Source organism: Cebidichthys violaceus, unplaced genomic scaffold (assembly GCF_023349555.1).
Source record: "Cebidichthys violaceus isolate CVI_PGR_0920_01 unplaced genomic scaffold, fCebVio1.0.p SCAF_15, whole genome shotgun sequence".
Taxonomy (NCBI): Eukaryota; Metazoa; Chordata; class Actinopteri; order Perciformes; family Stichaeidae; genus Cebidichthys; species Cebidichthys violaceus.
In genome coordinates, this window is record NW_027176318.1 from 11,415,881 (window position 1) to 11,528,060 (window position 112,180).

General features: G+C 45.2%; 5 protein-coding genes and 1 long non-coding RNA gene across 19 annotated transcripts; 5 read left to right on the forward strand and 1 right to left on the reverse strand.

Annotated features, from left to right (window-relative positions):
- The first annotated feature begins 7,916 nt into the window (after positions 1-7,916).
- On the forward strand, positions 7,917-33,059 carry nrbp2b (nuclear receptor binding protein 2b). The gene is made up of 18 exons (XM_068710042.1): positions 7,917-8,783; positions 26,071-26,193; positions 26,439-26,540; positions 26,685-26,774; positions 27,103-27,143; positions 27,238-27,332; positions 27,460-27,483; positions 27,588-27,674; positions 28,196-28,251; positions 28,381-28,476; positions 28,754-28,886; positions 29,209-29,311; positions 29,420-29,470; positions 29,559-29,694; positions 29,941-29,994; positions 30,115-30,178; positions 30,496-30,551; positions 30,673-33,059. Exons 1-18 carry the CDS (start codon positions 8,664-8,666, stop codon positions 30,757-30,759), a joined length of 1,518 nt encoding a protein of 505 aa, XP_068566143.1. The 5' UTR covers positions 7,917-8,663; the 3' UTR covers positions 30,760-33,059.
- A 1,094-nt stretch (positions 33,060-34,153) lies between these two features.
- puf60b (poly-U binding splicing factor b) lies at positions 34,154-41,876 on the forward strand. Of its 5 annotated transcripts, XM_068710038.1 has the most exons (12): positions 34,154-34,227; positions 34,799-34,885; positions 35,120-35,215; positions 35,605-35,694; positions 36,172-36,222; positions 37,295-37,456; positions 37,586-37,678; positions 38,880-39,093; positions 39,180-39,412; positions 39,973-40,105; positions 40,825-41,072; positions 41,160-41,876. In XM_068710038.1, the coding sequence occupies exons 3-12, from the start codon at positions 35,138-35,140 to the stop codon at positions 41,457-41,459; spliced, it is 1,602 nt and encodes a 533-aa protein (XP_068566139.1). In that variant the 5' UTR covers positions 34,154-34,227; positions 34,799-34,885; positions 35,120-35,137; the 3' UTR covers positions 41,460-41,876. The 5 variants fall into 5 exon arrangements, with proteins under 5 accessions (XP_068566139.1, XP_068566142.1, XP_068566138.1 ...); XM_068710041.1 differs by lacking the exon at positions 34,799-34,885 and having other exon boundaries at positions 34,162-34,227; XM_068710037.1 differs by lacking the exon at positions 34,799-34,885 and having other exon boundaries at positions 34,185-34,227; positions 39,973-40,087.
- A 721-nt stretch (positions 41,877-42,597) lies between these two features.
- scrib (scribble planar cell polarity protein) lies at positions 42,598-96,350 on the forward strand. Of its 9 annotated transcripts, XM_068710049.1 has the most exons (47): positions 42,598-43,568; positions 60,926-61,043; positions 62,127-62,205; positions 62,748-62,837; positions 63,468-63,524; positions 63,856-63,919; positions 64,725-64,799; positions 65,002-65,146; positions 65,954-66,072; positions 66,223-66,422; positions 66,922-67,088; positions 67,269-67,399; positions 67,547-67,672; positions 67,853-68,038; positions 68,131-68,499; positions 70,192-70,254; positions 72,652-72,741; positions 72,825-72,902; positions 72,996-73,313; positions 74,595-74,675; positions 76,302-76,550; positions 76,972-77,082; positions 77,167-77,343; positions 77,432-77,548; positions 77,873-78,061; positions 78,175-78,294; positions 79,146-79,202; positions 79,896-79,952; positions 80,953-81,033; positions 84,319-84,735; positions 85,549-85,620; positions 85,763-85,816; positions 86,287-86,343; positions 86,807-86,929; positions 87,629-87,739; positions 88,118-88,168; positions 88,520-88,675; positions 89,058-89,217; positions 89,327-89,609; positions 89,686-89,757; positions 89,848-90,030; positions 90,666-90,803; positions 91,397-91,536; positions 91,644-91,681; positions 92,170-92,244; positions 93,662-93,716; positions 94,594-96,350. In XM_068710049.1, the coding sequence occupies exons 1-47, from the start codon at positions 43,410-43,412 to the stop codon at positions 94,728-94,730; spliced, it is 6,195 nt and encodes a 2,064-aa protein (XP_068566150.1). In that variant the 5' UTR covers positions 42,598-43,409; the 3' UTR covers positions 94,731-96,350. The 9 variants fall into 9 exon arrangements, with proteins under 9 accessions (XP_068566150.1, XP_068566151.1, XP_068566152.1 ...); XM_068710050.1 differs by lacking the exon at positions 88,520-88,675; XM_068710051.1 differs by lacking the exon at positions 84,319-84,735.
- Positions 96,351-96,424: 74 nt separating this feature from the next.
- Positions 96,425-97,632, reverse strand: LOC137871937 (uncharacterized). The gene is made up of 3 exons (XR_011102847.1): positions 97,111-97,632; positions 96,996-97,028; positions 96,425-96,909 (listed from the first exon to the last, which is right to left on the reverse strand). It is a non-coding gene; the product is annotated as an uncharacterized lncRNA (long non-coding RNA).
- Positions 97,633-97,640: 8 nt separating this feature from the next.
- On the forward strand, positions 97,641-104,084 carry LOC137871936 (leukocyte elastase inhibitor-like). 2 transcript variants are annotated; one of them, XM_068710054.1, is made up of 10 exons: positions 97,641-97,842; positions 98,361-98,542; positions 99,956-100,066; positions 101,013-101,153; positions 101,375-101,492; positions 101,589-101,731; positions 102,194-102,271; positions 102,599-102,688; positions 102,814-102,994; positions 103,141-104,084. In XM_068710054.1, the coding sequence occupies exons 2-10, from the start codon at positions 98,366-98,368 to the stop codon at positions 103,359-103,361; spliced, it is 1,260 nt and encodes a 419-aa protein (XP_068566155.1). In that variant the 5' UTR covers positions 97,641-97,842; positions 98,361-98,365; the 3' UTR covers positions 103,362-104,084. The 2 variants fall into 2 exon arrangements, with proteins under 2 accessions (XP_068566155.1, XP_068566156.1); XM_068710055.1 differs by lacking the exon at positions 99,956-100,066 and having other exon boundaries at positions 97,691-97,842.
- Positions 104,085-104,622: 538 nt separating this feature from the next.
- Positions 104,623-107,611, forward strand: pigm (phosphatidylinositol glycan anchor biosynthesis, class M). Its single transcript, XM_068709515.1, has 8 exons — positions 104,623-104,985; positions 105,397-105,570; positions 105,700-105,820; positions 105,941-106,184; positions 106,291-106,394; positions 106,652-106,806; positions 107,187-107,288; positions 107,390-107,611. Exons 1-8 carry the CDS (start codon positions 104,815-104,817, stop codon positions 107,555-107,557), a joined length of 1,239 nt encoding a protein of 412 aa, XP_068565616.1. The 5' UTR covers positions 104,623-104,814; the 3' UTR covers positions 107,558-107,611.
- Positions 107,612-112,180: the final 4,569 nt, after the last annotated feature.

A 112,180-nucleotide genomic window follows, 5' to 3' on the forward strand; every position in this document is an offset into this window, starting at 1 on the left:
ATCGGATTTAACTGAACTCACAAGATGTGGAACTTTGAGTGTGAATGCGTGCTCTGACCTGTCTGTGCTGGTGTGTGTGTGTGTGTGTGTGTGTGTGCGTGTGTGTGTGCGTGCGTGCGTGCGTGCGTTCATGCAGCCGCTGATCGACTGTGCTGTCTGCTACAAAACATTCGGGGGGGAAATTGAACAGGAGCCCAAACCGTATGTTCACTGTGTCCACAAACCAGCTCTCACAGAGGTCAGTCCGTTTACTGGAAGGTCCCTTTATGACAAAACCACACTGCAAATATACATTCATGAGATGGTTTCTGACATTTGTTTTTCTACCTTTTCGTCACTTTTTGTTGTGAACGGCAGGAGATGAAGACGGGCAGAGTGGATCACTGCAACAGGATGGGTTACAGCAGTGGATCCCTGACTCTCCTGGCATCAACGGGAACAAAGTGAACGGATGACTCCATTATTGTCTATCGGGACGCCTTTCAGGGCTTCTTTGTGCTTTAATGTCATTAATGTGCTCACCACCTCATAAGTATTCTTCCTGTTTTTTTATGACATTTAAGTGAGATTTGTATGTCAGCAAGTTGTTTACTTCTATGCAAATATGTTAGAATTTAGTTTCACTTTGTCTAACAAATTTGTCAATAAAGTTTCATTCGTGAAGTTTTTTTTCAATGCGTACACTATTAGTATGAATGGACGTGCTCGACCTACTTTGACTAAGAAGAGAAGGCTTTTTCTTTTTGGTAAAAAATCATGTAAAAAGGCCAAAAAACCCAAAAATATGCAACTAGAATGATACAAAGAATGAAGCAGGTGCAACAAAACTAATACCTATGATGAATGAGTAGTTCACCCACAAAGTCAGTTTTAACATCGTAATGGAATTTGTTTGTTTTGCTTTTAATATAACAGAATTCATCTTGAATGGTGTCCGGTTCACTCGGCAAAAAGCACAAATTCAAGTCAAAAGATTTCATACAGATTTGTTTTCCATTAATCGTCGCACGTTTATACTGTGACCCTCTGGAGGGACCCGACCCCTAGCTTGGGAACCTCTGGTGAACTACTGAATGGTTTACAAAGAAGGTTAAAGTAGCTCCACCTAGACGGGCTGCAACACTTCAAAACGAAACAAAAGAAAAGTGTGTGTGTGTGTGTGTGTGTGTGTGTGTGTGTGTGTGTGTGTGTGTGTTCTCACAGCTTTGTCTGTTTCATTAACGACCTCGTTAAGTAAATTCAAAGTGAAGACCTCACATTTCTTAGAAGTGACCTGCTTCCCTCTTAATTCAACAACAGTGCAGCTGATGAAGCAGAACTGAAAGAGTTCATTCCCCCCACTGATCACCGCTGACCTTCATGTTTGTCTTGGGGCCAAATGCGTCCCATGGCATGCTGGGCTTGTTTCCAGGATTAAGGATTATGCAAGTCTCCTTTGTAAAAAAAAAAAAAAAAAAGTGTGTAATTTCACTTCTGCCAAGCAGCGTCTTCTGTGGAAACTCCCCACAGAGGATGTGTTTGGTTAACTCAAGATGTTCCCCAGGCGCGTTACGGGAAGTTGTAAGTCAACTGTCTGTGCGGCCCCTTGATGGTCAGCGTTTTTGGTTCCGCAGCCATAATAGGACTTGTTGTTGCATGTTGTTATTGATCCCACAGAGAGACGGAGAGATAGAGGAGGGAGTTCAGCCACACTTGCTCACTCACTCACTCACTTCAGGATGAAGATGGCTGCTGGGTTGCTGCTGCTGGTTTGTGCCGGAGCTGTTCTGTGCTCTGCCCGGGCCCAGAACTCTTATGATGGGCTGCCTGATGATTACAAGAAGGGAGTGGATCTGGCGTTGGAGCAACTCAACACGCACACCGGGGTGCACCACCATTTCCGCTTCTTGAGAAGCCTGGACAAGTCGGATATCGAGGTAGACCTGGAGTTTAACATTTCAGATGGTGTAAAGATGCGTGTCTCTGTTTGTTGAACTGTCTCTGTTTGAACATTCACAGACATCACATGCTGCCTTTTAACAAATGTTCTTCTGAAAGTCCTCAGGAGAGAATGAAAACGCCTCAGTTTGCTTTACTTCTTGAATCTGCTTTTCAGAGTTTTTGGTGCTCCCGCTCTTCCCTCAGGGAATTCTGGTTCTCACTCGTTTTCATATTTGCATATCAACATGTTTTCACATCTGCACATCAACATGTTTTCATATCTGCATATCAACATGTTTTCATATCTGCATTTCAACATGTTTTCAGAATGTTTGAAAGATAAGGCGTGTCTTTGCTGCAGCGTTACAAACTATCGCTCTCTGGATTTGAAACCAGGCATCATGACTTTCTGCGAGTCTCTGATATGTTTGCTTCCAGTGTGCAGATGGCTTTCTGACCTATTATTAATTTAATCATTGAATAACTTCTCTATTGAAACCAGCTGCACCAGGCAACTGATCAGAAAGGCAGGAAGAGACACAGAAGGTTTCTTTCATTTGGTCTCTCTGATAGTGGACTTGAGTTAAACACTAACAATAGAGTTGTTGCTTTAAATGATGAGGTTCTCAACATTTAAAGGCCAGACCCCGATTGGTGCACACTGCTTGGGTTGCTTCAACAGTGCTGTGTCTTCTAGTAAAGCTAGAATAGAAGCGGCCGTTGGAGAGCTGGTTGAACTGGATCTCTCACATGTTCTGGATGTCAGTATTCAGTTCTTCATTGAGGCTAAAGGGCTCAACTCAACAGTGAGTCAATCACAGCCTCTATAGAGAAGAGCTGTGCAACACTTTAGTTAAAACATAAGTAAACAAATACTGCATATGGATTGCCATGAAATTTGCTACGGACATTCATGATCCTCAGAGGATGAACCCTAATGGCTTCAGAACAGGAAACAGAACAGTTTATTGCAATAAGTATGTTTGACCATACGAGGAATTTAAAATAAGATAAAGAAATATAAGAGTCCGTTGAGCTACGTCTGTATTAAAGTGTTCAAGTGTCACCTGACCAGTCGTTGACCCAAAATCACAAATGTTTACTTTCAAGTGACAAAGTCCTCGAGTGTTCGAGTAGTTAAAACAGGAACAGAGCACCGTACTGCGCTTTCTCAATGACATTCAAATTCATAAGACTGAGGTTTCATTTTGACGTAATTTATACATAAATGATACTTTAAGACTAAACCCAGTTTGAACCGTTGAATGAGTTAAAGCTCATAAACAAGAACGCTGTTAAGCTGTTTTCTTTACATGAAAGCTTTAAGTTAATTTGAGATAACTCTGCTGTTATTCTTGTATTTATTTTTTTAATGTTATTTCTGTTTTTATATCTAACATTTCTTTATTTGATATATTTTTGGCAGAAGCATTCCTTTAAATTGAGGCCTTGATTGTTTGTACTTGTTTCTCAATAAATAAATAAAAAAACATTAATATTAATATTAAAATGACCGTCTGCTCTTTTGCAGTCTGGGTTCGGTGTGAAATACCTTTACCACCACTTTTACCTGAAACCCACCAGGTGTGCCAAAGGATCGACTGTGTCCACCCCTCAGACGTGCCCCTTCAGGAATGACAGAGTGAGTGCATTGCACAAAGGGAAGGACTCATTTCAGATCAACGTACAGCATCTTACTGCTTTGTGTTTGAATGACTCCACAGCCGCTGATCGACTGCGCAGTTTGCTACAAAACATTAGCGGACCAGATGGAGTCGAGCCCCTTGCCGTACGTTCACTGCATCCAGAGGCCGAGACTCACCGAGGTATCAGTCCTGTGTTCATCTCCTCTCTGAAGGATTCTGTGCAAAACACTGGAGCGTTTCAGCTTTTTATTATAAACACATTGAGTAGTTGTTATGTGATTATGAAATCTTTTAAATTGTTCCATCACTTGCAGCTGTTTCTTGTTAGCTCAGTCTGCTTGAGATGAGTTGTGTGCAGCTTGTAGTCTATGTGTCGCTTCCTCACGTACAAGCGATGGCTGAGCAGACCTCTGAATGTGTTTCAGGAAATGAGGACGACCAGGACGGACCACTGCAAAAAGATGAATTACAACAGTGGAGCTCCTACGCTGCTGGCTGTGTCTATGGGCAAGAATTAAAATGTAACACAGAATAACATATTGCATAACAACGTAGCCAAATAATCTGCACCTCACGTGGTGCATGCTTATTTCACTATCATGAAGTGAAGTTGAAATCTCCACATCTCCACATACAAACTGTTTTCTCTTAAAGCAACGCTGGTGATTCACTCTCACTATAAGCTCCTCTCTGCTGTGACACATTAGTTACATTTTTCCCGTAAAGTCACTGTATTACAGTTATAACATTGTGTAATAAAGGAAAGAAGAAGAAGACAGTGTCATTCGTGTTGTGTCTAGACTTGTGAGAGATCCAGATATTCCCTGAACTCCTCCTCATAGATACCCGCTCAACTAGAGTCACGCTCACTCTCATTCAGTACAGACAACCAAGCAACGATTAGAATTCCACCAAATAACATCCCGCAACAGCACTCAGAGCACATGCAATTAGTTGAGAGTGTAGTTGTTGCAGCAGTAACATCATGTCTTCCTTCCATTCAAAGAGCGTTTGGCAGGTACTTCCCACTATAAAGACAGCTGCGTCAACATGGGGCTTCTTTCCAACATTATGTCAGCGTCTGAATGAGCAGCAGAGAGGTTTTCACTCAGTCAAAGTCATGCATTCATACCACAAATAAAAGCCCTCGTGCACAATGGCCCATTTCAGAATAATTAATATTTGGGTTAAGATTGTTGTTACATAATCTTACAATGTTTAAAAAGTAATACTTGATTTTGGAGTTGAATTAATCAGCTTGTGAACTAACTGTCATGTATTGAATTACTGACATACAGTTGTGGTCAAAAGTTTACATACACTTGTAAAGAACATAATGTCATGGCTCTCTTGAGTTTCCAGTTATTTCTACAACTCTGATTTTTCTCTGATAGAGTGATTGGAACAGATACTTCTTTGTCACAAAAAACATTCATGAAGTTTGGTTCTTTCATGACTTTATTATGGGTTAACAGAAAAAGTGACAAAATCTGCTGGGTCAAAAATATACATACAGCAACATGAATTAGCAATTTTGGTGACTTAGAAAGTTGTGTCAATGAAATGAGCTTCATAGCATGGCCTCTTAACTTCTTGTGAGTGATTATGAGTGACTACAGCTGGTGACTTCTCTGAGGCCATTTAAATAGGGCTCATTGGATACAAACACCCACAAACGCTACGATGGGAAAGTCAAAGGAGCTCAGCATGGATCTGAAAAAGCGAATCATTGACTTGAACAAGTCAGGAAAGTCACTTGGAGCCATTTCAAAGCAGCTGCAGGTCCCAAGAGCAACAGTGCAAACAATTGTTTGTAAGTATAAAGTGCATGGCACTGTTTTGTCACTGCCACGATCAGGAAGAAAACGCAAGCTATCACCTGCTGCTGAGAGAAAATTGGTCAGGAGGGTGAAGAGTCAACCGAGAACCACCAAAAAGCAGATCTGCCAAGAATTAGAAGCTGCTGGAACACAGGTGTCAGTGTCCACAGTCAAGCGTGTTTTGCATCTCCATGGACTGAGAGGCTGCCGTGCAAGAAGGAAGCCCTTGCTCCAAAAGCGGCACCTTAAGGCTCGACTGAAGTTTGCTGCTGATCACGTGGACAAAGATAAGACCTTCTGGAGGAAAGTTCTGTGGTCAGACGAAACAAAAATCGAGCTGTTTGGCCACAATGCCCAGCAATATGTTTGGAGGAGAAAAGGTGAGGCCTTTAACCCCAAGAACACCATGCCTACCGTCAAGCACGGTGGTGGTAGTATTATGCTGTGGGGCTGTTTTGCTGCCAATGGAACTGGTGCTTTACAGAGAGTAAATGGGATAATGAAGGAGGAGGATTACCTTCAAATTCTTCAAGATGACCTAAAATCATCAGCCCGAAGGTTGGGTCTTGGACGCAGTTGGGTGTTCCAACAGGACAATGACCCCAAACACACATCAAAAGTGGTAATGGAATGGCTAAATCAGGCTAGAATTAGGGTTTTAGAATGGCCTTCCCAAAGTCCTGACTTAAATCCCATTGAGAACATGTGGACAATGCTGAAGAAACAAGTCCATGTCAGAAAGCCATCAAATTTAACTGAACTGCACCAATTCTGTCAATAGGAGTGGTCAAAGATTCAACGAGAAGCTTGCCAGAAGCTTGTGGATGGCTACCAAAAGCGCCTAATTGAAGTGAAAATGGCCAAGGGACATGTAACCAAATATTAGCACTGCTGTATGTATATTTTTGACCCAGCAGATTTGATCACTTTTTCTGTTAACCCATAATAAAGTCATGAAAGAACCAAACTTCATGAATGTTTTTTGTGACAAAGAAGTATCTGTTCCAATCACTCTATCAGAGAAAAATCAGAGTTGTAGAAATAACGGGGAAACTCAAGAGAGCCATGACATTATGTTCTTTACAAGTGTATGTAAACTTTTGACCACAACTGTAAGAGATCAAAGAACCTGAGAACGAAGGTGACATTTTTGTTATTAGACTTTTGTCTGTACGTTAGAAAACAACAAGGACGTAACGCCAATGAGTCTTAAAAACTGAGAGGAAGTGGAATAAAAGAAATTAGTGCAGCTGAAACGAGGCACCACATGATGTCACCCTAGTCCAGCTGTAGTCTATCCACAGCTATGACTCACCCTGCATGAACATACCTGCCTGTATGTTTACATGGAACAGCGTTGAAATAAACAGTAGTTCTCGTTCATTGATTGATTTATCTTTAAGATGCTGATGCCTTTATCATTTTAAAATGATAGTTTTCTTCATGGCAAAATATTTACTGTTGGTTCCCTACTGATCCCCATACACCCACCCACCTCCTCTCCTCAGCTTCATTATATGCCCAAAGAACAGTACTCCACGTTTTCATGTTTGAATTAGTTTGTGGCAATTTGATTAAACACAACTTTATTTATGGATATAAAATAATTAAAGTCTTAAAACTATGTGACCCGGGTACAAGACTAAGCTGCACAGCCCACCTGGTCTGATATTGTATAACCTTTTCTTTTAAATACATGAAATGGTGATGATGCAGTGAATTTGGGCCTTTGAGAGCAGCGGAGGGTGAAAAGCAATCCTTCTGTTTTCTGTTATTTCTATAAGTATATTAGGCTTTATCATTTATTTGTAGGCTACATTGTTTAAATGTATGTAGGGCAATGCTGTTTCTATTTGTGCCATGTAGGTTTGCTCAGCCTTAATGTCTGTTTTCATGGAAGCCTCTTAGAACACAGGCCTCCTTATTAAGGAACAAAGGCCCTTTCTCTTTGTATTACCATAGTACACAGCCGTCTGCTGCGCTCTGGGTCTGAAACCAGATTTAGTGTGTGTGTGTTAATGCTGTCATAAATAAACTACATATGTCCAAATATTCACAAAACAGAAAAGAAGAAAAACAAAACGCAGGACATCAATTCAAACCAACATGGGACCTGCACATACCGAGACAACGAATATAATGTGAAATAAAATAGAATCACAACTGCTTATTATTTTATTAAGTGTTACACATACGAGGGATTTGGCTCGGTGAATGGTGCATAACAATAAACACATCTCATACTATAGTATGAGACAAAATATGTACCATAAAATATGGTAAACAAACAAAAAAATAACAGTACGTTAAAACAAGTATATCATTAATGTGTCAGGTGTATATTAATAGAGAAAAGATGTGCATGGGTGTGTTACTGTAAGAAATATATATATATTTAAAATATAATAAACTATTAATTGCATATATCTTCCTCGAGATGGCTCCATGAGCCGCCATTGCTGTAAAAAAACAAAAAAAGGTCCGTTGGAGTGAGCGGACATGACGTGACTCTGATTACACGGCTCTGCTCACGTGGGCGTTCCCGTTCTACGTCGTCGGCTTCAATCAGACCCGACTGAGAATACTGTGCGCACATACGGGAGTCTTTACGGTACCGCGCTCCATCTCTCTCTGCGCAGCACCGTGCTCGTGTGGCGGCAGCTCGCGGCCGCAAGATCCGACAAAACACTTGAGAGGCGCGCGTGGAAGACGGTCGAACAATTCACCACTAAAACCCCCCCCCCAAAAAACACAGCCGATATATCGGAGGCGAGCGATGACCGCAGTGGACTCATCCAGGGATCGTTCCGCTTCGCCGCCGACCGAGCTTCCTCTCCCGCGGTGCTTCAGTGGGAACAGACAGACAATCTGAAAAAACCTCATTTCGCAACCGATCCTGCATGCATGAAGTCCGGGCTTCATTCCTGCTCCATGCTCGGTGGAGTCCGGCGATGTGTCGCCTAGTGTAGGCTGGTTGCTGTCTGAAGGAGGGGTTGCTGGTGTTGCTGCTTTAAAGCAATATCGTTTTTCTCTGCAACATGTTTTGAGCGCAAAGGCTGAAGAGCGGCTGCTGTTGTCGTGGAGGAGGAGGAGGAGGTGTAGGAGGAGGTGTGTGTGTGTGTGTGAGTGTGTGTGTGTGTGTGTGGGGGGGGGGGTTCTTCACTGCGCATACAAGCGGCGGACCGTCTCTGCGCTACCGCCGCGTCTGGCTCCATTGCGCACATAGGAGGGGTTCGGGGTTGTTCTGGTTAATCTGGAAATACACGGTGGTTAAAAAATGACGATGTCCGTCCCGGAGAGGAAATCAGGATCGGAGGGGAAGGAGGAGGAGAGCGAGGATGAGAGCGAGATCCTGGAGGAGAGCCCGTGCGGCCGCTGGCAGAAACGGAAAGAGCAGGTTGGTCCTGGTGTGTGTGTGTGTGTGTGTGTGTGTGTGTGTGTGTGTGTGTGTGTGTGTGTGTGTGTGTGTGTGTGTGTGTGTGTGTGAGAGTGTGAGTGTGAGTGTGTGTGTTTCTTTTAAATGCAGATTGCTTGTTGACCAGGAACTAATGAGGTTGCCCTCTCTGATCATGCTGGACATCCTCTGTTATGCAACTCTTGAGGGTGTTTTGCAACATAAATCTTCACACAGTGACAGACATCCCATAATACAAACAGTCTATTTCACTGAGACAGCGCTAGTTTGCTCATTTAAACCACCGCCGCTGTTACTTCTCACTTCTTGATCTGCAGGATTTGCTGTTCAGGTGTGTCGATGCTGAACCAGGTTTATGATGCACTCTGACCCTAAATCACACCAACACACCGTGGGCGTGTTAAGCTAGTGTCACTTTATCACCTGATATGGTGGATCATAAAAGCATGATGCATGCTATTAGAGGAAGCATGAGACTGCATCATGCTCAATGTACTTCATATAAAGGGATTAAAACAGACAAACTGTCAAACATTTGTTGGTATCAACCTCTTAAATATGACTTTTTTTTGTTGCTTGTATATAATCAAGGTGTTGGATTGTTGGTTGGACAAAACAGGCAATTTGAAGATATCACCTTTGTTTAATTTAATAGAAATTAATACATTTAACAAAACGATGACTCAAGAAAACAATCAATATTGATTGAAAATGAAAACTATTGTTACTTTCCCTAAAACTATTTAAAAAAAGCTAATAAGCATTTTGATTATTGATATTTATATATATTTATTGTCTTAATTATTCCACAGTCTGGTCAATAAAATGTGAGAAATCAGCAACAGAAATGCAGATAAATTATGAGCAAGTTGTAGCTTCTGACTAATATTCATAAATATTACTATCATAGGACAAAGAAAAGCCACAGGTCCTCACAAAGCTGGAGCTGTTTGGTGTTCTTATGCGTTTAATGGTTCATCAAAATATCTGCATCAGTTTCAACCCACTGACTGACCAGTCAGCTCCTTTTTTCAGCTCTTATTTGATTCATGTAGCACAGAAATGAGCCTCAGATGGATTTACAATAACTTATTTATTTAAATGCTCCATCCTGAGAATGAAACTTAAAATCATTCTCAGCAGGGGCTGATTTGCAGGCGACTGTGTGGTTGTGTCAGAAATGACTTCAGGTCAGATCTACGGCTTCATTCATGACTCAGCACTCCTCCAGACGACACGTTAGAAGTAAAGAAGATCACCCCTCAGCTTCCTCAGCCTTGAATGATCCCACGTTTGTTTAAGTCCAACAGACACTGCACAGCTTCTGTGAAGCGCGTCCACGTGCTCCGTGTGATGCTGTGAGGCTTCAGAAAGTCACACGTCCAAATGTCTTATTTGGTGAAGTATAGTGGGCGTCGGCTACGCGACCGGCCCCAGATAAGGCAGAGAGAGTTTTCAGTTGAAGGTTATCTCTCGAACGCACACGGCGTCCTCTGATTGCCGCCATCACCTGACCTCTCTGCTCTTTCTGTGCCATTTAGCACTCACACACACACACACACACACACACACACACACACACACACACACACACACACACCCTGATGTTTTTCCACCCATTGATTATCTGTCATATGTTCATTCCCCCCCACTGAGAGCATCGACACTAGGGCCGGTTGCTCTCAGTGAAGATCCATATCAGTGTATGTGTGCGGTTCTGATATTAGCATATGTACTGACAGTAACATGAAATATCTAAATTCATGTTCACTGGGATGAGCTCTGTCCCGCTGGTTTACATTGCAGACAGAAGTCATTGTACAGGAGCTTTAATAGACACTTTGAATCATAATCTCTTTAGAGTTTTTGATGTGGGGAGTTCATCAAGCGTTCAGTGGAATCATATTGTGATGAATCGATCATACATGGAGACGTAGTGATTGTTAATGATAAAAAGCACATTCTAACGCACATTTCAAAATCAGCATTTTGCACTAAAGTTCTTAATAAGAGGAGAAAATAATCAGTACTAAGTATTTACTTCCCACAGGATTATAAAAACAAACGTGTGGTTATTCCATATAGAGTGTCTCTTCATGGTATTATCATGATTCATGGTGCAAAACAAGACACAAAGCAAGAATAACACAATTAACTCATGACATCATCTCTGAGCCAGTGACTGTTGTCAAAGCGGGTTGAAGTCGTACCTGAACCGTGGAAGTCGCCCTCGCGTTGTGTGCGGTTCAGTTTTGTGAAACATTCCGTCGCTCGTCTTGTTTTGGTGCGTTGGCGCTGAGCGGCGGGCTTGAAATGCGCGTGAATACTCTTTAAATAAGTCAGTGGGGGAAAGTTCAGGAGACACGCTGCCACATCTGTTATGCTGCTCCGATAATACAATAAACACAGGCTGCAGTCACATGGTGCTGTTTTCTCAGGTGGGAAGTGTGTTTTTGTTTTTTTTAAGTGGATGAATGTGTTTCCTTCAAAGTGGGTTTATCCCTCAACACACAGAGCATTGTACACAGAGCGTTTATGTTTCTGAGGGGCTGGACGCTGTTGGTGTTATTGGAACTTAAAGGCGTGTGAGCTGGAGCACAACGACCGTAAAGAAGTGTTGCATTGTGGTTTATTATATAAAATCTTTTCCCTGGCTCACATGTTTGTGGGAGAACAAACGAAACAACACGAGATGCAACAAGAAGTTGATGAACATCTAGTTCTCTGTTCCAGGAACTGATCTATTAAAATGGGTGGATGACTGTGGACGTGCTCGCCTGCTGCTCTCTTTGTTAACGTGATTTACTGACTGATGGCACGGATCCTCTCATTGACTCATCTGGGCAAAAAAAAAGAAAAAAGACAACGCAGTGACTCAAAGTATTGCTATTGAGACATGCATCTGACAAATGCTGCAGTTTGATCTTTGCAGAAGGAAAATGCTCTAAAGTGGGAAAGAAATTAAAACAAACAAAACTCAAAAGAGTGGCTTGTCTCTTTGTATGGCATGTCCACCTTAAAGGTCATCCCACCTTAACTGAGCCTGACGGGATGATTTTGCTGTCTCGTAACCTTCACTTTTAATTAAAAAACGTGCAGCTCCTCCGTGCTGCATGCCTGGTGGACCTGCTGAAGTTCCCCACCAGGAGCAGTCCTTCCAGTAATTGCTCCGTCTTGTATTTCCAGGACCTCCCGTCTGCTCCACAGAGCGGTGAAAGTGAGCCGGCCTGGGTCGGGGCTTCGCTCGTTAGTCGTGGCGTTAATGGATGTGTGAGGATGAATTTGGTGGGCAGGTGCTGCTTTATGCACTTGCGTGTTAAGCAAAATCGCGTGCATGCGTTAGCGCTCGCATGCACGCGTCAGGATGGAGAAACTCGAGGCATTGAGGCGTACTGTAGCGCATACAGCCAGGTGTGAGCAATACGAAGAAACAATCATACTGCAACTGTTCTATTTGGGACCATTCTATTAGTCGAAAATCATCACCTTCTCACAGTAGCCATGATGTGTGCCGTGCGGCGAACCCTCCGTAGCTTCTGGATGTTTTCCATGTCTGAGGCCGTGAAGACGAGCCATCAACCGGCACAAACGACCCTCAGCTCGGAGCATTGCCCCTCCGTAGGCCTGAGTCGAGTTGTGGCTTGCAGGAGGCGCTGCCAGCCCCGAGGGGCATCCTCCTCAAGACCGACGTTCCGTAGTGTGATCCAGCAGCGCAGCGTGTTTGCTGCCTTGACAGCTGCCCTGTGAGGAATGGCGTCCACTCACATTTCCCTGGAGGGGAGACGGAGCGGGTTACAGCCGGCTTTGATCCAGCTGTTAACGCGGTCGCTCTGCTATCCGCGGTGCTCCCCGCCTGTTGCTCAGGGCTTTTCTAGGAAACACATTCACACCCATTCATTCCTAGAATACGAGATAATGAATCGTGCAGATGTCCGTTGGTGTTAGCCACACTAGCGCTCTAGGTACAGATATGTGGCTCCACCACTTTGGTCCAGCTGGAAATATCTCAGCAGCTATTTGATGGATTGACATGAAACTCTGTACAGACATTCATGGTTGCCAGAGACTGAACCCTACGGACTCTTCATTTAGTGCCACCATGAGGGTGAGCTATTGACTGGATTGCCATGGAGTTTTGTACGGATATTCATGGTGCCCAGAGGATGAATCTCGATGACTTTGGTCTGACTTTTTCTGTAGTTTTAAGTTTTTCTGTCAAATATCTTAATAACTACTTGAGAGATGGGCACCGACGTTTGTATAGACATTCATGGTTCCCAGAAGGTAGATCCTAATGGTGATCCCCTGTCTTCACCACTAGCGCCACCATGACATTAATATTTGTGGGTTTGAGTGAAATGTCTCAACAACTATTGGATGGATCACCATGAACTTGTGTCTACACTGTGACGTTCCCCACAGGATGGATTGTAATAACTTTGGTGATCCCCTGACTCGTCTAGCTCCATTATCAGCTTTCACTCATTGGTCAGCATCTAGGCATCGATGCTGTTCCTAACCTCCATCTTGAAGGAACTGTCTCCCCTCAGATACGCGGTTCTCATCAGCTTGTGATATCGAGTGCATTCCAGTGTGGTAGCTGCAGCTGCCATCTAAACTTTATTGCAGGTTGACAGGAGCGGAGGGAAACATTCCCACAGAGTCTTGTATTAACAAGATAATGAAATAAGAACACGCTGTAGTTCTTATCTGCACTGCGGAGTCGTTCCTACAGAGTATTAGTTTAAGGCCTCAAACTCATGTGCGTCACAGACTTATTGCATTCCTTCAATTTAATCATTTGCACCGTTGAAGAACTTAATTTGTTCCCTTACTGCGTCATATTGTATGGTCCATAAAAACAAACAACCTCTGTTTGTAGGAAAGATGAGGAATTTCTCTCCCTAAACGTTGCCCAATAAATAGCAGAAGTGTCAACAAACTGAAGATTAGGGACGTTAATAATTTACCTTTTACCCGTTAACAATAAGGCTGCTTAATAACATCAGTTAAACAATAAAAGCTGAGCTAAACTGGGAGGAGCGGCTCGTCACTAATAAAGCATTTAATTCACCGACACACAAACGGTACGCACACTGCGCCGCTGCTCTCACAATCACAGCTGAACTGGGGACTTGTTTCCTGTTTCGCTCTCACAGTAGCTGGAGGTAAACGATGGATTTAAGTTTGTGCATCATTTGTTGTTGCAGCTGGGCGACTTGTTGGCACTTTAACCACAGCTACCCTGCAAGCAAGGCACTAATCTAGTCGGCTAAAGGTTAATGGTGATTTATTATATAAATATGAATAATACAAATAGCTGTGCTAAATGGTGAGTCTTGACAGAATCTCTTGCTTTTAGGTTTAAAGACATCAAAGTCTAATATCTGATTTCTTTCCTGCTGTAACTTCATCGTAGCTGTCCTGAATACGTCATGTTTGAACAGTTAAGAACGGCAAATACACCAAAGAACAAGTAACAAACAGTAGTTTTAAAATATGTTAGGAGTATTACAGACCTCATATTCATATCTGACCTCTTTGGCCTTTTAGCGCTTTCAGGTTATGATTTGTGAGCGAGGAAGTCGTCGGCTGGTGTGATCCTGAGGGATCCTGTCACCCCGGTTGTGAAATGTGAGCAGGTTGAGCCGGCGAAGCCTCCGGTGGGGTCATCGGGTGTGATGGGATCTACAGAGCGCTATCTTGTCAGCGTTTCCCACTGCAGCTGTGTGAAATGGAGCTACCCCGGATTTTGTGCCAGTCGGGCGGGAAAGCTGGCGTGAAAAGGAATCCTCCAGGAATGGCGGACGTGTCTGCAGGCTTTCACGGAGCTGTCGTAGCGGTTCACGTCACAAGACGTTAATGCCTCTGAGAAAGGCCTCGCACTTACTCGAGCACGCTCTACACACAAGATCATTGAAAGACGGCTGAGTCATCTTTCACATGAGTTCAAATGACTCTTTAAATGTTGGCAAACCTCAGCTTTCATATTTCTTGCATCCCTGCATTTCATGAGGTTATCAACAGAAGCAGAAGTTGTAACAGCACCGTTGAGATTTGCATAATTCAATCTTTATAATCACTGTTTCTCTCTTCATTTACCAGCGTCTCCTGTTAGAGCCTCTGTTTGCAGTTAAATGAAATGCACTGTGGTGAACTCAGACGCTGCAATTAATATTCTTAATATTCAGTTTCCTGTCCTTTCTTTGGATATAATATTGATATAGTGCCCAGCCCTAGTCGATACCGACATCAGTGAAATTCCATGATTCTCAACACCCAATTTGATACTGCGATAAAAATAATACATCCATGTACTTCAACATACACTACTTTAATAACATTTGCGTACTCCATCCATCCATTATCCGTAACCACTTATCCTGTTCAGGGTCGCTGGGGGTCTGGAGCCGATCACAGCTGACTTTACTGAAAAGAGCTTGAACGCATCATAATATAAAAGCACAGAAATGTAGAAGTGAACAGACAGAGGCCTCTGCCGTCACTGATGCAGCAGCTAAACCACAGCAGAGTTCAGTGAACAGTCATTCGGTTCACATCCCGGAATGGCTTTCAACAGCTGCTGAGGACCAGAAGCTGGCTTCACTTTTCTGCTCAGATTTAGAGTCTAGTTCACTTTCCCTTTGATCAGATAGTTCCTGATTTAAATACAGATTTTTACAGTTTATTTTAAACAAAGTTCCTCTTTTGCTGCACGTGTGAAAATGTAAGTTCCTCTTTTGATAGATGGGATCAAATATTTTATAATTTTCTCAAAGTAAGACCTGGGCCATTATAATAAATAAAAAGACGAGACGCTAGATGTCGGCTAATGCAAAACGCCGTTACCAAGTTCTTCACGATACGCTGCGGTTACAGGTGCAACAAGCTTTTCAACCATTGACTGTATATAATGATAAATATCGTGACACACAGTTTATGATTCCATATGCACTGCATTCACACCATGCACCTTATTCTGGAGGGAAATCTCAGCAGGAAGTGAGGCAGCAGTCTGTTCTGCGGAATGCGCCCTTTTAAAAAACCTACATAAGAATACGGACCTCTGACGTGTCCCAGTGGAAACACAGCCGAGGGAGTTTCCCTGTCCACATGCAGAGCTTCGTCTTGTGATTTTGATGCACTGAAGTCATAATCATTTTAGGCTCTGTCTAGTTGCTGCCTTGCATTGTGACGCTCAGACTGCACAGAGCGACGAGACTGTGAAGGTGCGCTTATGACCGGGTAGCTTTTGTTATTGTTTCACCCCCGCCCGGCTCTACCGCAAAGGCCAAGGTCCTCCACCGCCTCACATCTGCCCCGACGTTCCACGTGACTGTGATCCAAGTGTGTGAACATCACTCAATAAAAACAACATTACACCGTTCCCTGTGAGTGCTCGCACCGCTGCAGGCGCGTGAGAAAAGGGTGTGTGAAGCCTCTAACAAGCACGACTGACTGTAAAGACTTGTGTGGTACCTACAAATAAAGGAGGGACGCCACATGAACGTTTCAGACGTGCACGCACGCTTTATACGCCTTCAAAGGGAGCTTCCTTCTCTTTATTGACCAGCTGATATGAAAACTACACTTCAACACAGACGGCCCCTATCTTTACCTTTTGAAGACAATTATGGATATCTGTGTGGGTGTGTGTGTGTGTGGGTGTGTGTGTGTGCATAGATATGCACATGAAAAGGGGATGTAGCAAGAATTGGACCTTGTGGAGAAACATTGCACACATTCATATTTAAATATGTAGGAAAGTTATTTCTGGCATTTATTTTTAATCTAGATTTCGTTCATTGTATTGTGAGAGATCTCTATTTCAATCTTTGTGTCTTTTATTCGTAACTCATCGTCTCCTTCTGCTTTATTTTCTTACAGTAAGATGAATTCTGGATGGGAGGAGGGCTGCAGCCCCGCTTCAGCGTTATTTTACCTCCCGTCTCACAGTATCGCCAAGTAATATGAGACTTTTGAATTGCTGCAATTCATCATTCCGTTAATCACTAAAAGTGTACAAATGTTGTACTCCAACCCTCGCGTCTTCTGAACCGTCCTCCCCCCTAATGATTCTCCTACGGTCCCTAAAGCAATAAGAACAAGACTAAAGGAAAGATGCAATAACTTCTTCACGTGTTTCAACACTTGAAAGCAAAAGTCTGCGCTCGCAGCTCGGGTGGTAATCTGATTCCAGCATGAAATGAAAATATATGAATAACATCATCAGTTCCCGGCCTGTGTGGTTGTTTACTCCGGTTGTTGCCAGCGGCCTCGTCGTTTACCTGCAGCTCTTCTCCCCCTGAGCTCAAGTAACGTCTCGTGTCTCACCAGCTGAAGTCAGACCTGCACTCGCTCATAAACCCGCTGTGATCCTCCGCAATCCTACTTTGCATTCAGAATTTGAATGCGTCTGTGTTGTTCGTGCAGAACAACGGCTGAAAAGTAAAGCTGGGTCACTCTCACGCGGAAGTTGAATTAGAAGTGCATCCCTGCAGCCATCAATCAGCGAGATGGCTGATGAATTAAATATCAGGGCGGGGGCCCCCCGCCCCCGCCCTGATCAGGGCGACAGCTGCCATCGAGGATGCAGAGGTCCTGTCCTCTGAATTTCCACTTAACCTCATCGTCGTCATGAGGAAAAGATAATGTGATTGCGGCCGTGAGCTGTAAAATCTAATATATTATAAAGGGCTCCTGATAAACGTTCAAACTCATGGATGTGGTCCTCAAACTGAACTCGGATGGTGTTTTACCCGCCTGTGTGTCGGCCCTGGTGATGACACACTGCAGTGCTCCATGTCGTGTGTGTGGAAGCTGTGGACAGGTAGCAGAGGGTTAGACAAACACACACCAACCCATCCCCCACGTGGTGCCTATACAGACACTCCTATTGAGCTTTGTCTGTAAGGTTACATAACAACAACAACAGACACACACACACAGAAAAAAGCAGCTTGCTGTCTCCATCTGCCAGCAGGCTTTTGTTTGAACACGTGCTGAAGAGCCGTCTCAGGTTGACTCTAACTCTGAGCCTAATCTCCCCTGGAAGATAAACCCGGCATGATAAACACAACTCTTTCTGCCCCCTCATCGTATTCATATCTGCTTTACCTTTTCGCCACATGCGGCTTCTTTAACGGGCGTAGCAGCCGTTTGACTAATTGAGGCCCGTAAATGCAACAATCGCTGCGAGGGAGAAGCTTCTGCTCACACCCCTCTTAAGTTAAGTGGTTCCTTCTGCTCGGCAGTGTTGTGTTCTTGCTCCTGCCCTCCAGTAAAGGGAGTGGTACGAGCTAATGTTAGTCCCGACGTGCACCAGCACGCCGCCACTGGGCCTTTTAGCGCTTTGCTGGCCGGCCACTGTGGCAAACACTCAATAAGCCCTGGCACTGTTTGCCAAGCCTTTTGAGCTTTTACCCTGAGTCACCCCCTTTCTTTGCTGTACTGCAGTAACCTCTGGGGGGGGGAGTGGAGCTCACATAACATATTGCTCTTCCGCTGGGGTTTGTAGTGGCAGTGAAGCGAGCTGCGTGTGGGGATTTACAAGCAGGAGTTGGGTAATCCGGTGGGCAGAAATTACCCCGCTTTATGGAGAACTTAAAGACTCCGCCAGACCCTGTTAAGCTCCTCCAAGAACACACAGTCAATTGCAAATGTTTTTAAGCAAGGGGGGGGGGGGGGGGCAGTTTTGGAGGCGAAGCAAACACACACGTCTCTTTAGCTGCCTTGTTGAAAACCGCTGCTTCTATTCCAAGAACTGGATGGTCTGGACGGGTGAGGGGGTGGGGTGGGGTGGGGTTTGGGGGGGGCGGGAGCAGTTGCAAAACTCCATTCTTGTTTTGTAAATCTTCTTTACTCTTTAAAAGTCTTTGTTTGGTGCCAAAATACTGCATGAGTGAGTGAGTGGGGGAGTGAGTCTTGTCGGTGAAGTGGTTGTATTCGAAATGGGGGCTCACTAACGTTAGTTGACGTCATTGAGTGCAAGAAGTTGCCCGAGCTCCAAATAATCAATGAGCTATGAAATGGCAGACTCTTCTGATGTGTTGAGTAGAAGTGGTTCTGTGTTTCTGGAGTAAGAAGCAGTGCTGTGCCTGTGAGGCGTACTCTTCAGTGCACTACTTGAGTAAACACTCTTAGTTACATTCCACCGCTGACCACAGATGGTTGTAAAAGGCCGAATACGTCTGAGCAGAAGATAACTTGCTTTTTGTCACCGTGGGAAAACCCCGGAGCCGTCCTGAGTCTGAGTCTGCGAGGCCGGACACTGGGCCTGGGCCAGCGTTCAAAGAGCGTCTTCCTGTTCAAAGCAGACGCTGGAAAGGAGAAAGTTTAATCAGCGGGATGTTTGTGTTATCCGCTGAGAAGGCTCTCACTGCGTTGACGTGACATGAATTGTGATTACAGTAAGCAGCAATAAATCAATCCCAGAGAGAAGAGCCGTTGGTGATTCATACAGATGTTCTACAGTTATGACTCAGCACTTTCACAAATGTCTGAGTCGTGGTAATAGATGTACGGTTGTTGAAGGAGTTTTCCTGCATGTGGAGACGTTTCCTCAGTCCGGACAATATCCAGATTCTCCAGACATTTCACCAGACAGGAGCTGGTCCGATGGACGCGTTCTCACCTACAGGTGATGCTCTGTTTTGGTTTGAACGAGGGCTGGTGCCCGGGTCGATGCTGCGGTCACGTAGCCGATTCGTAATTTCAGCCATAAAACTACAACCGAGTCTCGTCATCTCTCCGGTTGTTCCTTTTCCTTGGCGTCTTTGTGTAAATGAACCCTGAGATGTTTGAACTTTTACAGTTTTGCGTCAGACGCAGGTCAACATCACCAACACGCCCACTGGCTGTGAGGTCAATGACCGGCTCTATCCTCACATGGACTCAATGGGACTATGCACAGGGTTTGTATTGTGGAGCTGGCAGAGTAAAGTCAATTTAATGTCCCAAAGATTCTGACATTTGCGTTCTCACATTCAGCTCCTCTTGTCTCGATGAGGTCAGGGCTGCATGTGTGAGAGACACTTCAGTGAGATACAATCTTGTCAGTCTATGGAAGATCACCTCAAACAAGCTGAAATATGTGAAAGATTAATGTGAAATGAAGCACAAATATTTGAACACAATTCCTGCACTAAGTAAAAGGTTTTGCTCAGTGTATTAATGAAGCTGTGGTGCATCAGTCGTGGGTGTGACATTGTGAGTTTGACTCTTGACCCCCTCCCTCTCTCACATTTGTCTTTTTTAAAATCAGCACGGCTCAGAAACAAAGAGCGATGAGATGAAAGCATGAAGCCTGTTGCACTAACAGAACAGAGGATCCGGTTGTTTTAACGGAGCCTGGTAGTGGGTCACGTTAGAGGACAGTCACGTGGGTGCTGATGTGTGATGCATGGCAGAGTGTTATTTCTGCTGCTTCACATGTTTATCAGACAAAAACTACTACTCATCTTTAGCTGGATTCACAGAGTTATTCAATAATGAAACATAAAAACAACATAGATGCTTGTCTATGCTATTGTCTATTTTCTCCCTGCGCTCCTTTTACCTCGTAAATGTTTCAAACGTCGGCTCTTATCTTCTTTGTCTAAAGAGGTTGAGCAGCGTAAACACACACTGCAGTCACTCAGATAAACACCGACCTTGTGCGCTTTCTTTCCACTGGAGACGTTGGTTGAAATAAACGCTGAGTGTGTGTTTTAAAGGGCGGGGGGGGGCTTTTCAGCTCACTGACTCTCTGGCTCCATGGAGGTTCACGGGTTTGACAAGGACGGAGCGACGCTCTGACTCTAGTACAGCTGGAGGCTGATTGGTGCTGGAATAAGTTGATTATTCAATAAAGAAACGGAAGATTAAAGGTTAGATATCGATCAGTGAATTCACTATTTGCAGTTTTCTGCTGATTTTCTGATTGTAAATTGAATATCTCTGGTTTTTAGACTGAAAAAGTTTTTCACTATTTTCTCACAATTCACAGACTAAACTCTTAATTGAGTCTGTTCCACCTCACAGTTGGTAAACTACACATTTGTTAAGTTTAGAGCTGACGAATCTCTCTCTCTCTCACAATTATGTTTTGCAAAGTGCAATTCACAAAACATTCAGGTAGCAGTTTAGCCAAATAGCAAATATGCAATACATCAAAAACAGATAAGTATTGGAATATTTTGAGTAGGGGTTGGTTATCCAAATGTTAAACAAAACATGTCTATAGCTGAAGAAAACTGACGACGAGTATGGAAAACCTCTGGTCAGATTCATCTCTTGTGATATTTTGGGATCTGAATCACATTGGAAAATGTATTTTTTGATTGTGAGTATTAAACAGTTTGTTGCTCACATCTTGTGTTGCTTCGCCTAGTTGAAAGCTGAACTAATAAGGCCTTCTGAAGGATGTGGTTTTGATGAGGTGCTGTTGAAAGCCTGGACTAAAGGATTAACACCTCTGACTTGCAGAGTAAGTAGTTGTACAAACACTCCTTCACACAGACGCATGCAGACACGTCATGCGTACAGTATGTAACACTCGTGCACATTCAGCCGCCTCTGTGGAATCTCCGTTAACCGTGTTCAAAGCTTCATGTGACGAGGCTGCTAGGCTGTGGTTCTGCCGTGTCTCCCCCGCTGGCCCTATCAATCTGCAGCTTTGTCACGGGGACAATGGGAACGGGGACGGCGTGGCTCGTGTAATCTCGCAGCCCTGGTGCAGACGATGCTCTGAACTTGGACAGACGCTGCACCTGCAGGAACCACACAGCTTCTAATCTTTTGTGAAGGCCTCGCGGAGCTTATTTTGTCCCAGTTTCGTGAAAAAGAAAAGTATAGGATTTGGTCAGGGCTGACTGTCTTTGTCAGCAGGACCAGTTTGATTTTATCTCAACCTATTTATTAAAATGGTCATTTTTAACAGCACAGCAGGATGTAAAAATCTACTTTTCTGTTTGTAGTTTTCAGCAGAGCTTCATTAAAGGAGGCTGAATAACTTCCCCTGTGTTCCACCATGTTGTGTCCTGTTTCTTTTTGTTTGTTTAGTCTCCCTTTTGTGTCCTACATTCCTCTTCGTGGGGAGCTTTCACTGCTCCATGAGAAAATGAATAAGTGAGACGTGATGGTGGGCCGATCTGTCCAACAACTCGTGAGCCTGTGTGACCTTGTGTGTAGAACCTGGCAGCAATTTGATTTAGATAATGTGGGAAATGGACGGCGTTGATCTGATAAAATGCTCCGGACAAGTTAACACGAGTCTGTCTCATGATTTAAAACCGGCCACGCAGACGCTTTCATCCGACTGTGAACGGAGAGGGTTGATTGTTGCACATTTCCTGTCCCCTGCTTGACTTGTCACGGCTGGTGCCATCACGCAGATGCACACACACACACACACACACACACACACACACACACACACACACACACACACACACACACACACACATTTTCCGAGACGCTGACCTGATTGTGTGCTGCCCATGTGACACCCTGGGGGCGACAGAGAGAGGGAGCTGTGCAGCGGGGTTGGTTTAGCTGCTGAAGGTCAGCGGACGGTCAGCGGCTCAAGGCCCCGACGCTGACCGGACAGAAACGAGGAGCGTGAGACGGCTCATCGGACGAGCAGTGGGAGCTCTCCATGACTGAGCAGGCGAGAAGTCTGAATCATATTTTACTGCAGAAACATGGAGGTTCCACCTGCAAGCGTTGATTCAGAGACGTAATCATCTACTTACTAGGATCTCCTCCTTACAGAGCCCAGTGATAATCTTGTTTCCTCCATGAGACCTCTTGTTTGTTCTCCGCGTGAAAGGAGAAGTCAACGTTGATTTATTTGTCACCTGACTTGCGTACTTCTGTACTTATTTGAACCCAAATGACGATCTTTTCCTTTCCTCTTTTACTTAACTGAGGAGTTTTGTTGCCTCAACCTATCCGAGTTGTTTCCTGTGACAGGAATTTATTTTGAAATGACCGTATGCATGTAGAGAGGAAATGGACATGTGTTGCCCAAAAAATAAAGATTTCACTTTTTGTAAGTTTCCATACGTCATATGAGGAAACGTTGACTAATTACCTGTATAACATATTTGTATTCTTAATACATTATAATTATATTTTACATTGTGCTTGAATTGGGGGCACACCTTATTCCCTTATTCACACGTCCACATTGTGCAGAGACAGAACCGATTTTTGCATTTTCCACAACATCATGTGCAAATTTTTGATCCTGCTCCTCTTTGATGCAAAGGTGAAATCTCAGAGAGAGAGAGAGAGAGAGAGAGAAAGAAGGACAAACTCAGAGCAGAAAGAAGTCTGTGCTCATTTACATACAGTGCAGACACCTAGCACTATCTAGCACAGAGTGCTGTACAAAATCTACTTCTTAAATATTAATGCGGTGCGGCGCATCGGCTCATCGTGGAGGTCTGAGGTGTGGGAGGAGGCGAGGTACTGACGTCTGGGAGACAAAGCGCTTTGGACCCACACAGTCTGAGACAAAGACCGTCTTTCATATGAGACGCCTCTGCGGGGAGATGGAAGAGCCACCGGACTGAAGTTTAGTCGTCTGCTAGTCCTCCCTCTGTCCCTTTTATCGCTCACCTTTTTCTCGTTTTGAGCTGAGCCGGTGCAAGTGTGGTCCACCATAAGTCCATTCAGCTGTGCACAGATAGCAGGGTGTGTGTATCAGTGACATACAGTATGAACACTGTGCAGCGTGATACAACAACAAACTGCACCTTCTAAACTGTTCCACACAGTCAACACCGCTCTTAAAAACAGGATTTATTGCCGGGCAGTTTTATTAGACTGCATCACTTGTAGCTCAGTTTGCTCAGTAGGGTGCTGCAGGAGAGTCCTAAAATCTGCTGAGTCAGCATTTGTTCACATCCGGTGAATGTTGTTTTGTTGAGATGCCTGAAATGAGCTCTGTGGTGAACACGAGATTGAGAGATTTCAACTGTTTGTTCTAGGATATAAAATATGTCAGTACATACACGTCTCATGAAGTGTCTAACAAGTGGCTCAATTAAACTACTAAACGCCGACTAGTACACAACCACGTTGTGTTTACTAGCTTTTTACTTTTGTCTGTTGCATTCAAGCGTCAAAAATCCCCAAAATACTCTAAAACAGAGAGTATGTGACAATATATGAACATAGTTTGAACCCTCTGTCTTCAAAAACAGTTGGATTGTGAGTCATTTTAAAGATTAACTTTAATTGTAGGTTATGTGTCATGAAACGTGCTTAGTTTGGGAGCTACATACTGCTGTGTTGACCATGATGGCGGAGTGATACGCTGCATGTAAGAAGAGAGAGAAGTGATGCACTACGTCACCTCACAGGGTTCTGTTTTCCGTCATTAAAGTGGACTAAGTTGTGCTGAAAGAGGCAGATGTGGGATTTGAAGTTTACCCGCGTCGTAGGTTCATCTACCTTCACAGCTCAAAACAAAGAGAATCCGGTGAGTGAGGAGTGTGTGGTGAGGTAATGAGAGGTCACTCCGTCAGCCTTCACGATCCAGTTTCACCCGGCTCGGATGTGGAGTTCACAAACATCAGAATAGAAGTTGTTTTGACATGAACACACGATCCCTTAAATCCCTCTCCCGTGCCCTAAACCCACCTCCCTTCCTGCAGCCAATCACAGCCCAGCGGTGTGCTGTTTACAAAGTCTCACGCTACGGCGACCGAGCAAAAGCCCCCGGGACGTAGACGCTGGGACAGGGCAGCGAGTGTTTCTCAACATCCAGAGAACATAAACGGCCGAGCGCTGCCGCCGGACGGGAGCTGACATAATTCCTTCCTGATAGCTTATTGAAACGAAGGAGTTCCCTCCTCTGCCAGCCAGCCGGAGGATTAAGCTCCAGCTCCGTAATACCAGTAATCAGATTATCATCTCTTGTACAGTGGGAGAAGTGAGATTATATGTTATGTCTCGCCTGCAAAGAGACATGTACAGCTGCACTGCAGGCTGAGCAACAAGCACACCAAACATTTGCTTTCTTTCATGAATATCAACTCTGGACATTTAGAGTGGCTGTTGTGGTCGCTGTTGTGCTTGTTGTTTGTCTTCTTGCTTGTTTGGTTCTGTTAACAAACCTCCTCCTGTTGACTGCATCATTGTTAGTAATGGATCTACTCTCTGCAACGCCACTTCTGCTGCATAGACGTATGGAAGCAGGTCTGCCCAGCTGAGGCAGCAGTATCCTGTGATGAGCAGGCTTTAGTTTGCCGCTGTTGCATAAACACTCGTGGAGCCCCGGGGGCCGTCTGCCAGATTGTAGACCCAGCCACTGCCTCTTCACTTCCTCTCCCCCTCCTTTGTAATTCTTGGATCTGCGGTGCCACATCCTCCATCTTGTTGCCCTCGTCTCGTCGCTCTAAGTCCCTCGTCCCTCAATCCCTCTCACTTCTCCCTCTCCGTCTCTCTGCTAATCCATCTCTCCCATCGTTACGCAAGCTGCTGCTCATCCCATCGCCCCTCTTTACGCTGCATCACGTTACAGCACAACATAACCTCAGCACAGTGAAGTGAACCCTCATCTATCCACAATGACGCCTTCTAGTGCGTTAATGGATGGAAAACTGAATTGCATGCCGTCTAAATAAAGTGTTTTTTAACTCAGACTCCCAAATACAACTTTCATTAATGGAGCTGTTAATGGATCATGTGGAGCTTTTAGCAGTTATAACCACAGGGGTGACGTCAAATCATTTCAGACTTTTTTATTTCTTTAGCAAGGGCACCGCGATGTCTGCTGCTTGGTTTTGTTTGTACTGCTTTTGTTCACTCTCGCAGAGTCGTTGCCAGACGTCAGTTGTCGACACGGTTCCAGGCGAGCTGGTTAACGTGGTGGAACGTTTAGCTGGACGTTCAGAGCTATAAGATGGACACAAACAAGTCCCCAAATGATGTTGTTGCTCCGTATTGATTAATGAATGCAGGGCCTGACAGGGATGTTGGCCAGGTTGCCATCAGTGGTAACCAGGTTTAAAATAGTAAATACAACATAGGGGCATAGGGGCGTAGCAGACATGCACCCCAAAAGAATCCGTTTTTATTTTTGTTGCATTGGTGATATTTAAATATTGTTGTTGAAGTCAGAACCAGAACCAGACAACGCTGCGTTGGTGCTTTGACTGACTGAAAACCATATTTTCAGTTTCGGCAACCAAAAGCTGATGCCTGGTTGCCAGCCTGGCAGCAATAAATGTTAGCATTATGCTAAGTCCTGTTGTTTGTCCCTGTCTGCCCCCTGCAGGTGAGCCAAGGTAACGTCCCAGGTGTGGAGAGTGCCTCTCTGGCCATGGACACAGAGGAGGGCGTGGAGGTGGTGTGGAACGAGGTGCTCTTCTCCGACAAGAAGGTCTTCAAAGCACAGGAGGTATTGTGGCTCTTATTCCAGACAGGCAGGATGTATTCTGCATATGTTCTGAGACTTTATGGAGGATTTTACCCTGTGAACACCACCTGAAAAAGTTCAGTTTCTATTTTTGAATTTCCTTCCTCTAGTATTTGTTTCATCCCTGAACTTTGTTTGCATTTATTTGCAGAGTTAGAGGTATTTTTTAACTATTTAATGACCTGACCTGGTCTGTAATGTTAACGTGAATATGTATGTGTTTTTAGGAGAAGATCAAGGAGATGTTTGAGAACCTGATGCAGGTCGAACACCCCAACATCGTCAAGTTCCACAAGTACTGGCTGGACATGAAGGAGAGCCAGGCAAGGGTACGATTCATCTCATCCTCTCTGGTCTTATTTCTCTACACACACACACACACACACACACACACACACACACACACACACACACACACACACACACACACACACACACTCTTTATTTAACTCAACTCCATATGCGGCCCACAGGTTATATTCATCACAGAATACATGTCGTCGGGCAGCCTCAAGCAGTTTCTGAAGAAAACTAAGAAGAACCACAAGACTATGAATGTGAAGGTCAGTCTGTTTGTTTCTGGTCACATACTGCATTGGTGTGTCGGTCCCCTGGTGGTGGCTCACGGTACTGCAGTCCAATCACTATTCAGTTCCATATTTCCTGCAGGATTAGAGATGATGTAACAGACACCCTGGTGGCTCAGTCTGCTCAGACATGTATCTCTTTAAGACCTGCTTCTCCTCCTCTCTCTTTTCTCTCTTCTGTCTTCTACCTCTGCTGTTTTAAAGTGGTAACAGTGCTATGTTTAGGTGTTCTCCGCATTATATTCCTGAGAATTAGAGAGGGATTTTTTTTGTCTTCATGTTGCTCTGTTGCACTATATTTTAGGCCTGGAAGAGATGGTGCACCCAGATTCTCTCTGCCCTCAGGTACTGACTGATTTTCTTCCCCAGGATTTTAACATGAGAGATTTCTATTGTCACAGTCATCCCATTAACTGGACGCTTTGTTGTTCACCGGCAGTTATCTGCACTCTTGTGAGCCTCCAATAATCCACGCCAACCTGACGTGCGACACCATCTTCATTCAGCACAACGGCCTTATCAAGATCGGCTCAGGTGTGCTCCCTGCAGGGCTCTTTATGTTACTACACCCAGCATAGGAAAGCCATGTTGTGTCCTTACATCTCTGCAGTTTCGCAAAACAGAATAAATATCTCAATTATGTTTCATCTTCTTTCCACAGTGTGGCATCGGCTATTTGTGAATGGTAAGATAAGGATCATTTCCGCGTCAGTTATGTTTTCATTTGTGTCACATCCGTCGTCTTGTTCCAACTGATGTGTCGATACTATTCGTCTCTTCTCTGATCAGTGTTTCCAGATGCCAGCGTGCACAATAAAGCGAGGCAGCATCGTGACGAGCAGAGGAATCTTCATTTCTTTGCTCCGGAGTATGGATGTAAGTGTGATGGAGCGGAGTTTGTGTGTAGCTTTCTTCTATCTTCATTCGTTCTTAACTGAATGATTCACCTCAAAGATTCAAATGACTCGCCTAATGTGCCTTTCAACTCCAATGAAGTTGGTAATATCGGCAACGTTCCTCCACTTAGCCCCTGTAGTTCCATATTCCATTCCACATTTGCTGCACAATCCAAATGTTTTGTTGACAACAGAGTGTTGATTCTTTTTCCAGAGAATTGTGAGAAGTCTGTGATGTAATGACAATAGTAATAGTGACATAATGAGTGTCTGATTATTGGAAACACAGTTGAAGCCACAAAACATTCACATTCTCCCATTCAGACATTTAGTGAGATGTTGTGTGCTGCTTCAAGAGCTGTAAAAACATAGATACGGTTCATTATTTGTTTGCAATAAGGCTCGATCTGACTACATGTTTATTCTAGGGCAGCTTTTCCTTTTTAAGTTGTTCTCGACGACTCACCACCTTCATCTATGATTCTCCTTTTCTGCTTCCAGCTGGAGAAGATGATTATGCCATAGACATCTTCTCCTTCGGCATCTGTGCTCTAGAGGTGAGAGAAACAGATATGTGTGGTCCTCCCCTCCCCCAGTGTGTGTGTGTGTGTGTGTGTGTGTGTGTGTGTGTGTGTGTGTGTGTGTGTTAATGTGTGCTTGCGTTAACTGGTTATTTCCACCACTAGATGGCAGTACTGGAGATCCAGGCCAACGGAGATACTGCTGTGTCCAAGGAGGCCATCGTCAATGCAGGTCAATCTCTGGAAGACCCTCTCATGAGAGTGAGTATAAAAAAAATACTTCACGTCCTAAATATATACCAGTGCAACCATGGCAACATAAAGACAAACTGTCCCACATTACACTAGTAACACTCACCCACACACCACCTTGCTTCTAGGTGTTTATTTCTTACCACATGCAGCGACTTCGCACAGTTTCAGAGTGAACGTTTCAGTAAACCTTTGCCAGGAAATCCAGAACATAGCGCGCTGCTCGGTAAACTGGGTCACACTGTGCAGTCTTGTAGTTATGTGCTGGACCGGTTGCTTTCTGCAGGAGTTCACGCAGTCCTGTTTGCGTCACGAAGCCAAGCTCCGTCCCACGGCTCACGACCTTCTGTTCCACCGAGTCTTGTTCGAGGTCCACTCCCTCAAACTGCTCGCCGCCCACTGCCTCATCAACAACCAGTGTGAGTTTCTCACGGCCACGAGCCAAGCTCCACCAAACGGAAGTCTCCTCTGTCAATGCACGTCTCCATGTTTACTTGTTCCTGCATGCAGCTGATCAATTCCTAAGGTTTTGCCAAGCGGAGTTAAGAACCAAATTCAAAGTATTTGACTGCTTCATGCTAAATTAATGTTTATCACGGGTTATACAATATATTTGCTAGCATACAGAAAAGGATTTTGAAAAGACAAAACTGTTGTAATTTAGAATATATATTTGAAAACAAAAGTATAAAAGTATTTGTATCAAATCAGCTGATGTCCAGACTTGTCTTCCATCTACAGATTTGCTCCCAGAGAATTGTGTGGAGGAGAAAACCAAGTCCTTTGACCCCAACGCTGTCATGGCGGAGATTAAACATGATGACAGACAGGGAGTTCAGCTCAAGTAAAGTCTCTCAAGCGCCTCATATCTTTGTCTGCTTGTGTTGAATGTCCTGACGTGTGAAGCACAACGCTCACTCTGCTCTCCTGTGTGCTTCCTCATGTCCTGTAGATATTCCCATGTGTCCCCTTTGGAGCTTGACAAGTTTCTGGAGGATGTCAAGTGAGTGTAACCGCAGTGTAGGACTGCTTTTGTATCAGTGATGTGACTGCAGCGTGAGGTTCAACCCGTTGTCCTGTCCCCTCTTCAGGAATGGGATCTACCCGTTGATGAACTTTGCGTCGTCCCGGCCTCACCCCGTCCCTCGGGCCCTGTCCTTGTCTCAGGAGCAGGTTGAGACGGTCAAGACGCCGACTCCTGAGCCCCAGGAGACGGAGTCAAGAAAGGTTAGGCTTTCAGACGTCACCGAAATAGTGCTCACAGTGTTTACCGTTCACTTTCTGCAATAAATCAAGAAGATTGGGCCGAAAATGCACCACTGAAGTTGTTTACACATGAAAAGACCTTTGGTTACATGAAATATGTAACAGCTTCATCAATATTATTAGTATGCCTGTTTCTTATCATCTAAAAAATATGATATATTATGTAATTTCTTGCTGTGCTGACCCTTTTCCTCTGTTGTGTCGTAGGTTGTTCAGATGCACTGTAATTTGGAGTCAAATGAAGAAGGGACCAAAACTCATGTGAGTCACATAGTACTACAGGTACATTTAGTATGAACTCTTTGGTAGACGTTCAGTCAGTTATGGTGGTTAAACTTGAATCCAGCTGGATTTTAATTGTACTTTTGGATCTGTCCCCAGCTCTCTTTGTTTCTGAAGATGGATGATAAACTTCATAGGCAGCTCAGCTGTGACATCCTTCCAAGTAAGTTGACCATGGCCGTCTACAAATTCCATGACAAAGACCAAAACCACCAAAGCCTCAGTCTGTCTCTCACTACAGTCCGACCTCCCCAGCCCTTCTGTAGCGTTTTAGTAGTTGTTGGAGCTCTATTGCACATAGGAATAAGCTTACAGTATATCAGGCTTTGGATACTCAGACTATACTTGTTAGTTGGATCGATTCTTTCTTCGTTTTGGTCTTTTTAGCAGATTTGTTGACAGTTGGAAACAACTTAAACAACACACACTAACGGTTCATTTTGTGATTTTTGTAACTAAAATATTTCATGACTCTTTCAGCTGACACCTCCAAAGACCTTGCCAGTGAACTTGTTCACTACGCCTTCATTAATGAGGTAGATATAAAACGCTTGTTCTTCTACGACAGCATTCATTAAATGTCGTTGCTGGGATTTTTTTTTAGCATTTTTAAGCAAAACAGGAACTTGTGTCTCATCTTTAAAATGTCCCGTGTAGGAGGACAGCGAGAAGGTGGCAGGGTTCCTAGAGGACGCCATCTGCCGACACCGGGTCCGAGCGCTGGCCTCTGGGAGCACACAGTGAGGAGGGGTCCCGACAGCGGCTGGTCCCCGGACAGAAGGGGCTTGACCACGTGGGTCGAGAAAGGGAGGGGGCAAGCACACAGGATCACACAGCCGGGAACGGAGGTAGCTGACGAAAAAGAGACAAATGCAGAGGGACGCTTGGCGTTGACGGTCCGGACATCATCCCAGTGAGGAAGAGGGAACGCCAGGAACCAAAGGCACCTCTGGTTGGAGGGCTGGAGGCACCATGACTGTGTTCAGCAATCCTACAGAGCAGCGGAAGATCGACAAAAACTCCCTCCCTGAAAGGGCTCTCACGCCTTAAGATATCTCGACAGCTTTTCCATCACGCCGCTACTCAGAACAGATCTGCTTTACTTAGAACGGCAGCAGCTGTGTTTCCAGGAGGACGTTTTATTGCTCATGAGCCTCGTTTGCACTCCGATGTCCACTTTGATTGGTGACGACTTTCTTTGAATTGTAAACAAAGTAATTTACTACAGCCTCTCTCCCGTTCAAGCCAGAACCCTGTTCATGACAGTTTTAGGAATTTATTATTCCGTCCAACATGCACTGTTGATACTCATTCAGTTGACTTATTTATTTATGTTTAACTGTGAACAATAGAAGCTTTCCACGAGCCATCTCTTCTTTTTTTTTTTTTTGTTATAAAGTTAACACACCTAACTGCACTCTTGGGTTAAAGGCTTCTTCTCCCAGAGCTGAGCACACCATGCCTAAATGTAGTGACGAGCAATGAGACGACGCCTCTCTTTTAGCCGGTAGTGCTCTTAAGGGTTTTCCCTGTGAAAGCGCTCTGAAAGCCAAAGACTTGCAAAGTGCCTGAAATGGCGATATACTTTGGACAGCGTTTCCTAATGAACCGGCATGATACCCAACATAGCAATTTGGAATTTAACAAATTCAGGCTGACTTTTAGTTTTTGAAACCAGATGCATTGATTCGCATTCCGTGCTCGTCTCCTGTCATGAGTCCACGCAGTCAGCCTGCGTGAATGTGAAGGTTGTCACCCAGTGATGGCAGCTCCATTGAGAGCTTCAGCCTTTGTATGCTGGACCTGTGGATCGCGTGATAATGCTCTCTGCTGCAGTCGATGCTAGTTCGGAAAACAGCTGCAGCTCATGTGCAAAAAAATTTGAATAGCTCCCAGGAAGCGTGTGAAGTAAAATGGTAGTCTTATATAAATGGGAGGAGGGTTGATGGTGATGTGATCTTAAAACGTGTTATTACAAATTATTGATAAATATTACTGCTATACTTACTTTTGCGGTATTTTCCAAACCATCGGAGCGTATTGTCGAATGCCGAGCTTGTTTTGTGTCTAGAGGTGTTTTAAAGGAAAAATCCACCCAAAAGTCTTTAGGAATGGAATGTATGGTTTTAGCATTTTTATCTTTTACGTAGTCATGAACAGTGCTAACCTCTAGAGGTTACGTGGGCCGCAGGTGATAAAACATAATCCAAGATGAAAGAGAGTAACATTTTTGCTTTGGACACTTTCATTTCCCAGGTTCAGACCTACTCTAGTTTTATTTCACACAATGTCAGTGTGAACTTTGGGATTGATTGCTCTGCAGTCCACACAGACACAGAAATAGAATCCACTCCCTCGGCTCGGCCAGATTCTCTTGTCAAGAATCCAATCTCGGCACCGTAAGAGAATGGTGGATTGTTCTTTTTCAGAACTGGAGAGCAGAAAAACAATGAATTGATTGTCTGATTGCAGCAGAGTACTCTTTTTTTTGTTTTTGTTTTTGTCAGACTGCCGGGTCTGTAAGGTTGTGGCTTCATATACACTGCTGTACAGTCATTGCTTACAGTACTTACTTACTCTGCTTTGTGTCCGGCCTTCTTATCAGTGTGTCTCTGAAGACAGGAGTCATGAATTTTCCCAGACATTCACCGACTATGGGCTGTGGTGTACATATTTGTTTGTGGCTATTAAATGGGTTTACCTTCAGACACATTTTCAATACAAAGAAGTGCCACTATTGCTCTCCTTTGATCTAGTAAACTGCATGTCTTAATAGCCTGCAACCATTCAAAACTTAACATTTTGCCTTTGTCAGTCACAGTTCAGTTTCAGAGGGGACCTGACCAAGAAAATGAATGTTTCGACTGTGCAAACATGAAAAAGAAAGCACCCATATCAGTCTCATTTTATGTCAAATGACTTCTTTTCCTGTGAAACTGTTGAATGAAATTTGCCTTTTGGATGTGTTCTACTTAAATATTTGTTAAATATTAAGGTTACTACAATTAAATACATGACAATAAATGATATGTGACATGTCTGAATTTATTAGTATTTTTATTTATTCACTGGACTGTGGTTTAATGTTGATCAATCCACCAGTATATATGTTGATGTTCACATTAACATATTTTCTAAAAATCAATTATATTCAAGAAAGTATTATGATTTTATCTAGTTGGCACCTCCAGTTTCTGCAATATACACATATACATATTTTAATTATTGTAGAAAATGCATCTCACTCCTACGTTTCCTCACTTCTACTCTTCTGGTCCTATCACTGTTACAATGTCAGAGCTATATTCACTGTTGTCAAATTAAACAAATGTAGCAAAGGGTACAATAGATCTTGAAGTTTAAAAAAAGAAGTTGGATTAAAGGCTTAATAAATGTAGAGGTAGGTGTGGAAAAGAGTATCCATCGAGAAGAACAAGATGTAGTTTGGGACCATTTGAGTCAGATGTTATCAGACAGAAGCACATTTTATATCAGAGTTTCAAAGTGTGTTTTAAAGCACACTAAACAAACAAAAAGTTGTTTGTTCAACAAACTTGGAGCTGAAAGCAAATTACAAAAATATATGGTTTTGATTGACTTTCAAATGAACATGGGTAGGAATATAATCTATCTAACTAAAACCAATTACAAGACCAAGAGTTATATTTTAGATTGGGTAACATATCCCATATAATTGTAGTGTAGCTGTAACCTTGGTTTAAAGATAATCTATCATAAAAAAAAATAACATTGTAGGTAAGAACAGATGCCTTTTGTATCAATGAAGATATTGCATTGGATTATTGTTTTGCAATTATATATTTATAAAGCATTTGTCCAAATAAACATGAAACGAAATAATGTTTATTAACAGTTTCCAAAATGTGTTACTGAATGTGAATATAATACGGTGGAGGAACCATCGAAATAAAACATTTGATTTACACATCGGCAGGAGAAATATAGTTTAAATTCCCAATCAGGTCACATAATGTGTTAAATCACAATAACATTATTGTTTTAACGCCTCTAACCGCGAGCTTCATGTGTTAGATTTAGAGATTATAGTCAACGCTCCACATCCAGCCATATTCTCGCGACGGTTTCCGCTAGCGCGAGACTTTCCATTGAAAACTTTGAAGATCTCGCGAGAACTTAAGAGTGCGGGCATCTCCTAAAACGGTGTGCTTCATGGCGGTTACGGAGACTGCGGTAAATATATTCCCTGATAAAAAGAAAAGAAAAGCACATTAATATTTTTACAGCTACACTGGCGGTTGCGTAAGTAATTAGTGATGTTTGGTATAGCTCAACTTGTGGAAAATATCATTTAATTTGACAGTATAAAATAAAATACTGCTTCACGCGCCATAGTAATGGATGCCTAATGTTAGCTAGCTCCTTGCTAGCAACAAAGAGCTAAATAGAAACCAGGCCTCGCTGATGATATAACAGCTAATGCTCTTTGTAATAAGTATGCAGCTATGTTCACTTACGTTTAATGAAGAGTAGTAGTAGTAGTTAATGTCCATATGGACTTACGCTATGACGTTTACACGTATTTTTAACCGTAGCCCTTTGTTGCTACTTAACCTCGCACACGTTAGCTTACGTTACGACAACCATCGTTAGCATTCATGGGCCTCAAGCTATCGTTAGCTGACTTAAAATCTTACGGAAAGACGGGCTGGTTATGTAAAGATTGCAATGTAAATAATAACTAATGCTAGCTGCCTGTTTCTCTTATTGTTATAGTCTGAAGGCATTTTTTATTTCCCCATAGAATTTGTTGAATTGTTAAAGCTTCCCCCATCAGTCCTCTTCTTTCCTGCCTCAGTCTGGTGGACCCAGCCATTAGCGGGTTGTGTAGGTAAGGAGTTCGTCCGGTCCTGGTTTAAATCCGGATGTATGTCCTGTATATGCTAAGCACATTTAATTATAACCTGTGCTGTGTGAGGTGATGTGACTTCTGATTGCAATTAACGTTACTGGGAAAATGTAGTTTTGATGTGTATATACAGGCAGGTGTTAATGCTCCAGACTCTGTTTCTGAGATTTTTATTTTTGATTGTGTTTTTGTCTAAATTAATTACTGTTTCTGCAGGGAGGTGAAGCTCTGACGATGGAGAATGGACAGGGCACAGGCTCCAAGCTCGGCCTGCCGCCTCTCACCCCAGAGCAGCAGGAGGCACTTCAGAAGGTAGGAAACCTAAATGTACCTTACGTGGTAATATAATTACCAGTATACGTTTGTATTGTATATCTAAATCATCTTATTTACAATATTGGGCTAGAGGACTGAAGAAACCCGATCTCTCTTGAATTATTTTTAAAATTACCATTGTTGCTTTTTTTTCTATTTTTAAAACATCTGACATGTGAGGTAAGGTCTCATTTGAATGTTGGACAATCATTTATGCACCTTTTGATATTTTTCCTCATACTGGATGCTCACGTATTTTCACATATTGCTGGAAAAAAGACTGCAGGAATAAAAAGTGATGTATAAATGTACCGATAAAGTGTTTGTCAATGTTTAGTCCAAGTAATCATGGACTCTTGGACGTAATGGCTTTTCTCCTTTTCCAGGCGAAGAAGTATGCCATGGAACAAAGCATTAAGAGTGTGTTGGTGAAGCAAACCATCGCCCATCAGCAACAACAGCTCACCAACCTGCAGGTGAGATGTGTGAAATGTTTTGGTACTAAGTTTGTAATGTGTGAATTGTCTGAGTCTTGATTCTAGGCAGAATATCTTAGCGTTATTCTACATGAGTAATTCAGACATCTCTTGACTCAGAAGTCGGTTTTGTTAAAGCTCTCTTGGAAGTCTTACTCCGTTCTTCCCAATGCTGTGAAAAACACCACCGCTGTAGAACATTTGCTTTTGCCTCTGCTCTTTTTCAGATGGAGTCGTCAAGAAGGCATTAATTATCATGTTAAATGCTTTGCACTTTTATAGGGGGCTTGTCTTTTTATCTCTGTGGTGATTTGTAATTTTACTCCCCAAACTGTGTGTTTAGAAGGTGGTTTTGAATATGGTGTTAGCCTTACCACTCTTGTCTATCTAGCAAAGCAATGATCATTTTGAAAAAGCAAAGCTAAGGGATACCTAACCTACTTTTCAGCACTTTTTTCCATCTTTACTGTCTTTCAGATGGCAGCAGTGACAATGGGCTTTGGAGATCCTCTCTCACCTTTACAATCGGTCAATAGATTATTAAATTATTTTTCTGTGCGCATATCAATGGAAAAGGACTGTTACCCTTCCTTACCGGTTGCGTTGGCAGCAATCCCTGCCCCCATATATAACCAAGGAATGCATATTTAGTAAAAGCCTTGTACTGCCAGTGTACCTGCGACCATATTAGTAATAATCTTTGAAATCAATGACTGCTGTTAACCATAGAGTCACTTGTTACTTGGTTTCTTGAGTCGCAATGGGATCATTTGCGTTTAGTATTTTTAACAAGAAAGTAGCCAGAACTCTTTGGCTGTTAATGGGCTTTTTAAAGGGTTTATGAATGTGAGATAAGCCACTTCTCTTTGAAAAATATGCATTTGCTTGAATTAAAACAGAAAGTTTTTGGCATGGGACAAAAGAGGGATAGCAATCACTTTAATGGACCGACATGAGAGAATTGCTGGAACAGGGATCTTTTTGGCCATCTCAAAGTCAAGTTTTTCTGCCAATGATCAGTTCAACTTTCCAATATGTCATGAATTAGGCACATGTTCTATTTAGTTGGTAATGGAATGAAATACCAGAAGCAGACTGACTTAAAGGCATCAGTGAAAAGCACAGCACAACTCTGGGTGGTTAAACCATCCCAAGTTTGAATTGCTTTCATCAAGGCTTTGTGTGGATTTCCTTTGAACTCCACGATTACTTTTTGTTACCTTACTTGCATCTCTGGACGACAGGTCAGTTACTGAAGCCAAATATTTGTGAGGGCTGTGCATGCCAATCACTTCAGTGTGTTTTACTCCATATGTGTGTGCAGTAGTAACAGAATAGAAGTCAGATTGTAATTACAAGTGGTGACATCCATATTTTATAACCGTTATACATGTTAGTAGTTCTGTCCATTGATTACAGTATCCCATTATTAGCCTGTTTACCTGCCCAGACCCACTAACTTGGAATTGGCCTCTTTAACTATTTTTGGGGGAAAGCAAGTACAGTAGAATAGACACATTTATTATTATTATTATTTAGTGTGTTTGTCTTCCTTTCTGTCACTCTAATGCTTATCGTGTGTTGTTTTCCTGGTTGGCAGGTGGCAGCTCAGCGGCAGCGTGCCCTAGCCATCATGTGTCGGGTTTACGTGGGCTCCATTTACTATGAGCTCGGTGAGGACACCATCAGACAGGCCTTTGCCCCCTTTGGCCCAATCAAGAGCATTGACATGTCTTGGGATTCTGTTACAATGAAACACAAGGTCAGTGTAATCTAAGTGTTGAACATGTTGTCAATTCTGCTTTAATGCTGAAGATTACACATAAAGCTGCCGGACTATTGCATGTTTGTGTACGTTCTGTGTTTTCTTACATTTTGTCTGACTGTGCAGGGGTTTGCCTTTGTGGAGTATGACGTGCCAGAGGCTGCTCAGCTGGCTCTGGAGCAGATGAACTCAGTCATGCTGGGGGGGCGAAACATTAAGGTACGTTGTCTGGAGGTACAAGTACCTCCTAGAGATGTTAAGTACACATGGACAACGGAAAACATGTAATATCTCACATTTTATATATATTTTTGATGGAATTTTGCATACTGAGTCAATTTGTTAATTACCTGCTTTTGTGATACTTCCCATATGCGACTCATTTCTCTCTTTGCTTTTCTGTGTTTTGTTGATTTCCAGGTACGTGTGTTGTGTGTATGTCTGGGTGTATGTTTAGAATACTGTCTGTTTGTGTTGTGCTTCCATGATGTCATCAAAGCTATTTTAGTGACCAGTTCCAGTAGGATGCCCAGCGGCGCGTGGCGTCGCTCTGTGTCCATGGTGTGCTGATGATGGGCTGCGCCTGGTTGGTGTTGCTTGGCCGCCCCATCTGTAGTACAGATCCCAGTCGCACTTAGATGCTCGTCTTGCATAGGGACAGGAAGCTGTCAGGGTGCGTTTAGAAGTAGCATGAATAACTTAATGCGTTCTCCTTTCGGTTTGCCACCAGCTCAGCCAGTCACACCGTGCATGCACAGTGTGACTGGCTGAGCTGGTGGTTGTTCTAAAAATAACGCTGCAGTTCTCTGCTTGATAGTTGCGCAATTATTTACAGAATAGCTCAGTATATACATTGTAAATTAAGTGATAACTAGTACTACATATATATAGAAAGTTGTATTGTTTGTCACTGTTGTAATGAAAGCTGACAATTTTTACATAACTCATCAAGAATTATATTTTTAGGACAGTAATTACATTCATTTTCAGCTGATGGACATCCCTAAGAACTGTTGTTTGACAGACCAGCTGGTTTTTAATTGTTAGTTAATTAAAATAAGAGGGCTCTGAAAAGTGATCTACACAGAACTCAGGTTTTAAAATATGTAATCTTAAATGAGTTTCAAGAGTATTTTGTACCTGGTGGCCAGTGTAGGCATGATGGAATGAAAGGCAGTAAATGCTTTTTAAGATCGCAGAACCTCTCTATCACAAGAGTGTAATAATAGACATGCACTTATGCAAAAGCACAGAATACTTGCCAGGATAGCATTATGATTGTAGGAGGCTTTGACTGAACTCGTGGCTGTCGAAAGTTAGCGCTGCAGGGATATGGAACTTCGCGATAGTGCGTTCTCGGATGGTACACAGAAAAACACAACCATACTCAGTAGCCCTGCTGGTATGATCTGTGCTATAGGTTGGGCGGCCAAGTAACATCGGTCAGGCGCAACCCATCATTGACCAGCTGGCAGAGGAGGCGCGCGCCTTTAATCGGATCTACGTGGCGTCGGTCCACCCCGACCTCTCAGACGACGACATCAAGAGTGTGTTTGAGGCCTTCGGAAGGATCAAGTCTTGCACGTTAGCCAGAGACCCCACCACAGGGCGACACAGAGGCTTTGGCTTCATTGGTGAGCTGGAGGGCCCTCATTCGCTCGCTCGCTCTCTTTGTGTTGCCCTTGCTCCGCTGTTCACTACTACTATTATTCACTTACAGAGTATGAAAAGCCTCAGTCCGCCCTGGACGCTGTGTCTTCTATGAACCTCTTTGACCTGGGGGGTCAGTACCTACGGGTGGGCAAAGCAGTGACCCCGCCCATGCCCCTACTGACCCCCACGACCCCCGGTGGTCTGCCGCCTGCTGCAGCTGTGGCCGCAGCGGCAGCCACTGCTAAGATAACGGCCCAGGCAAGTATGAATCCCTTCCAAAGGGATTTAATGGCCTTCCAGGTAAATATAACCCAGATCTAGCTAGAATTGACACCAAAAGCACAAGATAATATGGGCATAGAATTGTTTATTAATTGTAGGATCACATAAACAAACAGTTGCCCTGACACAGTGTCAATTAAGCAGCCCTGAAAAATTACACATTCTGGGCTTGATCTTTTTTTATCAAGTTTAATGTGAATCTGAAGTTATTATCCGTTTTATATAGTGTACATTGTATCGTAATGTAAGTGATAAAAGCTTCCCTATGCACTGCCATGTCTTCTTTCTTAGTTAGCAACAGTCTCGATGATAAACCAGTCAGTTGTGTTCCTCGTATAATGTGTCTTGATTTATGTTTTCTACACGTCACTGCTGTATCTGTATGACTTGCTAAGATGAGTCCATGACTTTGTAAGTGAATCTGTGTTGATGTGAAGTCGGTGACCGTGACTCTCACTAGAGAGAGACCCGGTGGAGCTCGCTCTGTGCCGTGTTGTGTGATCGTTGACTGTGCTGCCTTGTGCTGTGCTCTGTGTGTTTCCCTTACCTAATGTCTTCGGCCCCCCCCCTCTCTTAAGGAGGCTGTAGCCGGCGCTTCAGTCCTGGGGGCGTTAGCCGCGCCCCAACTTCTCAGTCAGCAAATGGGAATACCTCAGGCTGTCATGGCTGCCCAGGCTCCAGGGGTCATCACAGGTGTGTACCAAGACATGAGTGAGTGCTCATTTTAATAAAAGTAAGTGGTTTTCAACATGATGAATTGCCAGGTTTTAGGAATTTTGTTTTTTTTAGTTTGCATAATTATTGTTTGAAGCGGAGTCAGTCATGATCATCATTGTAGTAATTTACAGTCTTTGGCTCAAGACCCATCTGTCCACCAAATGTTAACATCTAAGGGAAGTCTAGACTGTAGATCAGGGCTGGATGTAAACACAACCTCCTTCATGGAAGCTCTACGTCTGAGTTTAGCTCAATGCTACCCTCTTCACTTAAAGCTCCATCTTTGCTCTAGTTCCTTAAAACGTAAGTAAAGGGTAATATTTAAAGAAGACGTTGTCAGACTGTTGCAAACCCTGAAGGCACTGAATGATTTCTTTGTTACAAATTGAGGAGCCATCGTTGTCTGGATCCTAAAAACAGTATCTGGCCAACTGGTAGAGCCAGCCAGATGACTGGATACTGCAATTTTGGTGCTCGTGGACAAATCATTGCAGGAGATGAAAACTTAAAGGATCGGTTTGTCATAACTCGCTGTAATGGTGTCAAGTTGTAAGACATAAATAAAACATTTGATCAACAGGATGAAACTTGAGCCATAGTGAGTGTGGTGGATTATCAGGTCAGAGTAGCTCATAAATACATGATGTACGTTGTTCTTCTTGTTTATTTGCACACTTGATGTAGCTGACTGCATGTCTGCCTATCCCATAAAGGTGTGACTCCAGTGCGTCCTCCCATACCAGTGCTCCCCCAGGTTGGTCTTGTGAACCCAGTGCTCGCGTCTCCTCCGGTCCTGTCGAATCAAGCTGGTGGCTCCAACCAACAAGAGAGGAAAGAGGAGAAGGAGGAAATGCTGCAGGACGGTACAGGGCAGGAGATGTTGAGTGACCAAGAACACATGAGCATCTCGGGCAGCAGTGCCCGACACATGGTGATGCAGAAGCTGCTTAGAAAATCAGAGGTGAGGTTTGGGATGAAGGTAGCCATCTTGATGACGGCTTTTATTTGCTCAGTTTTATTATCACAATAATTGTTTTTGAAATTCCAGACCACGGTGATGGTGCTTCGAAATATGGTCGGACCAGAGGACATCGACGACGACCTGGAGGGCGAGGTGACTGAAGAGTGCGGCAAGTTTGGCGCCGTCAACAGAGTCATCATCTACCAAGAGAAGCAAGGAGAAGAAGAGGACGCAGATATCATTGTCAAAATTTTTGTAGAGTTTTCCATGGCTTCCGAGATGAACAAAGCCATCCAGGCCCTCAACGACCGCTGGTTCGGAGGTCGCAAAGTGGTGGCAGAGGTTTATGACCAAGACCGGTTCAACAGCAGTGACCTCTCCGCATAGTCTGAAAAGGTTTCCCAGCGTCCATCCCTGGTCCTGTCACTAGCTAGAGATACGGGCCTCTGAAAATTGTAATTATGTTTATTTCTTTTTTAAAAATTGCTGTTTATTAATGTCAAAAAGCCCCATTGGGGAGGATTCATTAGAAATATTTACCTGTCAGATTTTTGTTTTGTTATCTGTGAAGACTCCTTTTGTTTTGTTTGTTTTGGTGCAAGTTTCACATTTTTGTAATCCAATCTTGTAACACATTTACGGTTTCCTGTTAAACTCCTTTTTATCCTTTCATGAAGTTGCCGGGACACGTAAACACTTTCTTTCTGCAATTCGATTGTTTTGTCCACAAACAGTGTGATACATTTTTTTTTTCTTTTCTTTTTTTTTAATAAATAGTTATGAATAAAGAATCCTTTAATTTTGTATGTGTCGTGAACATTCTTCTTTGTTCTGGTTGTAGAATCTATTTGATTTATAAGTAAAATGTACTGAAATGCCACTGCTTTTAGATGTGACTACAAGGTGAACAACCTATCAAACTATAATAACACGTTAAGACTTCAAGCAGATTATTATTTTTACCTAATGATCAGTGAAGACCGAAATCCTCCATTTCTGGTGATGCAGCAAATAAACATTTAATGGTTGAAGTGACTAAAATATTCAACCTTAAGGTATCTTATGGAAATGACACTTATGGCTATATTTTATAATTTTCTAACTAACTCGCTAGTATGAGATTTAAAGGCTTTAACGGTTCTGTTTCCATTGAAAGGTAACTTAAGAAAATATGAGCCAGTTTTTGTTTATTTCTATTTATCTTGTTTTATTTAATTTATTTTTTGGTTTTGTTGTATTTGGTTTTAGTTCTTTTTGATGTTTGATTTTATTTCATTTGCATTAATTTTTATACTAAACTATAAGTATTAGACATCCTGATCCACACTCCAGACCAGTTGGTGGCGGTAATGCACCAATTCATTGTTTGCCAAACCGCCAATAAACCTCAAAAAGAAGAATAACTATCCGCCGCTAGATGGCGCTGTAGAGCAACGCAACCTGCTCCAGAGGTAGTAACGTTACCGTGCTGCTCCGTATCAAAGTTAACCCCGCCCCCTCACACGACGGACCGGCCTGCCTCGGTCTCATCGAGAGGATAGAGATGCGCGGCTGTTGCTGAAGCGTCTGCTCTCTTTTTTTGTACCTACCGTCGCACAGAAACAACGGTCACCGGGCAGTTTATTTAACATTTACTGTGATGTCTCTACTACGCACGTTTGACCGGTTAACAAGACGTTCCGCGCAACGTTCTGCGCACCACAAAGGCGGTTCAGTCAGCGACTAGCCGATGTTAGCTCATAGTAACTAGCGCGCTAACAACACAGCCGGTGAGGACGAGCACATCCTAGCGCAGCCATACTCCGGGTTAATCTCCGCCGACTCGCGCCGTTGGTCGTGTGAGGTGTTTAGTGGTAGTTATGTATCTGTAACCTAAGCGGTCACCGCTCGTGACTAGGCTAACTGAAACACAGTTTAATGCATCATAGCGGGGTCGTTGGCTGCATGTTTCTCATACAGGGATGTGGCGGTAGGTAGCAAAGTAAGCTAACTAGTCTCTGTGAAGAAGTGAGGAAACACTTCAGCCCAAGCGGGAGTTCTATTTTTGTTGTTGTTGTTTATGTTGATTGTCATTCCGAGGTGGATGACGCAACCTGACAATCCGTGAACACTGGGAATATCGCTTCACAGGTCGAAGGGATTATTTTTGGTGTCTCTTAAGTGGATTTCGGCCTCCCGTTTCAGGACCGTCGTGGGAACACAGTGAGTGTTTTTGACATTGAGTGAGAGCCCACACTCCCCACGATAAAGACCACATCTCTCTCTCTCTCTCTCCCGCCGACCTTCAGTCACCCTCCGATGCGGGGTTTTCAGTAGCAACCGGCAACCAAATCGGTCATGCTGAAGTGTATCCCCCTGTGGCGATGCAACCGCCACGTCGAGTCGGTGGACAAGCGACATTGCAACTTGCAGACGGTCCCCGACGAGGTGTTCCGCTACAGCCGCAGCCTGGAAGAGCTGCTCCTCGATGCCAACCAACTCAAAGAGCTGCCAAAGGTATGCACAGTGTACACACCGAAGAATGCCTCCTCTGTGTCGTAAAGCAACGTGTAGCATGGCCCCCTGACACGTTGCTATACAGCTGGTTATGCCTGCAGCACTACTACACACCTGCACATCATTGGTGTTTAATTAATTTCAAAAGCAAAGGTTACTTCGGGTGAAATAGCTTGCATGATGTCACCTGCTCAGGTAGCTACTTTTCAGAAAGTACCTGCTTCCCTGGAATTTGGTGTGGCCCTGCCCTGCAGTGCTGTAACAGTGTCATATATAGAGTACATGGGTTTTACACATTTAGAAGTGGATAACCGTAGTTCAGCAATGTCTGAAAACGACTAATCAGCTCCAAAACTAAGTCACAACTAGGTAACACAGTTAATCTTTGCATGGTGGTGTTTCTCCATGAAGGCTGAAGCCTTTATTGACTTGTGTGAATTGAAACGGACCAGGATGATGGGGGTTCTCCAGGCTGCAGGGTGGACATGCTGCATGTTCAGAGGGATGACCAAACCAGCTGGCAACACAACATGTTGCCTTTAGTAAGGCCACTGGCCAGTTTGGATTGGACTAAGTGTGGGAAGGCATGCGTGGAATGAGTCGCACCGCCATCCCCACCCACACACCCACTATGTGAAATATGAGAATAAAGTCCTCTTTGCGTGGCCAGAGAGTTTATTTTAAGGGGAGCAGAGTTGTTGTCGGTCTGTCTCCAGAGATGTGGAACAAAGCACTCGCTTGGTAGACTCTCCCCTTGTTTTATTCAGACCGAGGCATTGTTCATAATCAGAACAAGGGACTGACTGTGAGTGTGTGAATAGACTGGTCAGTAGACATGGTCAGTCTCTCACGTTTCGAGGCGTTAGCTTAGTTGTGAAAGGGGCGAGTGGCACGTTCACTAATGAAGACCGTTAACTAGACGAGGTCAACAGAGGCTGACGTGTTGACAGGACTGCCTGTTGCCTTCTGGGAAACACAAACTGTCATTTTGAACCCCTCTTCAGTCTAGTTATGGTCGTTTCTCGGCTCAAAAAGTGAAGCCCACTTTGCCTGACGAGGCTTTCTGTCAGACTCTGATCTTTCCTCCACTTAGTTCATACCTGTCGGATGTCCGCAGTGTACCTGGTGCACGGCCCCTGAAAACGCAGAGTGACAGATACACCCAAATATTCAGCGAACTCGACACAGTCTCCGTGTGGTTGCTGGCTTCAAACCGGGAGACATAAATGCACGGTGACAGAGTGTTTCTCGTGGTCCTCGGTGAATGCGTAGCGTGCAGACACAAAGCATACGGGGCCTCTCTCTGGTCCTCAGTGTGAGAGGTCAGGCCCACGATGAATGGCATTACCACAATGAGCTCATACGTGAGTGACGGTCTGAGTGTCTTCATGCATTTGTGTGCGCTCTCCCCGTCACTGTATATTCAAGTCACAGATGAGTCTGTTTATCAGTGTCACTCTAACATCCCGAGCCATTTTTGCTCAGCTGTTCATCCCATATATATATATATCCAGGACTGACCCGCGGCCAGTGAGATGTTCTTAGGTTGATAGTGATCGATGAAGCGCTCGTGCTGTGTGGTGGTGTTTCGTGTTGGCTGCTGCTGTGGGTGGATAGTTGGCGATCTTGTCGCTTTGGGGGTTTAACAAAGTGAACAGATGGAGATTTAGACGCCCTGATGGTTTCTTAAGTTTGCTGTGACTCACCCCCACCGCACTGCCCACCAATCTTAGATTATACTCTCCGCGGTGATGATGTCTCAATTTGCCACATAAAGACTGTTTTAGAAATGTAGAATGAGTGTTTTTCTGTTTTTGTCTGATTTTTAGGGCGAGCTTGTATCCAGGCAGTGATTACACTACGTGAAATAGTAGCGTTGAGTATGACTTATCTGTATGGAATGAGTTTAGAGAAACCTTTAAGTAGGCAGCTGGTCAGGAATTCCCCTCATGGCCACACACCCGCAGCCCCTCATGCTGTTTTCTGATTACACAAAAACTAATCTCAGGTAGTCTGCAAAGGCTCTTTTGTGTTTTAATGTGGTTTTACTATAAAGGAGCCATGTTTATATTTGAAACATCAGAGCTAAAACAGAGAGTGAGCTGGTTGCTCAAGTTTTTCCTGTTAATTATTAATGAATTGCTGTGATAGTGTGGTTAGAAGTGCATTCCTCACACTCAAATCTGTATTTCCCTAAACGTGCTCTGTGTTTGGACTGAGGTGATCTGAACTTCTCTCTGCTGACCCGGCCTCAACGATCATGTTGAGGAAGAGGGAACTATCTTTTTTAAGCCGTTCTCAAAGTCCCATGACGGGTTACAAAGAAGTCCATTCACAAGTCTGACTGCCCCCCCCCCCCCCCCCCCCCCCCCCCCCCCCCAATGTCCCAATGTATCCAATGTCATGGCTCTGTGTTTGTGCGCTGCACTGCCCTTGACCAGGCATACATTACGTCTGCAGGCTTTTAGGATCTGTTGTGGGTCAGTTACACCTGCTGGGCTGCAGGTGCAGTGGGCAGCAGCCAACCCAGAAATGTCTCTCACCCTCGTACTTGTACACAGAGTATATTTACGTTTTCTTATTTAGTTTTCCCATTGTTGAAATGGGGAACAAATCCTTGATGGGTGTGTCCCTCATCAGACTTTGCAAAACAGGTTTCATGCCTGTTGCTATGATTACCTAAGAGGACCTTCCAGGTATGTGTGACCGACTTCCTGCCTCAACACTTCTGCATCCAATATCTGCTCTGTGAGGAAATCTATGACTGCTATCATATCACATCTTTGAATGATCAGTGTTTTAAATAAAGTCACACTACCAGGAGGTCAGGAAGTGTCTGTTTGTGATAAATAGGAAAGATGACAATGCAATCTTTTTAATCCTCAGCTGTGTGTGTGTGTGTGTGTGTGTGTGTGTGTGTGTGTGTGTGTGTGTGTGTGTGTGCGCTCTAACAGATCTGTGGCTAAAGGGCAGATTAGGGATTCACCCGGCCATGAAAATGCCCCTCAACACCTCAGTTGTGGACCCCCCCCCCCTTCATACACACCAGTGCGTCTCAGTGTAGGCTTCCTCTGGGATCTGCTCCTCTGCCATGTGGGTCTCTTTTCGAGCACATAAACGCACTGATCAAAATCTGAGTGCTTTTCTGTCGTGTCCCTTGTGTGTGTGTTCCGCCTCGGGTCAAGAGAAACCCAAATGAAGCCCTTCACTCAGCTGCCTGAATGTGAATTAGTCTGCCCATTGTTTACCCAAGCTTAAATAGTCACGTGTTGTGTTGTACGTCTTTGTTTCATTCGTCTTTATTAGTATTTCAAGGGAGATTAAATGGCTCAGTCTAATCCTAGTAGAGGTGTGTGAGGAATGCATCCTGTTTGGGCTTTAAAGCCAAAAGTTTGGTGATCACAGAACATCTAGGACATATCACTTCACACTGTGTCCTTACAGTGTACTTGTGAGTTTCCAGTTAGGTTTGTCTCTCCCTAGCGAGTAGCTGAACCAGGCTAGGACCAAAGATAAATTACACCTGCCACCGGCCTCTCTGCGGTGAAACCACAGCGTCACTCTGGTGCAGCTCCTTCCTCCTCTTTTCTGCTTTGGTAACGCATGTTGAAGACGCTACTGCTCACAAAGTGTAAATACGTCTGATGTAGTCGTTGATGTGTTGTGTTCATGCATTAGGCAACATCTCCTCCGTTTGTGGCTGGAAATGGCTCCACCCTGATTGTAGAGGACTGCGTCCGTGAGAAAAACAGAAGTGGAGGTTTTTTTCTTAAAACTTTTGTAATCAGGCCCCTCCCCCTTTACAAGAGTCGGGCTGTATCACAGTGACTGAAAAGTGACCCAGAGCCAGTGAGGCCATGAAGAAAACGGCAATGTGAGAGATTTCTTTTTGATGCAAAAGCACATTCAGCAGGTTTCTTTGTCTGAGCTGATGACCAGCTGGTCTCACATCCTGCCTGCTGCCCTCCCCCCAATCTGGTGGGACAGAGGGGTAATGGGAGGTGTGTGTGTGAGTGTGTGAGTGTGTGTGTGAGTGAGTGAGTGAGTGAGTGAGAGAGAGAGTATGTAGTAGTAGTGGGGGTGTATTTCATTCCGGAGATAGATTAACCGGAGAAGGGGGAGCTCCACTGGAGGAAGTGATCATGGAGCTGAGCTGGTCCTCTGGGGCTCTAGGTGGATCCAACCATGAACACCAGAGTCAGGCCTGACATGCAGTGTCAGGTGTTTGGTCACAGAGCAAACAGCCGGTCCCTTAGGAGACACCTAGATGGATCCTCTGCTTTGTCCTATCTGACACGCACACGTCCTCCCTCCTTTGAGAAGTCACGTGTTTCTTTCTGGGAAATGGCAGCAGTGTTAACTGTCAACCCTCCAATGCAAAACACATCGCTGCAGTATGGATCATTATGTACAGTATGTACAAGTAAATATGTCTATATACTATGTTTAGTATTCAGTCCTTGCTTGATGCATCTCATCTACAGTAAACCAACAGCAATTGGTTGGTCAACAGGCATTTTGAATGGCTTGTGTACTTTTGTGAAGGTGCTTTTTCAAGAATAGATTTGAGCAATTACAAATATGAGTCGTCAGACTAATCGTGGTGGAACTCGACGGGCCGGGTGATCATGTGACGTCCAACGATTCCCTGGTTTTACTTTCGGCAGCGTGATTTGGACCCAACGCCGGTGAACTCACCACCCTCCCGTGCGCCGTGTCGGCCGCAAAGGTAAACAAGAAGGCGAAGCCCCGGTGAATAATTGATGGCTGTGGTGGTTGTGGCAGCTGTTTGCCATCGGGGAGAGTCTGTGGCTGCTCTGCTGCAGCACCGTGATAGGACAGGAGCTTTGTTGGCTACAGGCAGTGAGTACACAAAGAGGTGACACCTTGTTTTAGCAACGCTGTCTCCATTTCTCTTTTCTTGCCCCGTTGTGTTGTGTGTGGATTTCATCCTCTCAAGCAGCCGGTGTTCATCAGAGGTGAAGGAAGCAGGGAACGGCACACTTTCATCTTTAAACTGAAATGCAAAGAAGAAACTTTATGTCTTGTCAGTGGCTGGTGGCCAGTTTTCACATTAGCTGAATGATCCTGTGGGTATTGAGCAGTAAATTAAGTTTCCTGCCATAGTTGAGCAAAAACATCGTTGTCTTAAGTTGCACCGTTTTCGGGTTACAAATAATGTAGAGTCATGGTTAGGTCAATAAACGGGTCAGAGGGAAAAGTCCCCGATTACCAGTTAAGTGTTTCTGTACGTCCACCAGTAGAACGATGTAACTTTAAATATGAAAACTAAATCACACACTCGTGTACTTCTTTGTACTCAGAAGTACATCATACTGCATCGGTTCTGTTACCTGCTACCTGTGAGTGAAGCTTGGTAAACACAGACAAATGTATCAGCCAGTTGTAATCACCCAGTACAAGGTCGGTTCTTTCCCATCCTGTTAGTACAGTTTGAGGTCACTGCCAGATGTGTATTCTGCTTGAGTAAACTGTCTGTCTGCTGCATTCGCACACTTTTAACAGGTTATAGTTAGGCCACAGTTTGAAGTCTAACATTTGGATTGGATTTCTTTAGAATATTGTCTTCCTGAACCGTTTGATCACGCAGGAGCTCAGGAGCTACACTTCCAGTCACACAACTGGTCCTTTGGAGGCTAACCTGTGAGGGTGCTGACATCCGTCCCTGTGGGGGGGGGGGTCAGCCGGGATGGCATTAAACCAACCACAAACAAATGCTGCCCTTTATCTGCTGGCCACACACTGCCACTAAAGGCCTCTATCTATCACCCTGAAAGCTGATAGCCACCCTCAGCCTCTGTGTACTCTGTGTACCTGTGGCTTTGAACGGGTCACCTCTCACACCTCCAGCTCTCTCATCTCCATCCAGGATGCTTGCTATATTTAGACGAAGAAGCCGCGTTAAACCACAAGTTCTGTTTTAATACGTATTCAGCAGTAGGATTGGGGGATTTCACCAATTAGCAACCACTTGATCTATACAACAGCTACCACAACGGAGCGGCTCTGCTTTCACACACGTTGTGAAGCAGGTGGCCACTTTAAAAGGACACAAAGCTCTGTTCTCAGTCAGAGTCTGGGCTCGGGTCAGTCTGATGTGTTGACGCCGTGTTTCTCTTTGTTGATTCTTTTTTTCGTCGGGAGCGTCTCTGCGGAGCAGGAAGTGGGAATAATCAAGTGAGTCGTGGAATGCCCTGTTTTGAGTGAGACCATCACCACTCTGGATCTTGTTTCTTGGCTTAAAAACAGGAGGTTTGTGTTTGGTTGTTGTTTCCCCCGGTGAAGCACACTCCCTCCTAGTACAGCAGTGTTTCTGTTATGCTCCACACACACACACACACACACACACACACACACACACACACACACACACACACACAGTGTCTCCTGGCTGATAGAGTTCATGATAACCAACGTAAAGCACCTCGTTTCTCTGTAATCCTACAAGATGTGGCACCGACCCCTGAAGGAATGTTAAGCCCACGAGCTCAAGAGTCGTGATAAAGGAGCACAGTGATACACGGTGTTCACTACTGTGACGGCCGTGTCTACACCTCCCTGAGCACTCTTCACTTCTCTCACTCTTATCTCACTCCCTGCCCTCTACGGGGCTCCAGAGTGAAACGCGTTTGGTTCCATTTAAGAAACTTTTATTGACGATCGTCTCTAAACTATAAACTATTTAGTGTATTTCTGAATAGCAGAAATGTGTTTTGTCTCTGCTTTTGTTCTACATAACTTCTGTTAAAATTGCCACAAATTAACAATATATCCGTCTACACAACCCTCACTTGTGTTTTTGATTGTGCACAAAGAAGAACGGCCTCTATCTCGACCACGAAGATGTCTCAAATGTGTAATCAATGACACTTAGAGCTTTGTTGTGGTTGTGTTGAAAGCTTTCTTAAGGCAGCTGGCCCGCTATAAGAGAAGCCAACTGGACCTGTTCTACACACACACACACACACACACACACACACACACACACACACACACACACACACACACACACACACACACACACACTGCTGACTGATACAAACACGTGCATTATGCTATAACACGGCCCTGTTGCAGAGCTCAGTGCTTCAAGTTTCCCGTCACCAAAGTTATCATCGACTAAATAATCATTTCCAACTTATCTAAATTGCTTTGTTGTCTTCCTCTCCTCCTCATTGATCACACTATTGATTCTGCCGTTAGCCAGACTCACTGAATGTTGTAGAAAGGCACCATGTTGTGTTTGATTGTGTCGTCCTGCTGAATGTGCTGGTGTGTGTTCAGCTGTAGTTTCACAGTGTTTCACTGTGTTTTAGATGAGTGTGTTTTACAGCCAGTGTGCTGACTCACGGTGCCCACAGATGAATCCACCCGGTGCTCATTTTGTTGTTTTATTCAGCTTCTTTTATCATATTCTTCTTCGCCTCACACCTCCTCTGTGAAATTACACCACGTACACGTATTAAAATCAACGAATCACAACACAAAGATGTTGTGATTTATGTTTAATTTGAAGTATGACATGTTTTATATATGCAGTGTGAAAGTGAAAGCGGTTTTCTGTCAATTTGAATAAAGCAGTCCAGCTCCAAAGATTACAAAGATGATAAATAATCGTATATTTCACCACATTCCTGTAGCCCTGACAGAACTGACAGATGTATATATGAAGTCTGGAAGTATTGCCCTCAAGCAACACAGCTGCACAACAGTACAGAGAAGACACTGGGACTCCATGTGACCGTCTCCAGGCCAGTGTGTTGCTGCTGGTGCTGAACCTGTGAAGGGGTCTGGTCCGTCTCGGGGAATATGTTTTGGCCTCAGCTCTTGACGGTTTCCTCTGCTTGTTCTTGTGTTGACGTCTGCTTTTTGAGTCTGTTGACAACACAGCAGCTGAATCTGACGAGTGATTGAGCGTTGATAGACGGAGCATTGTTTCCAGTGAAAGGTCAGTTATTTTAACTCGAGGAATTGCATCAGATCACAATGCGACTCTCTGTGTTCATTGTCTTTGCCACCAGGCAGCTTTCTAATAATATTTCTTCCATCGCTGTTGCGTAAGAGTTCAGACAAAACATCACAAAACCATATTTATTTAAAATGTAAACTAGTCTTTAATTTAAGAAAGATTTACTCTGGTTTGGATCGTCTTAATTTGGCATTTTAGGCAACTTTGCCGTAGCTTTATCTCTTTATATCTATCTAATGGTTTGCTTTACTATGAAGCATTTTTGGGGAAAAGTGCGATGCTTGGTGTGATTAACCCAGCAAAACAGTGTTTGCACTGCAGCACGTGACATCCGAGGAAACGCAGGCATGTCTGGAATCTCACTCATACACACACACACACACACACACACACACACACACACACACACACACACACACACCACACACACACACACACACACACACACACACTTGAACTTACTCATTTCACATTCCTGGTGGTGAAGCCCACACGCAGGCACTATACTCAGACCAACACTAAAGCATGCGTGATACGCACGTCTCTCTTCAGTTGAATTCTCAAGCTAATCAAAGCATCATTTAAAATCTCCCCGTGTTAAATATGACACGACTCATTCCAGCAGTGTTTTAATTAAGATGGACCGTGAACCTCTGGGACCTGGAGGAGCTCAGCTGAGCGAATGTAGAACCGTGTTCATTTTGTTTCTGGCCCGTCTTTGTTATTGCCATAATGATATGATATAATGGTTATTTGCATAAAAACACAATTCAAATGATAAGGAAATAAACTATGGTATTTTTACTTTAATATTTGCTTTTTGCTATTTGTTTCTTTGGAGCATTAGTAGTTTTAATTATGTATCATAAGCTGTTTAGAGCTGTTAGGGTCATAATTCTCTCTAATATCAGCATCTCCTTCAAACTACTGTATTTATTCAAGTTTATTGTCAAAAAACTACTTTTTACAAATTACACTTTGTACACACCATGATAGTGGTATAATTTAACTTGCCCAATACTCATTTTTACTTGAGCTTGAACGCACCGTACCTGTAACTCAATGCAACCTCCGTTGACGTTATGTGTTCGCTCCGTTATGATATATCTTATTGCAGATATATTGGTGTATATGTTTGAAAAAGTAGTTCTCTCCTATGTTTGAGGTAGTTAAGAGACAGTGAGCAGTGCTGGTGTGTGCTGCATTCACTGCCACTTGGCGGTCTATCGGCTCTTTTGATGACGGGAACGTGTCGGTGAGGTCAGGGACGAGTACAGCTTTAGTACATGTGTGTTTGGCTGACCCGGTCACTTCGCCCCGTGTTAGACGAGGAACATGGCATGCTGGCAGAGGTACAACATGTGCCGTCTGTGCTCTAAAGTACGGGGTGATTCTTCTCATGTGCAGGTTCCCCCTGTCGTCGTGTATTTTTAGATCTGCTATCGCAAACCAGGTTCATGACGTCGGGCATGTAGAAGAGCAGTGTTTCAGATCAGCCTGCCTGTGGGCTTAGAGTTTTTAGTTCCTGGCCTTGATCCTCTCCGGAGTCGTGCAGACAACTCTGTAATTATGCTGTCTCCATGACACGTTAATGGGGGTTGTAGTAACGGCATCCTTGTCTTCTGCCTCGTATTGCGGATAAGCATTTGTGCTTAAATGTTCTTCTGGCTTAATAAAGCAACAACAAAAGAAATCACATGACTGCAGACATGAAGCCAGATTACATCGCAGTAATGTCCCCCTGTTTGTGATGACACGGCGCAGATGTTCACTTGTATTTCATCGTCAACATGTCAGCCCAGACACGTCGTTACAGATGCAGAGAGAGAGGAGGAGAGAGGAGAGAGAGAGAGAGAGAGAGAGGAGAGGAGAGAGAGAGAGAGAGAGAGGAGAGAGAGAGAGAGAGAGAGAGAGAGAGAGAGAGAGAGAGAGAAGAGAGAGAGAGAGTAGAGAGAGAGAGAGACACGTCCTGCTTGGTCTCAGAGACACACTTTGAAAACAGTTACAGCTGTTAAAGCAGAGAAGCTGCAGAGCAACACCTTCAGTGGGACATTATATTTCCACAGGGGCTGGGACGCTATCGGTGAACTACATACAGTGTAACAAAGGTGACGTTGTGCTGCTCTTCTGGACCACATTCTGAACTTCCTGTTGTGAATCTTTGTGTTTTTGTTAGCTCAGAATGAGCCCTTCATATCTACACAGGGAGCGGGGTCCACTTCACGGTGGTCGGCCTTGTTGTACCGCCATGTTTCCACAGCAGCCATCAAATCCTACACATCGGTGCGTCCATCTCCGTCTATTTCCACGTCGGTTTCAAACATTCCTGAGAGAGAAATATGAACACAGAGAGCGGGTTTGAAGCCTGCCTGCGAGAGGAAGAACTGCTGACACAGTTACTGGAAAACGATAAGACACCGAGCCACATGATCCAGTGAGGGAGGGCACAACCTGGACTCATACAATGCATCGATTGTACCGAGGCTGCTTGTGCACTCACAACGCACACAAGCACTTTCAGTCCTTTTTAAGGTGTAATTCTTGACAATGTCTCAATAGTAAGAGATATTAAGGAGCTACCGAGTCAAAGCAGCTCTACAGAGTCAGCTGCTTCCTCTTGCTGTTGCCTAATGTGTGTGTGATCACATTATGTGTTGACAGCATACTATATATATGTATGTTGTACGTATATGCCTGGAGGCCCTGGTTGCCATGTTGGTCCCCCTGCAGTAGAGCCTCACTGTGGGACAAACGCAGAGCAGGCAGGCAGGCAGCACATACCGGATCCAGCCCATCCAGGAAAGAGCCAAGCGTCCTCTGTGGACTATAAACAATGGGGGCTTCGGGTTTTGTGTCATGTTTGTGGGAACACAGCAAGAGAATGGGAGAGCATGTGATGAAGGGGGGGGGGGCCTCCTCTACAGTTTCATTCCTGCTGTGTGAGAGCATAGCGGGAGCTTCCTTGTCTACTAATGTTTTAGCAAACCTTGCTAACAAACCTCGGGGCCATCGCTCTGTGGTCAGGTCACTTGCAGTATCAGTCATTTGAATATCCAGGCAGTGTTGGTGTAAATTGTGCTGCACCTTTTCTGGAGGCCTTGTTAGATTTGGTCCTCCTAACGCATCTGGCCGTTTCCTCTCGCAGATTTCCAACAATCTGTTGATTTCCTAGCTTGATTGTTCCGATTGGTTTGGTGGAAGATGGGGCTTCATGAAACCTGAAACGGAGGCAAAACTGCAGGCAGGTGTCAGAGCTCAAGGTCTGGGCTTTCAGCCCGGCTGCTGCTTTGAATTTGGTTTTGGATTGCAAATCTGTGTTTCGGACTCGGTTCTCTCTCTCTCTCTCTCTCTCTCTCTCTCTCTCTCTCTCTCTCTCTCTCTCTCTCTCTCTCTCTCTCTCTCTGTCTCTGTCTCTCTGTGTGTGTGTGTGTGTGTGTGTGTGTGTCGGTGTTAATCAAGTTGTGGACACGGTGTCTCCAGAATGGTGGTGCCAGCTTTTCGATCACTGTGACGGTTTTAGTAACCAAAGCAGTGATTAGCCCACCGGTAGGCAACACTGGAAGGATTACTGGTCTATTTTAAAGACGCTTTACCAAGCAATGACCACGCTTAGTTACAACAAGAGTGCCGCAGCATTTACAGCAAAAAAAACCCAACACAGAATAAAGTAAGAAGGTATGGATTTATTTTCCAAATCCTATCGCAGTACATGTACACGTGCCACAGCAATACTCTTGAGTATTTGAGTGGAGGAGCCTCTTAGCCACACAATACCACGTCCACCTGTTCTCGCTCAGCCCTCTGGAGTCCACATCAACACGTGTGATATAGGCTTTCTATTTATTTAGAAGTGTGTGTGTTGACATGGTGTATACACAGCTGTCAAAGAGGAATCTATAAGTGGAACATTCCAGGTTGTATTCAGGCAGGAGCCACTGAAACATCATAGTATTGTGTCAACTAAACACAAGTCATCCGCATACCCAGGAGGCAAGGGGGGGGGGGGGGGGGTTATTAACCATTGTTTACTTTGTAAGAAGTCTACTGGCAGTTAGTGGAAACATTATATACGGCTGTACTGTATATTTAGGTGTTTTGGAGGTGTTTAGTGCAATGTTCCCTCACGTACATACAATCATAAACACGCATACATAAACTGTACACCGACTCTGTTCTAACTCCTCCTCACTTAAGAACAAACACTGCAGCACAGCGAAGCACAGGACGTCCATAGGGCAGACGGAACAAGAGAGAGCACACTCTATGCCAGCTTGATCATAACCACTAGCTGCCTCAGGTGCTACACGTGTATTAGTGGAGGATGCAAATTCAGGGCTGTGTCCTTACTTGATAATACACAACATTAGGCTCATTAACAGACCGTAGAATATAAAAATGGCTGCTTTTCCTTCAGAGGTGAATCTGGCTGACTGTAGTTGAGGCCTGCTGATGTGTGGCGGTGGGCTCAGACGTCTCTTGGCTCGAGTCTCGGCTGTGTTTGCTCCCGGCACAGATCAAAGTCAGCAGGACAGGTGGAGGTGACGGGAGTTAGCTTTGTTGTCGCTCGTACCGGCTTAGCCACGCCCCTTCTCTCTGTGTGGCCTGTCGAGGCACTGGAGCCAGATAAGGGAAGTCACGGCTGCAAGTGCCACTTAAGTGAAAAACACACACACACACACACACACACACACACACACACACACACACACACACACACTTTTTTTAACAATGGCACACAGACACAATTACCTGGCCACACAAAGACACCCACACGCCTACTGCTGTGCCTTGTGGTTTGTGTGCGAGCGTGTTTTATTGACGCTATCGGTAAACATCGGTGCAGTTCAGCGGTGCAGCGCTGGTGTGTTTGGTGGATGCTGTGGTTTATTTCTGTCTCACAAATGCAGCAGCGGGAGGGTGTGTGGGAGACAGAGGAAGTGGGACGGTTGCACCGTCGGCCTAATGTGTTTAGGCTTTACGATGAGGCCAATGGGAGCATTGTAATTCACACTGTATATGGGCCACAGTGGACCACATTAAACCACTTTAATGAGGGCCGTTGCGTGTTTGGATTAATAAAAGACCGTATTCATCTATTAGAGAGAAGGGCAGTGAGTCAGTGTCGATAATGTGTTGGTCAGTGGCTGAGGTCTCTGTCCCCATTAGTGTCCAGAGCTCTGTGGGAATCCATTGTTTACCCTCTATTCTTCATTAATAATCCTCCGTCACTCCCTTTCTCTCAGCTCTCTCCCCTCTCCTTCGCACACAATCTTCCTTTTCTTCTCCCCACTCCCTTTCTCCATCCTTCTTAGTCATTCCTGCTTTTTGTTATCCTTTGCAACATTCCTCTTTCAAGTCTTCGTCCTTCCATTTCCAGCCCTTTCTCTTCTCCTTGGTGCCCTTTTCCGACAATGGAGGAATCCCCTGACCGGACTGCAGGGAGGGGGGGGGCGAGGCGAGAGCTGGCCTGTGACTGGTGTGGGGGAGGGGAAGAGGACCAGTTAGGGTCTCATTGATGTGTAGAAGTTTTGGGAACTTTGGGTTTCAAACTGGTCTACAGGGGGAGGGGACGCTCTGGCCAATCAGCAGAGCAACATGACTGAGCGTGCAATCTGGCTGGTGCTTTCGCTTGTAGCTTCACGTGACTCTGAGCCGACGACGTTGAGTTCAGAACGAGGAGGAAGAGTGGTTCTACCTCGTGTCTGTGCCCACTCGTGTACCGAGTTTATACCACAACAATAACGGCAGCTATCTTTAGAAAGCAGTGTGCAGTAATGAGGCTCGCCATTCGAGTGACCGAACAAGTTACTCAGTCAACCAAATCCTCTCTGCTTTTTATTTCCCCGGACACTGAAAGAGTCCAGGCCAGCACAAAAGCATGTGCCCCCCCCCCCCCCCCCCCCCCCCCCACACACACACACACACCCCTCTCTCTCTTTGAGCCCCTCACCCCAGTAGTGTGCACACAGTGTGTGTAGTTTCTGTGGATTGTGCGGGAATTTATATTCGCAAGAGGGGGGGCATGCAGACGGGGCAGATTTGGCACCAGATTCAGAGGCTCTGGAATGGGTGAATGGGGCTTCCACTTACAGAGGCAAGGAGGTGTGTGAGAGTAAGACAGAAAAATTAGGGTGATCGGGTAAAGAGTGGATTGACTTCCTCTTTTCTTTTCTTTTTTAAATTTGGAATAAATGCCTCTGCAGGCGAGCAGAGACCTGCTCCAGTTGGTTCAGTCCTTTTTGTTTCAATAGATGCCAAGATGGTATGCCCTCGTCTCTGCCGACGTTTATACCAGAAGTCTTTTAGACAATAACCTGGCCTTCGGTTAATGCATTAGGCATGCAGTGTCTGGGGTTTCTCTACGGCCTCGTGTGTGTGTGTGTGTGTGTGTGTGTGTGTGTGTGTGTGTGTGTGTGTGTGTGTGTGTATGTGTGTGTGTGTGTGTGTGCGCACAGTCTGTTCTAGAGCTCATAAACACTGTTAAACAACCACCCACCGCTGCTGATACACGTGAACACACTAAATGTGCACGTGGACATGCTGCTCTTTCCCCTCGACGTGCACACATGCTGCAGAGTCCTACTACTGTACCCGGAGTTAACCAAAGTAAACCCAGACTCTGTAAATAGTGGTGTGTGTAGACCTACAGCACAGGATCCTCTCTCCTGTGACTGCAGACTGCACACGCACACAAATCACACATCCTGAGGCACATCAACACCGTGTGAGTGGAGTGTAAGCGAAGCAGATAAGACGAAGCAGAGCATTTTTCCGACGCTGCACACACGCCCACTGAAGTGCAGCATGTCTTATGCGGAGTCTCGCCGTGTCCTTTGTCACACACACACACACACACACACACACACACACACACACACACTCTGCTCTCTGTCACAGGTCGCTCATGGGCGACGAGGCTCCAGTCACTGTGTAATAATGGGGGACGTCTCAAAGTGCCCACACCACAGAACTCATTTCACACCAGCTTGAGTTGGTCACATTGTGGATGTTACACAGACCAGATCCTCCCCTGTGGGAAACCTTACCGTAGTCCAAAGGAATATGTGCAGATGTGGCAGCTCTCATAGAGGCCATAACCACCATTAATGTTATTTATCTACGCTAACGCTGTTGTTAAAAAGAGACAAAGACTTTCCTACGATATGTATCAATAGATACTAGATGGTTAATGCTGATTCCTGCTTTAAGTCTTGAGTAAATAAAAATGGTGCGTAGTATTCTGCTGTGGTGACTGGTGTCCTGTGTGATCCTGTAAGACCCCACACTGCCCTCTTCTGACATGGCTATCATTCATCCACCTCCTCCCTCCTACCTCCTACCTCCTTTCTGTTCCAACGTACTGCATCCTCTTGTTCACAGCTTCACTCCCTTCCTTAAGCAAACAACTCTCACAAGGCCCTCATTAAAACATCCCTGTTGTAAAAGGAAATGTAGCACACTTGTTCTAACCAACGTGCCGCCTCGCCTCACTCTATAAACACACACACACACACACACACACACACACACACTCACATGTACAGCCCTGTAAAAACTACCTGAGTCACCGAGCAGACAGTTGTGGCTCACTAATACGATGATGAGACAACGGCGGTACACACTAAATCCAACTGCTCCCGCTTGTTATTGCGATTGACCCGTTGACCCGTAGAACACAGTTGGTTGTCCATTGTTTAATTTGAAAGTCTGTCAGTCCGTGGGAGGCGGAGGGGACGTCAGACTCACTTCACAGTGATAGAGTTATCAGTTATGAACTATTCTAATAGGTTTTCAGGTGTGTTTTTTCAACACACCTTTTCCCTGAGAGGGTTCCAGTCTCCCGAGTGTCACCTGTTCAAGGTTGCCTCCCCTCCTGGGGGCCACTTCCCACCTGGGCTTGGCCCTGGTCACATGGTTGTCCTCAGCTCCTGTTTCCTGTCACCTGATACCTGTCACCTGCTACTCAGAGAGCCAACACCCTCTTTGTCTCTCCCAGGCTTCCTTCCCTTCCTTTTCCCCCATTCATTCCACTCTCCTTCAGGATTCTGGTTTGAACTGCCAGTTACTTTTGATAATTGTGAAGCTCCTGACAAGCTCTGTCTTGCACTTCCAGCAAAGTCATTCTGGGAAAAGAAACTCCTGCTGCTGTAGCCACCTCGCTCCCCATCCAAACACAATGCACATAGCTAGTTAAGAGCAGGAGGTTCTCTGGTATCATGGAGCTGAACTGCAGCCTTCTTCTCTTTGTCAGCGTGATTGTAGAGGTTAGAAATTGTCTGGATTTTTCAGTTTGTTCTATTAATCGCCGTTGAAAACCACCCTTGTGCGTCAGTTACCAGAGTGCCTTGCTAAAAGCCAGAGGTTTAATTTGAATTAAGGTCGAGGCTCCGAGCTCGCAGACGTCTGTGTACCCTGTTTTGAGAAAGTATTCCTGAATAATGACTTCATACAAATAGAAAGCCACGAGTCAGCATACTTTCTCAGGAGTCTTCCTCCATCGACTGGCTCCTGCCGGAGCAGACAGTGGGTCCTCTGTGGGGCTGATTGAGGGGTTAATCGCTGCATAGTTTGGCCCGTTACTCCTGCTGCTCCCCGCCAGCCTGTCTTGTCTGTCCATCTTAACGGCAGATGACACACACACACACACACACACACACACACACACACACACACACACACACACACACACACACACACACACACACAGCTCTGCTGGCGGAGGAATGTTTCTGAGCGCGGTCCGGTCCAACAACCAGGCTCTTGTGAAAGCTCTTGGCACGGCCTCAGCGCTCTCCTCGGCTCTCCCATCGAGAGCCACTTTGTTTGGTTACCGTTGCCATGATGAGGAGGAGTTTTTTGGGGAATATGATAATGGCATGTTTTTTAAGAAAACGGCCCGGTGTTGTGTTCTTGTTAGGCAGACAGAAGTTTATGCAACATGTAAAACACTAATTACATTAATCTTAATATATCAGGTTTAAACCGTTACTAATACACTGCTTTATGCCCACTTTTGGTCTAAAAATTATCATTAATGCGTAAATTATCAGTTGATTCATTGATAAGTTGACTGACAGCAAGTATTTTGAAAATTGTTTCATCATTAAAGCTGTTCTTCAAGCAAAGATGTCAATCATTTACAGGTTTGAGTTTCTCAAATTTAAGGATCTGCTGCTATTTTTCAGGTTTTGGGCTGTAGGTCTGCAAAAAAGGCAGTTTGAATATTTCGTTTAGGGCCCAGAGACCTTGAACTTGAAAATAATTGTTGGTATTTGCAGCGCGTTTATAGTTTTGATGGCATTAGAAACTAAATGTGATTGTTAAACGTGTTCTGTTGTGATTGACGTGCTGTCTTGCGTCTCCACAGCCTTTCTTCAGACTACTGAACCTACGGAAGCTCGGCCTGAGTGACAATGAGATCCAGAGACTCCCTCCTGAGGTGGCCAACTTCATGCAGCTGGTGGAGCTGGACATCTCCAGAAATGGTACGCGAACACATTCACAAGTTCACGTTGTCAGTTCTCATTGTAAGACCACCCATTGACACACAATACCTTTAATGACACTGTGGTGTTAAGCACCATGATGCAGCCAGAAGTAATACTTCACACATGAGACTTATGGTGAAAGCTGTAACACACACACACACACACACACACACACACACACACCCACACACACACACCCACACACCTTGCCCTCTCTGTGTCATTGCATGCTGCACATAAATAACACTGATGCTCAGAGGCAGGAAGGGCATACACGGTAGATGACGGTAGACATCTGCTCTGCTACGCGCTGCATCCAGTGCTGTGGGAGCAGTGTGCAGCGGCCTGTGAGGACCTTTCCCCATCTGTCTGCCTGTCTGCCTGCTCCTGCTGCAGAGAGACACTGAGCCACATAGGCTGCACCTGCAGCACCCAGAGGAAGAAGTGCTTCACCTGGTCAGGACAGTAATCCAGATATCTTCTTGTGTATGTCTGGGAAGCTCTAACTTTAGCTCAATTCCAGTTCCCACTATCAAATAGATCATAAAGAAATGCAAGCATTATTTTTAGGATTTCAGCAGCATGCAGCTGAATGAACTGCCTCTCAGCGCGACTTCTTCTATGTTTTTTTGCTTTGCTGGCTGATTTTTTTTCCGACACCAAATCCAGTCTGCAGTGTTTGAAAATGAGGTGGGACAGAACAGAACAGAGGCGAACTAGATAAACAGCTCCATAATCAACCATTTTTACAACGCATGGGTACAGCACCCTGTAAAGACTGAAGCAACAGCTGACGTGCATTACAGAGGCTGGGATCCAATGAGCTTCATTATGAATGAAATGGCTATAAATGTGTGATTGCTCTGCAAATGTTATATGATGGGAGGAAGATGAAGATCACCAACTTCCACCTCTTTCTATCTCAGTTTTCCTTTCCTCCTCTTGGCCATCTGGTTGTGATTATGAGGAATTTAAAATGATTCGGTCCATAGGATACGACCCCCCCCCCCCCGCTCTAAATCTGCGTGTCCATGCTGCTGATGCCCGTCTCCCCCCCACACCTCCTCTTTTCTCCTGCAGACATTCCTGAGATCCCCGAGAGCATTAAGTTTTGCAAGGCCCTGGAGATCGCAGACTTCAGTGGGAACCCACTGTCCAGGTAAGAGAGTGGGGAACGGCCGAGCGCTCGTTTCACCGTCGCTGTGAGAAAACATGATGTTTGCACAGGTGCAAAAAAAAGAAAGAAAGAGGAAGCACGATAAGTGTCGTCTTTGTGCTCTAATTACTCTTTCCTATTTTAAATATGCAGTGGAACATGTTTGTGTACTTGAACGAATGCCTGGAGGAGATCATGCTTTTGTGTGACAATGTTCTTCCCGACCCAACAAGGTTGCGTATGAGACGAGTGTCGGGTTAATCTAACCGGGATGCTAGTTCATCTCTATTGCATTCCTCCATGAAGTCTCTGCTGCGCTGCTTTCTTCTTACATATTGCCACATCAGTGATGTCTAAGTTGCCGTTTCACCTTTTAACTTCCTCCAATGGAAAAGCAATGAGACGACTTTGATGCTGAATACTTTAGCAGATGGGAATATGTAAAGGGCCAATAGGTGAGTGTGAGTTAAGTGATCCCACGTGAAGTACAACACAACACTAAGAGTCCGTCTCTCCCCTGTCTTCTCTCCCGTCTCGTGCTTCAGATTGCCGGATGGTTTCACTCAGCTCCGAGCGCTGGCTCACTTGGCACTCAACGACGTCTCGTTGCAGACGTTGCCCAACGACATTGGAAAGTATGTACATGTGGACATAGTGGATCATTTCAAAGGGTTAAAACGTGTTCTTCTTGTGATTGAAAATGTACGATTTTAATCTTTAAAAACAACTATTCACTGTTAACAAAAACATTTATCACATTAACTTTGCAACTCTGCTCTCAAGGAGTGAACGATAAACAATTTGAAAGCGCTACCTTGTAAGAAAACATATAGCAATAGATTATTTGACAATAAAAAAGCGTTTTGTTGCAGCCCTAATTGTGAATACTGTTCCATCAGAAACTGTTCGAAAGATTACCACCACAGTGGTCCCCGTTGCCAGACTGATGGCCCTCTACTCAGTTAGACCCTCGATGCATTAGGGTCTGAGTAGGTTTTCAAGGAGTCTAGTCCTGTTGCCCAGTGGGCTGTGAGGCAGCCGCCGTCTGGGCTCTTGGCCACTGCTGTGCTCAGACAGATGGAGGAGCCCCTCTCCATGCCAGGCAGCCCGGTCCAACAGACCTGCCATCTGACTAACCAACATGCCTCTCCTCTCTCCCCTCTCTCTCTCTCTTACTCCCCCACCCTTCTCTCGCCACCTGCCAACTCTTGCCCCTCTTTCTCTTTCACTTGCCTCATTTTCGCCGCCACTCTTCCTTTTTACAGCCTGGCCAACCTGGTGACGTTGGAGCTCCGGGAGAACCTGCTGAAGTCTCTGCCAACGTAAGTGTCACCTCCCTCCGGCGTACATGTGCGGGCCTCGGCCTCTTCTCTAGTTCCCCACCGTCTCCATCAAGCACGATACGTGCAATACTCTCACAATGCATGAGGATTTGTGCTTAGAGCCTTTCTCACCTACACACTCAGTAGTTTTAGGAAAGATTTATTGTAGTGTGTAAGAACATGATGGAAACTACAAGCAACCTGTAGCGAGGTAGGTTTAAAAACATTCTTGGCATATGTCGCTACATGTGAATGAATGGTGTGTTGTTATAGTCTGCTCTGCTCTTTGTTCTTTGACTTACTGCGTGTGCTATTTTGTGTTTGTATTCAGGTCGCTCTCTTTCCTGGTCAAACTGGAACAGCTGGACCTGGGCAGCAATGAACTGGAAGTTTTGGTAATTCATCAAATCCTCCCCTTTAAACCATATGATATACTACAGTATATACTGCAGAAGATAATTAATTCTGCTGTTCAGTACTCAAAAACTGTCAGTTGTGCCTTTTAAGATAATCTACGTTTGAACTGCCAGGGCAGCGCGCACACACACACACACACACACACACACACACACACACACTGACATGTTTCACAAATCTGCTCCTCACAGTAATTATGATCCAAACCACATGTTGACTTCGCCAAACGCAGCAGAGCTGGTCTGTCAGACCCGAGGCCCTGTGTGCACTATACCTCACAGTGAGCTGCTTTAGGCATGGCAACGCCCACCATGTGTCAGAGGACGGTAAACAATCACCTGACAAGGGCGGAGACTGAGCAAACACTGAACTCATGATGAAACTTTGGCTGCCATAAAACACTGCTTCACTGACTTTATTGCTTTAATTTAATTTATCAATTGGACTTCAAATAGATGCAATTTTGGGAGAAATAAGCTCAGGGAGCCCAGGATTGCTAACAAATACTGAATGGTTCACTGAGACTATTTTGGAGCTTCAATTAATGTAAGATCCCAAAGAGAATTACTGCATTTATAGATCAAGTTTCTTGACGTTACTGATCTCTTTCAATCAGATAAATTTAGATGAAAAGTGTTTTCAAATGGAACCGATTCACTCACTGTTGCATGTGTTGATTAGAACATGCAGTTCATCACTTGACCCTTGAAACATTAACAACAATAACCAAATGTTCTCCTCCTCTCCTTCCTCTCCTCCTCTCTGCTTCGTCCCATCTCTTAGCCGGACACCCTCGGTGCTCTCCCCAACCTGAGGGAGCTATGGCTGGACCGCAACCAGTTGTCCTCATTACCACCAGTAAGTACAGTTAAATGTAAATGTTATTTTTAAAGATGACCTTTTGCAAGAACTCTGCACTTATTTCTTTATGAAACTACATCACACATATGCAGAATTAACCCCCACGAGCACATTTCTCCTCCTTGTTTGTGCGGTGCAGGTAATGGTTGTATTGGGCCTCCGTGACTCACTCCAAGTGGTATTTATCGTGTGTTTGCAGGAGCTGGGGAACCTCCGGAGACTGGTGTGTCTGGATGTGTCTGAGAATCGTCTGGAGGAGCTTCCCTCAGAGCTTAACGGCCTCCTGGCTCTCACCGACCTGCTGCTCACACAGAACCTGCTGGAGGTCGTCCCAGACAGCATAGGTGAAATACCACAAGGGGGAAAGAGAGAGAAAGATTCTCTCAGCGGGGCTTCAGACCGTAGATAGTGTTGATGGGGGGGGGGGGTATGTTGTTTAAGGTACCAGTTAGACATGAAGCGTGATCCAGGAAGTCCAGTTTGAGTAACAGATTACTGCATCTTAGGCCTTATCAGACGGCAAAACAATGCACAATGGTTTGTAAATCTCACAGGCAGATGTTGGAAAGTTATAACGGCAGAAACTATTTCGTCTTTTGTCCCAGTGGTTGAGAGGTAAACAGAAGACATGTGGTGTTCACATTACAAAGTAGTCCACCAGAAATGTACGCTTACATGAATACATGTGTACTTAATTTGCCAACACGGTGACTTTCTAGATGTTGTCTTGCGTTGAGGTTCATCTCCCGTTGGGACCATCCTCACAGCTCAGAACCCCAAGAACATGTCATTATAGAATAGTGTCTGACGTTTCTCAAACTGCGAGACAGAATAAGGCCAACATTAGTTGATGTGAAAGAACCCCAATGATTTGGGAAAGTTTGCCATCTAGTAAGGCAGCGCTACATGAAGTAGACACTGCAGCAGGCCCACCGCAGACAGTACTCTGTTAAATAAGAACAGCACTGCCCTCTGCTGGAAAACTACAGCCAGTGAAGATAGACACAGGCAATACCAACGGCTCTGTTTATCTATTTTCATCTGAATCTATTCCAGAGCATGGGTCCATGATAAAAACAATGTCACATCGAGTGGTGTCTTATTGCAACACTTTGTGAAAAACAGCATTGTGTTTTGTGTCTGTTGTCCAGGCTGTCTGAAGCAGCTGTCCATCCTGAAGGTGGACCAGAACAGACTGACCCACCTGACTGATTCAATAGGCGAGTGTGAAAACCTCACAGAACTCGTCTTGACAGAGAACCTTTTACAGGTAGGGAGCTTCAAACCACTTACAGAAGCCTCACACTGACCCACTTGGGATCCCTTTTAATACCTTTTAAGTCCAATTAACAGCCATTATTAAGGTGCATTAGAATTTCCCCCGAAAAATATGAATGACTTCTCTCTCCCTCCCTCAAAGTCACTTCCTCGCTCGCTGGGCAAGCTGAAGAAGCTGACCAACCTGAATGTAGATCGCAACCATTTGGGCGGCGTGCCCAAAGAGCTGGGCGGCTGTGCCAGCCTCAACGTCCTCTCACTGAGAGACAACCAGCTGGCCAAGCTGCCCGCTGAGCTTGCAGATGCCACCGAGCTGCATGTGCTAGATGTGGCTGGAAACAGGTAAACCCTCACTTACCCTCACCTCGAGCTGTAAACCTCGAGCTGTGCTCAGGTCAAAGATTTCATTAGAATGCTTTTAGCGTTTCCCGCATCCTGCAGAGACGTTGCTCCTCTGATTTTGCCCTTTTAATGTGACCAGGAGCAAACAATATAACCTCGTGTAGATGTATTTTCAAGGCTGTGGTGCTAAATCATGGGAAAATATGCATCGGAAAAACCTTAATCAAATGCATCATTGTAAAAGTCATTAGTCATTTTCAGAAAGTTCTAGAGGGAGTAAGGGCTCTGCAGGAATATGAAGGTTATCCCTGTAATTATTTCTCTCTGTGAGCACCAACGTCCCTATGAATGCATCCAATTATAGAGTTTCTTTGAACTCTTAACTTTCAGAGAGTTGTTGTGATCGCTAATTCAACTATTTAAGATTATAGAAGTATCATCTGGATGCCATTTTGTTTTACTCGGTTGTGGCTCATCCCTCTTCCCTTCTTTGGTCCAGATTACAGAACCTGCCTTTTGCCCTGACAAACCTCAATCTCAAGGCCATGTGGCTCGCAGAGAACCAGTCACAGCCAATGCTCAAGTTCCAGACGGAGGATGATGAGCACACAGGAGAGAAGGTGCTGACCTGCTATTTACTGCCCCAGCAGCCTTCTCCAAGCCTGGGTGAGTAGCAGCTAGTTCATGCTCATTAGACATGTGAAAGGATGAGTCGTTCCAGTGTGTAAGACATTTAAATCTAACTTCATCATAGAATGATTGTGAGACTTTACTGTTCAATGGACAGCTCCAAGAACATCAACTCAGTTTGACGTCTTTCTGTCCTTTTTCCTTCATGACCCACAGAGAACTTGCTGCAGAACAGTGTGGATGACAGCTGGACAGACAGCAACCTGAACCGAGTGTCGGTCATTCAGTTCCAGGAAGAGACCAAAGCCGAGGAGGAGGACGATGACGAGGCTGCTGCGGAGCGCAGAGTGAGGAACACAACAATACAGCGGCACTGAATGTCCTCTCCGTGTCCTTCTGCTCACATCACTACTATCAGCACTGACATTGAGTGTAAACGTAGCTCTATACTAATGCACATTTGTTGTCTAATTCATGCTTTTTCTTTGTTCCAGGGTCTTCAGCGCAGAGCCACACCACACCCTAGTGAGCTGAAGGTGATGAAGAAGGTGATAGAGGAGAGGAGGAATGAAGCGTACACATCCAGACCTGATGGAGAAGAAGAGTCCCCTGACCAACAGGTACATCCATCATACTGTGTAATGATTATCAGTCAGTTAACATTTTGAGATGTATTTATGTTGTAGTAATTGATCTGGCTCGTGACATAAATCATCCGCTGTTGTAGGAAGTAGTCAAAAGGCAGTTTTTCACTGGTGCACTTGATCGTGAATGAATCAAAGGGCTGCTTTTGGTTTTAGGAGAAACGGCTCAGTGACCTGTCCAACCAGAGCCGTGACTCCCAGGTGTCCAATAGCACTCTGTCGGCCACTTCCCACGAGGGCCGACAGAATGTGACCGCGGCCTCGCAGAGGGAGGACCTCGTAGACGGCCACTACCCTCAGGATGAGGAGGAGCTGGATGAGATGGAGGTGGAATACATTGAGGTGAATGTTTAAATTATCCATAACACTGTTATGTTGTATGTTATTTCCCCAATTGATCTCTGTGATTAACTAATTAGACCTCTGTTCTCCAGCCCTCTGTGCACTTTGCAGAGGAGCCCATCATCCGCGGTTTGGATGAGGACGACGATGAGGACGGTGAGAGGAGCGACGAGGAAGAGAGGCCGGTTATTCCCTACGAGAAGCAGCGTCTGATCAGAAAGGACACGCCGCACTACAAGAAGCACTTCAAGATCAACAAGCTGCCCAAACCCGAGGCGGTGGCAGCGCTGCTGCAGGGCTTCAACCCCGAGGGCCTGAACTCTCCGACGCAGGCCGCTGAGAACGAGCACGACGAAGAGGAAGAGGAAGAGGAAGAGCAGAGTTTACGCACCCCTCAACACCATCACAGGATGGAGGAGCTCGAAGACAGCCGGCTCCAGGTCAACTCCAGTCAAGTGAAGGTAAAGGAGAGATCCCGCCACTGGAAGAGTGCAGTTAAGGAATGTAGAGCTGGGTAGAATCTGTTGCAGATACTAAGTAGAAAAACATTTGAACACATGTAGAACTCTAGTAGTGCAGGACATGCAGCATACAGAAAGGTCACACACCAAGTCAGTTAATTAGCTTATGTTATGCTTAATCTTTCCGTTCATGTTGGACGAATATATTTAAACTGAATATATTGTTTTGCTTGCTCATTGCATCTATGCCGACACTTAATACTGAATGCATAGAGCGCTCCTGCTACCTTGCAAGATGCATTCAGTTTGGAGTGGGCTGCCAGCATATATTAAGGATGTGGCGTTGCATGCTGGGTCATTATGGAGATGAAGACGTCTACCCTTGGCCTGTAGATCAAGGGCAGTGTTCTTCTCAGGAGTTGAAAACAGTCTCACAACTTTGCTGATAATACTTCACCTCACATCATTTAGATTTGACTTGCAACAATCTACAAACATTGTCTCATGCTTGGAGACAAATTGGTGAGATTCACTCCAAACCGTTGTGATTCCACATGGCAGAGCCTCTTTATTGGTCTTTATTTACGCACAACTAACATACCAGATATGAATTCTTTGATTTCAAATGATAACGTTGCCTTCACACAAGCAGCTGCAGGCTTTTCTTGCACACCACTGGCCCAGTTAACCTCTCACCATATTATCAGCCATCTCCTGGTTTTACTTGAGTAATGACATTCTCACACTCTCTTCTTGTAACAGTGTGTGTGTGTGTGTGTGTGTGTGTGTGTGTGTGTGTGTGTGTGTGTGTGTGTGTGTGTGCGCGTGTGTGCGCGTGCGCTTGTACATATTAACGGGTGATGAGTGAAGTCCGCTCCGGTGCCGCTTATGAAAATGAATCTTAAGGAGACTTGATGAAGTAGTTTTTGATCTATCATGCTGATTCTAGGGATTATTATTTTAACACTGTGATCAAACATCATCATCTCACCGAATCTGTTTTGTGTGCGCTTGTGAATGTGGGTCCGATTGTGTGGCTGACCTCAGACCAACCAGAACATGTATGGGCAGAGCTGGAATGTGAAATCCAACGATCCTTGTTTGTGTCACATCATGGTAATAGTCTCTTTTTATGGGATGTTTAAATTATTGTAGAGAGTAAGATTCTTCATTGTTCTTCAAAATCAGATTTATGATTGCGCTGATTTTCTAAGATCTTGTAGATATCTTTGTGGCTGGAAGTGTAAAAGCATGAACAGTTTTAGGTTTGCTGTCTGAAGTTCAGCTTGGCTCCTGGAGGAATGTGCTTTCTGTGGTGCGGAGGCTGGGCTCACTGTTACTCTCTCTACGCTGTGTGCTTTGCACTGTAGCTCGGCTCCTTGGTTCTTGTCTTTCCGTCTCTGCCTGTATTTGCTTCTGGTGGCTGGGGAGTGCGTGGTGGATTACTTCTGCTTCAAGGTGCACCTGAAAGTCTCCACAGCCTGCAAGCAGACAGTTGAGTGTTTGGTGAAGTCAATGGAAAGTGTGAGAAAGGAGTTTTTTTCTTTTTGGTGTGTGTGTGTGTGTGTGTGTGTGTGTGTGTGTGTGTGTGTGTGTGTGTGTGTGTGTGTGTGTGTGTGTGTGTGTGTATGAGCATATTTTTATTTTGGCCTGACTAATCCGCATGCCTCTCGCTGGTTCCTGTCCTAACAGGGGGTGTCATTTGATCAAGTCAATAATCTGCTGATTGAACCTGCTCGAATTGAGGAGGAAGAGGTCTGTACATACTCTTTCCCGTCCAGTCTGTCTCTCTGTGTCCCTGACTCACCCACTCATTCACCTATATTCAGAGGGGGAGGAAGTTCCCACAGAAATCCACGGTTAACCCAAGCCAATCACTAGGGACCCCCTAACCACTACTCATCTCTGAGACGACCGGTGTGGCAGAACCTGAATGCAGGAATGAAGTAGTCACGGTTCATTACATTTATTGTTTTCTTCACACATTGTGGGAGTAAACGTGCAATGAGGTTCCACTGTGTTTGAGTGCATTCTGGGTAATTAGCTCTCCAGCCATTGACAAATTGTTCAGCTGCATCCATGTGTGTAAACGGCTTCAGATAAAGGTGGAGTCAGCGATTCTAATCTAAAACGCTTCAGCGGATATTTCCTCATGGTGCGCTAGCTGTCCAGGGTTCATATTCAAACATAAACTGAACCACACAACACTGTTCCAGCCAATCGGCAGCAGAGTTGATGCTGATGCAGTGAACGGGGGAAAGGCCACGGATGATTAAAGACAAACACAGTGGGAGTGAGTGGGACGGTATTTGTTCAGGTGTTGAGTTCAAATATCAACAATCTTTCTTTCGAGTCGCTGACCCCTCTAATACTATTTGATGCACTTTGTCCTCTTTTTAACTGACTCCAAGCCAGTGAGGGGAGCATTAACTAACTATCTGCTGCACACACGCTAACTGATTCTGAACATGCAGCTCCCTCATGGCACAGAAATCAGAAATCTCTATAAAGAGATATTTTCATAAGAATGCATAATCTGTAGGCAACTGGACACGATTGTGGTTATCTGAAGCGTTCTGTGTTCAGTTTGTAGTCAGAGTAGTATTGACCAATCACGATCGAGCGGATTAGTTTTTATAGCTATTAAATCAACCGTTACCTGATAAAATCAACCGTTACCTGAGTTTAAATTGGCTTTTTGCGGTCATAGAAGTCGTCTCTCAACTCAAACTCCATTCTTGCGTCTCGAGTTGCTAATCAAATTTTAAACGATGACCAACCAACGAAAGAGGAAGTCCTGTATGGCTCCATCAAAACCACCCGAAATATTGGCCGAAATATTAGTAATTTGCCGGAAACCGCGACTTTCCCAAGTAATTATTAGTCCCCTGGATGCCCACAGTGGCAAAGCCCCGTCCAGCTCAAACGTTGACAGCAGACTCAGCAGTATGAGTCCCCGTCCAGCACCAGGTTCTGCCACACTGCGTCTCTGCCTCTCTACCTTTCCTCTGCTTCTGCTGCTTCGCTCCTGTTTCCTCCCCTGTCCACGCTGTGTCGCCCTGGAATGAATGGGCCGCTTCACCAGCTTCCTCCAGGTGCTTTTGTTTGGTGCACAGCAGGTCACTCCACCGCCGACCGGAGGACGAACTGCAGGCTGACGAAGACGGATGGGAGTTTAGTCTCATTTTCATACTGTAACGGCAACAAAGGAAGAAATAGACAGATGATTAGCAATGCAAAAATGTATTCATGTGCAAACAATGCTTTTTTTGCATGCTTTTGTTTATAGTGTTGTATGTATATGACTGCCCTCCTATGCTGTTTAGTCTTGGTGAAGTGTTCAGGGTTAAGTGTCATTTAGTAGCATGAACATGTTGTCTGCCAGTTAAGTATTTGTGAACTCAAAGATATTTGTATTTATGTCTGATTTGTTTGCTTAAGAAATGAATAATGTAATCTGATTACAACAAATGCTGGGGTATCTACACATCCAGGACAAGGCACACTCTCTTCATCTGTCACTCTTGACGTCTCCCTGTTTCCTTCCACCTGTCCCTCATCTGTCTGCACTCCTCCCCCCGTTTTGCATGGCTTGCAAGTACACAGAATATACACAGTCTGTTACGCCTTACTTAGTGGTCCCTCATCCCGTATGTACACAAGACACATTGTATGCTTCCAGTAAGGGCCTAGCTCCTTGAGTGCAACTGAAGAGGGCTTTAGAGGGTGTGTTTGTTCACTTTATGTCTGAAGTCAACTGTCAGTTAAGTGGTTACTGGTAGATTAACGTTATTGCTGTTTTCAATATACTGACAAAACCTACCAACTTAAAATGTCTTTTAAAGCTAAATTCAAGCTACAAATCATCCGACTTCCACTTAAAACTGACATTAGGCTCCGGACGGGTCAAAGTGTCTCTCCATCCATCACGTTGGCATGTTGACAGGGTGCGATAAGATTGACACCACCTTCTGGCAGAAGGAGGGAGGTCACCCATAACTTATATATCATAATAAATCTATGTTTATAAACTTAAATTATTTATAAAAGTAGCACCATTGTGGGCTCACCTCCCTGAATCTGTCCGGAGCGGAGTGGTGTCTGGAGGGTTTCACTAGTAGTTGTGCTGACTCCGCCCTCCTCAACTTGCAGCACAACCTGACCATCGTGCGACAAACTGGCGGCCTGGGAATCAGCATCGCCGGAGGGAAAGGATCCACACCTTACAAGGGGGATGATGAGGTGACGTGTGCTTTGAGTCTCGATACGTTGGAAAAAATCAGAAGCCAAAGATCATACTCGTTTATTTTTGTTTCTGTGTTCAGGGAATCTTCATCTCCAGAGTATCTGAAGAGGGTCCTGCAGCCAGAGCAGGTGTTAAAGTGGGAGACAAGCTCCTAGAGGTGAAGCATTCTCTATTTGCTTTATCCTTAGCATCATCTTTCTCTGTTTTACAGCATTACAAGTCAGTGGCTCTCTCTGTCTGTTCGTCTCAGGTGAATGGAGTGAACCTCCACGAAGCAGAACATCACACGGCGGTCGAAGCTCTTCGCAGCTCCGGCGCCACGGTCTCCATGTCGGTGCTGCGGGAACGAATGGTGGAGCCGGAGAACGCCATCACGACCACGCCGCTGAGGCCGGAGGACGACTACTTCCCGCGGGAGAGACGGAGCAGCGGCATCGCCTTCAACATGGAGCCGACTCCCAGCGGGCCTCACCAGCGGTTCTCCAGCTGCCTCATCCGAAACGACAAGGGACTGGGATTCAGCATCGCCGGGGGCAAAGGCTCCACGGCCTACCGCACGGCAGACACGGTGAGACACGCAGTCACAGCCGTCACTCCACCCCCGCTAAACACAGACGGAGATTTTCTAAGGACTATGAAGAACATCTTCTCTTATAAGAAGACCCTTTACATGCATTAAAAAGGCACTGTCCTATAATGGCAAGTTAAGCATTCAGAATATTTGAAGCTTTCCATCAAAAGCTTGAATCTGACAATTACATCCGATTGCAGTCTGTAGTCGATTGAGGTCATAAGTTTCAGTTAAAAGAGAAAGATGATACTGAGAGTATCTAAAGCTACAGATAAGATCTACCATTCAGTCATTAGTAATTGGTTTAAAGTTATGAAGTGAGGTCACTGTAGTGCAGCAACGTCTCGGTCAGAGATCCGTCTTTTAACATTGTCTATTCTAGCCGCAGCGTTTACATCTTCTCCAGGGAGACGGAGATATGAATAGCTGGCCCCGACACCTGATAGGTCCTCTCTAACTGGACGGGGCGAGCTGTATATTTGGGCGAAGTGCAATTGTGTGTTGGAGCTCGTGCAGCTCAACAAGCCCACAAAGAGGAAAGGACTCATAAACTTGTGATCTAGGCGGCTCTGACTGTAAGTCTCGCCTTTTTGAAAGCGGATGCAGCGACTCGCTCGGTCGTCGGTTGATCTGGTGCAGTAGCTCCTGCGTGTGTTTGCACATTTGGTTTAATGCAGAAAAAGAGTTCAGCTATGTTGTTGGTCGTTAAACTAATTGTGTAGAAATGTCTCAGGGGTCATGCTTTGTGCTGTAGAGTCCTAATGTGTGCTAATGAAAGACGATGCTGTTCATCAGCTGTAGTGTGTGTGTGTGTGTGTGTGTGTGTGTGTGTGTGTGTGTGTGTGTGTGTGTGTGTGTGTGTGTGTGTGTGTGTGTGTGTGTGTGTGTGTTTCTCTATGTGTACAACCTTATATCACAGTTTGTGCTGTTGTGGGCTGCTAATATCTCAGAATCCCTTCATTAATTACCTCTGGCACACTTTATATAGGTAGTTATTTGTGACTGAGTAACTCAGCTTGTGGACAGCTCACAGTTGGCTCACTGATTGCAGCCTGTTGCTCCAGACCCTTTTAAAACTGACCTTGTCTAATACGATACGCAGACCAGAGAGCTTTGTGGAATAACTAGGTAGCCTCTCTCACTTGTTACAGACACAGAATAATAGCAACGTCTCTTTTATACGTAGTTCTTAACTAGTGCACAGTAACTGTGAGTAATTTATCCACAAATGTACAAAAGAGTTTAAACGGTTGACGATGTTTCTTGTTTGTTTTTTAGGGAATCTACATCTCTCGGATTGCAGAAGGAGGAGCAGCACACAGAGAAGGCACGCTGCATGTGGGCGACAGGGTGATCTCTGTGAGTACGACTCCTCAACACCTCCTCCGTCCAGTGTGGACACAATGAGGCTTCCTCTACACTGTTTACATCCATGTTGGAATGGGAACCATTTTTCCTCCTTTAGCCATGATTACTAGGAGTGGAACCTACAATTCACAATTTCGTATGTCCCTCAGTTTTGGAGTCACGGTTTGGTTCAGCAGGGAGAAAGAAAGATAACAAATTATGACTGGGCTGGCTGAGGAACGTAGCCTGATAATGTACTGTTGTCAGCCGAGACAGAATACTACCGCAGTCCGCCTACTAACCCTACTCCAGAGTCTGTCCTCAGACGCAGATGATGCAGCGCTTTAGAGTTAAATAGTGCAGCATTTAGGCTCTCCATGCTCTTTAGTTTTCTGTGCCGATCACACTCCAAGCTTGGCTTTCTTTATCTTTGTCAGCACATCAGGCACTCTAGAGTTGCATGTTTTTTTTTCAAGCACACACACGTCACACAGTTTCACTGTAAACCAATGATTGGTGGTTCATTTTGATTCGTCCTGAGGTTCCTCCCCAAGTGTGCCAAATGTAAAAGTTCTCCTAATCTGTTTCTTTAATGACGTCCTTCTCTCTGCGAGTCCCAGAAAAGCTTCTTGAATCCTCTGGTTTATTTCCGGGTTCTCTCTCCGGCAGTTTTTCACCTCTCTTTCTTCTTCTGTGGATTTGTAGGTTGCCTCTGTTTCTCTCTTTCTTACGCTCTCTCCATCTGCATGCTCACTAATGTATTAAGTGCGTCTCCTTGCCTGCTTGGTGGTGGGTGTGGTGTTAGGGTGGAGTGGGCTGAGCCTGTATGTGGCAGCATATCGGCCGATGGTAAGAGCGGGTACTGTCGGGTCAGCGCTGACCTCTGCTTGTCACTTTTGACCAGAGGACCGTTAAAGACTGTGCATGCCTGAAAGCTTCCCCTAATCTAAACACCAACGAATGAATCAATGATTCTTTGACAGAGCTGCCTGCTTGCCTTTTTTGACTTAAGATCAAGATCTTTGGAGAAACGACACACTTCCACTTGTGTTTTAAGTAGACAAAGGCAAGGAGGAGTGGGAAGTGTTGAACCGATTACATTAAAAGTAGAGATGTACCGATTGATCGAAACACAAATCGAAGCTGATCCGCCATGACCGTTGACCAGCCGATCAGTGTTCTATTTAGTTGTAATTTATTCACACACATGCTAACGCAGTGAGCGGCTCTTCTGCCAACTATGGTTAAAATCGTCACGTCAGACTTTAAAGAAATCAGAATCAGAAGGACATCGCAATCAGTGCGTCTTAAAATAACAGAGAGCAGCACAAGCTAATGTCAGGAGACCTTTTGGGGAAACGATGGCATTGCTTGATAGTAGCTTGTCCCCCCCCTCCCTCTTCTCTCTGCCTGCTCCTGTTGCTCTGTACAGGCGTTGGCTTCTTCTTCAAATAACAGTACTCACTTCATTGAATTAGCATGTTAGATGTTGAATAGATCCGGTGTAGAATCTGAGACATGACGGCGGGATGCATTTGTTTTTTTTTAATGTTCATCATGTTGATGGCACATGTGGCCCGTTGTTGTCGGGAGCGTCGTGGTGGGCTGACACCCTCCGTGGTTGGTTTTACTGTCCAGATCAATGGTGTAGACATGACAGAGGCCAGGCATGACCAGGCAGTAGCGCTCCTTACCGGCACCTCCCCCACCATCTCCCTCCTGGTGGAGCGAGACCCGAATGCACCGGGGGGCTCTCCGGGTCAGTCCCGGGCACGAGCCCACTCCCCTCCGCCCCCAGAGCCCTCAGATTCACCAGACCAGGAGGAGGACGGCCTCAACCTGCAAGGGAACAACCTGAGCCGGATGGAGGACGAGTATCCCATCGAGGTGAGGCCTCCTAGTCACCACTTCAGTACTTAAATGTGTCTGATAGCTTTTAATCATGTTAGGCCATGCTGTAGAAGCCTCACCGAGGCATTCAGCCTTAATGTTTGTTTATTTGGCCCCTGCCTTATTCCTAATGCTGTCCAGTTCCAGAGAAGATGGTGCATGGTATGAAGGCTTGGTCCAATTTAAATAATGCTGTACTTTAGAGTGTAGCATTTCCAGTTTTTAATAATGCAAAGCTATAGCTGTTAACCTAATAGAGGCGTGTGCCTGTAGAGACACAGTACGTGCATGCAGTAGGTTGGTTTGGTTTTAATAGACATATAGATGTAGACATGACTGTAACCTGAGGTTTCATTTCCACTTGAAACATTTTCTAAATCTTTTGCGACAACGCGTCTTCCACCTGTAATCCTAACAGGAAGTGACCCTGCTGAAGTCAGGTGGTCCTCTAGGCCTGAGCATCGTGGGAGGCAGTGATCACGCCAGTCACCCGTTCGGCGTCAATGAACCTGGAGTGTTCATCTCAAAGGTGAGACTCAAAGGTCCAATTTTGTGGGGTTTTTTCCTCCTAAAATATGTGTTGTGTGTAATTTCCCACCCGTGTCATCATCAGGTGATTCCTCACGGTCTGGCATGTGAAAGTGGACTGCGTGTTGGGGACCGTATTTTAGAAGTGAACGCCATTGACCTGCGTCACGCGACGCACCAGGAGGCTGTGCGAGCGCTGCTGGCCAACAAGCAGGAGATCCGTATGTTAGTGCGGAGGGACCCTTCACCTCCTGGGATGCAGGTGAGGCCATCGACTCAAAAGAATATACAGATACTAACGTAAGCGTAGCGGAGGCAAACGCTGATGCGCTGTGTATACTTCATTGCAGGAAATTGTGATTCAGAAGCAGCCAGGGGAGAAGCTCGGCATCAGTATTCGTGGAGGAGCCAAGGGTCATGCAGGAAACCCCTTTGACCCCACAGATGAGGGCATCTTCATCTCCAAGGTTCTGAAATTATATACGATGTATGCATGTATGTATGTAATGCATTGCAATTCAATATTTCTTAAGGCTTTTTCACCACTTTTGAAGCAAATAGTATCTTCCTTTTAGCTTTAGATGCTGGTTGGATACAAAGAGTCTTGACTGCTCTCTGCAGAAGAATAAAACAATGCTGCTGAGCGAAAAGTGGTATTAAGTTTGACAAATTAAAGAAAAAGTTTTAAGAGGATATTGTAATATATGTTCCTGAACTACAGTTGTATTGTTAGGTTATCTCAGGCAGTGTTGGCCATCAACGTACTCATTCTTTGGTTGATATTTAAACAGGTGAGTTCGAGCGGTGCAGCAGCAAGAGACAGCCGCCTGCAGGTCGGGATGCGTATCCTGGAGGTGAACAACCACAGCCTGCTGGGGATGACGCACACGGAGGCAGTGCGGGTGCTTCGAGCTGTGGGAGACTCTCTGGTCATGCTGATGTGCGACGGCTTCGACCCACAAAAGGTGGCTGCCGTGGAGGTGAGACACCAGGAACAGGTTCATTTGGACAACATTGCCAGCAGTGTTGATGATATTTCACTCCGTTTTAGAAAGTGATTTCTAAACAACACTCTTTTTTGGTGCTTTTCCAGGCGTCTCCCGGCATCATTGCCAACCCATTTGCTTCTGGCATCGTCCGTAAGAACAGTATGGAAAGCATCTCTTCTATAGACCGAGACCTGAGCCCAGAGGAGATGGAAATCATGCAGAAGGTACACTACAGATTCTGCACTGTTTTTACACTCATCGTGTATCTTCACTGATGTATATCTTAGTCACCAAAGTAAACATTTAAAGCAGTTAAAGCTCGGGTAGGTAGCATTGGGAAAAAACAGCGAGACATTTTGATGGTGTTGCCCATTCTTTTTAGATGAAAGTAGCTAGCAGCACTCGCCCAGAAAGTCTAAATCCAGCGAGAAAGTTGCCAAGTCAGCAACACCGACAGCCCGTCCAGTCAGGCCTCCTTCCAAAGCCACTCCCCCAAAACTATCATCATGAAAGTAAACAATGAATATGGCTTTTGTAATGTTTCTGAATTTCCTTACCCACCCTAGCTTAAAGGTCAGGTTGTTGCACTCTCTGTGCATTAAGCACTCATTCACTCTTTAGGCCTGACAAAGCCCAAAAGCACCGAGTGAAGGGATGTGAATAGTGTTGGTTTGAAACCCTCCATTCATCCACATACCAGGAGTCAGTTTGTCAGTTTTGTGACGACAGCGGTCGAGTCAACAGGTGAATCAGCTGTTTGGTGAAGTTTTTAACGACAGTAGAGTTTGACTCACTCCAACCCTGCTCACCGCACATGCCCGTCTTTTCACCACAGCACCCAGGAATCGCCAACACAGTAGTTTATTTTGTCCAGATGAGCTTTTGGGAGACTGCCCGCACTAAAGGAATGTAGGGGCTTGTTGTTAGTAACTCTGCACACTTTGATCAGTCCGGAGTTCTTTGTCGTACGACTTCTATCAGAGCGCACACAGTCAGAACATATTTTGCATTGTTTTAAATCACTCGCCGGATGTTAATTGGGATCGTATAGATATTAAATGTCGCTCTTCTCCAGGAGTCTGAGATGGTGAGAGAGACGTCGCAGTGGGAGCGAGAAGAGATGGAGAAAGTGGTACGTGAAGCTGAAACTCTAAGACCGCTTTGAGAAGGCCGGAGGTAAACTTGTATCAGATCAGCAGATAGACGGCAACACAGGGCAGCAAGAGAATTACATTTTTGCTCCGTACAAAATGCAGAGCTGCACCGTACTGTAGGGTGGAGCTATAAGAGGCAGAAGCTCAGGTTTGTGTGATATCGGGTGAATGAAGCTTCTCCTCTGCACTGTGTGTGTGTGTGTGTGTGTGTGTGTGTGTGTGTGTGTGTGTGTGTGTGTGTGTGTGTGTGTGTGTGTGTGTGTGTGTGTGTGTGTGTGTGGTGTTTGACAGAACTATTCCTGCAATGTCCCACCTTGCATGCTTTTTCTCTGCTCCCATAGCTAATGAATAGAGTACTTTCTAATGTGTGCGGATTCTATCCTTTCTTTCTCTTCTGTTTTTCTCTCTCATCTGTCCTTTTGCTTTTGGTGTGTTTGGTCTGATGAAAACAATAAATAAATCATCCAATCATTCCATCTCTATACCACTTCTCCACTGTTGTGTTTCTCCTCTTCACTCCCTGCATCACCGCTCTCCTCTTCTGTGAATCCTCCATCTTCTCATTTCACTGCTCATCGCATCACTGTGTGGCTGTGCGTGGTTGGGTCTCCTCCCTCCTCTGCTCTCTTCCTCCTCTTCCTCCTCTTCCTCCCCTTCCTCTCTTGGTGAAGGAGCGTATGCGCTTGGAGCGCGAGGAGGCAACTCGCCTGCTAGAAGAGGAGACCGAGGTGAGACACTCCTCGTCGGCAGGTCTGCGGACGATCTTCCTGGAAGTCTGTGCAAAAATAAACACCACAGCACAGCCTCCACGGGACGTCACCACGTTGTTCATCCCCTTCAGGGAGAATAGACTCTGATCCTTTGGTCTTCTTATGTTTAATTCAGTCTTGAGACACATTTGAAATGGCTTAGTTTGCTGGAGAAAGTCACGACCAGGTAATCGTCTCACTGACCATCTCGTATATCAGACTTATTTATTTTTTGTCCCGGGGGAACTTTACATACGTGCCACGTGGTTTTACATTGGGCACACACACACACACACACACACACACACACACACACACAGCATGCACAGCATGCACGTCACACACACGTTAGTTATGACGTACTTCAACTGAACACGTGCAGCAGCCAAATTATGTCGCTTGAGAAATAGGCAAATGCCACGCTCACTGGCAACGAGAGAAGCTGAATTGAAACTACAGTTTATCAGTTTATAAAGGTCATATCTAAGCCTCGTATTTTAATTGTTGCAATGCGATAAAGAGCAATAAACACGTTCGTTTTCACTAGCTAGTCCCTCCATCCCGGACCCCTGCATCTCTGTCACCCTTTCCCCCCCGATGGGTTTGCATGCCTGTGATTGTGATTATCACTGAAATGCACATGTCACAAATGACAGACGTATACATGTTTCTTAAAAGACAGAGTCATTTGCACACTGTTGTAGTGTATTTGCTGAGGGTTTTTGGTGCACTACTACAGCAGGATGTTGTACGAGGGATTGAATCAAAAATATATTCCAGTTCAATAACAACACATTATATATTGGGTAGTTTATCCAGTTGACATTTCTAATAGAGAGGTGTAGGTCCTTTACCTCACAGGGATGGTTCTCTACAGTAGTCTCCTCCAGCAAAGCTAATTCACTTTGACTGGATTCTTGCTTGTTGTGTTATAAACATCAGTCCACCACTCACCTCTGCTCTGTTTATTTCTGTTTAGAACCTTGGAACTGGACCTCTAAAGCTTGACTATAAGACCCTGGCGGCTCTGCCCACCACCAGTCTGCAGAAGCTCAACCGGGTGAGTCTCCCTCTGTGTTCTTGAGTCTCCGGGTAGAACTTACTCAGGTTTTTACATGTTTGAGAAAGAGTGCGACCCTCTCGAGCTGTGCATTGCGTGCATTTCTGTGCGGGCTGTGATGGAAATGGCCTTCATAGCTCAGAATAGACCTCTTCATGGAATCTCCTTGGTTTTTGGGTCACGGGAAATTCTTGAGTGACCCGAGCCGACCAGTTGCCCCTCTCCAGGAGCAGGAATGTTAACCTCCCTCCATGAGCAAAACCCCCAAGTCAACATGACTAACCGAGGCTCCGAGGCCAAACCCATACAACACGTCACTTCCGACTGATGTAATCGTGCCCTGCATCAAAGAACAGGAACAGATGTGATCGACCCGGATTGAAGAAATAACATGAAGATCGAGGACTGATCGGGAAGTCTGGCTAAAGGAAGTGAAGATCAGGAACCAGAGCCCAGGAAATTCAAACGGAGGAATAAAAGAGTCTGTGGGAAGGTGCAGAAGGACTTGAACTGAAGCGCGGCGCTGTCCTGGTTGATAGAGTGTGTGTGTGTGGGAAAGAGGTGGTGAGATTGAGGGGGGGGGGCAGGGGACAGCTGCCTGCTATCAACCGGCCTATCCTCTGCGATATTTTAAACCTGCATCTGGCTCTGAATTGGATGGAGTCTCGTGGGTGGGTGGGTGGGGTGTCAGACAGGGAGGGAGGCTGTCGTCTAAGAGGAACCGACAAGTGTTTCAGTCGGAGCTTCCAAAGTCCTCTGAGGAGTAAGTCTGAGAAGAACTGCAGCGAGTGTCCTGTTCCCATCCTACAGTGAGTATAGAGAGCGTACGTGTTTTAGGTTCTTTATTTTTCCGACTTCTTTCCTTCTGTTTTCGTTTCCTTCTCGCTCTCTCTCCTCTTTAAATTAAGATCGAGCTGTGTGTTTGTTAGGCCTCAAATGGAAGACTTTATGATTTAGACTCTGTTTAAGACTCTTTAAAAGTTCTTTGAAACCTGATCACCAAAAGGACTCGTTTGCTCCTAAATACAAACCTTTGAACTTTACCAAATACTAAAGAAATAAGTATCGTTCCTTTTATAACGTTTGGGTCACATAACTGTATCTTCTGGTGGGTCTCTGTCTTGTTTCTAATGTAACTTGAGGAACAGTTCACACAGTGAGCAGCTGTTGTTAGAGCTGGATCTACTGCTCCAGCACACGTGTTCCTGCTCAAACTGTCTCACCGTGACTCTTTATTACTTCCAGCAAGTTGTAACCAAAGTTTTTCCCGGTGTGTTCTAGTGATAGTGAGAAGTTAACTCTGCTGAAGTGAGGGCACACTGCCTCAAAAATGTGCCTCACAAGGCACATTTGTTTTATTTTATATTTTATGGAGGCAGACTCTAGTACATAAATCCACCAGAAAATCAAATCTCTTGAGTGCTTCTACAGGATCACGTAGTCACAGAGGAGGCTGATACCTATTTAGACCCAGAACCGGTGGTCCCGGAGAGACACCGCGTCCCCCTGAGCTTTGGTTTGGTTTATTGACGACATTGTAATATACTCGTAACATATTGTTCTATCTCTGGCAGGAACGATTGAGTCCTGGACTTATTTTCCATCGTTGTTCCTCTGAGAAGCACTTCTACACTGTTGTACAACTAGAGAGTATAAATGATTCAGTTACAGGTTCCCAGCTCAGCGTGTCGGCCCGCCGGCAGACCGGCAGCCAAACCCCAGCTGTCCCTCACATTCCATCCCACTGACCCTCATCACACCACAGATTCTGATAGTCAGCATGTAGGGAGCCACATTGCTGCCTCACAATGCTCGTTGTATTCTTAGTCCGGCTATTTAGATTAGCACCACGTACGCCAAGGTCACATTGAATCAATGCCAAATCCATCTGGGCTGACTTGAGGTTTTTTAGGAGGCATTTCTTTGATGTTGGGTTTGTAAAAACACTCTTTAGTTTCTTTACGTGTGTTGCGTATTATCTCTCCTCCTACAGCGTCTGTACCCGTCCTCTGTGTTCAGTACAGTAGGAGCTGACGGTGTGCCGGAGCCGGGAAGTCTCGCCGATCTGATAATATGGTTATTTAAGGCAGTGGCCAAGAGCCTGGACTGCAGTGACGTGTGCAGTGGCATACAGCAGCAGTTAACAAGTGTTGAATGATGGGTAACTGAGAAACGTGTTTTTTAAGACTCCAGGAGAGATTTAGGGATGTGAGTAACTGCTTTTAGCAGCCAGAGGCGTGTGTGTGTGTGTGTGTGTGTGTGTGTGTGTGTGTGTGTGTGTGTGTGTGTGTGTGTGTGTGTGTGTGTGTGTGTGTGTGTGTGTGTGTGTGTGTGTGTGTGTGTGTGTGTGTGTGTGTGTGTGTATTTATAGACGCCCATCACAGAAGAATCATCTCGTGTCAGCTTCTATTTGATTGTAGTGTGTCAGGATGTTTTGAGTGACATTAATGAGGATACAACATGTCTGCCTCGGTAGATCTATTTCCACTCACTTTCTACAACTGTTCTTCAAGTATAACTCGATAGCCTAAATAAATGGTACATTTGTAGCATATGAACTTATTAGTCTGATTACTTTACACTTAAATGATAACAAAAGGCTCAAAGCCAATAAGCAAGCACACCTGCCCATATTTATACGGAACGAGCCATTGAAGTTAATTTCAAACAAAAATCAATAAGGCTGTTTATTAGACCAAACATATCAACATATGCCAATTCAGGAGTGATGCACAAGTGTTTTAATGTCCCACCAGACCAGTTATGAGAGCCAATCAGCGCTGACCAATCTGCAGAAAAAGTTGTAAGCAAAGCTTATCTGGAAGATGAAACAAAAGCCAGTCATTAATACACAAAACTATCTGTTATAATATTCATTACAGTTCAGACCAGCGTCCTGGTTCAGCCTACCTCCTCACAGTGTTCCCGTGTAGGGAGAGAGAAGTGACCAGTCATGTGTTTCATTACACAGGTTTTCCCTGCAAATAAAGCCGAGTTGAACTTGTGATGAAAGTCAATATTTCAATTTTTCCCCACTGTAGAGATGTCACGGTGTACCCTGATGCCAGCAATTACTTTATGTATAATAATGTTATCATAACTGATTGAAATAATGGCCAAACACATGAAAATAGAATACAGACTGTAATTATCTTTGAATCTCTTTCTCTCTCTTCTGTTCTTTTAAACTCCACTAGTGATGACTCTCTTTGTGTGGAACCGTTCCTGTTCTTCTTCTTTCTCTTTACTGTGTCTGTGCTGCCTCTTTCCTTTGCTCCTGTCCAGTTCTCTACCTCTGAAAGTCTGACTGCTCCCATGGAGGCCCCCCTGCAGGCCCAGTACGGAGCCCCTTTAGAGCCTCTGGGCTCGGGCTTAGTCCATCCCACGAACCCCCTCGACCACACGGACCCAGAGTCCTGCCCCGGTCTGTACACGGAGCACGATTACCTTCATGGCTCCCAGTTCTCCCCAAATGGGACCTCCACCGCCGACAGTGCTGGCTCATCAACGACCCTCAATTCATTTGCCCCTGAAGAAGAAGAGGAAAGCCTGGTGGACTCTCAGCCCATCTGCTTCAAAGAGAACCCGTTCTTGGTGGCCAATCGCAGAGGAAAGGGTCGTCCAGCCGGACAGCAGATCCTGTCGGGGCCCCCGGTGGGCTATGGGAAGCAGGGCCAGCTGCAGCCCTGGTTGTTCAACAAGGCAAGCCGCCTGCCTGAGTGTGGTTTGGAGGCAGCATGGTGTGTTGTTTGGCTCACCTGTGTCCCTTCAAATGGATCTTTTGCATCAAGACTGTGTGGAAGTTTTAACTTAAAGCGGTTCCTTTTAACCCGAAGAAGCACCTTTGAAACTCTTTGAGTTTGGGGGAAAAAAGAAGACATTTAAAGCAGCTAAAATAAATATGTTTTGTATTAACAACAGATCAAATGATCAATGTAACTGTGGCCATAAATATCAGTTATTGCATCAGTTATTTTTAAACACATCTCCTAGGCTTTGGGAAAGTGGGGTGGACATTTTATCTTTTTAAACTATGTTTGGCCTCCATGTGTTTTCTAATCCCTACATTTGGTCTATTTGTGAGAGCTTCACTGTTTCAAGCAGAGGAGGATTGATGTGGTTTAAGAAAAGCCTTCTGTCCGTGCAAAGGGTTTTTCTTGTCAGGCTTCGTGTGTGTCCACGTTGTGTGTTTTAATCTCAGCTGAACTGGTGCATGTTTTTGCTGTGAGCACCTCGTGAGGTATTTTGGCACATAGTCGGTACAGACTGGAACGTCTGTCCCAACAGCTGCGAGGGAGGTCGTAGGTCGTGAAGGAACGCGACCTGCAAACACGCCGGTTCACCAGCAGCAGCTTTGTTGTTGGTTGACTTCACTGCAGGATCACTTCTCCACAGGACTAACCAGTCGATGCTTGTTTTGTTTTGTCTTTACTACGTCGTTTTGTCGGTGCACATAGTGAAAGTCGGAGTAGTTGTTAAATGTGTTTTTTGGTGTTTTGATCTTTGTTTTTCCAGGCACCTCCCTCTGATTTCACCAGGACCGAGAGCCCGATCAGAGAAGCACCGTACTCTCCCACGATCCAACCGGTGAGCAGCGCAACACCCGTCGCTCCTCCGTCGTCCTCCGTCCATCTTTTTACTTTGTTTTCTCCTTCTCCATCAGTCATGTCTGCTGCTATACAATAGATATTTTACTGTTGACCCTTTTGACTTTTCCTCCCACCCATAGCCCAGCAACCACGCTTCCAACAGCTCCCTGTATGCAGGCAGGGAGACCCGCTTCGTAAGTGGGTCTGCTGACCCTCTCTGCTCTGGCCTGGATTGTTTCTCGTAACATGTGCTGTTCTAAGCGCTCCATCTGTTATTAAAGCATAACTAGTTCAGCTACCGCGTCTGAAAAGCATGTGGCTGCTTCTCCGGGGCCAGCTGCCTGCTGATGCCTCATGCAGACTGGAAGTGCATTCATTGGAGACATAGATGTTTTAACCTCGATTGTCCTTAATGTCGCTACTGACCAGCTGTGGCTTCAGACGCTCAACGGAGAAAATAAAATGTTCTCTTTTTCATGAGCGAAGTGTAGAACACATTCTATAATGTAGGTAAACTGGTGCTGTTGCCTTGTTTGATTGTGTCTGTATTTGGCCTGGCATCCTCCAATAGTCAACATTCAGTGACCGTATGCACTGTCGTCTACTTTCACTTTCAACCAAGCGTGTCATTGTCATCGTCTTATTTCATCTTTTTTATTTGCAGGCAAACCTTCATTACACCTCCACTCCCACTGCCAACACTGACCACATTTCTTCATCAGTGAGTAGGAGATCAGGAAATATCTTAGTCATCACACTGGTTTACCACTATATCAAGCCAATATACTCCCTTTAGTACATATTCGTTATAGGTTTCCTTTGTTTAAGTTGTTTGGATTTGGATTTATCAGCACTTAAATTGTTTGAATGTGAGAATTTGAAATAGCTCCTAATCTAAAAAGAACAATCAAATATGTATTAATGGATTCAGAGCAGTTTTAGGGTGCGTTCACACCGTAGTTCGATTCATTTCAGAACTAGATTAAGTAATTAGATGTTGTTTTTGGTACAAGCTGGTATTGAACTTTACACTGTCGACAAATAATCTGAATGTTGAATTGTGCTCTGATTCATGTCTTTGATTCACCACATTCATTTTGAGTTGCCATTCATCCTCCAGTTTGGTGTGTCAATTACCAGAATCGTTGGTCTCTTCCATGAAGTCTTGTTTGTTTTCTCTCCAGACTCGACCGGGGGCCATCCAGCCGGTCGGGCGCGTGCGGCAGAGTACCTCCCCCGCCACGCCGGACGGCCACAGTCCTAACCCCTTCCAGCATGGCCCCTCCCCCTTCGACTCCCAGACCTCTGTAAGACCCCTCACCACCACCACATAGTGCTGTCTTCTATCCACTCTCGGCTCTGTGCCGCCAAAACTCTGCGTCTCATAGCAGTGCAGCAGAGACGCAGATGACAGCGGCACGAGAATGATTTTTATTTGTAAGAGGCTAGAACCAAAGAAAAGGAAGACTCGTGTCTGAATGCACGTGGGAGTTGTCTGTGCAGGTGCTGCAGTCTGTGCCCTCCAGACCCCCTACACCTGCAGACGGAGCGTCCGGCTCAACTCTGAGCTCCTGAATCAGATCAATTCTCATAATTCCAGCTTTCTGAAATGCTCCGCTTATTTCTTCCTTTCGGCAAGCGGCGTAGTTGGATCGGTAAATAATGAGAAGCCATGATTCCATCTCACGTCTTCCCGTTTGTGTCACAAAGGTGCTCATACAGAAAAGTCCGTCATGGCTTTTGAGCTTTCCAAGCCCTCCTGTTTGTCTTTCTCTGGCATACCCCCCCTCTCCTCTCTCACATGAAACCAGCCGCCATGCTCTTCACCTGTTCTCCTCCTCGGTCTTCTTCAACTTTGCTGGTTGTTTTCATAGTCTACCCTTTCCTCCATGTCTCTGTCTGTCCGTCCTTTCCCACCTCCTCCTCCTCCTCTCCCCCATGGCTCCTTTACCATATGAACCTACCTCCATGCCCTCCCAAACCTCCTCCCCCCCCCCCCCCTGCAGCCTCGCGCCCCCTCCCCCACCTCGCCCGACGAGTTCCCCATGAATGTCAAGCAGGCATACAAGGCGTTTGCCGCCGTGCCTCGCTCGCTGGCAGTGCTGGAGCCGCCGCAGGTAGGCCGTGCTGCCCGGACTCACAACGACAAAAGCATGCTGTGCTGATTGGTTGGTCTCCCCCCATCCCCCCGTCCCTCCTGACTGGAGCAGGCCGTCCTATACGAGGAGCCTGCGCCGTGTCGGGGGGGCCTGTGACGTGCTGTGGCGTGTGGAATGCGTTCATCGTGGGTTTTTGTACTCCAGTGCCATCATCCGTCATACTGGTGTTGAGTCTTCATCCATCCATGTGTGGCTCGTGTGCTAATATTCAGTCCCACTTCTTTATATTTATATTTATATATTCTGTCCCCGCTGCTAATCCGTCTGCCTGCTCCGTTTCTCCGTCTTTGTCCTCAGTCTGACTTTACTTGACTAACATCCTGCTGTGCCCAACAGGACCTGTATGGTGTGAGGAACAATTTCCACCCAAAGCAACCTTCTCCAGAGGTGAGTGAACAAATGTCTGTTTCACCGTACTCAACACACTGTCCATGATGTTTTACAGTACATTGCATTTAAAAACGTGGAGGTAGTATTATATTTAAAGACTAGATTATTGTCTTTAGGAAGCCATTTCAACCTGCAGCAGTTTCTGAGAGCTTATGTAAAATGTTTTGCTGGAGGAAATGAATTCTGTGAAAAAGAGTTCCGAATCATCTGTAGTGCAGCCTGATGTCACGATGAAGAGATCCAGACACAGTTGAAGGAGAGGAGAGTCCTCATCCATAAGCTCACTGTAGTTACATACCGAGTCATCGTAGTCTGACAGTCTGGTGACGACCTCTGTGGCCTTTTCAGCCTGATTTAAACAACGAGGTGTTTGACGATGACATAGACGGTCAGGAGGGGGCTGGTAAAGGTCTGGCCAGCAGGGTCCCCCTCTCACCTGACCGTCAGGAGTACATGAACCTGGCAGCAGTGCCTCGCTTCTCCAAGCCGTCCTGGGACCTGCAGGTACCCAACCGCCTCCGCCACGTCTACAGCAGCCCCGTCCTCTGGCCGGGTGCGCTTGGCTTGATCGGTGGTGGTGTCTCTGCTCCCGGACACTGGGAGACAGCCGTGACTCCCAGTTAATTGATCTTAAATCAGCTGGTGGTGCTGGGTTCTGTTTTAAATGGATCATTTGTTGCTTTCTTCTTGGGTCTGTGATACTTCTCTCCTCTGGCATCTCCTGTGAAATCCTCTGCTCTGCAACAAATAGCAATGAAACTTCTTTTATAGCTCATTTTATTCAGCTGTTTTAACATTTGTAAAGTGCTTCAGGTGCTTCAGGTGCTATCAATTATACTGTTTATAGTTTTGTGTTCTGTCCTTGATTGTTCTTGTCACCCTACAGAGTCCTTCTCCTGGAGGTAAGTACAGCCCAGAGCAGCGCTCCTTCAGGGACAGACAGAAGTACTTTGAGATCGACGTGAAGCAGCAGACGCCAGAGAAACCCAAACCTCGCGTGTCTCTTGTTGGAGAAGATGACCTCAAGAAAATGAGGGAGGAAGAAGGTTTGTTTCTATCCTTTCTCCTCGAGCGTCCAATGCCAATAACTACCCGGCACACCTGCCACAGAAGTTTTACACCCCCGTGTGTGTGTGTGCGTTCATCTCGTCTCAGAGAGGAAGTTTGAGCAGCGGGCGAGGGAGTACCTGCTGGATGAGGACGAGGAGGATGACGAAGAGGACCTGGCTAAGCAGGTGGCGCAGATGAAGGCAACTGGCAAAGTGTTGCTGGACGGAGTGGAGTACAACGTGGAGCCAGTAAGCAGCCCGTCACAGCACTGCGCCACGCCGCCGAGCTACAACGCCACGCCGCCGAGCTACAACGCCACGCCGCCGAGCTACAACGTCACGCCGCCGAGCTACAACGTCACGCCGCCGAGCTACTGCGGCAGCTCAGGGTGAGAAGTCGCAAAGCATTAATGGTTAGACGTTTCCTTTATTTCTTCAGCTAACGTTTGTTTATTTTGTGTGCAGGCCTTCGTCCGTTGATGGTAAGGGAGAGTCTCAGAGGAATTCACTGGAGGACAGGCCCAACTCCATGACCGGGTAATTACATTTGTGCACCTCTTTGAATGTCCCATCGCTTGGGTTGTTCTTGTCACTGTAGTCATCACCGCCGCTTGTGTGTCTCGTCAGCCTGATCCCGGCGTACTCCGGAGAGTCGGCGGCTCCCATCCGCACGGCCAAAGCGGAACGCCGACACCAGGAGAGGCTCCGTATGCAGAGCCCCGAGCTGTCAGTGGCCCTCGACAAGGACCTGTCCCCCGCTGAGAAACGGGCTCTGGAGGCTGAGAAGAGAGCCATGTGGAGGGCGGCACGGTAAACGCAAAGCTTTTACTTCATCTGTCCTTGCTTTGTGTTTCTAGTACATTGATATTAGTAGAGACACTACAAACAAACTGAAATGGCCTTTATTAAGTATTTTGGGTATTTAAACATCGTCCACAGCGTCGTTAGTCATGTCACCTGATCGTTTCGATGCTTTGACCCACTCTGCATCCTTCCCTACTAATATGAATATGTACAGCTTTATTACACCATAGTGGTTTTACACATTTCCGCTGTACAGTCATTTGGAAATAGGTTTGTTTTCTTTGAGCGGCACGCGACTGTTCATTCGATACAAACCTTTACTGCTACGATGGAAGAAATAACACTTCAATAAAAATACCACGCTCACATACATGGTGTGTTAATTAGTGAATATAAGTTGACATTTCGTTGTGTGTGTGTGTTTAGTCTGCCTCCTCCTACTTTTGTCACGTCCTGTACATCTTTTCTTCTTCTCAGTGTGTCAGTGGTTTACCGTCCATTCTTTTGGTTTTCTTCTCTTCTCTGTCCGTATGCCTTTCTTTCCTTCCTCCCCTCCTCACATTCCTCCTTCATCCCGGTGCACTCCTCATCCTCTCCCCTCCTCCTGTGCGTCACCCTCTCCCCGGCCTCGCGGGGCCCAGGCCCTGTGGCCTAGAGGAGGATGTTAGGCAGTATGAGCAGGACCTGGCTAAGAGGCTCTACCAGGCCAGAGTGAGGGCGTCTCAGGCCGAGCCCCCCGCCTCCTCCTCCTCCTCCTCTGCAGCAGCCTCCCAGCTCAGGTCTGCTCCTCGGCCCCAGCCAGCAGGGCCAGACGCACGGCATCGTGGGGGTGTACTGGGGTGCTTTGGTGTTGGGTGTTTTTTGCTAGATGCCGGGTTCGGAAAGGTCCGAGCGAGCACTCGCAACACTGCGCCAGTGCTTCCGCTGCCTTTCCAGTGCCGTCTTGCTTCTGCACGTCTTTGCTTCCTCTGGTTCCCCCTCTCTCTCTTCTCTGATTCGTCTCTTCCTCTCTGCAGCACTCTTTTCATTTGCGCCTTGCTGTTCTCTTGATGTTCATTCTATTATTTGTACTAACACACATCCCGCAGTACGTTTGCAAGCCATCTGTCAGTTGAGGGTCAGCCTACCAGCAGTAGGCCGTCCTTCTCCTGGAATGCCTCCCTTCTTTTTGTGCAATTAAATGAAACTGATTGTTAGTGACAGCAGACCAGGACAAGGAGCACCCAACATTAGTAGTGATGGACACGACACCCACCTGTAGCTGTGTGTGTGTGTGTGTGTGCGTGTGTGTGCGTGTGCGTGTCTCTGTCAGCCGTCTGTACTTCTGTATCTTCTACGATCATTTATCTGATGGTGGTTGTTCCTCTTCTAGGATGAAGTCTCTCGAGCAAGATGCACTGAAAGCACAGATGGTCATCGCTAAGTCTCGAGACGGAAAGAAGCGCGGCACGCTGGACCAGCTGACGGAGTCGCCGTCGCCCGCCCCCACGCCCTCTCCCACGCCTATGGAAGGTAAGAAGAGCTACTGGATATTCCCAACACATCTAGTCTAAAGCTTGACGTTTTGTCCTGACTCTCTCTCTTCTAACGTCACACTTCCTGTTTCCTGTTTCTGACAGAGCTCAGTCCTCGAGGAGTGACCTCTCCGGGACGGCTGGTAAGTGCTGAACCTTTTTTCCTCTTTCTTCATTTCCATTTTGTTTTTGAAAGACTTTTGCGACGGTGTGTGCGTCAGTGTGGACGCTTTACTGTATCCTTTGACTTAGACAGCTTCAATCATCAATCATGAGAACAACGCTGTAACTCTTTGCAGTTCAATATGAGGAGCTTTTTTGAGAATAAGCTTGTTGGTTTACAAGCTGGAAAAGGGAAACAAGTAGATTTGGCATTAATCCACAATCTTGCTCATTGTCACTCTAGCCAATCAGGCCTGAAAAAACACACACAGCTCTCCATCATTTGCCACAGCTGGCTGTTTGAATCACCCATTAGCCTCTCTGCCTCCTACCTCTCCTATTCCTATTTCCTCATCCCTTTCTCTTATTCCTCTCCCGTTTATATTTTGACCCCACCCTCCTCCTGTCATTGTCTTCCTCTTCTACCTCTCCCTCAACCTCTGCTCATTCCCTTTTGCTATCCTTCTAGTCCCTGTCGTCAAAGAAGTTTGACTACCGACAGTTTGCTGCCATTCCTTCTTCCAAACCCGTATACGACATCCAGGTATTATTGGCTGCATGCTGAGCTCCCTCCCTCTCCCTCTAGTTCCTGTTAATCCAGAGGCATCGGTGTGACTGAAGTCTAGGTTTTGGCTCCGTGATTGAGCGCCTCCTGCTCTGCACTATAGCGATCGGCTCACTAACGCTCACTTTCACAAAGAGGAGAGATTTACCCTACATAAATGACACAGAATCAGCCCTGGGTCTCCCTCCTCTCCTCCTGGTCTCCCACTTAACACTCACACATGTAAGAGCGTCTAAACCCCGTCTGTCTCAGCTCACTAACCGGTCACAGACGTTAACACTCACCAGCTGCAGGGATGCAGACACCGTTTTCTTTTTGATCCCACTAACCAGCATTGGCTCCGGGGGGGAAATGGCCACAGACTCTGCATCTCATCCACTCTCACATTCACTTCCATCAGCTGTCTGGTTCCACGCATGGGTCGCTCATCAGGCAGAGGAGTCACGGGACTCTGCTGGTCTGGAAGTGGTCTTTTATATACGTTTGGGGTCACATATCTGGTGTTCTGTGCTGCTGTCGGTCTGCGCTCCTGAGTGTGGGATCTTGTGTAGTTTGGTTGTAGAGTGAACTCAGTTTGTGCGTATTCTCTTTGGTGGATGTCAGTTAACTGATATCTCTGTTTGTGAGTGTTTGCATAATGTTTCCTGCATATGGACTGACAAAGTAGTATCTAAAGGCTCTGTGTTGATTTCTATAAACATAAGAGGTGTGTGTCACATGACAGCAGAACATGTCACCGTGATCCAAATCTAATCAATGCAAACATTTAACAAGTTAAAGAATTCACGGGACAGAAACTAAATATAGACTTCATGCAAACAATAGCACACAGTTAAGGTAATATAAATGACTTTCTAATCACAGCTCTACACTCAAACAATTTCTCTTAATTGTTATAATTGTAATAAAACAACACCGTCAACCCTTCAGCTAGAGTCCTGTGAGATAACGTGTAAGCAGCTGCAGGTCACAGTGACCGAGTTCTTAAGTAGAATAAACGGCTAAGAGGAACACGTGATGATGTCGGTTTATTAGAGCGTCAACACAAAGACAACCTAACATGCTGCTTGGTTTTCCAATGTGACTCTTGTTGGTGCTGCTCTGTTGGCTGTCTCTCTGTGGATGTGCCCACACTACACAACAAACCCCAGAACCGACGCCCTAATCTAACCTCTTCTTTAACGCGCTGACCTCTGCTGGGGAGCGGTTCCAGTGGAGGCGCTCTGGCTTCTGTGTCTCTGACAGATCGGGAGCTTCAGCGCCGTCTGCTGAACCGGCAGCGAGCGGCTGGCGCTCTCTCTCGCTGACGTGGTGATGGCTTCCCCTGGGACAGAGGTTACTGTGCCCCCCCCCACCACCACCACTCAGTTACTCACTGGCTCTTCTTCTCTTCCAGACACCAGAAGCAGTCGATGACCTGCAGTTCATCGACGACGGCTCCAGCAACCCAGGTGAGAACCGAAGCTGTGCGCTACTTCAAATAGTTCTTAAAGCGGGCGGACAATAAGTAACGCGTTCATTACCTCACCTTCTTCTACCCCCTTTGATTCAGGTGACTACCTGGGATAAGCAGCTCCTATTGGTAGGATCCTGTGTGCATGTGTGTGATTGTGCATCTATTCTCTAACCTGCTAGTCGTGTGGCTTAACTGGGTTCAGGTGTGAAGATGGGCGAGCTTCACCTGCTGCTGTATGAAGCGGCAACTAACGTCGAGAAGTAGTGATGTCACACTAACCGTGATCCCGACTGTGCACAAGTTTGTTTTCAGCGTTGACTGAAGCTTGTGATTCTGTATTTATCATGTATGAGTCAGTTTGTTTACATGCACACAAGAAACAGGAAGTGTAGCAAACAGGTTCCTGTGAAACTAATCATTGCAGCAGCTTTAACGCGTCATTGCAGGGTGAACACAAGTATAGTCATACACTGACTAAATACAATGGGACCCTAATTATTTTTGATCAATTACACATGTGCAAGGTAAACTTCTCCTTGCAGTGCAAATAAGTAAAGTGGTGGAAAGAGACTTATTTCTACTTCTAGAGGATAGTTTGTTCCTGTAAGTTGTACTCAGGCTAGAACTATCTTGAACTGCAGGTGTCTGGTTTAAACATGCGGTCTCTAGTTATTCCTGTGTTCTGCTCAAGTCTGTTGCTCGTTTCCTGCTGCTGTGAATGTGGGGCTTCTCTCGCAGGTTTAAGGGATCCGTCCAGTCGCCTTCATCTTTCCTCCTCTCCGCAGCGACCCGCGTGGAGTGGCTGTTATGTAAACGGTAGATGAACAGCAGCAGCTTGACTTAAATGTGTTGTTGTTGTTGTTGTTGTTTAGTGCCCGCTGCCAGCCCTGAGGTCGAGGCGCCCAGCCCACTGCCCGTCCCCTCCGCCCTGGAGGAGATGGCGCTGTACAGCAACAAGCGCAAACTGAGGCAGGGCCGCCGCAGCCTGGAGACGGCCGTGCCCACGTAACACCTCCCACCGAGAGGAGACAACCGAAGACGCACATTTAGATCCGCTGTGGATCACCGGCGCGTCCACAGGAGGAGCAGCGTCACTAAACACTACACGGCGTCAGTAGAGCGAGGTTTACTCTCCCACATATAACCACTGCAGAGACGCCGCCGACAGTCACCACACACTCACTTATATCCTGCGTGCCAGTCTTGCCTAAACAGTCTGTGGAGGAGAGCTAGTGTGGTTAGCTAGGATTGCTACTTAAAGATCTCTTTTAGTTGTTGTACACTCAGTAGAAGCTGGTCTATTTTAAAGGAGATGACTGAAGTTTTTAGTTTATTTTTCGCACCTCCAATGATTTTGCTGTTAAAAAAGAGGAGAAAAGAAATGGGTCATAGCTGTACTAACTTCTTCAGTGATATGTTTAGGCTTTCAGTGAATATAGGTCAGGGGTGTAAATATTAATGGAGGGAACATCCTGCTACCTTCACAGTCACAACATGTGGAGAGCTTTTAAAAAACACAAAAACAATAGTACATATCTTTTTTGCACTGCGTATATCTTAAATAATTTATTGTTTTTAGCGTTTTATTCAAATCGAAGTCCTATTTTAACCCCTCAGAGTGTGACTGATGCTAATTCAAATTTACCTTTTAAACCGATTTCAAAGATGATTGAGGTTTGCTTTCAACTGATGAACATCATCACATTGCATCGTTTCATGTGTACACTCACAACAGACGCTCTTAAAGAGAAGCGTAGCTACACATTGGATTCTTTGTCACACCGTCCCTGACTGCGTCACATTCTCCCTGTAGAGGACGCGTCTGCAGCATAGAAACGGATCACGATATCATTAGTAATATTTCATAGTTAACGGTACTCACCCTGCCATGTTAAGGGTGTTCTTGTGTACTCATTAATGTGAATCAGTCTGTCCTTGAACTATCTGGAGGTGATCCAGAGTGACGTGAAGGTAGCAGATGTTTTATTTAAATCTGACGCCACTGAAAAATCATTTATTATTGTGTGAATATTGTACAAATACTGAAAGGAAAGCAAACTTTAGGTTTGAATCTGAGCCAGTCTGGACTGCTGACTCATGTGGGAGTGGACGGGCTGAGTATTGGGATGCTCTCTGCGTGTATATTGGTTTGTTAATGGGAGAGGCTGAACCAATTAGAAATCCCTCTCAAGACATTCTCCTTCAACTCATTGCTCAACATGCTGTCAGTTTGTGTTTGATGGGTGTTTTCACAGAATCACAGGATAGTAGCATTCGTGTTAATTTAATGTAGGCTCTTCTAATGATCGCTTTCCATGTTCTCACTGACTGAAATTCAGTTTGTTTGATTACATTCTCAGTGGCTGATATCTCTTTTTTTAAACTTACAGTAGGTAAATCACTTTTTTCCAGATGGGGTTCACTACATTATTCATGCAGTGTTTTTGTTTTTGTGTTTATTCTTTCGTCTTGAATTTATTGCAGATAGGTCGGAGGGGAAGGGGTCAGACATCCTAGGGGTTAAGGGGTAGAGCTCATACAAGACTGTAACTAGTGAATTTGTACAACCAAAGAAGTCTATTTTGTGGTTCAGGAATAATAAAAATTTACTTTTCATTTAAGAAGCTGATTTATTGGGTATTGTCTTTTGTGCTTGATTGATCCACAAACTGCAAAGAACAGATGTAGGAATGAGTGCTCTTCATTTAGCTCACATGAACACTGGAACTCACTCAGCTGACTGGCAGAGTGTGAGGAACGACAGAATAAATAATATTATAAATGATTGTTAATCCGTCCCTGAGTTCACTTCATGTTACTTGATGAAATGAGCAGTCGTCCATTAGACTAACAGAATAAAGAGGACTCGCCCTCTTATGTCCAACTCTTCCTCAGGTACCAGGAAAGACTTCTCACACCAGCTCTCAAATTCTGGGACATAAATGAGCAATTTATTATTGTGAGCTTTTTAAAGGCAGCAATGATTCCAGCTATGGAAGCTCTGAGCTGTGTCAGGGAAGAAGAACATACAAGATGTTTGGACCAGATAGCAGGCGCGCCCTGCACCGACCCACAAGGCGTTGACGATAGTGGACCTCAGCCTTGATGTCACGCAGCACCTCGTATCTCTGCCGGTAATGGCCCTTCAGCTCCCGAAGCTGCATCAGTGAAGTGGCACCTGGCTCCTCCTCCAGAAACCAAAAACATAAACAATCACCTCTGACCCTCAATACAAAGCCACATAATGCAGAACAGTACTGCTTAGTTTACTAACCTGAAGTGAAATTATGTAACTATGCACCGTTTCCTATAAAATCAAATCTGAAATTAGACTAAATAATATTATTTGGGACCGATTAAGTGAAATTGTACATTTTCACACGGCTCACCTGATGACTTCTCACGGCTCACCGGTGTGCACAGTGGTTAATCACTGGTCTAAGTCATGTGGGGTCGAACACCAGCCTCGGTTGAAAGTCTTGTCTGTTGACTCATCCCTCCTTCCAACCAACAGTGTTCCTTTTGGATATTATGAAGTACGTCACTTGCTATAGTCACTCCCCTTTTTAGAAATGTACTAAACAAAGCCTAATTACATCAAGCCACAAAACCAAACCCTGTTTATTATACAGTAATAACAGTTACTGTATAATAATTGTACAGTAATAACTTTAGGAAAAATGAGATGGCCGAAAGCTACTTTCTCCGTACGGCTTCCGTACAATGAGACGCGAGCATTAAGGCGTATTCAAGGCTGGGACACGTTCTTGAGCCATGACGCATGCGCAGTGTAGCAGAGGCTGCGACGTCGGACGGCACTAGAGATAAAGTACGGTGTCCGTACAGGTGCTCTTTTGTTGCACTCCGCCTGACGATATTATTCAGGTACGCTCGTGCGCCAGCGAAAGAGCCTGTCAACAAAGTGCAGACCAGATTTCACTGCGCATGCGCGTACGATACGACTCGTGACGTCTCCCCTTTTTACTGTCCTTGATGAGAATGCGGAAGCTCATTTAGTTTAGGGCGTGAGCGTGTCAATAATAAGAGTGATGGTTTAACCAGAAGTCTTCTTGTGACGGAGAGGATAGTGAACACTAGAGGAACACAAGAACAGTCTGTCAGTAAGTAGAGAACCACTTTAATTATGCTTTATCCACAGTTTTACTAGCAGAACGTTTACAACGCAGATATATAATATATATATAAATATAATGATCGAGCGTGTGTTGTAGACGTTTGACAGCATGTAGCCTGGCTGACTCGTGATCTGGCGTTAAGAATGAAGTACAGTAACTATATATATATATATATATATATAGTATAAGTTATTCTAAATGTAACATAACTTCTAATCTTTGTGTTATCCACGAGCATAACCACTCCAGCTGTTATTAGTGTAATACTGTGTTGAATTTATATTGTTTTGTAATTATATTGACAACACATCATATATTAAATAGTTTCTTAGATATATGATGTTTTGTAAATATAAGTACAATCTACAGGTGAATTCAAAATCATCTTAAATGAATAATGAAAACAACCTCCATTTACTAATATATCTAGGTAGAGAGACTGAAATCATTTAGAACAATGTTAAAGTGTGTAATGCAATAATGAACGCTAGTCTTCTTTGTAGACACAATGGCGTCATCAACCCCTCTGTCCAAGGCCAACACCACCTTCTCTCTGGCTCTGCTCAACAAGTTCGGAGATGACGACAAGACGGCGAACGTCTTCTTCTCCCCCTTCAGCATCTCTTCAGCGCTGGCTATGGTGATGCTGGGGGCCAGGGCCAACACAGCCACGCAGATGTCAGAGGTACAGCACAGGCACACACACACACACACACACACACACACACACACACACACACACACGCACACCCCGAGCTGCGTCTTCTGAAAACTCCCAGAGAGTCGACCCGGCAACCTCTCTGAGACCATTTCAAGCAACAATGACGACAGTGGGATAGGTTTGGTAGGAGTGAAGGCCAGAGTGCAGGACTGCAGGTGTGTAGGCACCTGTTCAGTTTGGTCAAAGATCTGCTCTGTTCAGGCTTCATGGGGGGGGGGCTCTTTGTTGTGTTACTATGGGAACGTGAAACATAATATTGAAGTAAGGGCAATAAAGATATCGGTACATCTGTACACCTTATCAGTTCCCACTATGTTATGTGCAGCAGACACTGGTCTGGTGTCACACGTTGAGTCGCTGTATGGAAAAAAAAGAACCTTTTTTAATCTTAATTTATGTCTATTCAGTGGTTATGAGACATCAACATAAGTATGCATAGCAACATACTCGTGGAATAATAGACTGGTTTGTACTTTAACACCTTGAGGAGAACTTCTGTGCAGCAGATGAATAAGAAACAACATTTTTCTAAAGGGTTGCTCAAACAAAGACACACCCAGGTCACTGTGGGCTGGTGGGAGGTGAGGATGTGGGAGGGGCACGGCTTCGCCCTAAAGCCACCACATCTCTTCCAGTCGTTTGAAATGACATGAGGATCTTCACTGTGAGGGGTAATAGATGACAGAAGGGTTATTACCAGGCTGCTCGACAGGGTCAGGGACAATGTGGTGTTATAAAAACAGCCTTTTATGAAAGAGTTCACTGTGCAAAGCAAGGAGCTCTGTCCTTTTGTGTCCTTTGTATAAAGACTAGGCTTGTTCCAGGAGGTGGAAGCATTCCGCTAACAGTGTGTGCATGCATGACTTGGTGAGTAAGAGAGTGAGTGGGCGTTTGTGTGTGTGTGTGTGTGTGTGTGTGTGTGTGTGTGTGTGTGTGTGTGTGTGTGTGTGTGTGTGTGTGTGTGTGTGTGTGTGTGCATGCATGAAAGAGAGCAGAAGTGACGGTGACATGTGGCCCCGGTCACTAGCCAGCTGCTCAGCAGACGTTCCAGTCCGTTGAGGGGAATAAGACACGTGTGGGTCAGCAATCACATCATCCAGAACTTTTCATTTATCTTCCTGCCAACCAGTAACGTAATTCAAGCAGCAGCGTAATTCAATCCAATTCTGAAGCGCCCATGCACTGGTACCTGCCATCTATATGCAGCTATGATCATCATCTCCGTGTTTCTTTGTGCTTTGTGAGAGGGGTTTAAAACCGTAATGTACTGCATCCAAATCAACCCGCACATCACTGCTGAGAGGGATTTATAACTTCCTGTCCAAAGACACACAGGGTCTCAGCTAACAGTCCACACAACTGCCCCCCTTACCGCAGGTCCTCTGCTTCACCGAGGCAGAGAAGCCACGGCGTGCGGGAGCAGAGCAGATGCAGATGCAGATGCAGCAGCAGGTCGCGTTCAAACTGCCAGCGCATCTGCTGAAGACGGTAACAAAGCCGACAGCGGAGGAACGATAGACTCCCTGAGGGGTGTTTCACTAACGGTCTGGTGTCGCCCGGTGAGGGGATCCTCGGAGGCAAAGAGCAGCTGGTTCAGGAGAGGATGTGGTGCTTGATTTCATGCCGCTTTGCTTGCTGATCTCCAGTCTGCTGCTAGGGAGGCGCCCGGGTTAAATGCTGTTTACTGAAGATTTAGTGTGTGTGTGTGTGTGTGTGTGTGTCGAAACCACATATTACATAACACACAGGAATGTAGTCCTGGCTTTTCTATTGATGGCTTCTTCCTGGTGTGCTCTTTTAAAATCTCTTGCAGCTCCTGGAAACCAGTGTGTCCTTTTGTACGCATGCCTTATTCTCATGTATAACCTTCTTGGATGTGGTGAACACCAAATGTAATAAACGTCAAGAGGACTGTTTAGGGTCTTACTGATTTGGATACTGAATCCAGCTGAATGAAGAGACTGGACGTGCGTTTTTGAAGGTAACCCTGTAAATAACAACGCGGTGGAGGGATGGCGTGCGTCTTCACGTGGATGTCTCCTGAAAGACTCGTCCACGCTTTTGGCTTCTCTAAAGTCGGTGTTAAAGTGGGCCCTCTTTCTTTTTTCTTCCATGTCAGATTTAAAGTTCTACCCCTGTACGGAAACACATGTATCATACCTATTAAGAGATGAGAAGGTCCAAGCAGTCCCTTTCCTACCAGTAGATCGTTATGGACCAATCTTTCTGTGTTGCAAATATCTCAGGAAGTGTTTCAGGCGAGTGACCGCTGCCCACCATCACTCGCTGTAATGTATGCAGAGCATGGAGGGACACTTGTCAAACTCATCACTTAATAGGCAAGCTAACCCGTCTAACATCCTGTTTTATAACAGACCGGTCCGTCACATGCTCAGTGCATCTCTGTAACACTCGTCTACTCTTTTTTCCACAGTGCCTGAAAACCCAGGACTGCCAGGACGATGTCCACGCTAGCTTTGCCCAGCTGCTGAGCGAGCTCAACAAGGCTGACGCTCCGTATGCCCTCAGTGTTGCCAACAGACTGTACGGGGAGCAGTCCTACCAGTTTGTCGAGGTGTGTGTGTGTGTGTGTGTGTGGTTCAACATGAGTGTAGTTTACATATTAGGCCGCAGTGCATGAGAGCACGCGTAGGAATCTTTAAGCTTTGTAAGAGGGAACCATGAATGAGGGGGTGGACAGACGCAAGGAAAACTGTGGAAACACTTCTCTGGCTTTTTACTACAACGAAGTAAAGTCAATCTGACTCACTGTAAACGTGTCGTTGATGATTGCAGGATTATTTAGGCAAAACCAAGAAGCACTACAGCGCAGAGCTGGAGTCTGTGGACTTTGTGGCGAGCTCAGAGGCGGCCAGGCTCAACATCAACAAGTGGGTGCTGGAGCAGACTCAAGGTGGGCCGCACACGCTAACACACATGGAAACACGCAAACAGACACGCCTCCATTTGTGCGGCATTGCTTCACGTCCGTGTCCGTTTTGCTCACCAGGTAAAATTAAGGACTTGCTGGCCCAGGGTGTGGTGGACGGCCTCACCAGGCTGGTGCTGGTCAATGCCATCTACTTCAAAGGCAACTGGAACAAGCAGTTTGAAGAGAGAGCCACGAAGGATGCTCAGTTTAGACTCAACAAGGTAACACTGCGTTTCCCAACGGCTACATGTCAATCATAGGTTGCTACACTCCAGAAATGATGCTTCCATTTGGTGAAGGGTTGATTAATGGAGCAGAGTGTGAGTCACTAGACACGCCTACGTAGTGGTTCAACATTGACAAATGGTTCACCGGAGTAATTAATGTGATGACGGACTTTCCTCTGAGTAATAATAAGAGACCTCTCGTTGAACTCGTGGACAAAATGCTAAAAGTGCACGAAGTGCTCTTTAACCAGCAGGCGACGGAAACAGTGAAAAAGAACCAGCAATCCTTTCTGCCAAGTTTGTTTCGCCTCTGACCACACCCATCAGTGATGTCACTATGTGCCGACCACACCCTGCAGTACATGTTTACATCACTGCAACCAGGCGACGTGTACAACACTTCTGATGGTGTTAAGTTTTCTCTTCAAGCTTGTGTATTTTTCTGCTTGTTGTCAGAATGACACCAAGTCGGTGAAGATGATGTACCAGAAATCTAAGTTCCCCGTCACCTACATCCCGGAAGCCAGCTGCCAGGTAACAAGTTCGTTGATCAATTGGTACAGTCTGTCGGTCCATCAAACAGTTGCTAACTGACCAGGAAACAGCTGAACTGTGTATAAACTTTGTTAATGAGGTTAAGCGGGATTCAACGAGATTTCCATGTAATGTGAACGATTCAGAGAACGGATGAGGTTCTGATTGTGATCCATTGTAACTGTGAAACTAAATCCCTAACAAGCTTGTTGTTTTTTGTTGTTGCATGTAATCCCATAAACCATCTTGTTAATACATAAATAACCACGTAGTCGTCAGACCAGTAACAGGAAGTTGCTGTAATATTTGAACCCCTCTGTTGCACAGATCCTAGAGATGCCTTACAAAGGAAAGGAGCTCAGCATGCTCATCTTTTTACCCAGCAATATGGAGGACAGTACCACAGGTCTGGAGAAGGTGGGACACACACACACACACACACACACACACACACACACACACACACACACACACACTTGCTCTCATAAAGAAATCCACAAGACACAGACAAACCAATGGTTGATTGTGTGTCCGGCCCCTAGCTGGAGAAGGAGCTGACCTATGAGAACTTTGCGGAGTGGACTCGTCCAGACATGATGAATGAAGTGGAGATCCGGGTGGGGCTGCCTCGGTTCAAGATGGAGGAGCGCTACGACATGAAGAACGTCCTGGTCAGCATGGGCATGTTGGATGCTTTCGACGTGTCGATGTGTGACTTCTCCGGTAGGATGTGTGCCTGGATCATATCAGATATATATTCATAATAATTAAAAAGAACAGACACGCAAAACCTGAAGTGGCTCCCGCCAACGTGCTCCACACTGAGACGTTGTGTTTGTTTAAAACGTCTCCGTTCTCCTCTGTGACAGGCATGGCTCCCGGCAACGACCTGGTGCTGTCGAAGGTGGTCCACAAGGCTTTCGTGGAGGTCAACGAGGAGGGAACGGAGGCGGCTGCTTCCACTGCTGCTGTCATGATGCTGCGCAGCATGCCACAAACCTTCATCGCAGACCACCCCTTCCTCTTCTTCATCCGACACAACGCCTCCTCGAGCATCCTCTTTGCGGGCCGATACTGCTCCCCTCAGTGAGCGCCGTTTAGAGCGGGGGGGGGTGCAATACATCTACTATCGTAACAGTATACAACTTTATGAGCACTACTGGAAGTATGTTGAGAATCACCACCCTGGAGTTCCCTATAGCTAATCACACCCTGAGTAGTCCTTTATCTTCACACCAGAATGACGAGTCGCTGGTGTTGAGTGTGGCTTCTTGTTAGCGTCACCTGTGAGTGTAATACCTAATCTCATCCTTAGATCTGCTTTTCTTTATGTCTGTAATGCATTTATGGCCCTACTTGCTGCACCCTCACACCCTGCCCTAGGTAATCTATACCGTTAAAGTCTCAGTGATCTGATCTTAAGCCTTACACCCTTTGAAAGAATTTGCCTTAATCACAATTTATCTTCTTTTTGCCTCCAGCAAAGACGTTAACTTCACTTTTACACCACGTGAAGATACGAGTGTTGCAAGGTTTGCTGCAGTTCCTCTACAGAACATGCAATTTCAGCATTTTATATGTTCAGTCAACCTAAGAGAATAATGTGATGAAATAAATCCCATTGTCAGATGAAAGACTGAAGGAAAGCGCGGTTATTTGTAATTGTACCATTATGCATATTTTAAATATAGAGTATAAAGAACAAGAGCTTACGTGAATGTTTGAACTGGCATTGAGTCCAGGTTAGATAGATAGATATAAACTGTATTCATCCCCGTTTACATGTGGAATAAAAGTGTGTGGTTTAAAAATATTGTTTGTCAAAAGAAAATCATTTCATTTCATTGTCTTAGATCTGGTTCAGCCGCTTGTGTAACATCGATCACCTGCAGTTTGAGCATCGTGATTTGTATGTTCATACTACACCGGTTGTCTATCTTACTGTTAATGTTTAACAGTAGTAATGCGTTTGGTCAATTATATATGAGACTAAGTATACTACAGGAACTACTGTGTCCTATTCCCTGAGATCAAAAGACGAACACAAAACCACAAACTGTTTTGAACCCTCAAGACTCTGTTACACTAGTCAATCATGGAGGTCTAATGATGTTTTGAAAAGTTTTGTATGCTGCGTGACGGAGCAGTGGGACATGTAATGGTGTGTTAAACACAACACAGGGAGACGAAGGACGTGTCGTTCTCAGTACACAAAGGAACGACATACTGTATGTCAGTGAACGCATCTTACTCCAGCCCAGTAGGTGGCGCTGATGCATCGGTGTGTTTGTGCCGCGAGTAGAAGGCGAGGAAGAAACAGCTAGGAACGGCACTTCCGGTTTACTTCCTGGTTGTCATGTTTGAAGTCCGATTATTCCCAAAAACGAATCGCTTCTTAACAATACACGACGACTGTATTACCTGAAGTCGGAGGGGTTAACGAGATGACTGATGGCTGACATATTCCGGCTGAAAGACGACAAAACTAGCTTAAATTAGCTTCCGGAGCTGCCTGCTGAACTGGTTTCCCTGCGTGCTTGCTGATGGAGAGGCTAATAACTAAGCTCACGGGGAAGCGTGTCCTCTTCACGGCTTCCTTCGCTGTACGACTGGCCCTGGTCGCGTATGGAGACTACCAGGACAGGACCATGGTGGTGAAGTACACCGACATTGACTACCATGTGTTCACAGATGCTGCAAGATTCATCACTGAGGTAACAGCAGTCACGTAGTCAGATACAGCTGTTTGGTCCCAGATTATGTCTACTAGTACCATTTAAAAATACTACTACTAAATGACGTCAATGCTCATTGTTTGATATGCTATCATTAACTTGTTCTCTGATGTTACCTTTCAAAACTTCAAACAAAATGTCAGAACATGAAAACGACATATTTCATAGTGAAATATTACCTTTTTATGTATCTATCAACCTAAGCTACTAGTTGTTAACGTGTCAGATCAAACTCCCCGACATTATATGACACAGTTGACATTAAAGTAGAGCTTATTGCATGTTAATGCCTCAATGACAATGATCCAATAACATGGAGTGGTGCCATTGTGCACGATGAGTACTTTTGATGCTTTCGGTACACTGTGCTGCTCATACTCCTGTGCACAGGGTCAGTCCCCGTACAACAGATCAACCTACCGCTACACCCCTCTCCTAGCCTGGCTGCTCACCCCGAACATCTGCCTCAGCCTGGTGTTTGGCAAGATCCTCTTCATTGTGTGCGACGTACTGTCAGGACTGCTCATCTACAGAATCCTCCGTCTGAGAGGTCTGAGCTCTGAGGTATGTTTTTAAAAATCAATCCTGTATGAGAATGGTTTATTTATAACAGCTGACCATCGCTGCACATACCTCATTCGTTGTGTCCTGTAAAACCTTCCTGTAAAACTCAGATTAAGGATTTATGTTCAGACTTCGCGCCGTGTTTGTTCTCTGTGGCTACTCAACCCACTGCCCATTGGAGTGTCCAGCCGAGGGAATGCTGAGTCAATACTGGCGGCTCTGGTGCTGGGGACGATACTCTGTATGGAAGGTGAGGGTGTGGATGTTGTCTGTAGAGCTTCAGAGTTTCAAAAAGACATTTTAAGCTCTTTAAAATAATGTTTTGTAATGTAGATACTCTAATACTTCTGACCTTGTTTTTTCCTTCTAGCCCGGCATCTGACGTGGGCAGCCGTGCTCTATGGTCTGTCAGTCCATATGAAGATCTACCCCGTTACATACGCTCTGCCCATCGCTCTGTCGCTGCGCACACCAGAGACCAGATCAGAGGAGGACCGAACGGGGTGGAGGAGGTTCATTCGGTTTACGGGAAGCTTCCTCAACCGGGAGCTGCTCCTCTTTGCAAGTGTGGCCGGAGGAGTTTTCTGTCTGCTTACAGCCCTCTTCTACTACATGTGAGAAGCTACTCATTAAAACGTCTAAGTATTTCTATGACTCATTAGCCTCTCTACAGCCTCCCTTATCTGAAGAAATACACGTAATCCTTTCCTGAACACTCAGGTATGGATGGGAGTTCCTTCATGAGACCTACTTGTACCATCTGACCAGAAGGGACATCAGACACAACTTCTCTCCATACTTCTATATGCTCTACCTCACCACAGGTATTCACCGCTCCATCCCTTAATTGCTTCTTAGCGTGACACCTCGCTGCAGACGGAACAGAGACCAGCATCAAGTTTGAGCTCGTGTGCAGAAGGTGTATGCTCAGCAGCAATGAAGAGCTTGTTTATTTAATCCGTTTTAAAGTTGGAGCTGTTTTTATTAGGTGTTTTCCTTGCATCCGTGTTTAATTGGGAATGTACGCTTGCAGGAGATGATGCAGCTTTCTAAGCCTGGTCTAACTCTGTCGTTGGTGCAGACAGCAGGTGGAGCCAGTGGCTCGGCCTGGCAGCGTTCCTGCCTCAGCTCATCCTGCTTTCGGTGGCGTCGTGGGCCTTCCACTCTGACCTGGCCTTCTGCTGCTTCCTGCACACCGCTATCTTTGTCTCCTTCAACAAAGTCTGCACTTCACAGGTACTTCAAACACTCTCTTCTGTAGTCCAAAAGCATTTTCAGGATTGAGATGAGTGTAAAAAGAAAATGAGGATGCTTGTTTGGGGGAATAGGATCCAGTTAAGAAGAGATGCTGTCTTTTTGTTGTTTGTAGTTTAGTGTCATGGCACTGGACCACCTGACAACATCACAACAGATATGCAATAATATGATAAATCAAAGCGTTAAAGTGAATGAACTCACAGGACACACACGTAGACATGATGTCTGAGGTCAAACCGTAAGAACAAAGAGAGGAAGGCAGCGCATATAGACTGGGGGGGCGGGTCCTTTCCAGTCAGGAGCGTTTGTTTTGCTCTACCTGCCTCAGGTGTGGCCATATGTTTGTCATCCTTTCACAGTACTTCCTGTGGTACCTGTGTCTCCTCCCGCTGGTCATCCCTCACCTGAGTCTGTCACTCAGACGGGGAGTGGGACTGCTCCTCCTCTGGTTTGCCGGACAGGTAATTAACTTTATTGTATTTTGGGTTTGCAGTGCTTCGAACAAAGTAGCTGAAGTTGACTTTGGTATGAAGAAGCTATTCTATTTCCTCTCCACCATCAGGGCGTCTGGTTGGGCCCGGCCTACTTCCTGGAGTTTGAAGGCTACAACACCTTCGTGTTCATGTGGCTGGCTGGATTACTCTTCTTGATCATCAACTCGTTCGTCTTGATCCAGATCGTAGTCCACTACAAACCGGCTCAAACGCCACAGAGACTGAAGGCTGAGTGACATTCCAGTCATTTTAACTGAAGATGATCAGAAATAAAGTGTATATTTTGTTAACTCTCAGTCTCCCGGGTATTTAACTACTTCCTGTAACCTAAATCATTTGAGGACAGACCGGATGCATACAGTGCTATTTTCTGAGTGACTGAATCCTCTGGTTAATTCAGTCATTCCGAGGTGAAACCATTCGTTACATGCTCGTCACCGTAGGCCACTTAAACCCTCAATGACTCACAGGGCAGAAAACTGCTGCTTTCTCTCGTCTGTTCTTCCACCTGTGGTCGCATGACAAAGCAGATGTTTTACATTTGCTGTCGAGCTCAAAAAAAAAATGTTTTTGAAAGCAAAGGGGTTTTTTTTGCAACCAAAAATTATAGTTTCATAAGCAAAACTAACAAATAATGTATTCTCAGTTTATATATTTTCACTTACAAAGTTGATTTTTGATTGCAGTGCGAGAAATTTAGTTTGCGTAATAAAGACACAAATCTACCTTCATACTTCCATCTTCCCGTGTAAACGTCCCACATGGCTTCAGAGTTCATGCCATGTGATGGGATTTAAAAAGACTTGACTCTTCCTCAGCTGCAGTGTGCAGTCGTGACCAGCAGGTGGAAGCATTCTCCAGCATAAGAGGCAGCTCAAACGTCTATCCTCTGGTAACCCTCGCAGATTAATCAGGCAACTGGAGCATGAACAAAACCCAAAACAGACAGTGCTGGCAGTGGCTCCATAATCTCACTGTACTCTAATCTCGCCCGGGAATTATTAGAGCATCCGCTGGTCTTGTAGGTTCTCATCATGTTTGCTGGCCTCGCCCCGTGGGATTGAATGTGGGAGTGCACAATGATGATAAAGTCTGTATTCATGGACGCATGTGAGACACGTCGCATGTGAGACACGTCAAAGCAAAGCAACTAAATCAACCCTCTGGGTTGATTTAGTTGCTTTGCTTTGACATTCCTGTGAAGCACTTTGTGTGTTTGTGTGTGAAGAAACGTCCGTGTGTGTTGTGTTGTGTGCGTGCGTTTGTGTCTGACTCACGGTCAGCTGCGGCCTGCATATCTACTTCATGAATCACCGGGTTGCACTCGGTAACCTTTCAACTGGCTAGTCGCCCCCTGGGCACATAAACCATTTCATTTTAACACTGCATCCCACCGAATAATGTCACATGCAGCCGTTTATTTTTCAATCCGCAGGACTAGAAACATGAATGTTGTTTCTTCTTTCTAGAGCAGTCATGCCCAACCAGGGATGCTTGTACCTCTGCAGCTCCCTGGAGACAAAGCCAAAATTACAAACCTATTACAGTAAAACGTTACGTCCGTGTGATTGAGGCTGCCTGAAGTAGTCAGCGAGCTAAGCAGTACAGAAACAGTTAGTGAAACACTGGTAATGATTAGAATGAATAACTAAATGTCGTGAACAAACAGTTCACATAGTTAGGTAAATGTACTGTAAAGTGGAGATGTGGTTGATGCTTGGCTCCACAGAATAGATACATGATCGTAATAGTTAAAAGTTATGAGTATGTTTGAAATAGACATCTAAAAGTAGGATAAACAGTTGAAATAGTTAGTGGTAGGATAAACAGTTGAAATAGTTAGTGGTAGGATAAACAGTTGAAATAGTTAGTGGTAGGATAGATACATCGTTTAAATTGTTCAGTAAAAGTCAGATAACCTGTTTAAATATTCAGCCAAAAGTTACGCTAGGAACAAACAGTTGCACTAGTTAGCTAAAAGTGTTGGAAATGGTGGAAAACCCCCCAAATATGTCCGAAATGGCTTATTCATGAAGTTATGAGTCGTCAGAATAAACAGCCTAGCTAACAGTAATGGCTGAATGGTTGAAACGTCCGGCTTTCGTTTGGTAAACGGATTCAGTCGTGTTAAATAACATCCGGTTTAAATGAATACATTTGGAACAAGGTGGTTTGAAGCGGTGCTGGAGTTCATCTGACGGGGCTGATGGTGTAGAGCGGACAAAGAGAGGTGGACTCTACTGCGTCAGAGGCTGTGAGCTGAAGAAAGGAAGCAATACGGCAAGGTGCTGTTTATTGTTCATTAGCTAATTGAAGCAAGAAGTGGCGAGGTTGTGGGGGTTCTGGGCGGGGGATTGCGTGACTGTCTCCCATATGCTTAGTAGGGTGTGTGTATATGTGCATGATAATGTGCATGCATAAGTGTACATGCGTGTCTGTGATATACCCTGAAGGATTCTCCTCGTTGTCACTGGGGGATAAGGGGAGAGGAGATGTGGACATTGTTGTGTCTATGTATGCATTGGTGCATCTGCCTATATGAGTGTGTATTAGTGTGTGTGTGTGTGTGTGTGTGTGTGAGAGTGGGTGTGACCAATTAGGGCAAATGGTGTGTGGAGCAGCAAAGAGTGGGGTATGAACGGTCACGCAACCCTGCATGGTATAGGATTATAGGTCTTGGTCTGCCCCCCCCCCCCTCACAGATACAGCTGTCAACAAGCATCAAACACTTTGCTTACCCCACAGTTGCCCAAAGCAGTCTCTCCTCTCTCCTGATTGGCTGTGCTATCTGCATTGTCTTCACCCCTCTTCTCAGGCGAACTTCTGTTTTCTCACCTTTAGGTTTTGTCTCTCCACCTCTCACTCTCCCCGTCTCGGGTCTCCTCGTCATTCTCACGCCTTCCCGTCCGTACAGAACAAGTGTCGTATGGCGTGATGGTGTGTTGCGTGCATGCTGATGAATATTAAACATTTAAAGTCAGCCTCATCTCCCCCCCCCCCCCCCCCCTCTTGTTGTCACATCATCAGTCTCACTGCAGTGAGACAGAAGCAAAGTCTTCCTCTGGGGGAAAGCGAGAGCGAGATACTACACACAGTGTCGTGCGAGTTAGTCGTTACTCACTTGTGAAGAAAACTGTGTGTATGAAAGAGGAGCACAATATGTAATTCATGTTATAGAGCTTCCTCCCCGTTCGGCTCAGTGTAACGTTACACTCAGTGAGGTGTATTCCACTGTAGCATTGAGTATTCAGCGTCCACAAAACATAAAAAGTACGCATTTAGTTCTTCCTGCAGAAAACATTTCCTTGTACAAAAACTTATTTTTTTCTGTTAAACTCTACAACGCTGTCTGTGGGACATTACTGTATGAACCACAAACACTGATGTTTAGCCTTTACTACCCTCCTGTAGTGTGTTTTCCCACACCGTGCCAACTGCCAAGTAATGAAAGTAATTAATGTTCAGGCAGTTACACGTAACCTGTCACAACCAGCCCTGAACGCACACACTAAACTCTGCTCGCTGAGGGAAACCCAGAACATCTCACTGTTAACATTAAATGCATGTTTAGTTCCTGTTCAAGTGAACGCCCAAAAAAGTGAACACAGCGTTCAGTCTCAGGACAGCACCTGCAGGAGGAAGTGTGATCTTAATTGGATTGAGCATGTTCTAAGCCAAGAGGAAGAGAACAGTTCTTCTGTACTGTCCGGGTCTACATGGGTGAACACAACATCAACGCTGACACGCATACGGCCGTTGTGTAACGTGTTGCATCGTGAATCAACAACATCCTGGTAACCAGAGGAATTAACCATGTTAGGTGTACACTTACTGGAAGGGAAGTGTAGTTTTAAATGGAGAAACACTAGCTTCAATAGCAATTATCTTCCAACACACTGACGCATACATTAGGCTAACGTGGACATCCATTATTAATATCGTGCACATGAGTGACTGCTGTGGTTTTTGATGCAGGGTCATTTGAAATTTTAGCAATTGCATCAACTCCATTGTTGTAAATCTATCAGAGGCTATTTATCTATCTTCTAATATCTTTAATCACAACTAATACATATCAGTACAGGCATCTGTTCTCAGGTTCTTTCTGTTGCTTCCCTTTAAATAAGGTGAAAAATAACAAAATAAATGGAGTCAAATATTCTTAAAAATTACTAGTCTGTTGCAAACAAACGTCGCTTTCTGGTTCTTACTCTTTATACAAGCATGCACTCACACTCACACACTCACACACACACACACACACACACACACACACACACACACACACACACACACACACACACACACACACACACACACACACTCACTCACTCACTCACTCACTCACAATCGTCCCCACACTAACTGATCCTTGTGTGTCCTGAGAGTCCCTTTAAACTACACTCTTCACTGTGAAACAAACACGAGCTACTGGGAGGGATTAGAGAGAGGAACAGCAGCAGCTGTGGGACCAGACTCTTGTTCTTTCACATCGGACAGCTGCAGGTGATGGCTGGACAGAGTACAATTATACAAAATCTGAATTAGGCAAGTGTTAGGTTAAGTGTTTAACAAGACTTTGAGTCACTGGCCCAGTGGTACTGAGTTCTGATGTCTCTGCAGAGGTGGCTCCAGAGAGTCCTGGTTCCGTCCCTGGTTCAGTCCTAGCTTGCATGTCACACTCCTTCCTCTTTAAGTCATCTTAAAAGAAAACAAACAAAAATCCAATGAAAAAGATTCTCACTTCCAATCAGGCCTATGACACGTGCACGTCATGTGTTTCTGTGGCTCTACCTAACAAATAACATCTTTAAATTTCTCTTGGTGTAAATATATAATATATTGACCTAACAGCTTGA

Bases quoted from the DNA above. Each gene is read 5' to 3' on its own strand.
- puf60b (XM_068710041.1), top strand. From the start codon at position 34,207: ATGGCGGTTACGGAGACTGCG. The intron at 35,695-36,171 runs GTGAGATGTGTG...ACTGTCTTTCAG, and splicing joins AACAGCTCACCAACCTGCAG to ATGGCAGCAGTGACAATGGG. The intron at 37,679-38,879 runs GTACGTTGTCTG...TCTGTGCTATAG, and splicing joins TGGGGGGGCGAAACATTAAG to GTTGGGCGGCCAAGTAACAT.
- pigm (XM_068709515.1), top strand. From the start codon at position 104,815: ATGGAGAGGCTAATAACTAAGCTCACGGGGAAGCGTGTCCTCTTCACG. The intron at 105,571-105,699 runs GTATGTTTTTAA...ATTTATGTTCAG, and splicing joins TGAGAGGTCTGAGCTCTGAG to ACTTCGCGCCGTGTTTGTTC. The intron at 106,395-106,651 runs GTATTCACCGCT...TCGTTGGTGCAG, and splicing joins TATGCTCTACCTCACCACAG to ACAGCAGGTGGAGCCAGTGG.
- nrbp2b (XM_068710042.1), top strand. From the start codon at position 8,664: ATGACGATGTCCGTCCCGGAGAGGAAATCAGGATCGGAGGGGAAGGAG. The intron at 26,775-27,102 runs GTCAGTCTGTTT...ACTATATTTTAG, and splicing joins ACAAGACTATGAATGTGAAG to GCCTGGAAGAGATGGTGCAC. The intron at 28,477-28,753 runs GTGAGTATAAAA...TGCTTTCTGCAG, and splicing joins TGGAAGACCCTCTCATGAGA to GAGTTCACGCAGTCCTGTTT.
- scrib (XM_068710049.1), top strand. From the start codon at position 43,410: ATGCTGAAGTGTATCCCCCTGTGGCGATGCAACCGCCACGTCGAGTCG. The intron at 43,569-60,925 runs GTATGCACAGTG...GCGTCTCCACAG, and splicing joins AACTCAAAGAGCTGCCAAAG to CCTTTCTTCAGACTACTGAA. The intron at 93,717-94,593 runs GTGAGAACCGAA...GTTGTTGTTTAG, and splicing joins CGACGGCTCCAGCAACCCAG to TGCCCGCTGCCAGCCCTGAG.
- LOC137871936 (XM_068710054.1), top strand. From the start codon at position 98,366: ATGGCGTCATCAACCCCTCTGTCCAAGGCCAACACCACCTTCTCTCTG. The intron at 102,272-102,598 runs GTAACAAGTTCG...TCTGTTGCACAG, and splicing joins TCCCGGAAGCCAGCTGCCAG to ATCCTAGAGATGCCTTACAA. The intron at 102,995-103,140 runs GTAGGATGTGTG...CCTCTGTGACAG, and splicing joins GTCGATGTGTGACTTCTCCG to GCATGGCTCCCGGCAACGAC.